A 144,179-nucleotide genomic window follows, 5' to 3' on the forward strand; every position below is an offset into this window, starting at 1 on the left:
TTTTGAACAATTCGCGGCTGTATGCAAGCCGTACATTTTCCTAATTCAACTAAACATTAGTATCTGCTGCTGCTTTTTATTATCGTTTATTATTGTTTCGTCAGAGCTGCAATAGGGTCTCAAATTAACACCTATCAGCCTCGTTTATTTTACAATATTCTGCAGATAACAGCCGGCTCCCACTAAAATTGATAGCTGCAAAGCTTTGTACTTGGATTTATACTGTCATTTTAGTTTACAGTTTAAAAGGGAATATAATAAATAGATTTAGGATAGGCTTAAGGAAAGAAAAGATAGAAAGAAGGATGGAGGAGGAGGAGGGAAGGGCAATAAAAAGGAAAGGGTTAATTATCGTCCTATTTGTATTTCCACAATAATGCATACAATTTTGGTGCAATTCTAACTTCCTATAACTTTCTTTGCGAATCTACACTATAAGAATTCATGTTGGTTTGTTGGTGACTGCTACATCTCTTCCGCTTTCCCGTTAACTAAATGAAGGGACTATTAAATTTGTTTCTTTCGTTCATTTCAATTTTTAAAGATGTAACTGCTTGAAAATTATGTGTTATTTTGTATGAGAACTATCGCCCCCTGGATCTTAAACCTCCCCCACAAGTTTATTTATTTATTTACAAGGGGGTGTAAAGTTTAGCTGAATGCTTCATTAGGCTTTCCCATATCAATGATAAGAATGATATATCATTTATTCTATTTAGAGGGGGAATGTAATTGTACAGAGACTTAGGTACAGAGGTAAGTGTAAATGTGAAGGGGGGGGGGGGTAGGGCCCAGGGGGTGCATGAAAACCCTCCATGAAGAAATTGATGACTAACATCCTATGCAAGAAGAATCGTGGTGCAAACTTTTCCAGTATGGCTTCGAAACTGATTAATAACCGGTGGAATAGAACCAGTTTTCAGCCATACTGAAAATCATGTATAGCATCGTATTACAGACAATTTGATACCGATATTTTTTTAATCTATTCCTTTCGGCCCCTCAGGTCTCACAAAACTGGTTTTAATCTTATAATATTTCATTTTAATATCCGTAGAAAGCAGAAAGCTATCTAATAAATAAATGTTGATAATAGTTTTGCTTGTGTTTTCAAACAAATGGGAAAAATACTATTCATGTTTCTTTGAGATTTCTGCAAAGAAAACGATAAATGTAATGTCTAACAATGGCAGGATAAAATTATCAGAATTTTTATGCAAAAATGTTAGGGTAGGTTAGATAGAATAAATGATTTTTGCTGCATGGAATTGTCAACACCCTCCTAAAAACTTAAATTGAAAATGTCTGCCTTTCCATTACATCGAAAATAAAAAAGTATCTTTTGGGTTTTTTGGCTTTTTTTATGTATTTTGGTGACAAATTATTAAACAGGATGAAAAATCGAAAACTTGTTTCTAAAAATTAGTTTCTGTATGACGTCATAATTTAACAATGCATAATGTTAAACTTTTATCATTATCAATCTTACTCGTACACTTTTAAATGCAGTAAAGACAATGACAGAGTTGGGTATTGAGAGAGAGACTTATGTTTAATGGGTTACGAAGATTTTTGGCTATGGGGTGACATTTTGAACATTTTGTCGGATTTTGCGAAGCGCACAAATTTTTAGTGAGGTTGTTATTTTTTAAGCAGCACATCTTATTTGCCAGTGGAGTGTATCCATCCAAAGACGTCCAAGGGGGGGGGGTAAAGGGGTAATTACCCTCCCCCCCAAATGAATTTGAGGGTGCCGTAGGCACCCCAAAATTCTGGATTTTCAATTTTTACCCCCCCCCCCCCCCAAATGAAAAAGCTTAGACGCCCCTGTATCCATCCACCTTAATTTTGTCTGGAGGGTGGATCCGCCCCCCTTCTGTACACTTCCAGTCCATGTAAAGAGATTCAATGTCTTCGAAAGCATACTGACGCCCTAACAGACCAAATATTTTAATATTAGGTACAAATTAATCATAGAAATTATCACACAAAAATCACTAGATATATATTTTATGTATTCAGTAGCAGTCACTGGCAAGACAATAGACTTGTAATTCTCTCATTGCCCAAACTGTTTATAATGGAATTAAAGCTTAAGCTCTTAGTTTTCATCGAATAAACTTGTTATGAGATTATTTGACGTCACTGATTATAAATTATACAACTTATAAGCATCATAATGCATATAAAGGTTTAAAGGAGTACTTATACAATGTTGTATGCCTGTAAATGAAAAGAATCAATGTAGATTGGTTTATCTCCCTTTAACATGTTATAGCGCTATACCTTCAAGTAACATGATCCGTTAATCTATAATACAAAGTAGAACGATGTCTGGTTGTTTGTTCTGTATGAAGCTTAAGATATCGGTAACCGCTAAAACAATTAGATTAAACTTTTCAGGAAATTTGCCTACTGGTCCTTTGGTGTTTTTATGATATTTTCTTGGGGGTTGGGAAACTCCCACCTCCAAAAAAGCCATAAAAAACTTTTCTTTTTTTCTTTTTGTAAATTAAAACAAATAATTGGGATGGAGAAACCACCCCCCCCCCCCCCCGTGAAAACCCCTCCCCCTCAACTTTACCCCTATTTTTACAAATTACGAATGAGCGATTCTATAAAGGAGAGGAACTTCCCAATACCTCTTGGGTTGAAGCCCCTAGAGGCCAGGGGCGAAGCTGCTAGTAAATAATACTGCAAAAATTTATGTTTATCATTAACTAAAATTGAAGTTTTAATGAATTCATGAATTATACAATGGCTGTTATAATAAGTCATTTTTTTGGTAATATAAATAAGATCTCGTTAAGGGCCGAGCTGTCGTTTTCTGTCTGCCTACTTTTTTCCCGCTTCAAGTTTTTTTTTGGTTATTATATATCCATTTTTTGTGCTGCAAATATTGTTTTGAAATCTGAAACCAAGCTGAGACGAGATGGCCGCTAGTAATCCCGCCTTATCAACAAAAGTTTCACCTACCTCCCTCCCCTCCAACTCCTGTCATCACCCCTTGCTCCACCCTTTCTGCTACACCTGTTCTACCTCTTCTTCCCGCCTGATGTTTGTGTTTTATTACTATTCTATTTATTGTGTGTGATAAGGGAAATACATTTCCTTTTTATTCTGGTGCATTCTCCCCCATATCATGGGGTTATCTTTACCTGCATATGTCAAGGGGCAGGTCACTTTTTGTGAATTTTAAGAAATCTTTGACAAGAACCTTTGCAGTCTTTATTATTATAAAACTGCCTTACGATTTTGACTTTTCATCAATTTTGTAAGACCCCAAAAGAGCCCAGTAAGCTGAAACTGGGACCCTCCAACTCCATAATCTACTCCTGCCCAAACTGCTTGCTATCAATCAAACCAACCAACTCTTAACAAACTGAAACTCAAACACCAAACCAATTTAAACATTATTAATTTAATTGTGTAGTTAGTCTTTATGTTAGTTATTGATATAACAACTAACCCGTAACCTTCTAACACATATCTAATTTTTATTTCGTATTTTACTTATTTCATTATGTATGATTTTTTTTATAAAAATAAATCATTTTAACAAAACAAAAAAAAAAAAAAAGGTCTACATATAATTTTAGAGAAGGCTTTTTAATTCCCGTGCTTGTTTAAATGGGTCTATCTTCCTAAATTTTGTGTTTTTGTTGGAAAAAAATGATCAGCCCCTGGAGGCTAGTGGCAAGTCCACTAGTGACTGTAATGCGAAGTATCCTCTAGGCAAATACTATCCTTTGTAGGTAATTACAATTTATTGCATCAAAAACGGTTATAGCAATTAAAAGACTGGCCTTATTTAGGATGGTGATTATAAGCATACATAATTGAACAACTATGTCTATAAGTAGCACAGCATTGAAAGTTCACGTTACTTTTCATCTAAACAAAACAAAACTATTAATTAGATATATGGTTCAATAAAAAAATAAGTCTATATATAGGTAGCGAAGATAACAAACTTTGTTGAACAAAAACAAGAAATTTCTTTGCAGCGAAATGAAAAAAAAAAAATAAACTATATATTAGGTTAATGTAAAAAGAACAGTTTAATGTAACACATAAGTAGAAGAATGTGTTTACACTTGTCCCAAAAAAAGTTTAGCAATGATGTTTTAGAAATGATAAATTTGCAATCATGTCCCTATTTCACCTTAAAGTACGTACTAATATATATACATTTTAACAATTTCACTTCTGGTGTTGGAGTAAATAAGTTTGCCTATAACTAGCAATTACTAGTTCAGGATACTATAACAAGGATGATAACTTCCATTAGTAGCGATAAATTATTTTCATATGTCTAAAGCTAACCTATGTATATAAGAGACTTGGTCATAAGACAATGTAACATTTTATTGAATTTTGATAAAAATCTTCTTTTTGTAGCTTAACTTCAAAAAATATTATCATCCCTTTTTCTAAAAATTAAAACCAGTTAGGAACATACAATTGCAGCGTTGCGGAGCAGTTTGATTTTGGTGCTGCTCCGGCTCCGACCTAAAATAAAAAAAAACTAAACAAACTGCCTCAAAATTGAGTTGAAACATCTAGCTACAACATTTTGGGCTGGAGATAAAGAAATATTGAATATCCGAATTAATGCATAAATCAAGTAAAAAATAGGCCAAATTTTTTTTCTCTTATAGATGAGTAACTAGGAAATACTAGATAAGGATACAACGCCCTATTCTAATTTGTAAAGTAAGGACTTTAAGATAGCAAGTTTCACAATAAACCAATATTTGTACCTGTACCTGTACCAGCTCTTCATTCCACCTGGGAACATAAGGCTGCAACAAGGGCTCTCCATCCATTTCTATTCTGTGCCTCTGTCTCTACTTCATCCAAGGTTAGGTTAGCTTTTTGAAGATCAGCTTCTATAGTCCTTCTCCACGTTCCTTTTGGCTTTCCCCTTTTCCTCTGTCCTTTTACCCATTTAAAGGTTTGTTTAGTAAGCCTTCTATTGGTCATGCGTAATACATGTCCAAGCCAAGAAAGACGTTTTTTCTTTATTTGTAATGACATTGCTTCACTATTTGTTCTTTTGTGTAAATTTTTATTAGATATTCTCTCAGGCCAATATATTCTACATATTCTTCGTAGACATGTATTATGAAATGCATCTAGTTTCTTGAAATTTTGTACATTTTCCCTCCAACATTCAGAGCCATACATTAGTATTGATTTAACATTACTATTGTATATTCTAATTTTGGTTCTCTCGCTGTATTTATTGGATTTCCAAACTGGTTTTAAGATAGCAAAAGTTGCACTTGCTTTATTAATTCTTGATTTAATATCTGCTGCTGCGCCCTCCTTTGGGTTTATAATAGTACCCAGGTATGTAAATTCTTCAACTACTTCAATTGTATTATTGTCAACAATAATAGGTGCTACAGCATTGTCATTTGATATGTACATGGCTTTAGTTTTGTCAGCATTAATAATCAAACCTGTCTGTTCAGCAAAATTTGATAGTCTGCTGGTTTTGTTTTGTAAATTAGTTATGCAATCTGCAAGAATTGCAAGATCATCAGCAAAATCAAGGTCATCAACATTTGCTGCATGCCATCTAAGACCGTTGCTTCCTTCATTGGTTTGTCTCATTACCCAGTCAATAACAATAAGAAAGAGTATGGGTGAGATAATACACCCTTGTCGAACTCCTGTTTGCACCTCAAACCAATCAGATAATTGTGTATTGAGATCCACACAACACTCAAATTTGTTGTAGAACAATTTTATCAAATTTACAATTTTTGCAGGAATTCCATAGTTTCTGAGAATTCTCCAAATGGCTACTCTACATATAGAGTCAAAAGCCTTTTTGAAATCTACAAAATTGATGAATAAAGGTTTTTGCCATTCTGAAGCTTGTTCTATAATATCTCTTAGAGCAAAAATTTGGTCAATACAACCTCTTGACTTTCTAAATCCAGCTTGTTCTTCTCTTAGTAATAAGTCAATTTCATCTTCAATTCGAAATAAAAGTATTTTACAGAAAACTTTGCTTGCAATGGACAAAAGAGTTATACCTCTCCAGTTGTCACAATTGCTTAAATCACCTTTTTTAGGAAGCTTTGTTATAACACCTTTGCACCAATCTTCAGGTATAGTTTCTTCCATCCAAATAGCGCGAAATAGATCAGATAAGTATTTGGTGGAAGTATCCAAGTCTGCTTTTAAAATTTCAGCTTGAATAAGATCGATTCCTGGTGATTTATTAGATTTTAAAGATTCAATAGCTCTTCTGACTTCTGCATCTGTTGGAGCATCAACATTTATATCTAAGTCATTGTCTGCACTTTCAGGATCAGCTATGGTTAGTGGTTCAGGTCTATTCAGAACTTCTTTGAAATGCTCTACCCATCTATCAGCTTTTTCACGTTCTGTGGTGAGTATTTGACCTTGTTTATTTTTAAGTGTATTAGAAGATGCTGGTTTCTTTCCAGCTAGGAGCTTGGTAATTCTATAAAGTTCTCTTGAATCACCATGAATGGCAGCTGTTTCTGCCTTACCAGCAAGATCTTCAATGTAATCACGCTTATCTTTTCTGGCACTCCTTTTGACTTTTCTATCCTGTTCACTATATTCTGCTTTTAGTTCTTCTTTTGTCTCAGGTGAATTTGTTCCCAACATCTTAGTTTTAATTTTCTTTCTTTCATCAATCTTTGACCATGTCTCATTGGAAATCCATGGCTTAGATTTGTTCTTTTTGAAACAAGAACATTTTCAGATGTTTTTTGAAAAGCTAATTTGAAGTTGTTCCACTTTCCTTCAACAGAATTATCTTCTTCTGTTTGAGATTCTTCTTCATTCTCAAGAATTTGAAAGCGGTTTCTCAGCTCTAATTTGAATTGCTGTTTAATGTCATTATTCTTTAGTTTATTTGTATCGTACTTTCTCCTTGTTGGATTAGCAGGATTTTCCGACTTTCTCAATTTAAGTTTGAGAGTTCCTACAAGGAGGTAGTGGTCACTGTGGACATCAGCACCTCTGTAGACACGTACATCTTGAAGAGAGTTTCTCCATTTTTTGTTGATGGTAAAATGGTCAATCTGGTTTTTGGTAATTCCATCTGGAGATGTCCAGGTTTCTTTGTGAATCCTTTTGTGAGGGAAAATTGTACCACCAATAACAAGATTATTATTAGTGCACAGTTCACAAAACCTTTCTCCATTGTCATTTATGACTCCAAGACCATGTTTACCCATCACTTGCTCCCTTCCACTATTATTGCTTCCAACCTTGGCATTCATATCACCAAGTACAATAAGGACATCATGACTTGGAACAAGATCAATTTCTCTTTGGAGAATTTCATAGAAATTGTCTTTATCATCATCTGTTGCTTGGTTGGTTGGAGCATAACATTGAATTATAGTGGTTTTGGCATATTTGGAATTAAACCTGGCTTTGATTAGCCGGTCATTGATGGGTTTCCATTCTAGAAGGCATTTTGAAAATTGCTTTCTAATTGCAATTCCTACACCTCTAATGCATTGATCTGCATTTCCAGAGAAAAGTAGTGTAGTTCCATCTTCTAGCAGCATTTTACCACTATCTTTTAGTCTACATTCACTGAGACATAGTATATCAAGTTTGTAAACTTTCATTTCTCGTAGAATTTGGTTTGACTTTGAGCAGTCACACATGGTTCTAACGTTCCATGTTCCAATTTGTAAATTTTGTTTGGGACCTAGAAGACTCCTCCTCTCGCACCTAACTTCCTCCCAGAGGCTTTCATTAGGCACGGTCATATTGTCACCATGATGACCATGGGGACCAATAGAGCCAGCCTGTGTACCCGCGTGGTTATCATTAGCTCTTGTTACAGTTCCGTAAACTTGTGGTGTTTTTAAAGTGTTGGGTAGTTAGCCCAACGACCAACCCCCAACCTGGGGGACCAGGAGGTGTGTTCTGTCTGATATCTCCCTGGCAGTCTGTCTGTTGTCGTTGAACGTTTACAGCATAGCCTTCCAGCTCCTTGATACACTGTGCAGGTGGACCAACTTGCAGGGACACCTCTCCCACCTTACCAATATTTACCAGTTTAAAATCTTGAATTTCAGGATACAGTAGACGCCTGGGTTTCTCGGTCACATTTAATTCTAGCTGTGTAGTATCTATATATATTGTTGTCTCTTCCCTTATTTCAGTCTTTCATTCATATACACACATATCCCTTATTCCATAAGAAATATTATGTTCATGTTTCTGATCTTTGGCAGAAGGGTTTGCATTCCTTTGATTAATTTAAACAGGTTAGAATTGTCCTATCGATTTCAATCTTTGCATGATGATTCCTATACCAATTAGGTATGATTAGGAAGCGTATTAATTCTTTAATCGTTAAATGAAAGTCCGTAAGTCCATTTAAGACATTTTTTCCCTTTTTTGACTACAAATTTTGGATGTTATAATTATCATATTCATCTGATTTTTGGAATACTGATTCCTATTACCACAAGGTACAATGTTAAAAGCGAAGCATCTCTATAATCATTACCTAAAAGTGTAATTATGTTCCTTAAACAGTATCCTGTATTTAAGAAGTTTTGCAGCAAATTTACTGTTAATTTTGTTTTGACTAATGCATTAGTATTCTGCTTTTTCAGTTCTGACACTCTACAAGTGTTAATGTTCGTTTGTCCTTCCATTTCAGAGCTTCACTTTTATGGATGTTGTCATCCTTGTTTTCAAACAAAATTGTGTATAATTATTTTCAAGATATGCTTAATGGATGGAGTTGGGGGATATTTAATTATTTGCACATGTGTTGATGTTGCACAGTATATGTTACTCCACCCTCCCCCCCTCCCCTCGACCCGCCTAGAATTTAAACTACAAGGGTTAAACCCAGTGATTCAGGGAAAGAACAACGGTTGATAAATAATCTTCTACTACATGTCTAATGCATGAAATTCAATTTTTGCTGCTGGAAATTTTAGTTGGCAAGGAGGTTAGAAAATTAAATAAATTGTCATTTTCCCCTACCTATCTTATAACCCAAGCGCCAGGGATATTGCATTTATAAAAATCTCTGATCCTTTCGATTTTTTGTGTTTTTACATTTTATTATACAATACTATGCAGTGACAGATAAATAATAAATATGTTATCTTCAGAATAAATGTTACTGTACCTGTTTAAAATCATCCCCCATTTATCAACCCTCCCTCAAACCATATCAAACCAACTATATTGCTTAATATGTTGTCTTCAGAATAAATGTCACTGTACCTGTTTAAAATCATCCCCCATTTTTTAACCCTCCCACAAACCCCCTATCAAAAAACAACTATATTGCTAAATCCACCCCCCCCCCCCCATTTCAGATAAACATTTTGTCTCCTTTGTCAAATTAAGTGTTTAGGGATGTTGTTACAACATTGAAGCAAATTTGAAAACATTGATTTTAAAAATGCGTTTTATAAAAGTTTTTTTTTAAATTAGCTAACACAAGCATGCCTATACAAAGAGGAAATACCTTCAGTAGCTTTTAAAAACACATATTCTTATTACAAAATGGCGGTGGCGGTCATATGTACAGATACTAGATGTTAAGCAGCTACACTACTACTTTAAACACGTCTAAATACCTCTGAATTTCCAATTGGCTATTTAATAAATAAATGTTAAGTTGCAATCACACTGTTATGGACAATAGTATTGTATTATACTTATTAATAGATCTACTGTACTAAATTTATAAATATAATTAGGATACTATGCATAGATAATTTTTGGCATCTGTATTGTACATATATTTAAACAGCTGTTTGTTTATGCCATATTGCTGATTTTCCACATACTATTTTAAATGAAACAGGATCGTTTACATCCGATAGTATCGCAGCTTATTCCAATATAAAAGCATAAAATGAGATAGAGAGTTAGAAAAAGCAAAAAAAATATTTTCTTTTTACTTAACAAGTTGCCTCACCCTTAGTCTCTAGGGAGGAAAATAATCTTAAACATTAATAAAGATTTCCTGAATTCTACTACAAATTTAACCAATATTTTCTGAGATCTTAAGCTTCAGACAAAAAACCTTACTCCTTTCTACTGCATATAATTATTTAATCCTCAATTTAATATATTTTAAATTGTCCCTTATTTTAGACATTTAGATTTCAAGATTAAATTATTTGTCTACATCTAATCATGATAGCATATTTATAAAACTGTACAGGTATCTGCATAAACTTTCATTAAAGGAATGCAGATATGATTAAAATAACTGGTATAATTAAAATTTAGTTATTCCAGCTGACCGCAATTATGCATAGATCTTTTTTCAAAAAGGGGATAAATGTATTTCAAAGTTTCATGGTAAATTTGGATGGTAAACTAATATTTAATATTAATTTTTTTAAAATTTCCATATGAAGCTTCCTTGAAAGGAAAGCGGGAGTAAGAAGTTGTTGTTGAAATGATAAACAGCATAGAAACACACTTCTTAATGGATAGAGAATTACTTGGATATTGCACCAGATTTTTCACCTGATTTAATCATACTTTCAGCTGGAAAATAGGGTTGGGCCGGATATCCGGTTTGACCGGTTATCCGACCGGATATCCTGTCATTTTCAATATCCGGTCGGATACCGGATATTAAAACTATCCGGTTACATGATATCCGGCTGATTTTTGACGCCGGATATCCGGCCGGATATCCGGTAAATTGCCGGATATCGAACGTTGGGCAGATATCCGGCCCAACCAAGTATACTGGCAAATATAACAATACCCCTATCCCCTCCTTATGACTTTACCCTTCCCCACTGTCCAAGGAGGTACGTATTGACCAATAGCTAATGACTATATTAGCAACCTAAAATGAGGGAAAACTTTCCCTGTCACAATATCCCCGAATTAGATATCCATTCACTTTTACTCCTTTTAATTTTTATATTATCTGCCAGTGTCAGTGCTTAACTATGTAAATCTTTACTTAAATGGTTTGGATTAAAGGATTTTAGTATCAGGTCATTGAACCATTTATTTGTCTAACCTATAAATGAGAAAATCCATAACCAACACAACTCCAGTTTAACCGTGTCTGTCTGTCCGTCTTTCTGTCTTACTGCCTATTATATTTGTCCCTCTGTCCATCCATCTCTCTCCGGCTTCCTGTCCTTCTAGTTTGATGACCAATGAGCATCTACTTTTCAACTCAAAATGTCTATCCATAGTTTTTTGTCTAATCATATAACATCGTTTAGTTCATTAGCAATGAGCGGCTATTCAGTCTTTAATTAAAATCAAATGATTTGAGTTAATTTCAAATGATATCATATGATAATAATTATGGGGAAGGAAATTGAACAGTGCCCAAACAGAACAAGGGGGAAATGTCTGCATAAAAAGGACATCCCTCCCCTGCCTAAAACCTAAATCTGGAATATTTTGTGGACGCCAGTGATAAATGCCACATTACTTGCACTAATATTTTGTATTTGATTAGCTAACAAAATCAACTATTTTAATCTCATATTCTGAAATATTTTTGTATGATAGGTTAGGATGGGTTAATGAAAGTATATAGGCTAGGTTTTATCATCCCCTTTTACTAGAAAGGTTCCACCCTTTTATGTAGGGCTGACCGTTAGATACAGTCTTGGGTATTTATTAAAAGCAACCAAAAAGATCAAATAAATTAAAGAAAGAATAAACGGTTCAGTGTATCGTTCCAACCCGTGGACATCACAACCAATACCATACTTAAAGTTTATAAATTAATTAGCCTCTTCAAAGACTAAACCCTACGGGGCCCTAATTTATTACTTTGTCATATTCATATTTGATAAAGAAATCATTAAACTTTTTTTTAAGGTTCTTTTGGATATAAAACCATGCGGGCCCCCAATACAATAAGTTTTTCTTTTCAATTTTAAACCTGTTATTCCGAAAATTTATTAATGTAATTAAATACAGGTTTATGAAAATATTACCTTAAAATCTAATTTTATTAAATCCAAGTAGAAAAAAAACCATCCCAACGCTTAAATCTGAAATGATAAACCACTGCTAACCATCTTGGGACATTTATGAAGCTTACCTCTAATTTTAACACAGTTCAGTGGTTAGCGAGATCGTGACGGACAAACAAAAGAATAAGTAATAGGATACTGTTTTATACGAACACCGGTGTCTGAAATTATCCTCTCCTCCTATTTATAAATTGGTGTGAAATAAAAGATTAAAATAATTAATCCTATTCCATAATTCAGAAATGTCCACCTATTTACCCAACCAAGATCTCAAAACGCTCCTCTTTTGAGTACACCTAAACAAGGATGATAACATCCATAAAAGTAAGACAAACGTACATTAACACTTATAGAATACCATAACTCAATAAAAGAAAATTCACAAAATCATAATCTAACAAGGATGACAACATCCATAAAAGCGAAGCACTGAAACGGTAGGACAAACGGACATTAACTCTTGTATAGTGTAAGAACTGAATAATCAGAATATAAATGTATAAGAGTCGAAGCAAAATTGTAAGTAAATTTGTTGAAAAACTGCTTGAAACAGGATAATGTTTATGGACATACTTACATTTTTAGGACTTGATCATAGAGTTGCTTTGCTTATAACATTATACTTTGTTGTCCCAGGAATCAATATACCAAAAATCAGATCAATCGGATAATTAGATCACATAATAATTTGTTGTTAAAAAAGTAAAAAAATCAACATGTTTAAAATGGACGTACGGACATTCTGGTAATGCTTATAGAGTTGCTAAATCGTACCTATAGGAATAACCATGCAAAGTTTGAAATCGATAGGACAATTCTAACATGTCTAAATTTTCAAAAAGAGCTATTTCTCTGTGACGGACGAACGGACCGACCCTAATTATAGAAAAACTTCGCTTTTAACAAAATTTAAAATAAAAGAAAAGTAACTCAAAAATTCAGACAAGCTTTCATAGACTAGTGTTTTTAGACATTTTGGATGATAAAACATTTATTTTGCTTGATCTAGTTGATTGAAAAGGTTAAAACTAAATGTATGTCTTTTTTTCATAGGGAGTAAAGAAATACAAAAAAGTTTTAGAATTAACAAAATCTTATACATATAAGTTCAAATCTAAGCCACGATTTCAAATGCATAAGGTTTTAAAAGGAAAGTTTTGATAATAACACTTTGCAGCATAGACTGTGCTAACATTTGTAACATTAGAAAAATTTAAATTGAGAAAATTAGCAAATCAAGATATAATATCAGCATCCTTATATAAAAGTAACAGAATGTTTGTTTGTGTGTGTGTCGGTCTGTACCAAAGGATTTTCTATGTTTAAAAAAGATTTTAAAAATCTTAAGTTAAAAATTTGGGTGGGGGGTACCCCCACCACATCTAGGGGGTGTAACCACTAGTTATAATATGAAAGTAACACTGCTGACCAAATTTCTCTTGAATATATACAGGAAACCACAAATCCGTAGTTATTGATTTTAACATAATGTACAATTCACTGTATATTGTTTACTCAAAAACATGAAGATTTTCACGTAATTTACTTTGGTAGTTTTCATTTTTAACTTGTGGGAAAAAGCAATATTGATACTAAAGAAGGACTGCGTAGATAATTTTTGAAGAATCAACGATTGTTAAGAGTAGCTGCGCTTTAAAAAATTCTAATATTGTTGCTATGGGAAGAAAATATCCCATGGTTAAACAACTTGTGTGAGGGGTGGAAAAATAATTTTAGGGGTGGAGGGATGAAATCCAATATCTTTGTGGGATAAAAAAGGAAAAAGCAGGCCACAAAAAGGCCTTATTTATGGACTAGTGGGCAATTAGAAATTTTTAAACTGAGGTCGTTCATCTTACATATTAAAGCTACTCTACAATTGTATTTATATTTATAATTTAGTAACTTTAAAAAATCCAAAAACCTGATATATACAGGGTGGGCCACATAAATCCGGACTTTTTCTTATTTTTAAACAAATGAACATAAAATCGTCAATTTTAAAGATTTTGTTGAATTTTAAAAACTGGGAAGCAAACTAGGTATATGACTATTAGATTATTCAATAAAATCGCCGCCTGCCTCAATCACCGGCTTTACCCGCCCCCTGAACCGCCCCAAGACCCTGGTCACCATGTCCTTGTCCAAGCTGGCGAAGTTCTCCTTGATAATGGCAATGAGGGAGGTCTTTGTGGTATGGACGCGTCTATTGGTTCGTGCTTTAAAGGCGCTACAGGCCCAAAAGTCAATTGGATGAAGATTGGGGCTGCTGGGAGGCCACATCTCCTTAGGGATGGGAGTAACCGCAGGATCAAAATTCACCCATCTTTCAAGATACCCTTTGACACGGCGGCTCTCATTTGGGCCACAAGCTAGAACCACGTTTTTTACCTTTTTGGAAATGGCATGAAGGTTAAGCTAGGGTTATCATCGCAACATATAGTCTAAAACGAGTTTTAGGGTTCCAAATGGGTTCATGTAGTCGAGAACCGAGAATTTTTTAATATTTTTGACGTTTTTGACATCTTAAAATCTGCAACGTTTCTTTTTGCCGGAGTACTACGACCCAACCAGATGGGATAGAGAGCTCTAGTCTTTTCTAGTGTCTTCATTAAGTATCTAGCAGTATCTCCAGCAAGTTTCATTAGTCTATCTCAGCGACAAATGGGCTGAGATCATATTTAGTGGGCACCAGTCGTGAATCCAGGGTAAACTATCAGCGCATTTCGAATCTGCCATGTTGAACATAAGCGCTGAAAGCTCGGAGTAAACGTCCTCCATCGTCCAAAAATTTGTATGGCCAAAAAGGTAATTACCCAAGCTTTTTATAGTGTCGTCAAACGTCCTGATTGGTCAAGTAGTTTTGGTACTATGGCCGTTTGAAAAAAGTCCAGATTTATGTGGCCCACCCTGTACTTTTCAGAAATGTAGACACAAAATAATTATCAGTATAGCGTAATTGAGTGGATTATATATTGGTAATGTTTTAGATAGGTTACACTGCTTTCGGCCCTAGCATCAAGGGATTTTTTATGATGAGAGTGCAAAAAAAAATAGCATGAAACCATCCAAGGAGCTAAATAAAGCTTCCATGAAATAAAAAACTTGACGGATTAACCAATAAACTTACAAATCTGTGTACTGGGACAAAACCTAATAAAAAAAATTATCTCTGATGACCAGATTTGGTGAATAACAGATAAAAATCTACTCGACTTTTTAATAAAATTATATTGGTATCAACATTATAGTACATCCTTACTGATTTAAGTCTAACGTACTTCAAAATTTATACTTGGAAAATTTTTCTGAAAATTAGGATAGGTGAATGACTCTAAATCGTACTTAGCGGCTTCATTGCAATTATGAAGTTATTTCTAAAACGATAAAAATCAAGGTGATACATATTGTTTAAGCCTGTACGGATTGCTGCTTTGCTGTAAAACTAATGACAAAATAAATCTTTAGAAATGATAATTATTATTATTATTACAGCTGGTAGGCGGAAAGGTAATTTTCAAGAAATTTTATTAGAAAACAATTACTCGAACGGCAAAATCGCCGAATTATTTAAACACCTATACGCAAATCATCTATTATTCAACTTTTTGTAGAGCCTCAAAGCTTTCAACAAGAAAGAAAATATCAATTTTAACGTACTGAATTATGCTCAACAGTTTGTTGGTTGAAAGAAATGTAAATTTAGCTTTTTAGGTAAACTATCTTATTTAAAGATTAATTCGGATCCATTTTTCCCATACATAAGATAGGAGCTAGTAACAAAAAATAGAAAAATAAAACAAATAAACTAACAGTAAAGTTAGTCATACAAAAGTATATTTTCATAAATAACGAAAAATTAAATTTAAGAGTTGCTACGTCTCCAACCATAAATACTAAAATATTGCAACTGTCTCTTATTACCATTCTAAGTAAATTGCAACTCTATTATACTTGTGGTATCTTAATTACTAAATCACCCATCGATCCGTTTCAAGGTGCATATTTTAATGGTCAATTCTTAAGTATATTTCGATAATTAATTATTCACTTAAACAGTAGATAACAGACTTATAGTTGTAGAGTAGTTTTGCTTAATATAATATTTTTTTAAAAACATAAATATGATTTAAATAATCTTTTTATTAAATCTGTTATGGGGTATGTAATTTTATCAAGTTTATATACACAAATAATAATAAATTAACAAATATAAAAAATCACAGCCTTTTATACAACATTTGAGATTTTTTACACGGCAGTAAAATTGAATTTTCCCTTAATTTTGTTAAAAACATTGAAATTAATGTCATTTGTATGTATTTGTTTAGGCACTGTAGCATAATGGGTGTTGTTAGGTTAAGCTCTAATAGGTCCATTGTTGTAATTTCATTGTAACTTGAGAAAAGGGGTTGCTACACCCCCTTTTTCTAATTGTAGGCCTTTCCTTTACGTACATATCACAATAATAGGGATTATTTAGGGTGATGGGTATACACCGGGTTGTGTGGGGTGGTGGGTTCAAACCCTCGCTGTATACATTTTTTGGAAGGAAGGTATCAATCCAAGGGGTTGAGGGTTCAAGCCCTGGTTGTACACCTGGGCAAACAATCACGAGATCTTAATCTGTTTTCCCAAAACAAATTTACTGATGATAATCCCTCGGCGCTGTTGTCTGATATCACATTCTTGTTATCGAAACTGCTGCTGCAGATGGGTGGCAGCATATTTTCACCGCTGACGGCAACTTTGCTGACCAAAGATGCTTGAGCTGAGGGTTCTAATTCTTCTTCTTGGATTGTAGGTAGGTTGATTACCGGGCGCTGGCGTCTGCTACCAGACCTTACTAATCTTCTGTTACGTCGGGCTACATTGGCCGCCGAACAAGGCGGGGAGGTGCCGCCTGATTTAGATGTTGCCTGCAAGCATCTAACACTCCATTTCATGTCTGATCCGCCGGTTTTAATTTCAAGCCTGACAGCGCGCCTGCGACGTCTTTGCGGCAGGCTGTTGGAGTTTTCCAGGTTCACTTTCTGCTTGCTATCCAACAGCAATGTTTTAGTCACTTCCGCCGTTTTGTTATTCTCTCCTACAGCCTCTACGGTGAGGTCAAGTGCGTGTTCTACAAGGCTGACAGCCTGGGTCAGAGCAAATGTACACAATCTTGATGCAAGATCCATTTTGGTTGCTAGCAGGTATTCAACTATTAGCTGATAAATACGGAAGATATGATATTATTTGCGATATAAGCAGTATAAGCATGTATGAGTTAACTTGCCAGTTATCAGCACTGTTATACATTTAATTAACTGCTTGTGAGTATGTCCGCCTAGACTATCTAGTTGAGACTGGACGATGAAGGGAACGCGCACCAAAAATGAAACTTGAAAATATCTATGTAAAATTCTTTACTATTAAGCTGGTATAGGGGGAGAGGGGGGTAAAGGTGTAAAAAGATAAGGGAATAACAAATGTGGAAGGTTTTGATGAGAAGAGGGGGAAGCGGGGCGATCACCGATCACTTTGAGTGATAATAGGAGGGGTTGATACCTAAATATTAGGCATAAATTTGCCACGAGGAAAAAAAATTGAAAGGATATTTAAAGTAAAGATTTAAGTTTGTATCTTTATCGTATTGTGCTTTATACAGATGTCCACAAATAGTAAAAAATATATGATAACCAAAATGAACTGAATTTTTTGTTTTAATCATGAAAAATCTTTTATATTATAGATATTAATTATCTTTTTTTGGCATTATTTATTTTACAATAAATGCATTCAAAGTTCTTGCATATATCAGATCCAGTACCTGAATATGAAATAGTTTATACAAATTTCTATAATTATAATAGTTAATTCTCGCATCGTATAAACAGCTTTCCGCGGATATAGAATGTACAATAATAAGATTAAAACCAGTTTTTTAGCACCGAGGTGCCGAAGGCGCGGGCTAAAAAAACTAGTTTTAATTCTATCATTGGACATTTTTATATTCGTAAAAAGCTGGATATAATTCGGTGCTAGACATAGTTTTTTCATATGGATGAGAACCGGTTCCTATCCACCGGATTCGAATGAATACGAGAAAACTTTATTGTGAAAATTATATTTTTTAAGATTAAATTGTTTTTATAATAAATAATTTTCAAACATATTTTATGATTAGTATGAAATTGTTTTTTCTTTCAAAATCGACATATCCTAAGCAGAGAATAACAAAAGGAAATATCGGAGAGTGCAAAGGGGGTCGCGGGCATTTCGGGCACAACAAATCAGGATTTAAAAAGGAGGTAGGGGTGGTGGGGGACTAACTATCAAGAGACGAAAAAAAGAAGAAGGGAAAATCTGATAGGGAAAGGGGAGAAAGAAAATAAAAAGGGGAAGGAAAGCTTAGATGTAGTAGTACACCATTTTCTGATGTTAGCTGCGCATGATAATCATGCCCTCAGTGCATGATATCCGATGAATTTGTTGTTGTTAGGGTCTCTAAAAGCGCGTGCATGTTAAAAAATAGAAGAATTTTAGTTATACTATAATAGAAAGGAAAGACCAACTTATCAAAAAGCACCGTGCGGTAACATTTTAACAAAATTACTTAGGGTTTTTTATTTGTCTGTTTATCGAACCATTTAAGTTTTAAAAATAACATTTCTGAACTGCTCTTCATGATATGAATGAATTCCCACACAATCTGGTATTTGTTGTTGCCATGCACGAATAGCATGATATTAAAAGGTTTAACTAAGGTTTCTGATTATGTAGACAAAGCAGCAAATAAAAAATACACAATATTATTAGTACTAGTAGTATGAAATATAATGATAATCTTTGTTATTTCTAAATTTGACCAGGGTTTAGTTATTTTTGTGTGCCTTACTACAACAAAAAACTAAAAAATAAGACAAAGAACATTAAACTGTTATACAGTTTAAATTAATGACAATAACAAGATAGAATTATATTAGATGATCTACTGGGAAAACATGAATAAACAAGGATGACAACATCTTTAAAAATATATTTAACTCTCTTGAATGATTTACCTTATATAACTATTTGTTAATGAAAGTTGTTGCAATTCTAAAAATATTCTAAACACAAACACATGATGCAGATATTTTTCTTACAACTTCAAACCTTTTTTTGCTATTTGTTTAATATTTTGATTTTTGTATAAACATAGGAATGGTATCTAAGAGTTTTCCCTGCAGGGAGCAAATATTTTGATAACTTGTTGTTTATTCATTACACATTATGCAGGACAACTCAATCAATTTCACACACTCAACTCAGTAATAATTGGCGGCAAATAACATTTTTCATTCAATATAAGAAACAACGGGAAGAGGATGGTGTAGTTTTTTTTTAATGTTACAAGTATTACTTAAAAGGTTTTTGAACTAAATGATCAATCAATTATATTTTTAAAAAATACTAATCAAACTTTTGGAAGTTGTAATTTATTATGTTTTGGTTATTTCACTTTTAAAAAAAATTAAAACTTGCATATTTTCTTGGTCTATTGGTTGACTTGTTGGGGCTTGTAGGATGATGGAAGATATTATCAAGGGGTGCAAATAAATCTGTTAAATGTAGTTTCTTACTTTTCTGCCAGTTAAAATTATCGCGCTTTTGAAATCATTTACTTTAATCAATTTAATAAAATGTAGAATAGTTATTTCTCGCATCGTTTATAAACAGCTTTCCGCGGATATAGAATGTACAATTATAAGATTAAAACCAGTTTTTCTAGCCCCGAGTTGCCGAACGCACGGGCTAAAAAAATGGTTTTAATGTTATGATTGTACATTTTTATATTCGTAGAAAGCTGGATATAATATGATGCTGGACATAGTTTTTTCGTATGGATGAGAACCGGTTCTTATCCACCGGATTCGAATGAAAACGAGAAAATAAAATTTTTCTCTAAAAACTATAATTTTGTTTTACTGGGAAAGTTGGGGGCACGACAGATTTTCTTTATAAATTGTCTAAGAAATCGTTGACACAACCTTTACCGAACAATAGCCTTAAACCTGTACAAGCTTGTATTCTTTGATATCTAACAAAGACACATAGCCAAAGAGACATACGACTACTTTTATTTATCTCTGTTAAGATATATCCCCACAGTAACTTTTCTAAAATCACGTTAATATAACATGATCTAAGACATGAGAGTCCCATGCAATATCTTTTTAGGCCCATAACAATAACGAGAGAAGGTGCATGTATCCGTTCTTTGGAAACGTATCTTTTCTATAAATAAAATATTTCTTTATTGTTCAACTAGCAGTTACGCCCCTTAGAGGCCTTTAGCTCCATATTTATAATTTCAAAAGTAAAATGTAAAAACTTTTTTAGGAGGGGGTTAATTTTTTCTCGAGTTGATTTCTCTTGGGGGGTGGTGATGCCCTCGCCAAAAAGTTATAAACCTCTAGAAGGTTTATTGTAAAGGTATAGGTTAACTCCCCTTAAAGGAGCCACCATTAAAACTTTTAATCCATAAAAATATATCATATTTTTTTTATTATAAAAAACTTTTTTATGGATAATTTAAAAATAAGCATTAAATCACCTTTGGACACATATGTCCTTGCCTGTGTTATAACACAAAAGATAAATACTGACAGGTAAAACATAAGGATAAGTCAAAAAGTATCATTATATTTTTTCGTAAATGATGTTCTTTAAAAATCATTGTAATAAATATTGTAAGAAAATTTATTGGAGGATATATTTAAATCAAATAATAGTATTGAAACCTGCCTAAAGCATATAACAAGCTTCCTTAAGATATCAGTCTCTTTAAACTTTAGAGTTATCGCTTCGCCAGACAACTCTACTCTTTCAAAGCAAATTAATTGGCAGTGCTAACTTTTCATTTTTAAACCACAAATACACAAATATTTTTATTGATTATATACCTATCCCTGTATACCTGCACGCAGGCCGTAAGTCCATGTGTAAAACACGTGATATTATAACTAGAAATAACCGAATTTTTCTTATTTTTTAGGCACCTTTCTCTTCTCTCTCTGCAAAACGCCCATGGCCTAAAAAGTGTCCATTGAATGATATACGAGTATTTTCCTTATAAAGTAAAGTAATGTAAGGGACAAATATTTTGTAAGAAATATACAAAAATGTTCAGATTTAGTATAATAATTAAACGTTAAGAATGGTCGGAAAAATCATTTTCAGTTAATAAATCTATCCACAAATAAAAAAATCTGTCTTTTTAGCTTGAAAGATTGAAGTTTTTTGTTTTTCATATTTATAGGGTTGTCAAAGTTTTTTCAATGTTTATTATGACTCTTCAATATCATTCGATCTTATTCAATAAATTTTGTTCAGAATTGTTTTGTGAAGCTTTTTATATATTAATTAGAGCATGTACCTAAGTCTGTATATTAGTGTAATTTAATTGAAACTGCTATTACTTAGTAGATTTGTAATAGATTTTTAAAAAATAAATAACGTGATAAATAAAAACGTAAATTTTAATGAATTAACGGCTATTTTTATAAAATGACTATTTTCCTCCTATACTTTCCTGTTCATTCTTCAATATAAATTTTAGGCTTGTGATGATTCTGCTACGCTTGGACGTCATTGTCCTAGTTATTCGTTTTTTAACAAGTTTATTTATTTAAGATTTATGAAAGACTCTTTTCAACCCTTTTCTGTTATTAGTTTTGCTAAAGTCTAAACAACAATAATCAAATTCGCAGCTGATGTTTTGTTTACAAGTGTCCTGCATTTTATGTAAAACATTATAGTGATAGACATACCGACATTGGCGAATCTTGGAGTAGCTGCAGAAAAAAGCACGTTTTCCTCGTTCATTCTTATTTTAGATTTTATTATTTTCATATGATTTGTTTTCATGTCTAAATAAAATGTATTTCTTCCCACCGACCTTTAGCCCTAAAGTCCAAATTTTTGTGATTTCTCTTTTTAAAGTCGTAGATAAATCTATACAGTTGTGAAAATAGTCTGTTTAACTAAATCTGTTATATTTAAAAAGAAAAAAATGATAATGTTTTCAAATCTTAGAAAAACCCCTTTAATAACAACTTTTGTAAAACGAACTTTGAATTTAAACTCTGCAGGGGAGGAATGTTATCACTGACCAACAAGGTACTGTGTGTAAAAGACGAATGGTATAATCATTTCTTACAATTTTTGGACGTATATACTTACTAGTCGATAATACAGTTGCTACGCTTTCTATTTTGTGTTCAACTGTTACAAGAATCACCATGAAAAGCTTGAAATCAAAAGGAAAATTATAATATGACCAAATGAACGATACGATCAATCCGTTATGGATAACCTAATGTTTCAAAAGCATCAATTCTTTTTCTTTGCTTGTTAAACGTAAATTATATCCAGTTATCATATACAAAAACTTAACTTTGTTGTTTTACAGGAGTTTGGTTTATTTTGTTTTCGCGTATCTAAAGCATGATTTACAGCCCTAGGGCGATTCAGGATTTATGTTAACGTACACAAATAATAGCAGTGTAAAGTATATCTTTAATGGTCAAAATCTTTATTTCAAAATTTTTAATATATTTAGGGAATGGTGGTGTTTCCATCAAAACAATTCAATGCAAAGGCAAAGTTAACATATTTTTCAATTAATGCTATGTAGAATATTCTTTTTAAAATAACTATGATTGCATCCATTAAGGCGAAGCTCACTAAACCAGTAAAACAAAATAAATTGACAAACATCATAGATCGACTTCACTTTTGATTATAAAGAAACCGAAATATATAAAAATCTGTGTTAAAATTTGATGTTAATATGTTGTCCAAGACCTTGCAGTTTTAATATCTGATGATTCGCTTATTACACAATACCTAATCCTCATATGATTACCACTTAGAAATAACTAAATATCAACCAGTTTAAAATTAACATACAGACGTTTTAGTAATGATTATAGAGTTGCTACACTTTTAAACTGTTATAATTGTTAAAAGTGTTAAAATCATGCCAAGTTTGAAGTCGATAGGAATATTTGACCATTTCAAATTAACGATTAGATTTGTTTGTTAGAGACGTAAATACGATTGAAAAGATTTATTTTTAAAAATTAGCACTACAAGGATAGTAACATCTTTATTATTAATCAAAATGGCAAAATATACTAACAAAATCTAACTTTTCGTCAAGTCAAATCTACGCACAAAACCTAACTACTTGAAAGTTTGCCTAAATTAATTAACTAGTGTTTTACAATTCATAAAAGTTATATTTGTTAAAAAATATAATACATAAATATTAAATAAATAGTCATAAGTTAAAATAAGATGAATAGATAATTATTCCAGTCTGGTATCTGTATTCAAAAAAAGCTGCCTCCTGCATTTTTTGGCTCTGCGGACACGTGGACTTGGATTCCTCCAGAAGGGTGATTGCTCTTCCGAATATGAAAAGAATGACTCTGTATTAAGTATCTTGCCACAGGTCCCACAACGTCTACTATTATTATTGACTCCATCTTCAGTTGGGGATGGCTTTTTCAATTTATAGCTATTGAAAAGTCCGAATAAATATGCTGTTATTGAGAAACCTATCATATTTAATAGATTATGGAAGGAAGGTGGTTAAAAGTGGAATGAAATTCCAATCTAAATCTTCACTTTATATATTTAAGTGATAAAGCTAATTTGGCGGTCAAACTGTGCTTATATTGATACCTCCTTCATCCCTTTCCGGTATTGGTGGTTTCTAATAGTAGCAAAGATATTCTATTCTACACTTCTTACGTAGGTATGTGTGTCATACGCATGCTTGTAGATGAGTGTTTATCTGTCTATCCATAGGAAACTTAAGATCTCGGTAACTTTTTAGAGATCATACAGCTACAACACCTGGGATGGTTTTAAACTACTTTCTTTAGGAGGTGGGACTTCCCCTCGTATATATATAAAAAAAAAACATTGGAGGGGAACCCCAACCACAAATTGGGGCGAAGACCCCTGATATAAAATGTCTCATAACTCATTATTCTCAACACAAAAAATAGTGCCAAAGCTCTGATAGGCTAGGGACAAAGCAACTAATTGTTCATAAAGAAAAACAAATAATTCCCGAAGAAATATTTCTGCTGTCCTACAATAGAATATTAATACCCTTGTTAATACATAATGCGCGCGAAATTAGAATAGACAGATTAATACACAAATGGATACGTCGTCAGGGATAAAAGCATGCGGAAAATGTACATTAAAAAAGGAAAGTCAGGGAACAAAGTATAGGCGTTACAAATATGTGTATTTATAAAATGGTAAGCAATAAACCACTTATACCAAAATTATGAAGTAGTGACACAGAAATAAACAACAAACTTATTAATTATTGATTTTATTGATTGTTGGCAAAATAGATTTTCTTCTTTTTTAAAACATAATCTTTGTTGCCTATTCCTGTGTTTGGATTTTTGAAAACAATTTCACGTAAAATAAAAATACGAATCTTTAGTTTGAAACCATTTTAACAAAAGCAGTTTATACTGTTAAAATCCTTGTTTACTCTGTTTGTCTCAACCATGACACTTTGGTTGAGCTTGACTTCCGAATTAGCGGGAAGTTCACGAGATCAGTTGGCGAACATACAAACCCCCAATACCAGGAACCATCAAGTTTCAACAGCAGGTTTGAATATAGATTTATTGATGAAATTATTTCAAAGACCTGAAATTACAATATCAATTAGTTCATAATTCCAGTTATTTATAACCACGTAATCTTATTTGCTTTTTAAAAATCATTTTTCTCTACGGTAAAAAATCTTTGGAAACTTTGGCTTTAAAGGAAAATTATTTGGTTTAATAAATCATTGTTAAATGCAACAATAAGGCACATAAAAATTACTAAAACATATATTAATCATAATTAAGTTTCATGCTTAGCTGGCTAAAGCCTTTTTAAAACTACATATAATCGTCCTATACACCATACTTCTTAATAAAAATAACAAATTCTACCTGAAGCTCTTATGGTTTCAAATCCCTGATATACTAGGGTCGTTCACACACTATGAGACCAATGATAGGCCCAATTTTGTTCTCCGAAATCTTCACACTCTCATATCTCATTCAAAAGTAAGGAACGTGCGCATCATAATAAACAAAACAATCCATGCCGCGCCACATTATGAAAGGAAAGCCATAAAAAGACGACATTTGCGCTTGGTTTTCAAATAATGATAAGGAATTAATTTCGTACTTGATAAACACAAAGCTTCCTCGAAAAGAGGTTAAGACACACCCCCCGTTTGAAAGTCAAATTAACTTCCTTAACGAGATTCAAGGTTTTTTTGCGCTGAGCACTAGCAACATTTCTCACTAAACTCAACTCACCATAATCACATGAGAATGGCCACATCCCGAAAACGTGACAATTTTGCTCCTAACTAAATGAAACCCCGTGAAATGCATACACAATATTATACTCCTCACTAGGACTCATAATACCTCACATTTTAGGATAGAAGGATGGGGATTGGTTTGTACCATACAACATTCCATGCACATGACAATCACAAGATCACATACACAAATCCTAAAATAGATAATCCTATTAATCATGATGTTGTAAATATAACAACTATACTAAATAATAATCATTTCATAATCAATAGGTAATAAATCATTATTAATAAATCAATAAGTACCTACGAAATCAGGTTGAAATGTAAATGTAAACAATAATGGTAAAAATAAAACGAAATAAATCTTAGACAAGAAAATTAAGATTTATAGGTACTTAAAACTAAATTTGTTAAGCATCAAAAAGAGTAGTAAGAAAAAATTTTTCAAAATCCTTGGGCAGAAAGTTTTTCAAACCTAATGAATAAGAACTGTAATATCTTAATCAACAATAAAACTTTTTAATACTTAAAGAATAGCAAAATAATAATATCTTCGTTAGAATTTTCATTGAAATTATGAAAAAAATACCAATTTTTCTTTGTAAAAAAAAATGAGACTTTAAATATGAATTTTCAATCATTCCTTGATCTGAATAAAAATGTTTTACTTGATTGAAATTCATATATAATTTTAAAAAATCTGCTAAAAAAATACTTGATTTTTTTCTTAGAATAAATATCGAATCACGCAACCTCGACACATTTATTCCTTTTTGTTAAACTTTTCAGGTAAGTTTTAAAATGAATTGTACTTTTGAAAAGAAATTAAACTCAATGAAATTAAATTTGAGCATATGAAATAGAAGAATATTTAATCGCATTTCATTTGATTCTTATTTTAGGCATAAAAATAGGCATATGAAAAATGTGGCTTTTTACTAAAAAAATCTCAATTTCCATAAAATAAGAATCAATTATTAATCATAATTTTTAACAACTGCCTGACTGATACAGCATGTTCTTCTAGGGGAGATTTATCTGTCAGTCTGAACAAGACTCTTGCAGTCTTTCTCCCATCCTCAATTCTCGTCACTCGGCCCATCCTCAAACATCTCATCAGGGGATTGGTACTCGTAACCAGAACTATATCTCCGTCAGCTAGTGGCTCTGCCATCTCATCCTTCCACTTGGACATCCGTAATATCTTCGGTAGGATCTCCTGGCGGTAGGCAGTCCAAAACTGGGCAGACAAGTCTTCCAACAACTTCAACCTGGAGGAAATTTGGTCCTCCGGTTTCATCGCCACATTGCACAACGGCTGGCGGTCAACATTTCCCAGCAGCTGGCCAGGGGTGATCAGCCGCCAATTCTCCACGTCGTTCGCAGCTTCTATCGTCAATGGTCTGCTATTCATCAACTTGCTGACCTCCGCCAACAGCACCAGGAGCTCGTTGAAATTAACAGAACTATTCACCAACTTCTTGGACAGCAATCTCTTGGTTAATCCCACCATTTTCTCAGCCTGCCCAATATAATGGTGGGCTCGGGCCGGGATCTGAGACCAAGAAAACTCTACCTGGCTGCTCAACTTCTGCTCTAAAACTTTGCGAGCACCGGATAATTGTGTGCCCATGTCGCTTACTATGATCTTCGGCAGACAATGAACAGCTTCCAACTTGCGCAGGGACAACAGGATACTGCTGGTATCATACTTTTCCAAGGCATCTAACCATAACGCCCCTGAGAACCTGCAGACCACCACGAACACCCACACCTTCTTCGTTGCTGTCTGACTCCTCGTTTTGGCGGCAGCTCTCCTCGTAACCAGCGGACCCATCAGGTCGACTTGCACAGCTTCAAAAGGCCTGCTCGGGACCAACTTGTCAGGTAACACGTCCTTCATGGTAGCACGACATTCCTTAGCCCTCTCAACACTGCAGGGCCAACATTTCTTCACTTCCATGATGGCCAACCTCCTTGCCTTCACAATCCAGCACCAACGGCGGCTCTCAGCTAAAGTTCCACGGACACCAGAGTGAAGCTCAACATGCGCTTCTCTCATAAAAACAGCAGCTAACCAATTACCAGGCTCCAAAATTATTAAACCTGGCATGTCTTCAAATATCAATTTACGGCCACCAGTAATGGCGTCAATGACTGGCTGTCCACGACCAACCATCTTAAGAATCCTCATCTCCCTGGTCACATACTTTCCACCGGGACCAACGACAGGCCAGGTCAATGATACTTCATGCACTAATGGATTTAATGACGCATAATTGCCTTTAGCGTCATTTATCCACTCATCCTCTTGGCTTCGTGACACAATGAAAAGTTCCGCCGCCGCCATAAAATTGTACAAAGACGGCTTGTACACAGAATCTGCGGCTGCTACATGACTACCAGCGGCTGTAGCCTTACCTTCTTGTCTGCTCTTTAGCTTCTTCAACCAGGTGTTCGCAACTTGCAGGACAGCTGCCATAATACGTTTGGCCTGTCCAAATGATCTCCTGTGCTTAAACCTAAAGACATCTTCAGCGGCTTCTCCGGCAACTTTCATTGAACATAACTTAACCATTTTGGTATTCAACTCCTCTGGGGGTAAAACCTGCTTGACTTCTTCGGCAGTTTTCACCGGCCACGCACTTTCATCCTGGCGCAACCATTCTGGGCCCAATCTGTACCTGGAACCTGGTCCCAAATCTGATACTTTGCAGGTGCTTCTGGTGCCCAAATCTGCAACGTTGTGCGTCCCCGGGACCCACCTCCAGTCATCCTTGTTGGTTGCAGATTGAATTTCTCCAATACGATGAGAATTAAATGTGTTCAACATAGCACTGTTGGAAACTATTTGTGATAAAACACACGATGAATCAGTAAAGTACATCACTCTGATAATATCAAAGGGCAGGGCATCTCTGACGGACTTTGCCAACCTTGTGGACATCTGGCACCCCATCAACTCAAGGCGTGGAATCGATTCACACTTGACCGGCGCAACTCTTGACTTGGTGGCTAGCAGAAACGTTTCAAATCCTTGTCTAGTTGGCCACCTCAAATATGCATTAGATGCATAAGCCTCTGATGACCCATCCGAAAACATCATCAAGGATGGAAGGCCAGTTGGTTCATCCGGGACCACACAACGGTCAAACTCCAATTTAGCGACCTCAGCTCTGTCCTCCAGCGACTGAACAAGTTCATCCCGTAGACTTTTTGGAATGAAATCTTGCCAGCCCAAATTCAGCAAACATGTTTTCCGCAGGACAAGTTTAATCCTCAACAGAATAGGGCTGCAAAGCCCGATCGGGTCGAAGGTTTGGGCGGCGAACCTGTGGACCATCTTCTTTGTCAGATTCTCGTCCAAGGCGTCCTGGAGGTTGTACAAATCAGCATCCTCTTTCACCTTCCTTCCCTTGACTTTACCATCTTGGTTGACTCTTGTGGCGATGGACAACACATCGGTGGCTGGCTTCCATATCAGCCCGAGAACCTTGGTAGGCTGGCAATCATCTCCAGAATAAATGACTTGTTTGAAGGAAAAACTACCTTTGCCGATAATCCTGTCGGCCTCTTTCATCATCTCCTTGGCTTCTGGCTTCGATCCTGCTCCCGAAATAACGTCATCTATGAAGCTGTGCTTCTCAAGCTTGACTGCAACTGGAATCTGAGGTAACTTGAATTCCTCATCAGGGTAGGTAGGTATTTGTGGCTCCTTCCATAATTCAGGTTTAGCAACAATTTCACTACCGTTTATCTGTCCCTCTCCATACATCTCCTTGACCTCTGCTTCACTCTTTCCGCCGAACAGGCGGGACGTCAACTTCAGGGCTGTAACTGCCAAATTTCCCGCAGCTAACTCGCCGAAATTCACAACTTTAGTCAGGTAAATTTCAAGTGGACCATCTGGCGTCGGGGAAAATAAAACTCTCTTCATCTGGCTGTCGAACTCTGTGGCCAGGATGGAGTTATAAAACTTGGAGATATCCGCGGTTATACCAACCTTGTAACCGCGGAAAAGCATCAAATGATAAAAAATCTTCTGCATTGGCGGCGGGCCTCCCAGCATTATGTTATTAAAACTGGTACCCTTGAACGTCAGAGAACTATTTGCACACAATCGCATGGGTGTGGAACTTGAATCCTCCTTGAAAGCAACCACTATTGATGAACAAGACTTAGGTCCTTCATACTGCAATTCTTCAGGCGTGGCTTTTTGAAAAACGCCTCTTCTTATGGCGTCGTTGAATACCTCCACATACATTCCATAGGTACCTTCCTTGACCATCCTGGCACGATCCTTTTCAGCAATTTTGCGGGCTAAACTCTCATTGTAAGGTAAAGTGTGAGGATCTTCAATATAAGCATATTGACCTGTCCATTTGTTGGACTGCAAGTCTAGTGTTAAACCTGCCTCAATTATCCTCTGCCTCTCACGCTGGTCCCAGGTAGTGCCGTCGGCCATAGCCTTGCACTCTTGACAAGCAGTACATCCTGGACAAAGTGCCTGCGGCTGTACGCCAAACGATTCAGACGTCAGAAAGTCTGGCAAAGTGCCTCCACTGACACTGACAGCCTTATAAGCCGACTTTTGATCTCCAGCTCCACCGTCAGCACTCGTACAGATAAAACCACTACCAAAAATGGTTCGCCACAACATAGACTGGCCCACTTTCTGGTAGGTTGAAGGAAACACGTCAGGATGTGTATTTCCAATGATGATATCTAAGCCTCCACTAATATATGTAAACCTTTCTGGCGGCATTTTAAATATCTCGGCGGCAGTTTCGGGGTGGACCGAGCGCATCTCGTTGGCCCCGCCGAGGGTAGGCATGACAGCTGCCTCAAACTCCCTCAGATTGCCGTCCCTATCCTTCAGATAAAACACAACGTTGCGGCAGGAAGACTCACTGCCATCAGCTACAGAAATAGTTGTATATCTGCCAGTAGATTTCAGCTTCAACTTGTTGGATAATTTCTCAGACACAAGTGGCAAATTTGCCCCGGAGTCAAACATTACCGTGGCGTGGCAGGTGCCGCCGCCAGGTGCTACAACAGGAACTAACTGAAGTAAGAAGGTACAGGGGCTGGGTGCAGAACTTGACTTGTAGACTGTATTCACACCAGCACTAGCCTCATGGAGTAACCTGGAATGGTATCTGTCGCAATTATTTGTACCACAAACACCAAGCTTATCAGATTTATTACACTTGTCAGCAGTATGGCCGTCACACAAGCAGAGTTCACATAACTTCTTCTGCTGGACAACTTTCTTTCGGTCAACCACATCCATCTTCTTAAATGTGAGGCAACGGAAAATCGGGTGTTTCTCCTTGCAGCTCTCCACAGGACATGCACTGTTCCACTTGGAAGCCTTGTCCTTTCCAGCCTTTCCATTCTTATTGTCGTTGCGGCCAGATACTTGCGCGGCGGCAGCTCTGTCACGATTTCTCTTGCCGGCACCAGTGTCATAGGACATATCACCGGCCAACATGGCACCCCTGGTCCTCTCCAGCAGTTCTACAATCTTTGGGATGTTTGGTTGGTTCATGCTACCTAGCTCCATCATAATTTTGTCTCTCAAATTTTCAGGGCACTTGTCTTTAAAAATATGAATAAGAGTTAGGTGGTTGTAATCCTTAGCTGCAGAACCAACGATGGCTTCTACCTCCTGCATCATGCTCTTGAAGGTAGCAATTGCGCTAACCACGTCCACAGGTTTATCCACAGGTTTCATCTTGTTCAACTTAGTTAAAATCCTCATGAACCGGCGAGTGTTTGATAAAAACATCTGATCAAGAAACGCCCATTGTTCATTATGATCTCTAATCGCTGACACTTGCTTGCGTAGTTCCGGGTTGGTTATCACCTTCTCCATACACAACATCAGACTTAACCTCTGGTCAGCAAATCCATAACCAGAACATAGATCTTTAAAGACCTGTTTAAAGTTTGGGTAATCCGTGTCAGTACCGTCGAACGACGGCAACAAACTGTTGTCCCAGCGCCCATACTGCGGGTTGGAACTCCGAATATCCACGGCAGACATACTTCTGGAGAGCATGGCAGGTGTCCCACTCTCATCCAGATTAGATGAACGACGTTCCATCTCTCTAAGCCTTCGGTACATATCACGTACTTCTTGGCGCAACTCCACGGAAATTTTAAGCACTCCCATGTCCATCTTCACCTTCTCAATGACGTCGAGGTTCCTGGCGACAGTGCTTGACCTCGCGTCATCTGAATCATTGTCAAGCCAGTACAGAATTTTTGTACACTGCTCCAACGACGCATAAACTTTATCTGCAACAGTTTTCTGCTCACTAGCTTCATCCAAATCACGCTTAAACTCGCGCAGCTCACTAGTCTCCACGGCAGGTTTTAGACTTTTTATTAGATCAGATTGGTCCTTGACCTCACTAAAAATGTCACGAATTGATTTTACAGTCACATTTTCACATGAACTAAAACTTTGGCAGGCTTTTAGATTGTCATAAAACACTTTTAACTGTTCATCAAAAACTTCTAGCCTTTCACTGCCAATAGCGATAGCTCGCTCAATTTTCTGCTTTTTGGTTAGTGGCATATTGATTCACTAGGTACTTATTTCACAGAAAAATTGTCACAGTTTATTGCATCAATAATTCACTGGATGCTATTGATCTCTTGATGAATGCTAACGCCTATTCATCAGATACTTTGAAATTGTCTCAACCATGACACTTTGGTTGAGCTTGACTTCCGAATTAGCAGGAAGTTCACGAGATCAGTTGGCGAACATACAAACCCCCAATACCAGGAACCATCAAGTTTCAACAGCAGGTTTGAATATAGATTTATTGATGAAATTATTTCAAAGACCTGAAATTACAATATCAATTAGTTCATAATTCCAGTTATTTATAACCACGTAATCTTATTTGCTTTTTAAAAATCATTTTTCTCTACGGTAAAAAATCTTTGGAAACTTTGGCTTTAAAGGAAAATTATTTGGTTTAATAAATCATTGTTAAATGCAACAATAAGGCACATAAAAATTACTAAAACATATATTAATCATAATTAAGTTTCATGCTTAGCTGGCTAAAGCCTTTTTAAAACTACATATAATCGTCCTATACACCATACTTCTTAATAAAAATAACAAATTCTACCTGAAGCTCTTATGGTTTCAAATCCCTGATATACTAGGGTCGTTCACACACTATGAGACCAATGATAGGCCCAATTTTGTTCTCCGAAATCTTCACACTCTCATATCTCATTCAAAAGTAAGGAACGTGCGCATCATAATAAACAAAACAATCCATGCCGCGCCACATTATGAAAGGAAAGCCATAAAAAGACGACATTTGCGCTTGGTTTTCAAATAATGATAAGGAATTAATTTCGTACTTGATAAACACAAAGCTTCCTCGAAAAGAGGTTAAGACACTGTTGTTTCAATTAAAGTGGAGTCGTTGCTGGCAAATCATTGGTATCTCAATATTATAATAATATTATGATTACAGATTTATTCTTATATAACAATGGCACATCATTTGATTACAGCTGTCGATCAAAGGCAGAGAACCAAAAACGTTTTTTTAAGAACCCACCTCTGATTCTGAGTCATTCTGTAAACGTTTTAAGGGTAGATTATCGGAAATTTCTGAATTTGTGATTTTTCATTTTTTCACGAGAAAATGCATGTGAAAGATTAATTATCAAAATATGTGATAAACCTATGATAAAGTGTTTTTCCATAAGTTACATGAAATTACAAAAAAATTCGTCACTCCAAAGTAACAAGTAATTAGGATAATAATGTTCATAAGTTTGACAACAAAATAACTTCATATTAATTAAAATAAACAGTCGGACAATTAATTTATATTATTTATATCTAATCTTTAAAATTCGTCATTTAATTATAAGTTAATGACGGAATAGGCATTTTAAAATAGTGTTTTTGGTTTAATTTTTTTTTCATATTACATCACTGCACTGGTGTCACATTCTATATTTGTTTATTCTTTTATATAAAGTAGTAAGTTTTTTGTCTTTAGTTTAATATTTTTAATAAAGCGGACCTTTTTGATTTCTCTTTTAGGAAAGCTTCATATAGGTACCAGAATGGTTTCATGCTATTTATCGTAGATTAAGCACTGGGTTTATATTATTTTTTTGCTCTTTCTTACCCCTTACAATACCAGGTCTCTAGATGCTAGAGGCGCAACCGCTAGTGTAATATTCAGTTGTCCCAATAGTCAAATATGGACGTTTTCGTCCTTGTTTTTCATTATATTTACGTTTTTACGTATTTGTTATTTATGCAAAAAGAAAGTTTCCCTTTTAGCTGTTTTCAAAATAAATATTACAGTATGTTTAAAGAAACTCATACTTATTTACTTAAGAGTCAAAAAATATTAAACATTTGGTAATTCATTTTTTGAAAGGGGGATGATTAAATTCTTTGATATTTTCATAAATTTTTTGCAATAATTTTGACATACATGTATATTTTGCAAATACCCTTTCATAACATGAAATGGATACTTTTTATGGATGCCATATAATTGATATAACCATTAAAATGGTATATGGTATGAATGACCTCAGAGAAATTGACAAATGAAAGACCAGCTTTATCAGTAAAACTTTCAACAGCTTCACTGATACTAAACTTTGTACCCTGCAAGTCTCAAGGTTTACAAGACTAGCGCAAAGTCTAAAAATTAATCACTTCCCAAATTTTTTTTCTTGTGAACATGATTTTCATATTGTACTTATCTAACCTTCTAATAGAACATGTGAGATTTGCAGGGCGTTAGATATTATGAACCTGATAAGATATTCATTATCAAACATGGAGAGCAGTAAGGATTTAGTGGTTTTGGGTGGGTGAGGTTAATACCTCCCCCCCCCACCTCAAAAAATTTTGTTATAAATTTGTTATTGGTATGAAGGGGGGAGGGGGTGAGTGGTTAAATCTAATATACATGTGGTTTTTAATGTTTTTTTCGGAAGGAAGGGGGGGGGGGAGGGCCGGGGGGTCGTTTTATCACACCCCCTCAAATATCAAACACTTGATTTTTTGTCTAAATTCCAGTTTTTAAAGCAATACATTTTTTGTTTGTCCGCTAGGATCTCGTTAACCAGAACCAATTGAGTTCTGGATTTAAATAGTTCCCAGGATGGTTTAGGGTAATATATTTCTAATTTTTAGTCTTACCATGATTTTATGCTGTTTTTTTCTCAAATACAGAGCTGGTGGGTGCTAGAGTCAAAGTCTTGAGAATGGCAATGCCAGAATAATAGTAGTGATGATCAGCATCTCAATCAATATAATTGTTTAAAGTTTTGAAGGAAGATTGGGCAATTTTTCATTAGTATATCCCTATATTCCATAAACAAATGTAAACAATTGTGGGAAACCCGATAAAAAATCATGACAATTGGGCATGCTATAATCATTATCAAATTATCAAAAACGAAACAATCCTATTTACTGAAATTATATTATTGTTTTTTTTTGCTCGAATGTGTCTCTTAAATATTTTATAAGCGGCTTGCAGAGTCAGAACCAAAGTAAGAGAGATACTGTTGAATAGGCAAGGCAATACGGTATAAAATGAATAATAAATCGAAAAAGAGGGGGATAGATATAAAAAAAAATATGGTATTCTAACAGACAGACAGAAAAGCTTATAAACGGATCAAAAGGCTGATAAAAGACCAATTATATCATGCAGATTGACAAATACAAGAGACAGATGTATAAATAGGCATGCAAATATTTTAAAATAAATGCATAAAAAATCCTAAAAAGCTTTTAGTTTTAATTATAACGCCACCTAAATATAATTTCATCCTTGTCAGCATAAAGAATATACAAACTACATATGATTTAATTCTAAGCTCAGTTTATTCGCATTTACACTAAAAATATGTCATTTACAATTACATTTTTCAGGAACTTCTTTATAGTGCCTATATAAAAGGGGATAAATTTAGTTTTTTTTCCGAAGTATCCCCCTTTTTAAAGGAACTATAAAGAGCTTTGTTTATCCTTACCAGAAAAAAAACAAATATTAAGCAATTTTACTTAATAATAAATATTACATAAAAATTTAAAATTTTCAAAAATTGCTAAATATATGTGATTATCATTTTATTCTTACTACATTTTTGTTTTGTGTTGGTTTAATAAATTAGTATAGTTATTAGAGATTTTTAAAAATTTGAACAGAGAATTTTACGAATTAAGTATTTTGAATACAACCTTATAAATCCTTAGATTTTACTTCAATATTAAAAAAGAAAATTTGATATTTTTTTAATGTCAATATGTAGCATAAATAGTAGAAAAAATGTCATAACCATTTGCAGATCTTTCAATTTTTTTTATTGGAGCACTGAATTGGGATACACTAATTTATCGTCCGTTTATCTATCCCTCCATATTGTATATTAAATTGTAAATTTGATTGTTATCCAAATTAATATGAAAACTTTTAACTAGAAACTGCTCAAACTAGGACAATTAAACAAATTTAATTTACACACTAAATTTGAGTTAGTTAGAGATATTATTTAGAGTGATAATCTACTATTAATCATAACAAAGATGATTAAATTAATAACAAAATAATATCAAGAATAGACAAACTAAAATGACAGAGGGATAGAAGATGATCATTGACAAGAAAAATCAGACGCATATCGCTAGTATTAGGTATAGAAATGAACTTATTTATAGGAAGAACTCATATCCTAAACTTTCAAAACTATTCAGAATTATCTTGAAATTATAATAAACATATACATACACACTTAAGTTATGAAATATGCTTTGCAAATTTAAGTTTAGGTGGTTGAAATATCTGTGCTATCATTTTCGCAAATAAACCTATTTCTTAGATTAGCAAAAGTATAATTTTCAAGACACAAATTATTGGATTAATTTATTCCCTACACCCCACTTCTAATGAATGCCCCTTAATCCTAGATCTAGGAACACTTTACTAATTTTGCTTTTAAGGACAATTTAGAAAAAAAACTTTATAAGGTTGCAAGGAGGGATTGAATAATGATAATTAAATTAATCTTCAACCCCTACTCTCCTTTATTATCTATATCAGTTAAGTTCACAGATTTTTATCTGTTGTGTGTGAATTCAAAGAGGGGGTCAAAAAGAATTGGTCAGGCCTTTCATATTTTAAATAGCAAAGGGTGTTTGCATGCCAATATTATATTCCACAAAAGGTAGAATTTCTAATAAATTAATTAGGGTACAAATATGTAATCTTTTTAGCCTATTCCCTATTATTAGCCTAAAGGTAATATCTATTAATGATTTGTTAACATTTTGCTTGATATTATAAATGCGCGAAACTGATGGCACACCATTTAGTTGTTAGGTTAAAGAGATGACATAGCATATTAGTGAATTTAAAGGACGTTGGCTTATTTACATTTCCTGATTGTTATACGTACTTAATTCTACCAGCTAAACCCCTAGAGAGAGAGAGAGAGAGAGAGAATTGAGGGGGAGGGTTTGAGTTTGACCCACCACCTTGAATTTTATTTTGCAAAACAAATAATTTAGAGGGATTTCTCTTTGGAGGTTAGAAAAACACCCCCCCCCCCAAAAAAAAAAAATAAACAAATCTTCCTGGGACCTATATGATGCTAGATATTTCAGTACTAACATACAGACAGTGTGACATGCAGTTTCTTGTATTAATGATACACTATATTAAGTATACATGCTAAATTTTAGAAAAAGAAACTTGAAAACCCCAAAAAATTTTGGCTTTTAACTTTTGAAGCAGCCTTAAAAATCACATTAACCTCATTGCGTTTTGGACTGACAGACAAAGTAAGTTATAGAGTATCATTGCTACGTAAGTATGTATAAAAGAAATATAAGGGTATTATCAATTTATCAAAGTAAATATTTTTTTGCTCTGTTCTGTTATTTTTTAATCTCTTTAATTATTGCATCTATAGATATTAATCATTGTTAATAAACAGCAGTTAACCCTTACAGATCGGGAGGGGGGGGGGGGGCTCCAAGAGCACCCCCCCTCTAGTTTATTCAATCTCATTTTTTTTGTAGGTAAGATGGAGTGCTGTGACTTCATGACTTTTTAAGTTTAGTAATTATACGTCGGCAAGAGTTGATTTTATTAGGATATCTGGTCTGTGTCGGTCGTGGTGACCGGTCAAAGTCGGTTGGGTAGCACCAAAATTAGAAAAAATTCTAAATAAATCTTAATTTCTACATTATGACTTTTGTGTATAAGGAGAAACCTAAATTTTTTTTGGTGAATACTAGGATATCAATGACCTTCTGAGAAAAGTTGTGTTTTGACCGTTTGACCGCTCCCTGACCGACTTTATGACCGATTTTTGTCCGGCTTTTACTACAGACATATATCATGAATATCGTTGCATCTATTACAGCTAGAGACCTATAATTTTTTTTGGTAAATCCTTGAGCAACATCTAACAGATAAAAATATTAATTGGCGCCGCCAACCGCCGTTTTACCGCCGTAACCGCCAAAAATGGCGGTTTCCGTTATTTGCCGTTTTTCGGCGATGATCAGAAAAAGTAATTTTTTTGTTATGAAAAATAAAAGTTCGTCCTAAAATTTGGTCATCCTAGCTGCAAAATTGGCCGCTCTAAAGCTGTTTTAAAATTTAGCGGCTGGCCGCTAAAAAGCGGCTAAGGAGCGGCCTGGCCGCTATGACTAGAAACAGTAATTTTCTCTAAAAATACACATGAACCACCAGAAAAAAAATTTTACGTCTTTATCTGTAACAGGAGCCGAGATAGAGGGGGGGACTCTTGGAGCCCCCCCCCCTGATCTATTAAGGTGGGAATTGGGGCCCGAGCTGTAAGGGTTAAATTAAGCTTAATATAAAATTACTAAACAATTTTTATATAAAAATAACTATTAAACTTCAATTAATAACTGAACTATTTAAAGATTGTTATTTACTTTGGATAAAAACTTAAATGCTATTAACTTTTTCGCCTGTTGAAATAATTGAAAGAAAAAATTTAAAAACAAAGTAAACATATAATAGTATTTTAAACTGGCAAACAAGTTGATGGCAAAATACTCTCTGAATTTAATGAAAAAATGAAAGGTTTGGTGAGAATTTAAAAAAAGACATATATTTTCTCACATTTATATGAATATTTTTCTTTGGCTTTTCACATAAAACCACTCTAATAAAAACATATACATACAGTTTTGTCTTCTTCACATAAGCTCTATTCTAAAGTTAAATAGACAAATAATTTTAGTTTATATTATTTAAATCACCTGTAATTGTCTGTAAAAATTATCGTTTTTCATTTCAAAATGTTTTATAATCACATATTTTTAAAAGCGAAGCTTTTCTATAATTAGGGTCGGTCCGTCCGTCCGTACGTCCGTCCGTACGTCCATCCGTCCGTCCGTCCGAGATAGATAGCTTTTATTCGTTAATTTAGGCATGTTAGAATTGTCCTATCGATTTCAAACTTTGCATGATGATTCCTGTAGTAGTTGGGCAAGATTTAGAAAGCGTAGCAACTCTATAATCATTACCAGAATGTCCGTACGTCCATTTTAAAAATGTTGATTTTTCTACCTTTTTAACAACAAATTTTCAAGTGTTCTAATTATCCGTTTGATCTGATTTTTGGTATATTGATTCCTGGGACAACAACGAACAATATTATAAGCGAAGCAACTCTATAATCAAGTCCAAAAATGTAAGTATGTCCATAAACATTATCCTGCTTCAAGCAGTTTTTTCAACAAATTTACTTACAATTTTGCTTCGACTCTAATACTTTTAAATTCTGATTATTCAGTTCAGATACCATACAAGTGTTAATGTCCGTTTGTCCTACCGTTTCAGTGCTTCGCTTTTATGGATGTTGTCATCCTTGTTTCCCCAATGTTTGTTGGCTTTTTGCCTAATGTTTTGGGTAAATTGTTGTTTTTCCGGTGCCTAGCTGCGTGGTAGGACACTGTTGGCGTGTTTTTGACAGTATCTGCCATAATATCCTGGTGGACACTTGCACTTCCCTGACTTCCGACACCGACCTCCGTTGTCACACTTTACTCCGTTCATACCACATTTAACTGGAATAGAACAAGGATGAAAATATTCATACAAGAGAAGCTCTGAAATCAAACGGTAGAATAAACGAATAAAAACACTTGTAGAGTAAAAGTTAGGAGATTATTAATATAATAATTTAGGCACTTAAATATATTTCTAAGACTTTATTATGAAGAAGCACCGCTTAAAATATTGTACTTTGTACCAAGGAATCATTGTTTCAAAAATGAGATTGATAGGATGATAATACCATACAAAAAATTGTTGCAAACAGTTTAAAATCAGCATGCTTTGAATAGGACTTTTTGGTAGCGGTTACAGATAATCTAATAATCTTAATCCTTTCCAAATCAAATCAGAAGTACTTAAGTTTTGTCAGAAGCAAATCGTTTTGACACATGTGACTTTTTTCATGAAAACAAAATTAATTATAATTTACAAGAAAAGTACGTACTTTGATAATCATTATCATGTGGAATGTTAGTGCTTTATTGCTTGATTATTATTATCTTGATACAGGACTCAAAGGTATGCATATAGTATTTGACCATTCTCACGAATTTACATATTTTATACTTTGAATTCATATTTAAGTTCAGTTAGAAGTTTTATGGTGGTAATTTTAATAATCATCCATTAATTGGGCAATTTTATTTTACATTAAAACAGTGAATTTTTTAATCCAGAAGAGAAAAAGGTGTAAACGAAAAAGAGGATAAATTCTATGTAATATTTCATAAGAAAACATGAAACATGCATTTCCTTTCATTTTCTTTTATTATCATCTAGAATCTTGTATCTTTATAATAGGACAATCCCCCCACCCCACCAACCCCCCCACCCCCACCCCCTACTCACCTCTATCAGCCTTTTAAACCTTAATGCAATTAAACTAGACTCTAAATCTAAAAAAGAGTGTTAGGGGGGGAGGGGATAGGGTGATAAAATGCTCTACTATCATAATATGAGATTTTACTTTTAATTCTATGCAAAAAATGAGGGTTCTTATTACATCATTTTTCTTACACTCTTAGAACACTTTCATTTTTATTTGTTGAAAAACAATATATTAGTAGTTTTGGGTCCCGTAGTTTTTAAACTAACTAGCGGCTATGACTTTGGGTTAGGGAGGAGGCCAAAACCATCCTAAGTCATTAATTCAAAAATATAATAGCCAAACTTATCTCGCGACCTAAATGAAGCTTCCATAAAATGAAGAACTCGATCGTTTCAGTGTTATCAAAATCTTAAGTTTCAGACAAAAAACTGTTCCCAAAGTTTTGAAAGACACAAATCAAGATTCTACTACTTTATAAATTGAGTCTATTTTTACCTTTTTTACAGGTTTTGCCAGTGAATTCAGGTTTGCACAAACACTTGTTTGGTGCCACACATTTGCCACCATTTCTGCAACCTTTGACACACTTCGCTAAAATATAAACTATTATCAGCTATTTCTTTTATATCTTTTATTTTTAAGGTTAAAGAGCAAGGACGTCTAAGCTTTTTTATTTGGGGGGGGGGGGGGATTGTGGTAAACATTGTGGCGGGGGGGGGGGGGGGGTAATCTTTCTAACCTATAGGTAAGGACTTCCAAGATTTTTGTGTTATTTAGGGGGGGGGGGGATAAAATTATGGGGGGTTTATCATACCCCCCCCCCTTGGACGTCCCTATTAAAGTGTGATCAAATATTAATTATGTTTTTCATGCTTTTGGAATCCATACAAGACTTAAAAATAAAATACTTACGTTTATTGCATGATCTCCCTCTCCAATCTGGGGGACATGAACATTTATTGTTTCCAACACAAACACCGCCATTTTTACATTTTCTCCGACATTGTAGCGCATCAAAAGTCGTCAATTTATCCTCATTGTTAAATATCGTCTTTATTATTGTATTTTCATTAGATGTCGTCTTTTCTTTATCAAATATCGCCTTAGTTCCAAGATCATTGCTTTCTATAGTTGTATTTATTGTGTTTGACGGTATTTGAATATTTTTCATGTCCTCGTCTTGTAAGTAGTTTTCTTCTATTGCATATTTAGGTCCTCGCTTGCCTAAAGATTCATATTTTGGCCTGACTTTGTGTCTGTGCATTACTTCATTTTCCTCATCATTTCTTCGTAAAGGGAATAAGAATTTTTTAACCCAGGGGCTGCTATTCAGCCAATTAATTCCATTTAAAATTGACAAAAAATAATTATTTTGTTGGAGTAAAGTTGGAGTAAAACTTATTTTTTGGTGTAACTGAAAGGGAAGTGGGTAGGAAGGGGGGAGAAAAAGGGAAGAGGGTTGAGGGGAAATTTTCACTGAGAATTGTTTGTCATAATCACATTTCCTTTTCCCTGTCTGTCAAAGTCTGTATTTAATGTCTGTATTTAAATTTCAAGCATATGTGTCAGAATCTTCTTCATTATGTAAGCTAGACCTAATAGTAGCCTTTGACGAAATTTAAAGTTTTAACAATTTTTGTCCATATTTTCTTTACTATAAAAAAGAAAGGTACATAGCGAATTTTGGTGTTCTAATCCCATTTTAACACATAACTTTAAGAGTTCTTAGCATTTGTGACTTTTCCCCTCCACCATTTTTCATTTTCTTTTTATTTACACTACATAAAAACTTTTTGTCCTAGATACAATTTGTAAAACTAGCGGCTACGCCCCTTGAAGCCTCTAGGGGCACTGGTAGGAGGGGGAAAAGTTGACCTTATCCCATTTTAAATTTAAATTCAAAAGAGTTAAAAAAAAAATTTTGGGGGGGGAGGGAATCCTCCCAAAAAAAGTTAAAAACCTTCCCAGAACCTATAAGAAGCTTCACTTTAAAGAAGAACAATATCGGTTCAGCGGTTAGCGAGATCCTTTGGGACAGACAAAAAAACGTTTACTACTTTATATAATAGGATTTTCTTTTTTTTTTACAATCTTTATTCCTTTGCCTGTTGTTGATGTAGTCATCATTATGGCTGCAGAACTGTTTGTCACATTTCTGGTGACCATTGCATGGAGGACTACAGGGAGTCTTACAGAAAAGGCCGTTGCCTACCATTCCTGGAGGGCAGGACCCGCAGGTTATCTGGTCTCCTGGAGCCTCCACACAGGATACACCTGAAGAAGAATTCCATCAGTTGTTGGGGTTTTAAAGTTAAAAAAATTATAAGAGCCCTCAGAGCGACTTAATTTTTTGTTAATTGTTTGTTCAGTCGTGTATTAACAAATAAACAATTACACATACCTATAGAATTATAACAATTTATATTGGATGGATGTATTACAAACAAAAACAATGTAATCTAGTTTGGATGGCGTAGAAGCCTAAAATTACCAAAAGACAAGTAGACTGTAGAAGGCTTCCCTGTAAACACAAACCCCTATAACCACGAATGGACAAAAAAGGTTGCAAAAATGTTTTGTTTGTTCAAATGTAGCCCCAAAAATAATTTAGCTAACCTGGAAAACATCGTAGTCCAGAGGGGCAAGGAACCTTTCTTGGAGCCGTACAAATAGTTCCATCTCCCAACAGAGGTTTCGGACATCTGTCATACAGAATAATGTACCTAATGTCTTCGGTAAAACAAATTCTTAACTTAAGGAAAAGAATCGTAATAAGTTGCATAAAACGAGAAAAAAAACATTCTAACCATTTTATTTAAATTCAAAGTTTGTACAAAGTCAAATAAGTTGATTATTTTTGACATTTTAGGTACATTGATATTGCCTGCCACACGCATAGCCTCGTCCAGGAGCGGGTTCATCCCTGCAGGCCACACCAGGATAACAAGGGTTAGGATCACAATCATCTATATCTAAACAAATCATTTCTTTAAAGTTTGGTCATTTTTTTTGGTTAGTTTCTAAATCTAACATAACCCTGTGTCTTCATACAGAAAATTCATCTTATCAAAATCTTTAAAGATGGCCATAGACAACCAGCCCTATAATTGCAAAAATTATGTCTCAAAGTTCATTTTATGTATAGGAATGAAGAGGGCATGATTGCATGATATTTGAACATTTGTATTATAATGTGTTTTGCCATGGGTTAAAATATACCTTACCTTGACAATAAGAGCCATTGCCCTGCATGCCAGGCGGGCAAGGACCGCAGCTGTAGCCTCCAGGTTTAGACTCACAGGTAACTTCTTCATGACAGGGATTCTCCGCACAATGGTCTATTCCATTTGCTAAACAATGCACATAAATTAAACATTTTTATGCATATTTAATTAAATCTAAAAATCATTTATGATGCATAAAACACTTTTTCAATGAAAATTAAAAATCAAACGCATATATTCATACTTCATAGCATTTAAGTAAATCTAGAAATTTATTTTACATTTCAAGCAACTTGTATAGTAATTATCTTGGATTTTGCCAAACCACTTAAAATCACGAAACCTTCTCTATTGAAAATATTAAATGCTAAAACTTACTTTTCGTATAGCAGTTAACACCATCTCCAATTAGGCCGTCTGGACAAGAACCACATTTAAATTGTCCTTTCTAAATAAAAATCTGTATGTAAAAACAACAGAATATGTGCCTGTCTTTACGTCTATCTAAATGTCCTTAGTTTTGAAAGCAAAAAATACGCCTTGATTTTAATCGCCTGACATTGCAGCAAGAGGTATCAGGTTTTTATCTCATTTTAAATACCCCCCAACATCTCGAAGTATTGATAATTTATGTAAAGAAATCCGCCAATCTTACCAAATTTTATCTTCTAATTTGTAATATCCGCAAAATTTAAGGAGTTGCAAATATCTGTGTTAGTGTAACTCAGAAGCAATATCTTCAATTATTCAATCAAATTTCAGACCTTGAAATCACGAAAAAAGGGACGAGTCAATTGTAGATAAATAAACTTCCAACTATAATAAGAAAGTACAATATCATGTCCAGATTGTTTGGATGTTTAAAAGAAAGGGAAATGTTGGGAAGATTTATTTAAATTGGCCTTTCCCCATATTCTTGTAAGATAGTTTATTTTAGCCGAAAATGATCCAAGAATAATAGAACAAGGATGACAACATCCTTAAGTAGCAAAGCTCATAATCATGGATAGACATCTGGAAAAATGATCTATAGAGTATGCCATAAAAAAAAACTTAAATAAAATAAATCACGAAATCCTTTAAAAATGTAAAATCGTCTTTTGAAGCATAAAGCTGATAAGAAAAACGTGAAAATCTAGGAATCGATCTAGCACCCCGGCTAGCACCCCAGCAAGTCTTTATAAAACGTGATGAAACTATGTAATTTTTTTACTTAATTAATCCCTAAAGATGTCAACTGTTTATCTTGAACATTAGTCGAGAAAATTAAAACTTGAAAAACTAGGAATCGATCTAGCACCCCAACCAATTAGCATATCCTAATAAAACTTGATGAAAATATGTGGGGTGTAAACATATCCAATCCTTTAAAATTTCAGCCGTCTATCTTGAATAAGGATTGAAAAAAAAAACATATAAATCTAGAAATCGATCTAGCACCCCAATTGATATACAAATATTAATGAAACTTAGTGAAAATATGTAGAATGTTAATCCCTGAAAGTTTCAGTCGTCTGAGAAAAAACGTTTACCCCATACCGTTACTGACTGACGGACAGACAAAGTAAATTATAGAGTAGCTACTACAAATAGATAAATAGAGATGGGAAGAGTGAGATCGAGAGGGATGGAAAGAATTAAAAAGTTAGAGAGAAAGAAATATAAAATAAGAGAGATAATTTTGGATTAGAACTTCAATGCAAAATGTATTAAAATGAATTACACAAGTTATCAATACCCCCCAAATTTATATTAAACTATATCCACCCAAAAATAAAACCTTGGACGTACTTGCCCCTAGAGGCTGACATTGAAACTATTAGTAAATTAGATTAGTTAATAGTTTCCTTTATTCTTTATTTGTTTTTCTGTGTTTCGTTCGAATCTCGGCCCAAACTACATTATATACATAGAAGTTAAACCTACTGGCGCTTTATCAGATGCGAGTTATTTACAATAAGAAAAGACGGAATGCCTTGGTCAAAAAATAGGTCCAACTCATCACCATGCATAGCTTTTACTTCCAGACAAAGGTTATGCAATCAATAGGTTGTTTTTCTGCAATAATTGGGATGTAAGTCCCTAAAATAAAGATCTGGTCTAACTTTGTTATCCAACGTTCTGAACTGTACACTGAACTGTACAAAGAGTTGATCTTAAAATTATTTCTCGTATTCATTCGAATCCGGTGGATAGGAACCGGTTATCATCCATACGAAAAAACTATGTCTAGCATCGTATTATATCCAGCTTTCTACGAATATAAAAATATATAATCATAAGATTAAAACCAGTTTTTTAGCCAGTGCCTTCGGCACCTCGGGGCTAAAAAAAACTGGTTTTAATCTTAAAATTGTACATTCTATATCCGCGGAAAGCTGTTTATAATACGATGAAAGAAATAACTATTCCTTTACAGACAAAAAAAACTGTAGAGTGCTCGATAAAGTAGTTTACCTGAGCAGGTGTACATTTAACACCAGGAAAACACGGGTTCTGTGAACACGCGTCCGACTCCCAGCAGCTTATTCCATCGCCTACCATAGAACCAGGACATGCACCACATAAGTACCCTAAAATTATAGAAAAATTTAGTTGAAATGGTTTTCATTTGATTCTATAATCTTTTACTAGTTATCCTAAGTAGTAATGGAGTAAGTTTTTTGTTTGTTAAGAACTTACTAACCACAGAACCTATTGGGAAAAATTCACATAGATCCTAGGACTGTTTTTTACTATTGTACATGGTGTTTTTTTTTAATGGAACAAAAGTATTGCTTAATATAACCCACTTGCCATTGACAGAAATTAATAATCTATATCTTAATTTCTTCATTGGGTTGGGGCATTTTGTATAAGAAAAAAATATTTAGCGATTTTCAACAAATTATGCCTTAAAAACCGGTTTTTTCAAAGTACCTATTTTTGGAAGATTTTTGGATCATGACCAATTTAAAGAGTGTGCAAAAATGCGTAAATTTTTAAAAATCAAATTGTGTGGCTTGTGTTAATAGTAGAAAAATTTTATGCACACCGTTAGAATTGTCATAAACTCTAGTTTTTGGAAATATATGTATCTTATTCATGCAATTTGTAGTATAGAAGCTACGTTGGAAAATGTGAGAAAGGTTGAAAAGTTTTAAGTAAGTTGGGACATTTTACCACGTAGCTCCTAAACTATACGTAGCACAGGAATAGTTCTTAAACACCCAAAAAATAGAGTTTATGACGATTCTAACGATATGCATAACATTTTTCTACTATTAACACAAGCCGCGCAATTTGAATTTTAAAAATGTACGCATTTTTGCACGCTCTTTAAATTGGTCATGATCCAAAAATCTTCCAAAAATAGGTACTTTGAAAAAACCGGTTTTTAAGGCATAATTTGTTGAAAATAGCTAAATATTTTTTTCTTATACAAAATGCCCCAACCCAATGAAGAAATTAAGATATAGATTATTAATTTCTGTCAATGGCAAGTGGGTTATATTAAGCAATACCTTTGTTCCATTAAAAAAAAACCACCCTGTATTTCATAATTTGAAGTCTTGGGAAGGATCTTTTTACTGTCCCCTCTTTTCCGTATTCCTAAAAAACGGACGCAACATAATGCCATAATTAAATCTAACTTTATTATTTCTTTTTTAGTTTTTGTTTTTCCATTAATACATGAAATCAATCATTATTTAGAAAATAAAAAAAAACATACATATAATTATAAATAAACACATAGACATCCTAAACTTCTCAAATTATTTTTGAGAATATTTGTCTGTATGATTAATAAAGTAAAGCTATCAAGATTGTAAAAAAGTTTGAGGTATACTTTACATCTTATGTTCATTAAAGATGATACACTTAAAAGTTAGAAATTTGGATGCTAGAACCAATAATTAATACTTAGTTGGAAGTAAACTATATTCCTTAGTGGCTTAAAATAAGACCTATCAACCCAACCCCAAAACATCACTAAGTTTTTTAAGCAAGACTGAGACACAATTTTTAGAAGACGAATAAAGTCCCTAAAAAATCAGCATGTTACGTCATAAAAATGAGGCATTATCCATCTCTTTTTTAAGGGGTTTTCTTTCCCACTCCTCCTCTCCTCATCCCTCATTTTTATGACGTCATTAAGGGACTTTCTTAGTCTTCCAATTTTTACTATGAGTATGAGGACTGGTGTTGTATCTATATTTTTTTTCAGAATTCCTTATATAAAAGAGGTAGGATATGAAGCTCTTTATAGGTCTCGAAAATGTTTCTAACATTTTCCCCTTACAATAAAAATTTATGGTAATGGGTCGACCTTTGAACCCCCCCTTATTTGTGACCTTAGAGGCATCTAGAAGCGTATCCAAAAGTAATGAAAAATACTATATGAACTGGTTTTACACTTATTTGAAAAACTTTAAGTAAATATTTCTTGAAATTTACAAGCTATACATCTCCCATCAATGTTTACATGGTAGTAATAGTTGTAAATCTGTGTACAAAAAAAAACTTTACTATTCTTTACATCAAATATGTTAACGCACTAAACATAATCGAATATCTCATTTTATCTAACATTTTCATAAACTGAATATATATTTTTGCTAGTCGTAATAGTTCTTAGCACCCAAGCAGCATTTATGTATGCCAATAACAACGATAAGGTTCATCAAAAGCCTTATGGTTCATATCATCAAATGAAATTATATTTATCAATCTATTTTTATTTTGTTGTGACAGAACATCAACATAATTTTTTTTTCTAAATTTCCAAATCAATATCTAAATTTCGTGATTTTAATAAATTATTAATTTAATCTATTTCATATCAAATTTATATAATAATTAATGTTTTGTTACAACATCATTTAATTCTTAAAAAAAACATCAATATTTAAATTAATATATGCATAAAATTTTATTCTTTTATGTAGCACATTTTAGAAAAGTTTTATTAGAAATAATGTAAACTAATCAAATGTTAAGGCTTATCAATCTACCTATTTATCTATATACCTATCTATCTATCTATCTATCTATCTATCTATCTATCTATCTATCTATCTATCTATATATCTATCTATCTATCTATCTATCTATCTATCTATCTATCTATCTATCTATCTATCTATCTATCTATCTATCTATCTATCTATCTATCTATCTATCTATCTATCTATCTATCTATCTATCTATCTATCTATCTATCTATCTATCTATCTATCTATCTATCTATCTATCTATCTATCTATCTATCTATCTATCTATCTATCTATCTATCTATCTATCTATCTATCTATCTATCTATCTATCTATCTATCTATCTATCTATCTATCTATCTATCTATCTATCTATCTATCTATCTATCTATCTATCTATCTATCTATCTATCTATCTATCTATCTATCTATCTATCTATCTATCTATCTATCTATCTATCTATCTATCTATCTATCTATCTATCTATCTATCTATCTATCTATCTATCTATCTATCTATCTATCTATCTATCTATCTATCTATCTATCTATCTATCTATCTATCCATCTATCTATCTATCTATCTATCTATCTATCTATCTATCTATCTATCTATCTATCTATCTATCTATATATATATATCTACCTATCTATCTATCTATCTATCTATCTATACCTTTACTCCTGCCCATCCAAAGGTTGACACAGGTAACTCCAGGATAACAAGGATCCAAGGAACAAGGATCCTCAACAACTAAAAAATAAAATAATTTGTGGATGATAAATGGGTCTTAATTTTTTATTGAATCTTTATATTGGTTCTTGGTAGGTAGGGCTATTTTTGTGAAGAAAAGATGTATGAGCTTTGTACTAGAATCATTATTCTTTTCACTATAAAAATAAAAAAAAACGACGCCCAAGAAACATTTTAGTTCTAATTTTTACCTGGCGTGCACTTGATACCATTGCCAATGAATCCTTTGGGACATTTACCACACTTGGCCTTGTCTGGGAAATTATAACAGCTCACGCCCCTACAAAAATTGAATAATATCAGATTATTTATAATAATATTAAACTTTTAAAAAGAATCCAGAGAAAAAATACAATTAAATCTCTAAATCATTTTACTTTATCTTTTTTTCTTTTCTTTGTCATCAAGCTCAAATTAAATTCTGGTTTATTATCCTTAGCAATTTTACAATATTCGGTAAATATAAATAATTCATAGTTGGCCAAATGAGACAGTTCTGTTCAAAAGACATATTCATAATTGTCTTTTTAATATTAACAAGGCATTTGATACAAGTGTTACTATTGGCTCGCAACACATGTTGGATCCAACTATTCATAAGTAGGTACAAAACTAAAAATGGAAAAAAATAATCCAATATCTATTTCAAATCTTCAAAAGTTTACAAGATATGACTCTCTCCAATAAAATGGAATAAACATTTTTACTTTTCTCATCTACACATTTCGCTTCTATGGATAGTAAATCCTCGTTAAAATTTGGATATTAACATAACATTATTTATTTTTTAGCACAGTGTATATTATTGCATTAAATATTTATTTAAACTCTTCCAATTCGACGATTTCATAAATGCTTTGTTAATTTTTTATACAAAAATTACATAAAAAATTACCTAAAACAGGGGTTACTTTTTGCACAGTGGTCAATATTACATGAGATTCCATCCCCAACATAACCATCAGGACAAGCACCACATTTATATCCTAATTCTTTATCCTAAAGAGAGAAAGGTCAATGGCAGTTGAAATGAAATTCATTTAATTTATCTTGAAAATATCAATCTACTTTCTAAATTTGTTAAGTAAACCAATATTTTTTTTTAGGGGGGGGGGGGGTATTTTTTCAGGGGTTATTTCTCTTGGGAGTGTAGAGATATCTTACCCCAAAATATTGATAAATCTAGAACAAAATTCACTGCAAAGGAAACCATTTCAGTCCAGCGGTTAGCAAGATCTTAAGTTACAGACACACACAAACAATGATATTTACATCCTGTTACTTTTATAAAAGAATACCTCAAAACATTCTACTCCAGGGGCACACGGGTTTGAAGCACACGGTCCCATCTCTACCACATCATAACAATGCTGACCATCCCCTTGGAGGTTGGGGGGACATTGTCCACATGTATACCCTCCTTGGTTATCTACATATAAATGTAAATATTTATATATATATAGATACATGGCCCCATCTCTACCACATCATAACAATGCTGACCATCCCCTTGAAGTTTAGGGGGACATTGTCCACATGTATACCCTCCTTGGTTATCTACATATAAATGTAAATATTTATATATATATAGATACATGGCCCCATCTCTACCACATCATAGCAATGCTGACCATCCCCTTGAAGTTTAGGGGGACATTGTCCACATGTATACCCTCCTTGGTTATCTAGATACATAGATATTAAGATAGATATAATTATAAATACAATGTCTTATCTCAATTATAGATTTATGAAATAGATGGAGGGATGGTTGAATAATTTTTGGTTTCCAAGTAAATAGATTGAGATGGCTGGATAGATAATAAAAATAGCTATATTTTAAGACATCAAATTATATACCTGGGACACAATCCACGCCAGGATAGCAGGGATTAACAACACAGGGATCTTTGAAACAATTTATTCCATCTCCCAGTAATCCTCGGGGACAAGGACCACATTCATAACTAAGAGAAAATAATATTTAAACCATAATTTTACAATTATTTAAAAATAATAGTTCCTTGTAAATACTATCTTTCAGTTTTTAATATCGTTTACAGCAGGCTTTAATTCAATAAAATAAAAAGTTTTATAACAATAATGATTTATTGACTGCCAAATGGTTTAAAGCAATAATACTACTTTATCTTTTTCTCTCATTTCACGAGGCGTAGCAATGATAAAACCTTCTTGATGAATTAAGTTTAGCAAAGTATTTTAAATTGAATTAACTTTTAACTGTATTTCTTTTCAGATCTAAAGTCACATATTAATTTAATTTTATCACTGATCTTTTATAGACCGTTGTATGGTCATGCAAACATTTTCTATTAAAGTATTAGCTGTGCTTTAAAAAACTACCTAGAATTCCTATGTATACAATCAACACTATGAAAGCATGGATTCGAACTACAGGCGTCCTGGTAGCAATGAGTACCATCCCCAATCATATCCTTGGGACATGGGCCACAGACAGGCGTCCCGTCCAGGACCAGGCACTCCACGCCTGGGTAACAGGATATGGCAGAGCACAGGTTTCTACAGGTTATACCGTTTCCAGCGTAGCCCTAAACAACAATAGAAGAGATAGGTACGGAAGACACATTCAAGAGACATTTAAAATAGTACCTACTGCTGCTTTGTCTGACGAATGACATTTTCATCAAAATTTGTTTTGAGCTGTATGTAATAACAGACATAATGCGTCATTCTAAAGTGTCTGCTATTAAGGTTTTTTTAAGATTAAAAAGGATAGATAGATAGAAAAAGGTAAGATAATTTTAATAATTACTACCTGTGGACAATTAGCACAATGGAAACCGGTTTTAGTACTTGTACACTCTACTTCTGGATAACAAGGACTGGGGGTACAATAGTCTCGTGTACATTCAGTACCATCTCCCTGAAAAAAATGAAAAAATAAAATCAAAAACATAAGAATTAATAATTATTACATGTTGGACGCAAATCAAATCTGGGATTAAAAAAAATATATCCTTCATATTTAAAAGTAACATAGCTGTTAGTCTGTTTGCCTGTAGCATAAGATCTCGCTAACTGCTGGATTGATTTGGTTCTTCTTTACAACAAAACTTCATATAGGTCCAGCAATAGGGGGAAAAAAATTTGAGCCAAAGTTTTTTTTTACTTTTTCTTATTAAAACTTAAATAGAAAGTGGATAGTCAACTTACCCTCCCCCGCTAGTACTGATATATTATGAATATTATCTAAAATATTTCCCACAAAAACATGGGTTTTATATTTGGTATTTCACATAAAACCGATACGCAGCTTAGTTTTTTTTTTTTAAATCTATTAAACTTACCTTCATTCCTGGTGGACACTCTCCACAAACAGGAAAATCTCCAAAGTTTGCAAAGCAGGTGACATTGGGGTAACAAGGATTAGATGAACATGGATCCTGATAATTCAATCATAGATAGATGGATAACAAAGGCATTTGGATAAACAAGGAGAAGCCCCATAGGGTTATGTCACCCCAAGATTATGTTAACATATATTAAGATTATCTATCTTAAATTCCTTTGACAAATTGACGTGTTCAGAATTCTCTTTTTCTGTCGATTTTTCATCAAAACTAATGGAAGATTTTTCTTCAATAGTTGTTGATGGTTTAGAATCAATGATTGTATTGTGTTTAAAACAGTTTATACCATCACCACTGTAGCCTGGTAATATTGACTTTCAGATTTTTTACAATACTGGAAAAATACTAGGGAAAATAGTTCGAAAGTGAGGGGAAAGAAAGATATTATTAAAGAGAGAGAAAAAAAAATAAGAAAAAGTAGATAAAAATGCTAGGACGTGAAATATCTGTAGTGAAGTTACTAAATTTAAGCGGAAAAAGAGAAATGAAATTTACAAAATGCAATCTACATAAAAATGTGTAAACTTTAAGTACTAAAAATAGAAAACAAATAAACTTTGGTAAAAACATTCTTTGTAGATTGTACAGACATTTTTTTTGTAATTTTAATTATTTTGAATGTAAAACCTTTTATTCATTGCAAATATTTTCACTTCTAAGGTTAAAATTATTTTTAAACCTTTAAATGAAAAGTTTTTCATTTCACTCTAGTGTTTTCTCTTTTTTTATTTAAATGAATGAAAAAAGATATAAAAGTCAATCCTGTAGGACATTCCCCACACTGGAAGTACCAATTTAAGGGGGTGCACTCCACTCCTATTAAAATAAAATATATTTAATTAGTTTTAGAACAGCTGTTCTTTAGTCTTCAAGCTCTAAAACAGGATATCTGCTTATTAAGTAATTGTAAATCGCACAGTTAATTGGGTACAAGCAAATGTCAATTTCCAAAAAATAATAATTACTGTACACAAAATCTGACGTAAAAATATTGTTTACTGATTTTTATGGATTAAATACTCCAATAAATAAAAATCAAGGGATTTTTCATAAAGATATGTTGCAGACAAATGAAAGTTATTGTCCTTGTTTGATTATAATTTAAATCTTTACCTGGAAAGCAAGGATTAGGACTGCAAAGTCCCGGCGGGCCACAGTTTTCTCCATCCCCCACTAATCCAGCCGGGCAAGGTCCACAGTTATAGTCTGTTCCTTGGGTGCTACAACTGACTCCTTTAATATAAAAAATCTTTTTATATTTTGTATTTTTTACTCCATTACTGTTTTCAATTAAAGATAAGTAAATGTTAGATATATTAATCTTTTCAAATTCCTAAAGATCCCAAATTACCTTGATAACATGGATTAGGAGAACATGCATCTGTTTCTTCTTCACAAAACTCTCCCTAAAACACATTATATAGACACTTGATAGATAATATTATCCCTTATCATAAAAGTAAATGGCTTTAGTCAAATTGACTTAAAAACTTTCAAAAAACTTTTACAATAAATATCTATTTCCTAACCAAAACTTGTTAATAAAAGTTACATATAATATAATAAAACGTAACATAATAACATTTTCTTTCTTTCTGAAAGGGAGAATGAAATGTTTTCAATACTTGCTGACAGATTAGAAATACAAAAATATGGAGCACCTTCCCAAATATTGCAGGTGTAGGGTTATTACACCCCTCCCTCTCAATTTTTACCCCAAGAGTAAATTCCAATCTTATAGAGTCCCTATCCATAATGTTACTTAGGATATCTAATAGTCCAAAGGATTGCGAGCTAGTAAGAGACATATGAAAAGTCTGTCTAATATTTTAGCACAACCATTAGATGTTAGCTTCACATAATTGGAAACTTAAAAGGCAAAATTATTATAACATCATTATTATTTGATGTGTAAGTGGGGTAGGGTTTTCCATCTGAATTAAATGTAACTTCACCAAATATGGTTTCCAAGATTTCTTCATTTCTTTTTCGCAGATTTTTACGCTCATACAAAAACAAAAACATATTTAGCAAAATGTTCTTGAGATAAGAAGTATAGCCCATGTAGTAACAGAAGCATGTTTTGGAAATAAATAAAGGGCAGCTGATTCTTTTAGATAGGTGCTTGATTGTTATCTAAATTAAGAAATGTACATATATTTTAAATTGAACTTGTACTGTTTTATGGATCATTCCAAAAATTACAAGGTTTAAAACTTTTGAGAAATATTAAGTGTCCTAAAACAGGCTTACCATTAATTCATACGATATGAAATTGAAATACATATTCATTGGTTTTTATTTCTTTTGCTATTATAAATGTGTTTTTGGTTTGTGATAACACTGAGAGATTTCTGCTAATCTATCAAGTTCCAGACCATTTATCTTTTCATAAATCACATTCACAGAAAAACCAATCATTTTTATTTTATTGGTCTGTCTTTCAATATATTATTCAACCTTTTACTCATTCAGAACATTTTTTCACTGAAATCTTAAAGAAATTTTTTTCTCTTATGTTTTTAAAGTTGTTTAAAAATAGTGATTTATAGCCGAAGCTTTTTTAATGAGCCGCAAACACAGTTTTTTTCCCCCCAATTTTGTACAATCCACAGCCGAAAGGGTTGTATATTGACTTTTTCAGGATAAACTTTACCAAAAATTTCCATAAAAAAACGAAAGATTTAATGTATTTCTGAAATTTTCATATATGTTTGAAATAACATATATGATACGTGGATATTATTACAGGGGAAAAATTGTCGTCAATTTAGGTTTCTAACATGGACATCATTTATATGTCAGTTCGTTTATCAAGTATGAAGAGGGAGGTTGGGAATATGGGGGTGGACGGGGAAGGGGTCGTTATTTTAGCCACCTAAGAGATTTTTACTTTATAAGAATACGTGATAATCTGTTGTAAGATCCAAGTAATAATAAATCCATTTGTAAATATTATGCACTAAATATACAAATATTGAGTGCCTAGACATTTTCTATATTTAAATATTTTTGCTTCAAATATTTCATGCATACTAAATAACAAGGATAACACCTTAAGAAATGATAGTCCCTTTCGTAGGAACGCCCCTTCAGTAGCTTACAGTAGCTTTTGATATGGTTATTTAAGGTTAATTTAGGTTTAGTTAGGTTAGGTAATTGCCCCTCAGGGTTAGAACTCCCGTAGGTGATAGAAATAGGGAAAAGATACTGCTAAAAATACGATTAAACGCCTCTTAAGAGGCGTCGCCACGAAAGGGAATATACCCGAAATTACTTATATTTTATACTATGGAATATGGAATAAACATATGGAATATAAAATGGAAAAAGACAGATTGATAGAACCTAAAGTTTTTTTTAGCAGCCTTGCTCGTTATAGATCTAGGCAACACTATACCTGTGAATATTTTATCTAAAATACATATACGTTAAAGAAAATAGTTTGAATTACAGAAATGACTTATATACAGACAGAGTGAGTAAATCTAATCTTTATATAAAATTTGATGTAAACAGCATATTGTCTGCATTTTACCTCAAGGACTGGGATACTGCATCCAACATTTTTACCACTCAAAATCGAAATTGTAATTTTTAATGTTTCATCTAATATAATATATCTCAAAAGAAACAGCTTAAGGTGCCTATAAAAAATAACATTATACAATACAATAGGCCAGTATACATTTTACCATTGGTCAATATAAATGTGCACTGGCCTATCATTAGTCATTTATATTTAATGACGTCATTTTGATAGGCACTATAAGTTGCTTTATCTCAATATACTACTGATTGAAAAAGGGCAGAGAAATAATTTTTCTGGAGGATCCTAATCCCTGTTCCTGGTTTACCTGAAATCCTGGGTGACATTGGCACACAAAAGACTGTTCCAATATTTGACAGGTGCCGTACAAACATGGATTTGGAGAACAACTGTTCACAACAAATATTTCACATTTTTCCCCTAAAAATATCAAATTGTGAAATACTTAAAAGTGAATTAATTTTGCAAAATATGTCTTTTATTAAAATCAAAGGAAGTCATTGCTTAAAATTAAGAAATGGAAGGCAAATTAATCTTACTCGAATGTTTAATCTTGTCATTCTATTTTAAAAGACGTAACTTGTAAATACGTATCCAAAATTAATTGAGTAACATTATCAGCATGTAAAATTAAAAGTGTATTAATTAAAATAATTTAAAACTACTGTTTAAAATACTTTCTTTGCACTCCCAAGTATCTAGGGATATTCAAAGCTTAAAACCATCCCGGGACCTATAAGAAGCTTCACTGTAAAGAAGAACCATATCAGTTCTGCAGTTAGCGAGATACTTCGCTACAGACCAAAAAAGTTTACTATTTTAGAATAATTACAATGTAACCCTGTGACCAAAAACTGAACTATAATTACCTGTGTAAGCAGGTGGACAGATACATTTGGGCGAATGATTGGCTCCTCTGGTACATTCTCCTCCATTTAAACAATGACAATCAATCAGTTCTATTCTTATCTCTAGTTTTTCTTTGTGCTTACAGACAGCTCTTTCTCCAAGTACTTCAATTACTACATGCTTTATTTTCAACTTCTAGAAAGTGTATAATTATTAAGATGTGATAAATTAATCACGGGAATCTTCATAAATAGCAAATCAGTTTTGAAAATGAACAAAAGAAATTTCAAAAACATATTTCTTATCACAATGATTAAATAAATTTTTTTCCACTACAGCACAGGAAAACGAATGAATAAACTGTATTAACCCTTATTGAACCCCCCCCCCTAGTTTTTTCAATGTCATTTTTTTGTAGGTAAGATAGAGAATTGTGACTTCATGACTTTTTAATTTTAGTAATTATACGTCGGCAAGAGTTGATTTTATTAGGATATCTGGTCTGTGTCGGTCGTGGTGTCCGGTCAAAGTCGGTTGGGTAGCACCAAAATTTTAAAAAAATTGTAAATAAATCTTAATTTCTACATTACGACTTTTGTGTATAAGGTAGAAACCTAATTTTTTTTGTGAATACTGAGATTTCAATGACCTTATGAGAAAAGTGGTGTTATGACCGTTTGACCGCACCCTGACCGATTTTTGTCCGGCTTTTACTACAGACATATATCATGAATATCGTGGCTTCTATTACAGCTATAAATTTTTTTGGTAAATCCTTGAGCAACAATAAACAGATAAAAATATTAATTGGCGCCGCCAACCGCCGTTTTATCGCCGTAACCGCCGAAAATGGCGGTTTCCGTTATTTACCGTTTTTCGGCGATGATCAGAAAAAGTAATTTTTTTGTTATGAAAAATAAAAGTTCGTCATAAAATTTGGTCATCCTAGCTGCAAAATTGGCCGGTCTACAGCTGTTTAAAAATTTAGCGGCTGGCAGCTAAAAAGCGGCTAAGGAGCGGCCTGACTGCTATGACTAGAAAAAGTAATTTTCTCTAAAAATACACATGAACCACCAGAAAAATTTTTTACGTCTTTATCTGTAACAGAAGCCGAGATAGAGGGGGTGGTCAATATGACCCCCCCCCCCCCGATCTATTAAGGTGGGAATTGGGGCTCGATATGTAAGGGTTAAAGAAAAGCCTCAATTAAATTAGGTTCTGAACTTTTTTTAAGTTAAAGAAAGGGCCTAGAAATTAAAAAGAAAAACATTATTTATAGGAAATACAATTTCTACCTGTTCATTATTGGTGTTCCACACTAGGGTTAAACCATCCAGGAATGCTTCCTTTGGATGCAGACCCAATACCAAGTTTACTGAGGAATCTTCAACATCCAACTTATGCCTTAAAGTTTCTCCCTTGTACAACTGGACATCAACAAAGCTTTCAGTAAAAACTGGTTTTACAGAAGACGTCCAATTTGAATTTTTGCATATTAAGCAAGGCTTACGTGGATGAGTGTCACCTTCCATCTTGCATCCATGTTTAGTTTGGCAGGTGCCAGGTTTTGGCGCGCATGTAGTCGGGTGTTGCGGCATTCGTGCTGCAGGACAAGCATGACAGCTTGCATCTGCTATTGTTAAGAAAATCTCATTGCTGTAGTCATTACCGTCATTTGTGACTCGCAACTCATAAGTTCGAGGTCCGTTGCTGAGATAAACGCTGTGTTTATCCAAAATACACTGCATCTCTGTACTTGATATATATTTGGCGGGAAATTTGGCTCTATCAGCTGTTTTATCCTGTTTTAGTTCTGCTATGCCACAAGCAAGGTCGGCTGAGTCAAGAAAATCCTGGCCAATAATGTTGATGGTGTGACAGTAGAACATCTGGCGGTCACAAACTGAGTTATTAGCTGCCATGTACAGGTACGGGGCCAAGATGGGTTTGATGTTAGGCAGGAGAAAATGGCTGCAGTCATCAGATGTATAACCTAGTTATAACATTATGTTTTGTTTGTGTTTTCATGTGAAAAAATTATATACTGCAAATCTATTTTTATTTTTTAGAATAAAGTTGGTTGAAAGTAAAAGATGATGGTACTTTTTGTGTAAAAATGAATAAACAAAACATGATTCCTTGTGAGCAAACACAGTGTCTGCCGTTACAATATCCATTTCCAGAACAACTATTGGGACAATTGATAGCCTCTACAATATCTCTGGGCACCTGTGGCCTGCCCTGGCTGTCTACTGGCCAGGTCATCTGACTGGCAAGCGCCCCCTGTTCACACATCCTCTCTAGTAGGGGTAGAGAGAACGAGGCCCAGACTGTGTCATCCATCAAGCTTACATCTTAATAAACATATTCTGAATTATTCCTCTTTGAAAAGGAAGAAGAAAAATTGTAGATTTTTATCATTTTAATAGTTTAAAAAATTGGGTCTTGCTAAGACCAAAAGTAGCGAGGAGAATGCGGACGGAAGGACATTTAGCATTATATAGTAGTGTCGCTACTAAACATAAAATATATAATAATAATTTTATTTTTTTGTTTAAGATATTGCTTTAGTCCGTTTTGGATGCGTGTAAAGCTACCGAGCCCTGACAATAAAATTATATTGATAGTGATTTATTCAAAATGCTTTGTCACAAGTCTAATCATTGAATTACAAGTCAATTTTACAACCATGACAAATGTTTTTCATAAATAATGTAAAAATGCTAAAATAAAATTAAGCTTAGATTGACTTGAATTATAATTCTTGTCTAATTAGGGAATCTTAAAATATTTAAGATTCCCTAATCATTTAACTTTTATCCATATGGGGATTAAAAACTCATTTATACAATGAAAATAATCTTAAATATATGTTGAAGCCTTATTTCCATAAGAATCTTTTTTTCTGCTTCTAGTGATGATTTACAAAATTATAGATTTAATTTTTGCAAAATTATGAGATTCACGCTGACTTACATTATTATGTGAAATTTCTCTTGTAATGCTTAATCATTATAAAAACAGTTAAATACATTTTTTCATAAAAATACATACTTTAATAAAGATTAAAACTATTTGCCTAAAACATATTTTTATAAAGATTTGCAAAAAATAAACAAGAAAAGTACAAATAATGTTTAGTAAAAAATAGCAAAGATGAATATTTACTTCGTCATGCCGGCATTAGTAGACAAGAATTAGAATTGTATTACAATAGACTGAATATTTATAGATTGACATTAAACATGTTTTGATAATTATTCAAATTTAGCTCCGGATCCGATTTATTTCAGACGATTTGAAACCAGTTCTAGGCTAAGCTGAGAAGATAAAAAAAAACACAAAACGAGATTTATTATAGACTTTTTCTACGTAAAAGATGTTATGAATATTTATTCCTTTTAAAGCAGGGATCTAAAGGGATAAGACAATGGCCGATAAATTGGTGTACATCCTCAATGACACACAAAATTACCCCTTCTAAGGAATACAACGTTTAGACACTCAACTTAATGAACCAACCAATCAAAATTTAATAAAAGTCCCCAAAGTTGTTAAGTCAATGAATAAGAATACAGTAATCCAACACTTTGCGGACTAGTGTAATAAATAAGCCAATGTCCTCTCCCTCCCTGATTTTAAAGAGAGAGAGAAAAAACGTACACATCTTAAACAATTATTTCTAGGTAAAAAAGTAGTATGTGAATATCTTATTTAAAATATCTAAACTAGCTTGACTGTAGACATTAGACATTTATTGTTTAGCTTTAATTTCTAAGTGTTTAGAAGATTTTCTTGTCATATTTTAATTTTCACATTTATCAAAATTATAAAAATAGCATAGTTACAACTCTATTAGCATGACAATAATATAGCTTTCAAAGTCATGGTTAACGGGAAAGAAAGTTGCAAAGAGTAGCGTATCCGATAATATGGAAGGGTTGAACCGGCAACATTACACAGCAAAATTAAGTGTCGACTTTTATGGCTTGTAAAAAGTGCAAATCATGTCAACAATGGCGCATCTTTTACATGTGGTAATTCAAAGGGAAAGGATTGATCTTATGAACAAATCAAAGAAGCACAATAACATTCCAATGTTATCGGGAAAAAAGTAGTTTGGGGTTATTAGTTTAATGTTTTTTTAAAAGAGAATATTTCTATTTCTATTTAGCATTGCTTTAATCCTGTTAAATAAGCCATTACCTTAAATATGTATTTAGTTTATAACCTAATCAATTAAGTGAAACAAATAATTGTTAAACTACTTAATGAATAACCAAACTTAATTAAGCAAGTCACAATGACAATTCTTTTTTAAAACAATATTTTGAATTGAAGTAAACCGCGGGAAAGTTATAATGCACTTACAGGATATATATATTATGTAAAACAATTGATATGCTAGCAAAAGTTAAAATTACCCGTTATTTTAGAGTAAATTGTAATGCTACTTTTATAAAAAAAAAGATAAAACCTCGTCATAATAATAATATTAAAAACATTGTCTACTATTGCTTTTTTATATAAACGAAAATACATTAAGTGTAGTGTAATGGCTTAGCTAAAACAGGTGCAGCATTCAAGCATCAAGCATAAAAGGTCGTGTAATTAAATAACATATTTCTAATTTTATTGTGACTGATTCTAAATCCAACACGAAAATGTAATGGTCCAGATAATAGAAAGTCAAAGTAAATTTTTTTACGAAATAAAAATATATCATTTATAATTGATTTCCCATATGTTTAATTATTCTCTCTCCTGTCATTGTAACGTAAAGTAAATTGTATGTTTGATACGAAATGATATAGTCATGCCACTTTCTTTTTTCTTAAAATTATTCTTATCACTGGCAGTGCAGCTGTCTCAACCATGACACTTTGGTTGAGCTTGACTTCCGAATTAGCGGGAAGTTCACGAGATCAGTTGGCGAACATACAAACCCCCAATACCAGGAACCATCAAGTTTCAACAGCAGGTTTGAATATAGATTTATTGATGAAATTATTTCAAAGACCTGAAATTACAATATCAATTAGTTCATAATTCCAGTTATTTATAACCACGTAATCTTATTTGCTTTTTAAAAATCATTTTTCTCTACGTAAAAATCTTTGGAAACTTTGGCTTTAAAGGAAAATTATTTGGTTTAATAAATCATTGTTAAATGCAACAATAAGGCACATAAAAATTACTAAAACATATATTAATCATAATTAAGTTTCATGCTTAGCTGGCTAAAGCCTTTTAAAAACTACATATAATCGTCCTATACACCATTCTTCCTTATAAAATTAACAAATTCTACCTGAAGCTCTTATGGTTTCAAATCCATGATATACTAGGGTCGTTCACACACAATGAGACCAATGATAGGCCCAATTTTGTTCTCCGAAATCTTCACACTCTCATATCTCATTCAAAAGTGAAAAACGTGGGCGCATATAAACAATCCATGCTGCGTCACTTTATGAAGGGAAAGTCAAAAAAGACGACATTTGCGCTTAATTCTTGGTTTAATGATAAGGAATTAATTTTGCACTTGATAAACACAAAGCTTCCTCGAAAAGAGGTTAAGACACACCCCCCGTTTGAAAGTCAAATTAACTTCCTTAACGAGATTCAAGGTTTTTTTTCGCGCTGAGCATTAGCAACATTTCTCACTAAACTCAACTCACCATAATCACATGAGAATGGCCACATCCCGAAAACGTGACAATTTTGCTCCTAACTAAATGAAACCCCGTGAAATGCATACACAATATTATACTCCTCACTAGGACTCATAATACCTCACATTTTAGGATAGAAGGATAGGGATTGGTTTGTACCATACCATTCCATGCACATGACAATTACAAGATCACATACACAAATCCTAAAATGGATAATCCTATTAATCATGATGTTGTAATATAACAACTATACTAATAATAATCATTTCATAATCAATAGGTAATAAATCATTATTAATAAATCAATAAGTACCTACGAAGTCAGGTTGAAATGTAAATGTAAACAAATAATGGTAAATTAAAACGAAATAAATCTTAGACAAGAAAATTAAGATTTATAGGTACTTAAAACTAAATTTGTTAAGCATCAAAAAGAGTAGTAAGAAAAAATTTTTCAAAATCCTTGGGCAGAAAGTTTTTCAAACCTAATGAATAAGAACTGTAATATCTTAATCAACAATAAAACTTTTTAATACTTAAAGAATAGCAAAATAATAATATCTTCGTTAGAATTTTCATTGAAATTATGAAAAAAATACCAATTTTTCTTTGTAAAAAAAAATGAGACTTTAAATATGAATTTTCAATCATTCCTTGATCTGAATAAAATGTTTTACTTGATTGAATTTCATATATAATTTTTAAAAAATCTGCTAAAAAATACTTGATTTTTTTCTTAGAATAAATGTCGAATCACGCAACCTCGACACATTTATTCTTTTTTGTTAAACTTTTCAGGTAAGTTTTTTTTAATGAATTGTACTTTTGAAAAGAATTTAAACTCAATAAAATTAAATTTGAGCATATGAAATAGAATAAACTTTAATCGCATTTCATTTGATTCTTATTTTAGGCATAAAATAGGCATATGAAAAATGTGGCTTTTTTTACTAAAAAAAATCTCAATTTCCATAAAATAAGAATCAATTGTTAATCATAATTTTTAACAACTGCTTTTATTTTAATATCTGCGATAAAAATGAAGGAAAGGTTAATTTAAAATATGCATAGTTTATCTTAAATTAATTCTGTGATATTCATATAAATAATAATCAATAATTTAATAATATCATACATCGTGTTCATTATTATAAATGCTTATCTCATAGAAAATAGAGTTTACATTTTTAAACATGAACGAAAATATATGTACCTAGGAAATAATTGCTATAAAATACTTTCTCAAGGTTTAAAATTGCCCTGTCCGAAATCGCTAGGTACATGTATTACTACGAATCTCTGCTCTCGGAATGAAGAAAAATCTTTACGCGTGGATTATTAGGAATCCTTGCCTCCGGAGTGAAAGAAAAAACTTTATTTTCTTACAAATTAAAACAAATATCTTGATTTTTTGCGATAATCTTTTTAAAATAATAATAAGAATATTTTAAACATTATCATAATAATTTTACATGTTGTGTTCTTTACTTTAATGCATTATCTCATACGAGAATCTGAGAAATAACATTTTTTAAGCAACGTGAACCATGAAAAAAATACCTCGAAAAATAATTCTTAAAAAATCTATTTTTCTCAATCTAAAAAAATCTGCAAAAATCACTTTGTAGTTAATACACACAAACTTTTGCTTTTCAAATCATACTTAAAGAAACGAAATCTTTTAAAATCTGCTTTAAAAGTCTAAACAATTTTGTAGAATTTTTGTGCTTAAATATGAACAATAAAATTAGTTGAATAATGAATACTTATTCTTTACAGAACCCTTTTAGGTTCCCTTCACAAGCTTAATATATAACTTGTATTATTTTTTTCTTTAGAAGATCATTTTCACACATAAATAGTTTATGTTGTAAATTAGATTTGTGGGTTGGTAGACTTCAATAACTTTCTGGCGGCAACACCCGCCATATTGCAGGCCCTTTACCCTGTGTCGGGCGGCCAGCTTGGCAGCAGCCAGGTCGATTCTTGATTCACAACAGCACCAACCTCTATATCAGAACCGGCTGCAACACAACCAATTTCAGCATCATCATTGTGAACGGCTACAGCCTCACCTGCCGTAGCAATGTTATCAACAGCTACGGCAGTATCTTTAACATCAGATTTGACTGCAACACAAACAACAGCGTCAACTGCAGAAATAACAGGTTTCTCAATAACAGCATCACAAGCAGAACCAACAGGTTCATCATTAACAGCTACGGCAGACCCAACCGGTTCATTATCAACAGCTACGGCAGTACCAACCGGCTCATTATCCACAGCTACGGCAGTACCAACCGGTTCATTATCAACAGCTACGGCAGTACCAACCGGCTCATTATCAACAGCTACGGCAGTACCAACCGGTTCATTATCAACAGCTACGGCAGTACCAACCGGCTCATTATCAACAGCTACGGCAGTACCAACCGGTTCATTATCAACAGCTACGGCAGTACCAACCGGCTCATTATCAACAGCTACGGCAGTACCAACCGGTTCATTATCAACAGCTACGGCAGTACCAATCGGCTCATTATCAACAGCTACGGCAGTACCAACCGGCTCATTATCAACAGCTACGACAGAACCAACCGGCCACGCACTCTCATCAACAGTTACGGCAGCTTTATACGCAGATTTCTGCTGACCAGCTCCATAGTCAGCACTTGTACAGATAAAACCACTACCAAAAATGGTTCGCCACAACATAGACTGGCCCACTTTCTGGTAGGTTGATGGAAACACGTCAGGATGTGTATTTCCAATGATGATATCTAAGCCTCCACTAATATATGTAAATCTTTCTGGCGGCATCTTAAATATTTCGGCGGCGGTTTCCGGATGGACCGAGCGCATCTCGTTGCCACCTCCGAGGTTAGGCATAACAGCTGCCTCAAATTCTCTCAAGTTACCATCCCTGTCCTTCAGATAGAACACCACATTGCGGCAGGATGATTCACTACCGTCAGCAACAGAAATGTTTGTATATCTGCCGGTAGATTTCAGCTTCAACTTGCTGGACAACTTCTCAGACACAAGTGATAGATTTGCACCAGAATCAAACCTGACGGCGGCATGGCAGGCGCCGCCGCCAGGTGCTACAACTGGAACTATTTGCAGCAGGTAGGTACATGTGCTAGGCGCAGAACTTGATTTGTAGACTGTATTCACACTAGCACTAGCCTCATGCAACATACGACTATGATAACTGTCGTAATAATTGGTGCCACAGACACCAAGCTTATCCGAGTTAGATGAACGACGTTCCATCTCTCTAAGCCTTCGGTACATATCACGTACTTCTTGGCGCAACTCCATGGAAATTTTAAGCACTCCCATGTCCATCCTCACCTTCTCAACAACATCGAGGTTCCTGGCGACAGTGCTCGACCTCACGTCGTCTGAATCATTGTCAAGCCAGTGCAGAATTTTCGTACACTGTTCCAACGACGCATAAACTTTATCTGCAACAGTTTTCTGTTCACTAGCTTCATCCACATCACGCTTGAACTTGCGCATCTCACTAGTCTCCACGGCAGATTTTAGACTTTTTATTAGGTCAGATTGGTCCTTGACCTCACTAAAAATGTCACGAATTGATTTTAAATTCACATTTTCACATGAACTAAAACTTTGGCAGGCTTTTAGATTTTCATAAAACACTTTTATCTGTTCGTCAAACACCTCTAGCCTTTCATTGCCAATAGCGATAGCTCGCTCAATTTTCTGCTTTTTAGTGAGCACCATATTGATTCACTAGGTAATTATTTCACAGAAAAATTGTCAATGTTTTTTGCATCAATACACTATATGCTATTGATTTATTGAAGAATGCTAACGCCTATTCTTCAGATTCTTTGAAGAATGCTAATGCCTATTCTTCAGAACCATTTGAAGTTGCTTGTGCAGCTCCTTCAACCATCAGGTTATTTGAAATTTGCTAATGCCTAAACTTCAACCTTCACTTCTTTGAAATTCGCTTGTGCAGCTCCTTCAAACTCCAATCATTTGAAATTGCTTGTGCAGCTCTTTCTTTTTTGCATCAATAATCTAGATGCTATTGATCTCTTGATGAATGCTAACGCCTATTCATCAGATACTTTGAAATTGTCTCAACCATGACACTTTGGTTGAGCTTGACTTCCGAATTAGCGGGAAGTTCACGAGATCAGTTGGCGAACATACAAACCCCCAATACCAGGAACCATCAAGTTTCAACAGCAGGTTTGAATATAGATTTATTGATGAAATTATTTCAAAGACCTGAAATTACAATATCAATTAGTTCATAATTCCAGTTATTTATAACCACGTAATCTTATTTGCTTTTTAAAAATCATTTTTCTCTACGTAAAAATCTTTGGAAACTTTGGCTTTAAAGGAAAATTATTTGGTTTAATAAATCATTGTTAAATGCAACAATAAGGCACATAAAAATTACTAAAACATATATTAATCATAATTAAGTTTCATGCTTAGCTGGCTAAAGCCTTTTAAAAACTACATATAATCGTCCTATACACCATTCTTCCTTATAAAATTAACAAATTCTACCTGAAGCTCTTATGGTTTCAAATCCCTGATATACTAGGGTCGTTCACACACAATGAGACCAATGATAGGCCCAATTTTGTTCTCCGAAATCTTCACACTCTCATATCTCATTCAAAAGTGAAAAACGTGGGCGCATATAAACAATCCATGCTGCGTCACTTTATGAAGGGAAAGTCAAAAAAGACGACATTTGCGCTTAATTCTTGGTTTAATGATAAGGAATTAATTTTGCACTTGATAAACACAAAGCTTCCTCGAAAAGAGGTTAAGACAGCAGCGTAAGAGAAATTGTGGAAAAAGCAAATAATACTTGTAAGCAAATTTTATAATAAGCAAGTCACAATGACTAGAATATTTTTTTTACAGAAGCGCAAAATAATTTTTTTCCAAGCATTACAGATGAACGGACATATGTTTATTCTTAACTACAATTAACATGATGTGTGTATGTCTATTAATAAGTCTGTGTGGTCCGAAGGATCTCGCTAAATGTTGAACCGACTTGGTTCTCCTATACAGTGAAGCATCTCTAGGCCATGGGAAGGTTATAAATATTTTAGGGGATAGTTTCAAACACCCTCCAAAAAATTCTTCTGATAAAAAACTTATATTTTTATTTTTTTAGTATATAAAGACTATTCTGATTTTAAAGAAAAAAAATATATTTAAAAATCAACTTAGCTTTGATTCATGGTCTTTTGCGCGTACTGTCGTACATACAAAGTTGTAAAGAACATTCGGAAAAAAATAATAATTTTACCAAGAATGCAAATATCCAATACATGCATAACATTTGTGATATAGCTGGAGCAGCTCTGGTACAACGTGGAGTTGAGAACCATCTGAAAATAGATACAATAAGCTTCTGTTCAATTGATTGTGTATACAAGTAATCCTTATAATAAATTAACAGGATGGTTTTCTGTATGTGTGTATGTTTATATCAAAGGATCTCGCTAACCACCAAATCGATTTGGTTCTCATATACAGTGAAGATTCTTATAGGTCCAGGGAAGGTTTATAACTATTTTAGGGGAGGGTATCTCCATCCTCTACAGAGAAATAAAATAACCCCCCTCCCGAATTTTTTTTTCTTTTTAAAACTTAAAAAGAAAATAGGGGGGTAACCACCGCCCACTTCCCCCCCCCCCACAAATTATGTAACCCTAGAGGCTTGTAAGGGCTTAGCCTCTAGTCGACTATATATAATATTTAATAATAGAGACTGACAGATAGACGGACATTCTACCCCTTGCACCTATGGTTGATAATATACCTGATTACAAAGGTGGTAAACATCCTTTTCTGTGAGACCTGTAGGTGTGGGATATGAGGGTATTACAATATTCTTAAACTGGCCTGTATGTACATCACCTAGTAATAAAAGTTATAAATTTATACAGATAGATAGATAATTATGATTAATATACATATGTCGTACATAGATAAATAAATGGAAGGATTGATTGCCACATAATTATTTAGAAAATTGATGTATTGGAAAAAAAACAAGGGTGGTGCTCTCCCACAAAGTACCTTTAGAGCACTGATACCAGAGTGGTCTGACCGCTATGACTAGAAAAAGTAATTTTCTCTAAATATGCACATGATCCACCAGAAAAAAAAATTATGTCTCTAACTGCAACAGGAGCCCGATCTATTAAGGTGGGAATTGGGGCCCGATCTGTAAGGGTTAACACATGGGGGGTATTTTTATCCATCTAAGCCTAACCATTGCAGGGGCCCCAACCTGCTGGGCTATCCATTGCCCTATATAACCTAACCTAACTGGATCGAAAGATACAAACAAACAAACAAACAAAAAAACAAAAACTGATCTCTCCTTATTTATTATTCATTTTACAACTTATGGAGGGGGGGATTTTGTTTTCGACAAAGCTCTTTGAGGGAAAACATCTAATATAGATTGTTAAAATTGAAATACCTGGGAAGTGATATGAGATATGGTTATGATTAGTGTCACTACTTCGCTTAGTAATCTTCCTTGTTCTGTAAAATCTTTCCATTCCTTCAGATACTAAAGTAATCGTAATAGTTAACGTTGTGCTTCCTTTAAATTATAGAATTATTTATAAGAATTATAACATGATAAATTCCAAAGACGTCCCAAATTTTTTTTCATTTTACTCCCCCCATTTAAAATTTACCCCTACTCTGGGGGTGCCGTTATACCCCCCCCCCCAAAAAAAAAAAAACGAATTACCCCCCCCCTTAAAATTTTTTTACCCTCCCTCAAAATAAAAAGCTTGGACGCCCCTGATAAATTCAATAAGATATACAGAGAAGCGAACTTTTTACAAAGAGAAAAGTTGCAAGGCGTGTGGAATAGATAGGATCTGTTTCCAACACCTCCTTAATATTGAAATTTTATAGGGTCACCCCCCCCCTTTTTTAACCCCTCAAGGTTAAAAAAATATTGTCCACCAATTGTTATAATGTAAAATATTAACTATATCTTATCCCAATTTGATTAGAAATCTTACCTATTCCATTAAAACTTGATTCATCACGCTTGTAAGGTTGGTCATTTAGGTAATCTGGAAGATGGACAGGTTCATACCTGGGGCCAGGGCTTGGAGGAGCAAAAGCTGGACTGAAAATTAATTCCAATGACATTTTTAAAAAAGTTAAGAAATTTTTTTTTATCTATAATACAAAGTACCTTGATGTCTGTCCGTCTGTCTGTCTGTCCCTTAAGATCTCAGTAATCACTGAACCGATCGGATTCTACTTGTTTCGGAACGCTATCCTAGCCGTTCTCGAAATCTTAATCTCAAGCCCTCCGAATGACCAACATGTGAAGTTTACAAATGTGTATTTATTACCATGAAAACAGTGAATCTAAAACAAAAATATAAAAATTAATTACATAATATTAATGGTTTATTATTTTTGTAGATCGAGGTTGCGTGATTTCAATTTAATTAAAAATATAAAATTTCTAAAAAACTTTAAATTGGCACGAAACATATTAAATAGCATCAGAAGTTGATAATTTTAGATTCAAATGATCAATAAAATTAAGGAAAATATTCGTAAGTCAAAAGTTAGCAGTTAAATGGTCTATTTGTTGAAAAATTAATGTTTTAAATTTCTTCGTAAAAATATACCATACTACACTTATTATTAAGAATTAAAGATAAATTCTTACCACATTATGATGTCAAACTAAGCAGAAGGCTTATTTGAGATATTCCACACATCAGAGCACATGTATATTCAAGCAATACATTATTTTCAATCACGTAGCTCTTCACGTGGGACTAATCAAAGGATAAGTGCGCGTTTCTTTTGTCCGTTTACAAGCCACACGCGGCGCGGAGATAGTTAGGAATGCCGCGTAACACACTCATTCTCTAGGAAATTTGGTGTAAGGAATCAGGGATTAATGGGTTCGAACTTGCCAGGGAATACAAGAAAAACATACCGAAACACACCCGTCTATTCACTGGGAATCGAACACAATACCTCATCTTTGCAATATGCGTGCAGACAGTGTCCACGAAATCACAATCTCACAACACATAAACCACAAGAGTTTAAAATGTTATGGCCAGAAGGCCTAAAATTAATTATGGTAACTCGCTAATACCACAATAACTCAAACCGAGTCCACTACCACATAAGGATAGGAATAAGGAATGGGAAAAGCATTCAACATTCATGAATTGCACATTTACCACTCACACATCTCATTATATCATGGCCTCATAATCTCAATTAAAATTAGAATTACAGACCATGTAATTGCGAATACATGAATTAATAATCAATAGTACCTAAACTTTGATTAGGTATCTACATAACAATAGGCAAATGATTTTTATATTAAAAATCGCATCAATAATTAAATAATCAACTCAAACTTTTTTCATCAAAAGAAAGAAAGATTAAATAATGACATTTTTTCTACTAAATCTTTTTGCTAGAAAAGAAGAGTAAAATTTCATAAAAAACTTCTCAATAATTAGCATTTTCCAGCGGAAAAATACTCGGGCTTACATCTAAACATTTTTAAGATAAGATAGGTAAGATCCTTAAATCTAACATGTTTTAATAAAATAGATACTTAAATCTAAATAAATATGACCATAAAAATCATCAAACATCGGAAAATTAAAATTTCATAATTTTAAATCTTCGTGAATCAAAATTGCGTAAAATAAAATTGCAATTGAAATATGCAAATTAAACTACCAAATAAAACAAAAGCTCAATATAAGAAAAGAACTTTAAAATGCTGAATCTGCAATTTCTCTTTAGGTACATCAGTTCAAAGGTAAATAGTAATAATTTTAATATGCATGTTATATTAAATTATTTATGTGATTATAATAAATCATAAAGAAATATTTAAATGATGTAAAACTCTCATTTTGTTAATTTCTTATCATATCAAATTTCAATCCAACAAGGATAAAAATGTTTATATCTGCGTAGGTACCTAGGAAATTTTCCGCGAAAAAAATCCCTGGTCTCGGAAAGACTTAAATCATTGAAAAAACTTACGTAAACGTATAAAAACTTAAGTTTGCATTTCAAATGAAAAAAATCTTGCATCGATTTGAAAGTTTAAACGAAATTGTATCAAATTTTGCGTTACTTAAAAATCTTAAGAAATGTTACCCATTTCTTTTAAAAAATACATTGAAGCAGTACTTTAATATATGCGATAAAAATGAAGGTAGAGTTAATTTAAAATGTGCATAGTTTATCTTAAATTAATTCTGTGATATTCAAATAAAATATTAATCAATATTTTAATAATATTACACATCGTGTTCATTATTATAAATGCTAAACATGAACGAAAAATATATATACCTAGGAAAATAATTGCTATAAAATACTTTCTCAAGGTTTAAAATTGTCCGAAATCGCTAGGTACGTATATTACTACGAATCTCTGCTCTCGGAATGAAAAAAAATCTTTACGCGTGGATTAATGGAATCCCAGCTTCCGGAGTGAACAAAAAAAAACTTTGTACATGAATTGTTAAGAATCTCTGCCTCCGGAATGAAAGAAAATCTTTGATTTGCTTACAAATTTAAACAAATATCTTGATTTTTTGCGATAATCTTTTAAAATAATAATGAGGAATATCTTAAACATTATCATAATAATATTACATGTTGTGTTCTTTACTTTAATGCATTATTTCATATGAGAATCTGAGAAATAACATTTTTTAAGTAAACGTGAACCATAAAAAAAAACTAGAAAAATAATTTGTAAAAAAATCTATTTTTCTCAATTTAAAATCTGCAAAATCATTTGACGAACTTTTGCTTTTCAAAATCATACTTAAAGAAACAAAATCTTTTTAAAATCTGCTTTAAAAGTCTAAACAGTTTTGTAGAATTTTTGTGCTTAGGTATGAACAATAAAATTAGTTGAATAATGAATACTTATTCTTTACAGAACCCATTTGGTTCCCTTCACAAGCCTAATATATAACTTGTGATATATTTTTCTTTCTTTAAAGATCATTTTCACATAATAGTTCATGTTGTAGATTAGATATGTGTGGTTTGAAAAATTTCAATGACTTTCTGGCGGCAACACCCGCCATATTTCCACCCGCCATTGGCAGGCCTCTTACCCTGCGTCGGGCGGCCAGCTTGGCAGCAACCAAGTCGATTCTTGATTCATAACACCACCAGGGCACGTAATAAAAGTGTGGCTGTCATAAAACTTAGAATCATCTACTGGCTTTTGTCCGGCCGGAACCGAAACTCCCGTCGGCTCTTGTCCGGCCGAGACCGAATTTCTTATCGGCTCTTGCCCAGCTGGAACCGAAACTCCCGTCGGCTCTTGTCCAGCTGGAACCAAAACTCTGATCGGCTCTTGTCCAGCCGGAACCGAAACTCCCGTCGGCTCTTGTCCGGCTGGAACCGAATCATTCAGCGGCTCAACACCCGCCGTAACAAAGTTATCAATGACTACAGTATCGTTACCAATATCATCAGGAATAACTGCAGCACAACTAACATCATTATCAATACTAGCCACGGCAACACCCGCCGTAGCCATGTTGTCAACGGCTGCGGCACTAGCAGAACCAAAATGTTCATCAGCCGCGTTAAAAGCAGAACCAACAGGTTCAATAATAGCATCACAAGCAGCACCAACAGTCGGCTGCGGCTGAACATCTGAGCAGACAACATACCTACTCTTTGCTAAACCATTAGCACTAACAGCAAAATATCCAGATCCAAACAGGCTGGAGTAAAGCATGGTTTCTCCTACTGAACGTTCAGAGTAGGGAAACATCGATGGGTGCAGGTGCCCTACGAGCAAATCAACCTGCCCATCAACCAAAGTAAAATCTTCAGGTTTCATATCAAACAAAACAGCTGCCTCCATAGGATTTATGGAGCAGATCGCCTCTTTTGGACCAATGAGAGGCACTACCACAGGTTCTAATATGTGATAATTCTTGTGTCGATCAATTAAACATAGCTTGACCGTCGGGAGACGTTTAACTTCACCGTCAGCTAGAGAAATTCTTGCTGAACGTCCAGTAAAAGGTAACTGAAGTTTATTAACAAGTGACTGGGTTACCATTGTGGTAGTTAAACCAGTGTCCCACATAGCGTTCACTGGGACCTTCTGGCGATTAATGTCAACGACGTCTAATTGTTGTAACATTAACATTAGGTTCGCCTCAGGGGAAGTATGTACTTCATAGACGGCGGCAGCCATATCAACACTCTCATGCAAAAGGTTGTTATGGGCCTGACCACAATTGTCCACTTTGCAGCCGCCTATTACATCTGCCTTCGGGCAATCCACAGATTTATGCCCTTTTTGCAAACAAATCCAACAGCATCCAGCACTCTCCACAATACTCTTCCTGTCTGACACTGACAGGTCATGAAATTTTGGGCACTTGTAAAGTAAGTGCATGTCATCACAGCCATTAACAAAACATGACTGCTTCATCTTAGATTTACCAGGTTTACCTACGGCGGTAGCGGCTGTCGCAGGGTTACCTTTCTTCTTAGAGGGGGTGTCCATATCAGTCGAACACCTCATTAAAATGGCGCCACGCTGTTCTTCAATAATCTTTAACAGCTTTGGGACGTTTGGGACATCCATCGAGCCCAATGATAAATTGAGCTTATCTTGAAAATCACGTGGCAACTTCTTGGATAACATCTCAAGAAGTATCACAGTCAACCACTGGCTAGTGGTAACTTCATCATCTTCATCATCTTTAGTCAGCTGCTCCAGCTGGCTAACTGCTCCGCCAAACTCTGCTAACACAGTCACAATCTGGTTGGAGTCCGACGGTTTAGACTTCTTCTCCCATTGGTTGAAAAGGCAGAGCATCTGACGTGTTTTGGACTTAAAACGTGCGTCAAGGTAGGCCCACTGAGATTCATGCGATTGAATCTGAATTAACTGGAGTCTAAGCTCTTTATTTTTACAGACCTTTTCACTGCTCAACAATAACTGTAAATACGACGGGTCTTGTCCTACAGTAAGCTTTTTAAAGGTGTCTTTAAAACTTACATAGGAAGCTTCCAGGCCGTCGAAAGATGGAAGAAGACGTTCGTCGACACGATTCATATATCCTGGCGTGAACATAGAACCGGCGACGAACTGTGGTGTGCCAAACGGTGACACAAATGGCGATGCTGTCGAGGCACCCGCCGTCGTCGTGGGTGGCTTCACAGGTTCAAGCTTAACCTCAGCCAGACGTTTCATCAAAGCAGACAAAGTGTTTATAATTGCATCAGGCAAGGGAAAGTATGGCCCTTTAATAACTTTCACAATCTTCAAACATCGATCATAAAGTTCAGCCTGATGGTTAGGCAAATTATCACCAACAACATCAACAACACTTTGAATGTCACTAAGCTCTTCTATAGCATCAAGAGCGTCTTTCAAGGCACTATAGTCTTTTTGTACAGTAACTATATCAGAATAAATGTCACTAAACTCATCAAGCTCTTGGATTCTCAAACCAAGCTTGCTAAAACCGACCATGATGCTGTCAAATGTCTCGAACTTGTCATGGACAAGGATTGATTCCTTAGTGAGATGTCTAACATTAAGTTCTGAAGTATCACTGACCAACTTCATCACTCTATTTAGCTCACTGGTTAGGGCATCAACGGCTGGACGCAGCCGCTTACTCAATTGTTCACCTTTATTCTTTTTAGGACCCATAATTGTCACTAAAGTTAACTGTACTGATTATGACTATAATAATAATGTGTGGTAAGGTATCACAACCAACACATTCACAAAACTTCACAGAATGTTCTTAGTTGCATCTGTTCTGTCTTGTTTTCATTGTTTCGGAACGCTATCCTAGCCGTTCTCGAAATCTTAATCTCAAGCCCTCCGAATGACCAACATGTGAAGTTTACAAATGTGTATTTATTACCATGAAAACAGTGAATCTAAAACAAAAATATAAAAATTAATTACATAATATTAATGGTTTATTATTTTTGTAGATCGAGGTTGCGTGATTTCAATTTAATTAAAAATATAAAATTTCTAAAAAACTTTAAATTGGCACGAAACATATTAAATAGCATCAGAAGTTGATAATTTTAGATTCAAATGATCAATAAAATTAAGGAAAATATTCGTAAGTCAAAAGTTAGCAGTTAAATGGTCTATTTGTTGAAAAATTAATGTTTTAAATTTCTTCGTAAAAATATACCATACTACACTTATTATTAAGAATTAAAGATAAATTCTTACCACATTATGATGTCAAACTAAGCAGAAGGCTTATTTGAGATATTCCACACATCAGAGCACATGTATATTCAAGCAATACATTATTTTCAATCACGTAGCTCTTCACGTGGGACTAATCAAAGGATAAGTGCGCGTTTCTTTTGTCCGTTTACAAGCCACGCGCGGCGCGGAGATAGTTAGGAATGCCGCGTAACACACTCATTCTCTAGGAAATTTGGTGTAAGGAATCAGGGATTAATGGGTTCGAACTTGCCAGGGAATACAAGAAAAACATACCGAAACACTACTCTTCAGGGAATATACCTGCTGGTCCTGTGGTAGTTTTAGGCTATTTTCTAGAGGGTTGAGACACCCCCAACCCCCCAAAAAATAAAAAATCCCCCTCAAATATTTTTTTAGCTACCTTTTTTTTCTCCAATTTTTTTTCTTATGGGGAAGTTAGTTCACATAAAACTACTGGCGGCAGCACCAGTAGTACTGTTTTTTTTTTTAAATTACCTCTTGGGCCAAAGCCCCTAGAGGCTAGGGGCAAAGCCGCTAGTGTGAAATATAAAGGACAACATATTAAAAATTAAACCAAAAAATCAGTGCAGCAAATCAAGTTTGTCTCCACAACTAACAAAAAGGTACCCTCTGCTCATTACTTTAGATAAGAGAAAAGAAATACAATAACCCCTTGGCGATTTTAATCCATTACTACATTGCTAAGGACAGGAAAGAACATCTAAGTAGTCATTATGCTTTTTAAAAAAATTAAACTGTTGAATTAAAACGGTTATTTTTTGTAGTCTTTAACTTTATCCTAACCCGTTGAAAATGAACATATTTGCCTAGAAATAAAGTTTATAATTCTAAACTCCTAGTAGAATTATACAATGTAATTATAACTATTTGTTTGTTAATACTCTCTCTATATATATTGTATTGTGTATTTGCTTAGTTATAACAGAACATTTGCTTTAGATCTTCTTTGCTTTGCTTGACAAAGGTATAAGGAGTTAAGATAATTAAAGACGTTAAAATGGTTCCTAGTGCTACTATGTCAGATGCGCGATTTTTATCATTAGAGTAGAGAAAATGTCTCAGCCAAAATCAGGTACAACATAAATATTAGCATGTACAGTTAGGACTTCCAGACAAAGGTCGTACAATCAAAAGAATTGGTTACCTGATGGGTTTTACTTAAACTAATCCTAGGTGTTTGGACATAAAGGAAAAATATTATTGGTTGTTGGACCTGACGCTAAAGTGTTATGGACAGCAGCCTCGCTCATATAAGGTAATTAACTATTTTTCAACAAGGAACTAGTAATATACTAGTATCATTTGGCTAAAAGAAATAAAGGACCATATCCCTGTCCTCCCTGGCACTGTGGTCCAATTTGAATTTGAAAGTTGCACAAGTAAAGTTTGTCAAGATTGAAATTGAGCACACTACCACTAACTAACATCTGCACTAATAACCAAAATATACAGGGTCATTATTTTTTCGGTATATCTACAACAATGTACTTATAAACAAACAAACTTCTATTGATTTAATTGATTAAAATTGAGCAACTGATATTAACTAGCATACATTACGCACTAATAATCAAAATATACAGAGTCACAAATATTTGTAAACTACTACATGATAAGCTACTATAATTTTCAATTAATATTCGTTTTTACATCCTTTGCAAAAAAATAAAATAATTGCATGGCATCTACTTTTAATGGTTTTAGTTTTCATTTAATCTTTCGATTATTTTAAGCTTTTGGACCCTGTGAGCAAATGTACAAGTAAAATGCACATATAACAATAATGTGCAATTATACAATCATTTGTAATGCATAGTTTTAATCTTTCTTTTGCTAATCTAATTACTTATATAACAGATAACACATTAGAATTTAAAGCATTTGAAACAATGCTTTTCAAAATAAATTTAATGAAAAAATATAATGTACAAAACAAAACTAGAATCAAACTACTATTGAAATATACCTGATATCCACATAGGCCAAAAGTTGGTCTTGTGGCATTCTGTATGGATCACAGCTGGCTACTCTATGTATACTTTCTGAATGAAAAATATATGTTATTAGATAATTGTGTTGTTAGATTGATAGATTTATGAATAGATGGATTAATGGATATATGGCTTGATAAACAGATCAATCCTTAAAAATGAATGTTTACTGCATATACAAATGCACATTCTTAAAGGTTCTAAAATCATACATAATCACTCCCGATCCTTAAACTTTTTATTAAAATCAAAGGCCATTACCTAAAAACTATCTACAATAATTTGTGTTCCACACAGGTAAATTTTGGAAGGTCTGAGCCTTAAATTTATATTATTATAAGACCATACCTGTATCTTGAGTGATAATACTAGTATGTTGACTGCAGGTACACATGGAACTTCTAGCAGGTTCATCAACAGAACTTGGCTGTCTGTCAAACATGCTTTCTCCTTCACTAAACCTTAACAATTGAAAATAGTTTCTTAACTTTTTATCTTGTCTCAGCTTTTGTTCAAGATAATACATCATGAACACTGAAATAAAATCATGACATCATAAAACATGTTAAAAGAATAAATAAAATATTGTAATTGAATAATTAAAGATCAAAATATGATTTCAATTAGTAAATTATAAAAATCATATATATCAACTCTATTTTTTTTCTTTCTATGATATTCGTTAATCCTAATTAATAATATCTATCCTAATCCTTGGTTGATATAATATGATACTAACTTCCAAAGTTTGGTTTTATCTTTGTCTGAGAAAATATTTTAAAACCAATTATGCAAGGCCTTTTTTTTAGCAATGAAAGGAATGGAAATGATTAATCACTGATTAGTCTTAGATTAAATTATTTAGTCTACTAAAAGAGAAATTTATAATTCTTATTTCATATAAGTCAAACACTTGACATACATTACAGCCCAGAATTAAATAATTTTAATTAAGTTAGTGAATATAAAAAAAAACATTACTGCTTCCAAATTGTTGTATCCTATCTGTATTCATGATCTAACATATTGTATATATTAAATTGTTCAAATGTACTTGATAATTAAAAAGAAGCTGCACTCTTTATATATATTGAAAAATTGCATAATATATCATCTGCTTATATAACCCCTAAGTTTGTCTCTAAGGTAAGTACATAAACAATCTAAAAACTATAAAAGTCAATAGTCAATATTAATGCATTTTAGGTGTTTGTATGTGTGTGTTGTTTGTGTGTGTGGGTGGGGTGTTTGTGGGTATAGTCTTCTATTTGATAAAGAAAGTTAAGATATCCAATTTCCTATTGGATTTGCAAAGAATAGCTTTCCAAAACTTTTGTTGCATCCCCCCTTTCTTTATAGATGGTTCCAAAGGTTAAATAATTCATATATTACTTATATTTGTCCTCTATTATAGTTAATTACTGTGCTGTAATTACAACTCTATTTATGTCATAGAAATCATCTTTACTCATTCTCACTCTTGTTTCTCTATCTCCACCAAACACTTATACCACTTTTTTGTCATCCGTAGAAAATTTTGTTCTTATGTATAGGGAGAAAATACTACAATGATATGATAAATTTATTAATGTTGTGCTATTAATGATATTCTCATGTAAGTTAAAAATAAAACAAAAATTATCCAAAAACTGTTTTTAGTATGAGCTACATTTCCTGAAATGGCAGGTGTCCTTCTTTAATCCTAACTTTAAGATATGAAATATAAATTACGGTGGTGAATTCTTGTTTTAGTTTTTTTTCTTTCTTATAATTTGTTTAGGACAAAATTCTATATCACGTTATTCTAAGATGTCCTATGCCTCACGAGAGAAGAGTAGTTAGTAAATGAAATGTTGATGTAAAAAAATAAAAAAAGTTTGTTGGAAGAAATAATTGACATATCATCAATACCATGAGAGTGTCATACCATCCTATATATCCCTTGTGTATTAAGCAGGGATAAAGGATGCTGAAATTAAAAGGAGGTTGTCATAAAATAAAACAATTTACCTAAAGACAGAGTAATCCTATTATATAAAGTAGTAAGCGTTTTTTGTTTGTCCCGAAGGATCTCGCTAACCGCCAAACCGATATTGTTCTCCTTTACGGTGAAGCTTCTTATAGGTCCTGGGAAGGTTTTAAACTATTTTTGGGGAGGGTGTCTTTACCCCCTCCCCCCCCAAAAAAAAATATATTTTTTTTACTCTTTTGAACACAAATTTAAAATGGGATCAGGTCGACTTTTCCCCCCTCCTACCTTAAGTGCCCCTATAGGCTTCTAGGGGGCGCAGCCGCTAGTGTTATTATATTGCAAACAAACTCGGGTAGTTAATAAATAATAATAATCATTGATGTTTACACGAAGCACTAAAAAGATCATCGCAAAAATTATTTGATATTTTTTTGATGTAATTTTTTATAGTTTTTCTTGTTTTTAAAAGTTTTTTTTAAATTTTCAATATTTTTGTAATGTTTTCTTTTTTTCAGTTTAATAACACAGAAAAAATAAGAACAAAATCCTAATCTTAATGGTAATCGCCAAATCTTTCTAGTGCTTGTAAAATTTCAGTGTTTTCACTTCTATCAAAATACTTTGATAATGGTAAAAAATCACAGCAACGTGCGTTATAAATGTTTTATTTTTTGAAAAAAAAAAGACATATGCCTTATCCTTAAAGACTGAAAAGGTGATGTGAAATCCAAGTTTAGTTCTTTCACTAGTAAGGCTGTTCTTTCTTACAGATAATCACATTAAGATGATGACAGAGCTTAGACCACAATGAGCCTGTAATACCACTTTACCAGGCCATTTTAGAACCAGCTTAACTTTGTTTTGCCTCAGAGAATTTATTCTATTGTTGAAAATGCAATTGGGAAACCACACTTTTAAAAAATGAAAGATCATCAACATTGATTCATTCAACAATAACCTTGCATTAGAACTTTGATGCATTTTAAATCAATCAAAATTGGATTTTGGCATTGATTTGAAAAAATATACTGTTTTTCGCTTCTTTGTTTATTAATTTCTATATACTACAACCGTAGCAAAATAGGTTTTACCTCCATTCTTGAGCAAACTCATCTGCCTGTCCATATTCGAGCTTTACAGGCAGTATTCTGCCTGTTTTATCATGGAGATCATTCCTCATATCTCCATCAAATATACCACACAAACCCCTAAACAAATATTAGTACAATCAGAACACAGTAATAGTGTCTGACTGATTATGACGTAACAAAAACAATTAGCCAATGAGAGGCCGTTATTGACCAATGGTAAAATTTATAATGGCCTCTCATTGGCTAATTTTTTTTGTTACGTCATAATCAGTCAGACACTATTACTGTGTTCGTACAATCATAGTAAAACTTTTGGTAACGCCCCTTGCAATTAGAGATTATTAATTAAAGGGTTAGAAAATAGCTTAAAACCATTCAAGACTTAATTATGAAATAAAATAGTCTAAAAAATATTTTAAAAACCTTACTACTTTATAAAATTGTAATGACAAAAAAATCGTTGAAACCTAAAAAAGAAACATTTTTGATGGAATGTTTTCACATAGTTTGTGGCATTCCAGTTGTAGAACAATTTTACATCAAATAAAACTTTTCAAAACATTTCAACAAATGAAAAAAAACTCAGGTTAGGAATGAATGCTGTCATGTGTGGTGTGTGTGTGTGTGTGTGTGTGTGTGTGCGTGTGTGGGCGTATGTGTGTGTGTGTAGGGATGGTTTCAGGGATAAGGAAATGTTACAACAAATAAAATGTGAGTCATTAGGAAAATAAGGATGACAGCATCCATAAGTAGCGAAGCACAAAAAAATAATAGATAGAAATATAAGTTATATAAAGACAAGATTAAACCAGGAATAAATAGGTGGGAAAATCAAGAAACGATTCACATATGTTTTGATATTTATATTTGTTTAGCATGACTGGCAGACAGGCTATTCAAGTAGATTATGAACTGAATGCTTATTGGTATAGTAAATCTTAATAAACAAAATTTAACCGTCTATCTTGAATTGAAACTGAGAAACTCATATTTACCCTATAGCGTTACGGACTGACTGACGGCCGGACGAACATCCAAAGTTGGTAATATATTAATTTACATACATAGAACTAAACCTTTTATGTCAGGCAAACATGGTAAAAAATCACCTTTATCCTTTAAGAAAACATAAAAAAAAACATTGAACCATACAAAATAACTTTTTTTTTACATCATTTGAAACTAGACTATGAGAGAGAAAAAGCAAATTATAATAATAGAATAGTCCTTTGAAGAAATTTAGCTTCTTTGTTTTATTTGAGACATCAGCTAACCCCAACCCTACCTAAGCTCTGGGGGATATCAACTAACCATCTCCCCTTGAGACATTATTTTCAAGTCCCGAGGGTTAATTAGCAAAATTCATACTAATTTAGTAATTGTATGTCCCAGGAAAAGAAATTTCAAACAAGTTTTGCGTTTTAACAGAGAATTTAGTTTTTGTGTTTGCAAAAGAATTCTATATAATTCTTGAATGTTGGTTCGTCTGACTGTCAGTTATTCAATTGGACTTAAATACATAAAACAACATAAAAAATATAAATATTAAATAGAAAGATTTATAGAAGCTAGTAAAAGTTGCTAACTTAGATTATGAGGTCAAAAAAATAACCAATGAGAGGCCACTTTAAATTTTACCACTGGTCAATTACAGTGTTTAGTGGCCTCTCATTGGTTATTTTTTTTGACGTCATAATCTGAGTCAGCCACTTTTGCTAGCTTCAGATTTATATAATATTTTTAGATGGACAGCTATTTAGGTGTATAGCAAGATAGATAGTTATTCTAATTGTCTCATTAGTCAGGATAATTTGTGTAAATAGGATAGATATGTAGATAGATAGATAAGAAGATAACTAGATGGACAGCTATTTATGTATATAGAAAGATAGATAGTTATTCTAATTGTCTCATTAGTCAGGATAATTTGTGTAAATAGGATAGATATGTAGATAGATAGATAGATAAGAAGATAACTAGATGGACAGCTATTTATGTATATAGAAAGATAGATAGTTATTCTAATTGTCTCATTAGTCAGGATAATTTGTGTAAATAGGATAGATATGTAGATAGATAGATAAGAAGATAACTAGATGGACAGCTATTTAGGTGTATAGCAAGATAGATAGTTATTCTAATTGTCTCATTAGTCAGGCTAATTTGTGTAAATAGGAAAGATATGTAGATAGATAGATAAGAAGATAAGTAGATGGACAGCTATTTAGGTGTATAGCAAGATATGTAGTTATTCTAATTGTCTCATTAGTCAGGATAATTTGTGCTAATAGCCTTACTTTACATCTTAATCCTTCCCCATTTAAATTTACATTCTAACATATTCCGTCTATTTACAATTAAACTAAATTTTATTAGAATACTATGCTTTAATAATTGTTCTGTGGGTCATTATTTTTTTTTTTTTTTGTATCACGAAACCTTTTTTTATAATATACATTTTATGGTGCTTTTTAGTATTCAAAAGTGGCTTTTCCACTAGACTCTAGGGTAGATTTATTTTTTACTTAAAAAAACATATTTTTTTAAATTTTTATTCCCCCCCCCCTCAGAAAATAGCTTAAAACACAACATCACTATTAGACATCGTTATACATTGCATTGTATTAGAGATAGATACAGCTTTTATGATTTACATTATATCATATGGTTCATTTTGTTAATCTAGGATATTACAATCTATGCTTTTTAATTTTTTTCATCAATGAAATAAATAGAAGCTGCGCTATTCAAATAGAACTATATTTCATTCAAATATTAAACCAAAAAATATGTATTTTTATCATGTTGTTGATAACAAATTGGTAGGAAAATAAATGGCTGGAATGCATTTTGTGAAAAAATACATTTATGAAAACATATATGTTACATTAATATTTTAGATATTGGATATGGCATTTTATGAAAGACTGTTTTGCCTCCAACTTTACTTTTATTCAGTTAATCATTATATAAATAAAGTTTGGTGTATATACTATATAGTCCCTTTCGTGACAACGCCTCTTAAGAGACGTTTCGTCGTATTTTTACAGCAGTTTTTTTCCTATTTCAAGTCGCTGTGTGGGGTCTCTAACCCTGTCGGACCAATTGCCTAACCCTGCGGGGCAATCCCCTCTAACCTAACCTAAAATAACCAAAAGCTTCTGTGAAAATACAACGAAACGCCCATTAAGAGGCGTTGTCACGAAATGGACTATACCAAAAGTTTGTTTTATTTGCATGCTTTAATTGTTGCAGTTAAGATGAATCTAGAAAGTCTGTACAACAGTTTAAAACTAAATAACTTTTTAGGTGCAATATTTTTGTCTCAAAGCGAAACAACTCTACAATACCTGGTGTAACCATGGTCTGCTCCTGTTACAGATAGAGATAGAGACAGGCCCCAGTACTCAATGTGTATCCGAAGGTTGCGCCCGCTTCCAAAGTAAAACTGAAAGAATATGCATATTAATATAAAAGGAGATATTATTATAAATATTTATATTCTATTTTAGCAAGATATGTTTTTGTTTATATGGTTAAACTTTTTTATGACTGACAAATGACCTGTAATCATTGGAATTTTTTTAGAGTTATTGAACATAATAAAAAAAATAAAACTTACTGTTAAAGTTTTGCCATGTCGTGACTCGAGAACCCTTGTCCTCAGAGGTTGTCCATCCAGTGATAACATGGTAAGTTCAGGTAAACTGTCTGTCTGCTGGCCTGACTGTTGGGTTGATATTAGGGTAAGACACATATCCAACCTGCGGGTAAGATTTTAATTACAGATGCTTTTTTATTACTGCTTAATCTTATCTTTATGTCTTTTCTTCTAAACCTCAAGAACATAAAACATTATGATTTTCCCAAAAATTCCCAAAAAGGATTGGCTATAAGTTATTGTCTGTAAAAAAGCCTCTAGGGGCACTTGAAGTAGGGAGGTTGGAGGGGAAGGGGGGTAGTCAACCTCCTTCTATTTCAATATGAGTTTTAAAAAGAAAAGGAGAAAAAATTGTTTTCTTCCGGAGGCGATTTTAACCTATTTTAAGCTACACTGTGAAGGAGAATCATTTCGGTTAAGCGGTAAACGATATTTTTCAGTACAAAAAGACAGACAGTCAGCCTGTTACTTTTATAAAGGGATATAACTGGGCTACATTTAATTTGTAAAATATGGTATTTATAAATTTTTGTCATATTGAAAGAAAAGAAATTCTTACCCAATAAAATCATTTCCATCTGTGACAGCTATACCACAAACACAGGAGACATCTTGTTCGTCTCCACTGAAACGGAAATAATTTTATCATAAATGACAGGGCAAACTGACGGCTAATTTAATTTTCTGAAAAGTTAGTTAAAATTATTCACAGTTTGTAACGATTAAAAAAATGGAGGTTAAACATTTTTAGGATGTCATATATCTGTCCTTGAACAGTGTATGTAGTATTAATGAGAATGAAATAAAGTTACAATGTTAGAAAGGAAGAGTTAAATGAAGATATGTTCAAGAAAACAGGGATTAAATGATAGGCAAATTTAAATAGTTTTAAATTGTGGATCAATTTCAAGTTTTCTTTTTTAATAATGTTATCGATTGTTATATGTCTAAGATCCAAATATGATAGCCTAAAATTATATAACAGCAAAAGCACACGAAATTTTTTTTTTATACTGCAATTGTCAATTAAACTAAACTTAAATATGAATTATAACTTTTTGTTGCAAGAAACAAATGTTTATAGCTCAATTGCTTATTCGTTAATCATTGATACAGAGAGAAAGACAAGGAGTAAGAAAGAGAGAGAGAGAGAAAGTAAGATATGGAGGAATAAAGAAAGAGAAAGACGACAGTGAGAGAGATAAAAAGTGAGGAAGAGAGAAAGTGTGAGAGAGAGAAATGTGAGAGAGATAGAAAGATGATGAAGGATGAGAGTATTTTAATGAGGTTTTCAAAGTTAAAGTTGATTATTAACTTTGTTATCTCCTGGGAATTAACTTTAAAACAATTATCAAATCTTCACTGCCAAATTTTGATGAACAAAGCCAGGCACTAATGCAAAGCAAAGAAGAATTACATTTAGATTGTGTCCGTCCGTCCATATGTTCTCTCTTAATGGATAGTTGTAAATATTTCAGCTGTATTGACACCAAATGTTTTTTTTATCTAATGGCGATTCTTATGACAATTAGGAACGATACCATAATCATCACTATAATCATTTAGTTTTATTCTTAAGAATTTTAAGAATGTTCTGTGTATGCAAATTTCATAATAAAACGTATAGATGTTAAGTTCCAAGCGTTGATGACCAAAACTCAAAGTTTATAAAGAGTAGATTTAGTGCCTTTTCAGCATGTTAATACATTAAGTATTTACATAACCATCTTACACAATACCTAGGGAAAGTAATAGTTAGGTTAAATGATAGAGCTAATATTATCAAGTAAATGCTGATGCTGATTAGCCTATTTAGAGATTTAGGACCGGATGATAATCTTAAGAAGCAGTGGAATCAAATTTTATGAATTGAAATACAATTTTTTTTTGCGATTTTAGATTAGGTGTTCATTAAGCCATATGGGACAAGTAAAAAACCCCGATTTTAATAGAGAAATAAGTTAAAAAGAGAGATAAAAACTAGAAAATAAAAGAGAAAGGCTAGAGTCATTTAAATTTTCGAAATAGGTTATATGTTGCGGATTTCTATGGAAAAAAGTATGATTTTAATTTCCCGAAAAAAGACGATATTTGAATACATAAATATACCTTATAAGTAAGAGAAAATATTACCTTTTACATTTCCAGAATCTTATATGAGCTTCAAAGCCATCATTCAAGCTTTTCATGAGCATAAATGTTCCAGGTAGATAGATGTCATATCTGTCACAGAATGCAAACATTTTATACTTTTTTTTTTATAAATTTTAATGTATAGTAATTTGAAGATGTAAAAAGGTTAATTTATGAATGATAAATTCATTTTCTTTAAACTTTTACCCTTAACCCTGAAATAAAGACTTGTTTTGTACATCAAATAACTAAAAAAAGATCTATATAGAGCAGATTAAATCCAAAAATTTTGTTGTTGAAAATCTCGAAACCTTTCAGATTTTTTACAAATGTTTTAATGTTTAAATTTTATTTTCGTATCATGACTGCGAGACCAACGGACCAAGTAAATGGTGTGCTGGATGCTCATTTGTACAGGCAATTTACCGTTTATCTTTAATAGCAAGCAAGATAATTACATTATTTCCATAGCGTTATTACGAACTGAAAAAAGAATTATAGAGGAGCTTCGATAATTGGAAAAATATTATAAATCTTCAACAGACTGTCGAAAAATTATGCTTTTACAGATTTTTTAAGACTAACTAATAAACAAACTAAATTATAAATAATTGATGACTACAAAAATGAAATAATAATAAACTTTAAGTAAAAGCATTCTTGCTCTTTGGTTGAATTTTAGTTAGCATTCCTTAGGCCATCCAGGGTAATTAAATGAGGGTCTGTATACACATGGCAATCTCCTCCTTGGATATCCTTTATATTCACCTAAAAATATATCTCGTAAATATCTTAATAAACATAAAAACATATTTGTAAATATCTCCAAAAAAAAACAAAGATTATGGTAAGCAAATACATAAATATTTGTTCATTTTGATATAAATTGGCAAATCAATAGACATGACTAATTTGAATTTAAAAATGCTTGTGAATACTAAGTTGGGGCTCAGGAGCCTAAGCTGCAGCCTTAATCACATTCAGCAGCTCGGCTTACAGATGCTGAAGATGCGGCTGCCGCCCAGGCTTTAAAAGAAATTGTAAGTGTAAAAAAAATAAAATATTATTCCACTTTTATTATGATTTATTTTTATTTTAGTTTTTTTGAGAGAGAGAGGAAATATGGTTTTTACTTTCCCCTTAAAAATATGTTTATTTTTTTCTTTTTGCAATAATATTTTGTTCCATCATAATTCTAATTATCTGTCTAATATTATTACACATGAAATATACCAAACATTGTTTATGAATGTATGAAAGAAAACAAACGTACAAAACAACAGATTTGAAAATTATATACAACTAAACGAGAAAAGTCTAGCAGAAGATCCTTATGAAAAATATTTTTCTTTGACTTTTCTTATGAGAAGAATTATTCAAAATGTAATGTTGTTGTTTTAATTGACGGATAAGATGAAGACAAAATAATTCATCGACACGTATTATATCTTTGTACTTGTAAATAGCAACAAGGCCTAAGTATAAATTAGAACACATCCTGCGTGCCAAAAAGTGTTACAAATTACTTATAATATAAACACAAAAACAGAAAAACAGACAAAAATTGGTTTTCCGTGTGGTGTAGGTTCAATCAAATTTTTTCCCATCACTTTCTTTTTCTTTTTAACAGCGATGCTACTTTATGATTCTAAAAGTTCATCTTTCAAACCATCTGTAAAAACTAAATTTTGAAAGTTATTTTAAATACCAAAGCTGCTAAAAAAGGTTTTAATAAAACTTAAGTAAGAAAATGCAAAATATAAGCTGATTTATATTGATTGTTAGAAAATGAAATCCAGCTATAAATCCTGATGTCCAGTCGACCAAAAGAAAAAGCTTTCAACAGTACAATTTATATTCTTTTAGCAATGATTTTCAAATTGGTCCAATCCTTAACATTTACATTTTACACTTTGAATTAAAAATCTATCTTATCACTGAGATTAATTACTCTGATTTTAAAAGCAAATTATTTATTATAATTTGTTTTGATAGTTGTACAAGTTTAAAAATTATAAAACCAACGTAATTTGACTGCTATTATTAAAAAAATAATACATAAATTTTTTCGTATCCTTCAGATTAATAACCCGCCAATTCGACTATCCAACAGACTAACAATATGTAGAGTTGCCCCGCCACTGCAAGCTTGTAGACATTATTTTATTATCCTGGAAATAATCCATATACCTGGACAACAAAAGTATCCCTTCTAGATTTGTCTCTAAACTCCAGGGATAGGAAAATGCCAGGTAAAATATTTTAAACCCACTCAACCTACTCCCTACTGGAGATTGTAGAGCCAGACCTAGAATGCGTAGGTCAAATTATTTCAGACAACCACTATATGATTTTACAAACTTTGTCCTTAAGTCACAACCGGCACCAAAAGCGCCTGTCATTGGCCATTGCACTCCAATCCATCCTTATCATATCATCTATCCTATTATATAAAGTAGTAAGCGTTTTTTGTCTGTCCCGAAGGATCTAGCTAACCGCTGAACCGATATTGTTCTCCTTTACAGTGAAGCTTCTTATTATCCTTGGGAAGGTTTTAAACTATTTTTGGGGAGGGTGTCTTCAACCCCTCCCCCCCCCAAAAAAAATATTTTTTTTACTTTTTTGAAACTTAAATTTAAAATGAGATGAGGTCGACTTTTACCCCTCCCACCTTAGGTACCCCTAGAGGCGTCTAGGGGCGTAGACGCTAGTTTCTTACATAGAAGCACTAGGTACAAATTTTAACAATGTTTAGGTCGAGATTCGAACCAAGAAATCTCCCTAACAATGATTGGTCTTGCTTAATATTACCTAATTCAGTTACAATATGGAAAATATATAAAAGTTCTATATGGGGAAAATATAATGGTATTGATCTATCCCTACATCCCAACTCCATCCCCACACCCATTTACCCAGAATTGGATTAGGATATTGAAAATGATTTATTTTATGTTGAAGGTATTTTTCTCTCCCTTTTTTGTTTTCAATCTTAATATATCTTTATTGTAAGATAGCATGATGAACAAGGACAAATATTCTGGAATTCTAATGTTAGTGTATAATTCAGATTTTTACTGTGCGTTCGGAAAATATTCATCTTAAAAAAATCTTTTAACCCCTCTCTACCTTATAGCTCATTTCCACATAAAATAGCTGACATCTTAAATAAGTTAGATATTCTTCGATTTATAACCTTGAAACAAACTTATTTGAATTTATTTCATTTTCCCAAATTGTCCCCCGAAAAGAAGTAAGGAAGCTGTATTCAATTATGCCAAATCACTTAGTGATTAACTAAAAAGAAATTGCAAATAGTTTTCTTTTTTTTTCTTGGACATTAAAAATATAATTGGGGAAACTTTCAAGAAATGATGGAAGGATGGGCAGATAATTTTACCCTGCATATATAACGATAAAAATATTACTAAAATGTGTTTTGGGAAGGGGTTTTTTTGGGTCGATACCTCTTAAATGTGGAGGAACCCTCCCCTCCCCCCCCCCAAAAAAAAAAGATAATAATTCCTTTCCTGACCTTATGAGAAGCTTCCTTGAAAGAGTCTTATCGTTTTGAAGGTTTTCGAGATATATTGGCAAAAAACCCACACACAGACACACATCCATACAGATAGAAACACTTTCTGTTTCTGTAATAGAATGCTTTTAATTACGAGAAAATTGATAATAAGACTACTAAACTAATTTACTAGATATGCCGTAATTATTACGGGGGAATCGGGAATTACTCGATTGCTAAAAGGAAAATTCGGAAATTTGACAAATGGACATCTACTACATAATTTACTTTGTCCGGTCGTTTGTCTGTTCTTGTTATGTTGATAATATAATTTCTATTATTTTGGTTCATTGCCAATTAATGATGTTGTTGTCCTTTAAAATTTGCTGTAACTTTGCAGATATTATTTTGCAAAAAAAATCTGTTACTATTGTTTATTTTTATTACCCAGCTGATATGTTACAAAGCCAGTGGTAGAACAGAAGGTAATACATAATTATAGTTAAGCCTCTTGTCTAATTATTGGGTTTACCACACTAACATCCATACATTATTGTGAATGATATAAATAAAGGTCATTTACAGATATTTTTATTTTTTATCTAAGCATAGCATTTTCTTTAATTTTACCCTCGCCCAAAATAAGCCGGTTTAAATTTCAAACCTACTACTAAAGGAACCACGATTCAAAATTTGAAATCAATAAGACAATTTTAACGGACTGAAGGACGGTCTGACCCTAACTATAGTAAAGCTTGGCTTATAACAGCAAACAATTTCATTTAATACAATCTACCATGATTTTACCTATTTTGATAATTGATTTTCTTTATTGTAGAAATAGCTGCAAGATTTAGTAAGAAACCAATATGCATATATTATTTGTAGGATGGTATCAGAGTACAATATAAATACACTAACTAAGCTGCATACGCTCGTATCATACAAAAATTATTGATAACAAAATTCTAGCAAGTGAAATACAAGCCTACAATTTGTAAAAAAATCAGTCAAGAGAGAAACACGTATGAAAATAGGATATAAATATAACATACCTGAACAGAGGATAGAAAGTAGTCATCAAAGTTTGTGTGTCCATCAGATATTACAGCAAAATCCAGGAAGCTAGTTGTATCACCATCCTATAAGAAAATAACCATCATAATTTGTATGTTAGACAGTTATTCAAAGTAGCTAATTCCATAGATTGAAAAAAACTGGTAAAAATGATTATTTGGTATTCCTATTAAAGTATGAATATGTATAAACTAGATTTGAATACCTCTAAATGTTTTTTTTTTTGACCAGTAAGATCCCATGAAATAAATATTCCTTAAAACTTTTGAGTATAGAATGTTACCTGTACTAAATCCTGTGCTGCCTGAACCTGAATGTTCCAAGTGGCACATGATCCAGTCTGGCACTGGACAGCTGTCAATAGACTCAAGGAACAGTTGGACACCAGCAGGTCGGGTGTTAACCTTCCAGCAACTAAAAGTAAGAAATTTGATCATTGGCGTGCACAGGTTTTTGCACACCACCTTTGAATCAAAACAAACGCTAATCTATCCCGTTGTTAGGAAAAGTAAATGGGGGGTAAATTTTTTTTTTAAATGGGGACGTCACTGGGAGTGTTACCAAAAACTTAAATTTTCCATAGGTATGAAGATTTCTTACTACACAGCTTACCTGCACGCCCCTCGTTTTGGGGCAACCAAGTGTAAAATAGAAAACTTGGAAATATACATGGTGTCCTATCTATATTTTAAATCAATAATTACTCCCTTAATATTTAGGTTTGCTAGAAAAAAAAAACGACGCTGTATTTTGCAAGAATTTAAAAACCCGCAAACGACATTGAAATACATTACACACCGATGAATGACTGTTGATAAAAGATATATTACAGATTTGGATCAAAATACAAATTCAAATTTTGTTTACCATTTTTGTTTTACTTAATTTGATTGTATATTATAATAAATACAAAATATGCATCTCTCTCTTTTCTAATTTGTGAAATTGTCATTGGAGAATTAGAAATGCAAAACTTGGTGTTTTCGTTTCTCTTTTGAGGGTCCAGCTACTCTTTAATTTTTTATGTATGGTTTCTTTTATTTTAGTGGATATATAGGTAGAAATATATTTTTTATAGGTGTATTAAGTATTAAGTAAATCAAGAAAATGAACTGTATACAAACATTCTTAAAAAGAACAATAATTACAATTTACATAATTCAGACAAAAATTAACCTTTATAGAGTAGCAATGCTCTTTATGTCGAAACATTATGAAACAGCTTTTTTGGGAAACATGAAATAATATGAATTCGTAGATTATCTATGTTAATACGATTCATATATTTTACCTTATCGTTAAAAGAATGATAATAAACCAGCTGATATTAAAATGGACGACATGAAATAAGATTAGCTAAATTTTGATTTTAAAAACTAAAATCATAACATTGTTCCCAATTCTAAAGAGCTTTAAACTGTTTTACCTAAGCTTGAGTCTACTTTGGCAAGATTATCATTAAATTGGCACATTATCATGAGGTTAGGTAATATGGAAGGAATTAAATTAGATTATTCATTTTCTCTTTTACATAAAAATAAAGAAATGATTAAAATACAGCCAGTAAAGAATTAACAGTTTAGAAAGAAAATAGTTTTATTTCCTTTTTAATTCTGTCTATAATTTCCTCTTCGTTCCAATCTATTGAATTTTAAAAAATGAAACCCAACTAAACCTTTTAGCTCTTATCAAGTTTCCCTTTTAATTTATCTTACCTTTTTTATATGGATTTAGGATAACTTATGTTACTTTTAAGTAATTCTCCTTTTAACAAATTTGATACCCCTAATTATCTGTAACTCTAATATACTCTGCTTTCCTATATGGATTTTAAGATAAATTAGTGCATTAATTCATCTTTCACAACCAAGTGAACAGGGAAAATAAATTTAAAAACAAAAATATGAATAAATAAAGACCTTTAGAATTTAACCATTGATGCATTGTCAAACGCGTGACATTTATGATAAGCTTAAACATTTATAAAAAGAGGCAACTGATTAAAATTAAAACTTTCCAACATTAGATTAGCAATAATTTTTCTTCGTTGAAACCTATTCATAGACATTTTACAATAAGGACACTCCTTTCCTATTATCAGTAAATGTGCCTAACTTTTAAGGAAATTATTATTACTAATTTTATAAATTGTTTTTTTCTTTTATTTACTCCCTATCGCTGTTTCAAACCATTTTTGATCAGCATAAATCAACAGAATTATGAGCTTTCTTGGCTCAGTGGTTCAGTTTTTGCATTCTATAAATTGGTGATTTTTTTGACAAAGATTTATATTCAAGAGGTCATTCGTTTTCAACGCACATTTTGGTAAAATTTATGATTTTAAAATTTTATAAATCTACTAAGTAAATTCTTACCATCAGTATAACAAATAATAAAATTACAAATGTTGTCATAATTAGATTTATGTAGGTCTGACTTATGCAAAATGTTCGATAGAAAATTATGTATTACATATTATTTAAATTTTGTGACATACATATTACATATTTATGTATGTATTATAACTGTATAGATAGACGTTTAACTATTTAAACTACATCAACTTTAATAATAGATTTTACTTATAAAACACTAATTTGTATATAAAAGTGGCGTTGAAGCAAATTTTCGTTTTTCTAACCTTAACTCAATGGCACAATAATGTTTAATAAAGAATACATAATGAATTACCTTAGATTGTACATAAAAAGGACAATCATGTTCCTAAAGAAAACTAGTTATCTATATTATACCATCTAATATTTAGACGTCTCAATTCTTCAAAATTGTTCGACTTTATTAAACTTTGCTTAGGAACGAGGTAAAGATATTTTAAAGAGACTTAATATAATTACTGAAGTCTCTATTTCATAACAGAATCACAGAATAGTTATAGCATTTAAAGGTAGAAACTATTCAGTAATATTATCAATTCAAATATCAACACAATTCCCTTTAATTTTTAATTTGGTAGGAAATAGTTGAAAGGATTTTATATTAAGAGTATTTTCCTCTCTCTTATTTTCCTATTTACATCTTTCTTATATCTACAAAACACTTAACCTTATCTTATTATTTCATCAATTATCTACGTGGTTGTACATCCCGGAATAAGTTCCTCCTATTATTATAAACCACCACATAAAATATTGCTTAAAAACGCGTTTTCGCACAAATTTTTATAATGGTCCGCTAAACGAAAAGAAATAATGTCAAAGTTTATTTTACACTTATTTTACCTAAAAGTTACTTGTTTGTAAGATATAAGCCGGGCCGATATGCCTTTTCCTAACTTAGAAGCTTATTATAGGTCATATTGAGTTTTTTTTATATTTTTTGGAAGAAGATCAAACACCAATAGAAAAAAAAGCCCTTTAACAAAAATTAACTTTGTTTTTTTTTTCTGTTAAAAAATAGAATTTAAGTTAGTGGCTCGGGGTGTATTCATAGTTGTATATACTAAAAATATATATCTAAACCTTTATCATGAAAATACTAGCTGGTGCATACCTAGAATCTAGTGGCTCTATATTTAAAGGGGCCTAGTGCAAAAAATATTTAAAACCTTTCAAAGGCTTCAATCTAAAAACTTAATAAATTAAAGCCATAACAGTCCCTACATATATACAACTTTCCTTAAATGAGTACTCCAATCAGTTCAGTAGTTATTGAAATCTTAAGCTTCATACAAAAACCTTACTACTGTAAATGATACGATTATGCAAAAATATATTAAGAAAAGTGTTTGCAATCTATTATAAATCCATAGAGAATTAAATAATATCTCAAAAGCTTTCTCAGGACCGGGAAAAGTATTATAAAATATTTTTGAGAATTTGGATATTTGGAAAAGAATGGATGTCATGTTAGAATAATCTTGTTTTATTAATGCCATTAAAAAGATAATATATATTTTTTATCTAAAACTCAGCAAAATTCTGTGCCTAAAATTCCCAAAAGTTGGTCTCCCTTTTATCTGTTTTAAGGAATATTGTTCCATAACACTTATTCCTGTGACTGTGACTGTATTTATATATCATCATAATAACCATTATGATAAATTGATTTAGGAAAAATATGAAAAATATTCTTTATACAAAATGTGAAGAAAAAATTGTTAACAACATTGCTAAAAAAACATTAAATTGAAAAAAGGTTGATTTAACTTTTAGTAGATTAATAACAACAGGTTAGCAATATTTTCGAATTTAGACAGTAAGACAGTACATCCTTAGGTCTTACTTCATAATAAGTATAAGTATTATACCAAATCATCTAGAAAAAGAAATTAAACATAATCTAATTTTTGCCTAAATATCTTTAACTGGTTGGTCGGTTGGTCGTTCTGACTTTCAATTATACCATATTTATATAGTAGCTGGTTCATAAAAATTTACTTACAAGAATTTCTTGTTTGGATAACAAGAACAGGATGGCACGGGTCAGTGGAGCATATCACCGGAGAATGCTGGACAATCTGATCATTTTGTTTCCATTTATTTTATCTGTTAATGTTGAAACAAGGATGGAATGTTTTAGAAGTAACAAAGCTTTTAAAGAAATAAGGTCATCTATGTAGTCTTTTTTGGAGAGCTAACGGTATTGCTGCTTTTTTATTTCTTTTTTACTTCTTCTTTTACATCTATTAATTCTGTTTTTTTATTTAAACAAGTTTTTATTTGAAGGCTACTTTTGATTATGAATTTTATTCCTGACCTTTATAAATAAGTTTTCTTATTAAGTTATTTTTCCTAGGTTATTCCAAAAAGCTTTGCTACTATTAAATCTGGATTGTATTCATATTTGTTCATTTAATTTTTTTTTTTAAATGACTAATTGACTAAAATAAAGGCATTCCTGTAGAGTTTTAGTAATTCCATCCTCTCTCAGTTCTATGGTTTGCTGCAGAACTTCAATACCAGTTGGGGAGGTATTACTCTCTTTATCCCCCACAGAACACAATATCTAGAAAACAAATGATGTATTGCTATGTATAATGGTCTATGGTTTATTGAAGATTTCCAATACCAGTTGGCAGGTTTTTCTATCCTTATCCACCACAGAACACAATATCTAGAACACAAAAGATGTATTATTTTGGGCTTTATTATATGGTTGATTGTGCCAGTTAGGTAGGTATTACTCTCCTTATCCCCACAGAATATAAATATTATCTTTAGAACATTCATAGCGTGAAAATGATCATCTGTAATTTAGTTTTTGTGTGTAGTTTTTATCTAAATAAACATAATGTATTATCATTATGATAACATATCATAACAAAAAAACTTCAATGAAATACAAATATTCAACTACTTAAGTAAAAGTCTGTACCTATTTAATTTCAGAATACATAAATATTTTATGACCTATATTTATTTTGACATTAACTTAGCCTTGATAGGTTATACTCTGAGATACACATTATGGAATATTGAATTTAAAGCTGCAGTCTATATAGTAGTCTATATTCTATACATAGCGTAAAATTTATGCACTAAGCTAAGTCTACAGTTGGGCTAAATAATATTTAGTAAATATATTTGATTATCTTATAATTCACATCACTGGGATGTCTATCAAAAGAAATCAAGAATGAGTTTTGCCAATTAAAATGTGTATGAGACATTGAATTTTTATTTTTCAGTGGAAATATTGGGAAAGAATATGGCAATAGGATAGCAGATACACATGCAAGTAATCAAAGAAAGTAAAAATAAACATTTATATGAATTTAAAGTAAAAACTGGCAACAATTGGAGAAGCCGGTTCTCATTCAAACTTAAAAGTCATGTATAACATCGTATTACAGACAATTTTCTCCATTTTGATATCCGCTGAAAACTGTTTATAATACTATGTGATAGATCCCTTATTTTACAATACATTATAAAGCTACATTTATTTTTTAAGACTCTTTTTTAAACTTTATCATCTTCTTTCTAGTTTTTGAAAAAAAGGAAAATAAAGTGAAGCAAAGATTATTTGTATTCTATGTGTACGCCATTTTGTGTCATCTGATATAAGGAAAAATGATGCATTGACTCAATATTCTTTTATCTTTCTCATGTAGTTTCTTTTATTTCTGTTAAAATACTATTAAATAATTCGTGTAAAATAAAATTAAGCTATATCCTGATATAAAAGTAATAGGATCTCTGTCGGTCTGTATGTACCCAAGGATCTCGCTAACCGCTAAGGCGATAGTGTTGTCCTTTAAATGGTAGCTTATTTTAGGTCCTGCTAAGGTTTATAACTATTTTGTGGGAGGTTAACACCAACCTATCAAGATAAATCGCCCCTAGAGAGAAATTTATTAACACCTCTTCTTTTTAAACTGAATTTTAAGTGGGCAGAGTCAACATTCGCCCATCTCGAATAGAATGATATTTACCTTATCTCCAGGTTTCAGAAGGACTCCAGGTGAAAATATACTCTCTCCGTGTATTAATGTTTGCAGGGATAAATCCATTTTCTCATTAGTTTCCTGTTCTACACGAGACCAAACAACACTAAAATTAAACATTAGGTGTCATCTTAATACTATAGATATTTATCTATTTCTATAGACATTTGACTGCAGACACATAAATAGAATATTCCTTATTTATGGACATTAGAAATAAGGTGGATTTGAAGTAAGGAAGAAGGACTCTTTTTTTAACTAGAATAATTACATTCATAAAGATAATATTTATTTCTTACCTTAAGTCAGAAACTGTTGAATTAGTTTTACACTTGAACAAAACTCTTCCTCCTTCTATGGACATTTCTATCCTTGGCTTTCCAACAAACTCAACCTCACTTACTTTCTCAATATTAGTTTCAATATAATTATCTTTGAAAGTATCAAAATCAGTATTGTAACCATGATCAGTATCAGTATGGATCTGATCATCTTGAACAAGATTGTTGTCAATATAATTATCCTCATGATAGTTAATAATAGTGTTTACAACAGTAACAGTGTCTATGTTGTCAATGAGTGGTTGATCAGGTGGTCTCAGTCCCTCAGAGATACCTCCGGTTGGCTCCAATATCGAATCTAAATAAAAAAATAAAAGTTGTGAAAATTCATAAGACAAAATATACCAGGGCTCAGCAGTCGGGCATTTGGTAAGAATTGTTAAAATAATTGTTTCTAAAGATATTCATCAGTAAACCGCATACTACTATTTTTTGTTTTGTAAATTATTGTAATTATCAAACTTCTTTTAAATTGAAAAAAATATAAATTTCTTAAATTCATGATTGATATATTAATATTAAAATCATATATTTTCTCTGCCTTAAAAATTAGATTTTCTATGATAATATAGGCTGTGTAAATAAGTAAATGTGATAATCATTTAAAAAAGGAATTTCAATAACAACTAAAAAATATTATCACTTCTTTGCAAAAGATAAAGTTCGCCAAAGTAATGGGTTGTTTATCAGATATATACTAATTAATTAAATGTTTTTGGTGTACGCATTTTTAGAATAAATAGCTCTGCTCCAAGTTGAACATATAGTTGAACAATAACATATGCTTCTACTAAACCTTATTAAAAAGATAAAATCGAATAAGTTTAGTTTATGGATTCAGAAAGTTTAGGCATAAAAATGTAAATATTTTTCATACATCAGGTTGTATCAAATCTTATAAAACAACAAATTCAATATTTAGCAAGACATGAGACGGGTATGTAGCAAAAGAATCTCGCTAGCTGCAGAACCGATATGGTTCTCCTTTACAGTGTACTATCTTATTGATCCATGGAAAGGTTTTTGGAGAAGTAACATCCACCCTCCTAAGAGCAATTACCTTCCTAATTTTTTTTTAAAATTCAAAATAGATTTTAAAGTGGAGAGTAGATTCCCCCCCTTCCCTTAACTGAAGTAAAGCCACTAGAAGCGTAACCGCTAGTATAAATACAACTAGAATAGAATAAAAAATCTTAATTCCAGCCTTCATTGGATTATATTAAACCCAGACCTGTTTTCTATATAATCGTCTTAGTATTGGTTGAAGGTAAATTAATGGCTATGAAAAAGTTACAAATCATTAGGACGGTTCTTTAAACCTTAGTCATAGGAAAATCTACAACAATAACAGAAATAAAACCATATTTCTTGTATCTATAATATATTTTTTTTTGTATGTTGCAACTTTGTATGAAGACAAAATGTTCCATGTTGTAGTTTATAAGTTGTAGGAAGAGTGTGACATTACTTCCACATAAAAAGACATAATAGTGATTAAGTAGATCATATAAATAGAAACAAATGCTTTATGGGGAGTTTATACTCAAAAACCTCAATGCTTTATTCTGAGGGTTGAAGTTGAGTATTTTCAAAAGTTTTTTAAGTAAGGATGTATAATGTATTTCCGAATTTTTTTGTGGGGGGGCATCCAATTTTCACTCTTGGACATCCTTGTTTATGCTGTAGAAATAATTTTAAGACGTGATAGATACTTTTCCAGAAGTTTATGTATAGCGTAGCAGGATAGAGAAGAGATCAACTTTATTCATGAGAAATCTTTCAGGGATCTTACGGGATAAGACAATGTGAGGTAAATTTAAATACCTCCCCATTAGTGATAAACAACATTATTCCTGATGTAGATTAGAATTATTGGTTGAAAAGTATGGAGACTACTTGTTTGGAGCCAACGAGTAAGATATCGTGGTAATAAAACTTTGAACCTAGTAAAAGTGTCTGACTCCAGATTATGACGTAAAAAAAATTAGCCAATGAGAGGCCACTATAAATTTTACCATTGGTCAATTACAGTGTAAACTGGCCTCTCATTGGCTAATTTTTTTTCGTCATAATCAGAGTCAGACACTTTTACTAGGTTCTAAAACTTTAGGTACAAGTCGAATTTACAGTCTAATGTCCCCTCTCTTCCTGAATATCTTTAAAATAATTAACTTTTAATACAAAATTCTATTTATATTCTACAGGCGACTCCACCACAAGCTTTCATACAAGTATTAAATAAAGGATGGAAAAGACAATGGATTGTAGACAACAGTGTTTCAGTACTATCTATTATTTTATATTACCTGAATTATTACTCTGAACACAGTAAGCTATTGAACATGCTTGTGTTGGCTGTAGATAATAAGATAAAAAATCTCCACAATTTCTAAAATAAAATTAAATATAAACAGAGCTAATAGTCTTTTCGTTTGCCCATCTTAGACTTTTATCATTTTATTTTTCTTCTAGTGGCTACGCCCCTAGAGGCCTCTAGGGGGCACTTGATAAGGGAGGAGTTGAATTATATTTACTATTTTGTTATTTTAGTGATAAAAATAAAAAGTAAAAAACAATCTTGTAGAAGGTATTTTTTTTCTAGGGGCGATTTCTCCCCCAAAATAGTTATAAACCTTCCAAGACTAAAAATCAAAGTTTAAACATCGGAGGGGAAGGAGAACCATAATGGTTCAGCTGTAGCGGGATTCTTTGGTACAGACAAACAGACAGACACACAAACAGACAAAAAAAAGACACCCTGTTACTTTATTATAAGGATGTTAAATGTTACCTGACAATAACACTGATGGTAAAAAGACAACAGTCATATTCCCCACCGCCAAAAGACCAACTCACACAAGCCTCCCCTTCCGCCTAAAAAGTGAATAAATTTTGAATTTTATATCTACCTGTTTACTTTTCTGTCTGTATGACAAGGCTTGTCTGTCTCTCTGTCCAATGATTCATCTTTCTTTCTTTTAAGTGTTTAATGTCTGTCTATCTGTCTGTTTCCACGCCTATATGTTTCTCTGACTATATGCCTATCTTTCTTTTGGTCTATCTATATAATGTTCAAATATATCAGTATACCTGTGTATTATTTGGAGGGGCCTCTGTCTCCAGCCAGATTGGAGCTGAAGTCCCACAAACATTAATTCCAGGACACTTGCCTGGCAACCTACCACTGGCACCTATGATAATTAGTTTGGGATCAATGAAAAGAAAACAGCGTAAATTACCCAATAAAACTAACGTCATACAATACAAATGATCAATGATAGGCCAGAATTTGACCAACGAATTGTAAAATTTATATTGTATTGAAGCCATTTTTTTATCGAACATTTTACGCTGTTTCCATTAAAAGTCAACTTGTTTTAAATCAATTTTGACATTTTTTACTAACTATCTCTTAAATTTGTACAAAATTCATCCATCAAAGTCTATCTATTTTTTAGTAAATACTTATTATAGCTAGACCGAGATGTCTTTATATCTTAAAATAGGTCCTAAGCGGGTTTGAATTTGTTATTATGGTCAGCCCCAAACAATTATGCTCTGTTGAAGTCTTAAAAATGTACCTAGAAAACCCTTTATATACTCAATAAAGTACGTTTATTGGAAACGTGCTTATAAAGATAAAAATGCTTAATATTACATTCTGTAGAGATATATGAGGCTATAGAAATATTATTTAATCATCAAATAATTCAGAAATGTGTTGTTGAAATTTTTCTTAATTTATTAAGCTAAATTCCACAGTTTTAGTGCAAAACAAAATGACTTTTGCAGTTTAGGGTTGCAATGGTAATTCAGATTTTAAATGTATATCAAAGAAATAGGACTATGAAATATTTTGTCACAAAGAAAAAGTTCTGCTAAACTGCATAAAAAACGACTATAGCGTAAATGAACGGCTCATTGTACATGATGTAATAGGTTCGAATCTCTATATAAAAATCTGAAGACGTTAAAAATTACGGACAAACGTCGACATTTGACACTCAAATAATGAACCAACCAATCAAAATTTAATAAAAGTCCCCAAAGTTGTTAATCCAACGAAAAAGAAAACGATATTTTTCAAACTTCGGGGACTAGTGTAATAAACAGCCTAATGTCCAATCCCCCTCTGAATGAAGGGTCTATCTTAAATTTTTTTTTTCAAGAGAAAAGAGATTGTACACGTTTACATTTTATTTTTGAATGTAAAAAATCGGCAAAATCCACACGAAAAGCACACAAACATTGAAAGCCTGAGTTGCACTTTTATAAAATTAAATTGATTGACTTATCTATGTTTTTAACAATTTGATTAAATGTTAATAAATTCACAAAATTAAGACATGTATCAAATAGATTGAACTTGCGTCAACATAATTGTATATTGGACTGAAACTTCTTAAAGTTCATGTAATCATGGATAGAAGTTCTGTATTTTCTATAGGAAATACAGGGAGTTCAAGGGATAAGATAATGGACGATATACGTATACATCCCCAATGATGATAAACAAAACTAACCGTTTTGTGGATTAAAATTATTGATGTGAAAGTTTAGACACAGCTAGTTTAAAATCAAACAAATAAAATTCAATTAAAGTACCCAAGGTTTTAAAGCCAACAAATACAATAACGTAGTAACCAGTGAAGTCCAATGCCCCCTCCCTCCCTCCTGAGAAAATATATATTATTTTCAATCGTACTGGATGGCCAAACATGTTACTAAAATCTATCACCAACTTGTGAAAAAAAACGAGAATGACAGTTTTCATATAAGAAATTCTACTCACTCAACTAAAATAAGTCAAACACTTGTTTATAAGTATACCTATCTATGATTTATCCTATTTCTCAAGAACTCTTTCTAGATTCAATATGAAATAACTATCTTTAAACTAGACAAAGTTTAACATTTTTAAACAGCATATTTGAAAAATTAAGACTTCAAATGTTCAGTGCATTAATTTTATTCTATGTTAGAAAATAACCTATTTGTAGAAAAGCCCCGACTTTACAAATGTTTACTAAACAGTGTCAGAAACTGTTTGAAATTGCAAGTAAAATATTTTTCTAACAGTTTTTGCTAGAATTTATCCTGTAATGTTTAGACTGATAATTTGTAAACTTATGTTGATTTGATTTATGTATTTACATTCACACTTAGAAAAAGGTTGATTCAAATTATCATCATTTTAAATCATAATCTCAACAAGGATGACAACATCCATAAGTAGCGAAGCACAAAAAATTGTGGATGGGAATACGTAGAAGTAGATTTAAAGTGTATTTATTAAAATCAAGAATAGATTTATTGGAGAAAATAAACACGAAACCTTGTTTTATTTTGCATGATGAAAACGGTTAAGGTAAATTACATACTAGATGAACATAACAATGGGAAAAAATACTTTGAAACTGTTAATGCAAAAAAGTTTTAAAATTGAACCAAAAATACCAAAGATATGGGGAAATGTGTCAAACATATAAAAATAGCCAAAAACCTGCTAAAAGGCAGTTTGGCCGCCATTGTTTCTTTACTTAAAACGCCAGAAATTTAATTTTAATATCTTTAACTGAAAATTTTTTGAAAATTAGACCATAAACACCAAAGATATGGGGGAAAATGTGAAAAATATAAAAATAGCCAAAAACCTGCAAAAAGGCAGTCTGACCGTCATTGTTGTTTTCTTCAAATGACGGGAAATTTAATTTTGATATCTTTAACTGAAAAAATTTTGAAAATCGGACCACAAACACCCAAGTTATGAGGATAATTTGAAAAAATATAAAAATAGCCTAAAACCTGCTAAAAAGCGGTCCGACCGCCAGTGATGTTTTATAGTTAATTGTGCTCCTTAATGATAGGAATGTTGTCAAAAAATTTCAGCTCTCTATCTTTTATAGGAGCCGAGAAAATCACGTTTCCCCCAATTCATTAATTACGGACGGACAGACGGACGGACAGACGGACGGACAGACGGACGGACAGACGGACAGACGGACAGACGGACAGACGGACGGACAGACGGACAGACGGACGGACAGACGGACGGACAGACGGACGGACAGACGGATGGACATTGTGAATTATAGAGTAGCTTCGCTACTAAAAATAAATAAACGAAGATTTTGTATAAATTGAAACGGTAGTACACCGCCGCGCCACCGTTTTTAAAAAATATTAAAAGAAGGTGTATCAACTTTTTTGCTTTTTATTTAAGATAGCTAGCCGGTTCTTTCAGTAAGTAGTAGATGTAAAATTTTTCATAAAATTCAGATGTGCAATCGTTTTTTTTGTAGACCTCTTATTTTTTAAGTAATTTAAGTTTTTTAAAAAAATAATTAAGTCGGTTTTAAGGTACTAAAACGCAACAAAATAAAAGAAGAAAATAGCCAGTATGAACAAAAATAGTAAGATCTTTAATTTGACACCTTACTTTTAAAATTCTGTTGAGTAATTGTTGAAAAAATCTATTTTTTTAACCTCGGTTTAATCAAAACATTAAACCTAAATATTTTCTCATACAGACATAAAAAATATGGGTTCATATATACCATTAGAATGAGAAAAATAATATGAATTCATTCTAAGCAAAATTGAAAAAGTTCAAAAAAATTGTAATAAAAAATAGAAAAAAATAAAAAGTTTATTTTAAGAATTGTAACTACTAAACTAGCCAATCACAAATCGCAAAAATTGACGAATCGGGAAGCTTAACCTATAAAATTAACCTATAGAATTGCCAGAAAAAAAGGAGAACGTTCATACAATATATACAATAGATACTACAATAAATATAGTGATATTAAAGAACATGTAAAGAATGAAAAATTATGAACAAATATGCATCAGTCTGTTTATAAACTTCAAAACAATGCAGTTAAAAATACATTATTGTTTCTTGTGTTTAAAAAATATCTGCTACATTGCATTGTCTTTTGTTTAGGTTTTGTTCAGGTTTGGTTTAAGCTAACCCTTTAAAGCCGAAAATTATGATTCTTAAAATAAACTTATTTTTTTTATTATAGTTTTATAAAACTTTTTCAATTTTGCTTAGAATAGATTCGTAATATTTTTCTGATTCTAAAGGTATATATGAACCCATGTTTTTTATGTCTGTTTGAGAAAATATTTAGGTCTAAAGTTTTTATTAAACCGAGGTTAAAAAAATAGATTTTTTTCAATAATTACTCAACAGAATTTTAAAAGTAAGGTGTCAAATTAAAGATCTTACTATTTTTGTTCATACTGGCCATTTTCTTCTTTTATTTTGTTGCGTTTTAGTACCTTAAAACCGACTTAATTATTTTTTTTAAAAACTTAAATTACTTAAAATATAAGAGGTCTACAAAAAAAACGATTGCATATCTGAATTCTATGAAAAATTTTACATCTACTACTTACTGAAAGAACCGGCTAGCTATCTTAAATAAAAAGCAAAAAAGTTGATACACCTTCTTTAAATTTTTTGTAGCGGAACTCTTGACAAGCGGCTATGCCTCTAGAGGCTTGAGGGAAAGGTGGAGGAAGTAGTGCCTCCTTTTTCAATTTAAATTTCGTGGGGGATATTTTTCTTGGAGCCATTTGTACTGGAAGGGTGAGATCATACACAGAGAAACATGCTGTTTTTTATATTGTGATTAAGAAACCATGAATTTGAACAGACATTTATGTGTTACACATCTAATCAATATTTTTAACTTAGCTCTAATGTTGTCTTTCTTTTATTTCATAAAGAAATTTTACATAAATCTAAAACTGAAAATACTGGTGCTTAAATAATTTACCAATTGTTATAAACCCAAACTAATGGTGTTTGATGATTTGATCCCATAATTGAATCTTGCGTACATGAATTTTAGATTCAAATTCTAAACAATACCTTTTCCAAAAAAATGTACAAAATTAAAGGGTATGAAATGCAAATTTTCAATAAAGAAAATTGCGGAATTGGCTCAAAGGCATATTGTGCTAAATTACGCCCACACAATTACATGGCAAATGTATTGATTCATGGATTGAAAATGAAGTATTTTTAGCCCAATATTTTTATGCCATACAAGAATATTGCTGTAATTTGGATGCATAAAAATAACATGTAGATATTGTATTTTATACGCCTAATAAACAGCATACTCAATTTATGAGTTATAAAATTTTGTAAAAATAGTAGTAACAAAAAGCTAAAAGATTAAAAGATTGCTAAATTTTACTTAATTCTTTGATTAATCTATTTATAAAATAGTTATTTAATTTGCAGCTATTTCAATTATTCAAAAAATGCATTTAAAAAAAAATCCTTACCAGAAAATTATTAAAAACTCATTTCAAGCTTTTTAAGGATTAAAAATTGAATAATTTCTTTTAAAATTAAATTGAAACCCGTTTTAGTTCAGAAATCAAAATTTGTTTTAATGATGCGGATTTCGGACACCCCAAAAATGCGAGAGAGAAAAATTGTTTGAGGAGATTATTGGTGTCTGGGGGTTCATTTGAATTAAAGTGGATCCTGTTTAAAAATTGCATTTTAACCTTGACAAGATATCTGTTATGACAGATTTGGTCATAAATTCATTATACGAAGTCATCGTGACGACACCACAATTTCTTCTAAATTTTGCATTTATTAAAAATATCTTTTAAAATTACAGTACAAATTGAATCTATAAAATACTATTTACTATTAATTATAGGGTGGTTATTACTTTTAGCTTCTTTCATATTCATGTTGTACTGTAATTTAATGGATATATTTAATACGCTTATATTGTTTCAGGGAAATTTTTGTCAAATCAACAATTTAGGTTACTAATATAGTCGCCAGGTTTTGATCAATGTGTTGCTTCCTGGCGGGGGGATGGGATTTTGTGAAGTCATCAGGTGGGGGTAGGGGGGGGGGGGGGATTGTTGTATAAGCCAGCTTATAGAATATTTGTTTTGGAGAAGGCGAAACATCCAAGTAATTAACCGACATGTACATATTTAAGTTATTACAACCAAAACACCATATATAACACAAGCTATGGTGCCTACCTTTCTCCATGAGTCTGTACCAGCCAGGCGGGAGTAGATCATCACAAAGTAAGTTGTCTGTTGAGTCAGGGAGTATGTGATAATTGGGAGATCTTTGTGGATCATCTAATACTCGATATATACTTCTATCACAGCCATCTACATAAAATAAGGGTATATTTAAATTAACAAGTGGCTATGCTTCATCATTACGCTATGATTAATAGTTGTAAAATTATTCAAAGTTTCACTTAGTTACTTTGTTTTTAAGAAAGCAGCCTTTCAAAAATAAAAGTCATAATATTAATACCAAATTAGTATAAGCTAGGGACTTTTAGTATTTTTACCTAATTGAAGTATATCTTAATGTCTACCATTTATACTTTTCTAAAAGATTAGATAGTTTTTTTTGTAAATGCAAAGTTGGTCCCCTTATTTGTTTATCTAGATTTTATCTCTTTTTATGCATAATGCATATGGTTGGCCTTTTTAGAAGTTGTGACACTCTACAAATCAGTTTGTATGTCCGTAGTGGTATTTAAAGTATATTAATAGTAGTACAAGAGAAATAAGTTTTGAAACCAAGCATGCAATCAAAACAGGGATGCCTTATTTTACATAGAATTGCCATATATCGCATAGTATTATAGATAGCTTTCCACTGATATTAACATGAGAAATGATGAGATCAAAAAGGTATTAATTTTGTGATTTGTGTTTTAATATTCTTGGAAAAATTTTTGCTATACATTTCATTATGGCAACACCGGTTCTAATCCAGCGGATATTAATCGTTTTCGAAGCCAAACCGGAAATCAATATTACAAAAACCAAAAAGATAGAATAATTTAAATTTACATAAAGATGCTCAAATTGGGATTACGGACTTTCTGGTAATGATTAAATAGTTGCTACGTTTTCTAAATCTTAACTATTACAGGAATCATTATGACAAGTCCAAAAGCTCTAAAACAATCCTTACATGCCTAAATTAACGATACGCTGTTACAGACGACGGAATGACCCAAATTATAGAAATCCTTTGCTTTGGTTTAAAAACAGTTAATACCTGAGTTTATATCTGCAGCTAAGTATAATCCATCAGCTAGACGCAATACTCCAAGTAATATTATCACGCAACCTCTCAACAAACCAGGACATAATGATGGTACTAAATAAGGATTCATAATTAATAGATAGAACAATCTCATAAACTCACTATAACATGACACAATTGTATTTCTAAATAGGGAAAGGGATAAAAGATTACTGAGTAGTAAAAAATCACACAACCTTGCAACACATAAGATATTTATGTTTTAGACAATTTAAAAACTATTTTGGTCGATGCATAGCTTAAAAATATACATATACCAAGAAAAATATCAATAAAAAGTCCATTAAACGTTCTGAATAAATCCTTAACTCCTCAGGTATTGTCCGTACCAAAGTTTGTAAAGTCAAAGATTTATGTAAATATGAACAATGTGGTGAAATATCAATACTGCATAAAAATCAGATTACCAATTAATCATAATATTAATTTTAGTAGATGAAACAACACCCAATTATTACAATTGCAGTAATATCATGTTTATAAAAATCAGTATCACACAAAATATTATTCCATCCAAACCACCGATTAACAATTTTGATTGTATGAAAATTTTAATAACAGTATTATGGTGGAAGGTATAGAACACCGAAGAACCTAATATTGTGTCCTAATATTCTACATAAGGAAGTTAGTCTAGCAAGATTAAATTTTTCTAATATATAAAGAAAATAGTATATTATGATTGAAAATATGATTGAATTTAATATCTAATTTTTCAAATAACAATAATATTTAAGGAATTTTATATATGAAATTTGCATGACTAATAGCCGAAGGGGCTTCAACCCCCCAACGCACTATAAACATGTATATTAGGTTGTTAACATGGACATCACTGATTGGTCAGATTGTTCATCCAGTATTTGGGGGAGGGGATTGATGGGGTATCCTTATTTTAGCCCGCTGGGTGTTTCACTTTATTAGAGCACATGAAAATCTGGTGTAAGATCCAAGTAATAATTTATCCATTGACATATTATATTGTAAAAACTTACCTTTAGTTTTAGGAAATATAAGCATTTTCAAAATCATTTTTTAAAACTTCGTAAAAAGTTTCTGAGATAAGATTTATCACTAATATTAATAACCATTGTAGATTCAATAGTTCTTATTGTTTTCTTGATTTTCTTGACACTAGGATTTTTTATATAGATTTATGAAATTTACATTTTTATCTGAAAAAAAATATTGATATCATATATTTTTGTAAATCAGAAGTAATTCAATTTTGATTAAACATCATCCGAGGTGATCTAAATTTTTAAGAATAATTTTCCTGCTCCTTATCCTATTATTCCTATAAGAGGCCTGGCTAGGGGCGCAGCAGCTTCTAGAAAGAAAAGACAGTTAAAAAATAAAACTACAGTGATAAATATGACTATTTAACTTTAATTCCAACTTTAATCTCAGACAGGGCGCAAAAATATCAATTAATTTTGACAGGCCAATTTGTTTTTACAAAATCTCAATAAGCATGTATGACATCATCCATAAAAGCGAAGATCTACAAATCAGATGGATAAATCTAAAAAAAGAGAAGGTTTTTTAAATAACTAAACAACAATTAAATCTGTTGTTAAATAGCTTTTATAGCCAAGAGGTTTTTGAAGCTAACGTACTAATGTTATTTATACTTGATTATTGAGATACTTCGTTTATAAAATGTTTTCTAATCATCCTATATTATAATCAATATCAAGATTATGGCTTAAAATGGACATGCACACTTTTTTGTGAAAGAATATAATTATAGAGCTTACTAAATTGAACCAATTGGTTTTAGGAATCATCATGCAAAGTTTGAACAGCTAATAATTAGTACTGACGGTCGGACCTACCCTAATAGTAGAAAAATTTCGTTTTTAGAAATACAATTTATATCTTCAATCAAATTACATATTCCTGCACATTAAGCAGTGTAGGCTATGAAACTGATTATAAATAGAGAAGTATTATTTAATCCTGGTGGATTTTATACATGTTTGTTCTAAAAAATTGAGGACTTTTCAAAATTAAGTTTAAGAGATTTTTCTGATTATCATAAAATTTAAAAAAAAATATTTTAGATGCATGTATTAGCATAATATAAAAGCATTATGATAATAAATAAAGATTTATAAAAATTGGACGCCATCTAATCTATTTATATCCCTTAAATAAACAAAGTAAGGTTGTAAATTTAGCAATAAAATTTTATTATGAACAATTTTAGGCATTAAAACTTTGTATATAATCTTTTTTCTAATTCATATACATATATTTTTGGGGAAAACTAAGAAAAAGTTTGACAATCAATAGGTTTAAGAAAATATTAATTTAAGAAAAAACTTCATATAGCTTGCATAAATGTACAAAAGGTTAGCATCGAAAGTAGACCATGAAATTTATATATTTGTGCACAATCTATTTCATATTCACAAGCTGATAAAATAACACCAACAAAACTCTTTTTATATGTTATAGGGACAAAAGAGATTTTATTAGAGTAACACAATAATACAATTAAAACAGGACAAAGATAAAGCTTCACTAAAAAAAATTTAAAAGCATAACTGCCTTCAAAGAAGTTTAATATATGATATTTTAAGAATGTCTTAAAGTAAAGCGGCAAAACCTTACACAAATAAAATACCAACTTTTATGTAGTAATGTTATAATTAACAAATTTTCAGACTGTTATAGTATGGTGCAAAACAGTTTTGTTTCTATCAGACACTGGCGGACAGAAGAACAGACAGACATACTTCCACACAATAGTTAAAAGTAAAATTTGAATACTCTAAGTCAAATTCTCAATTATTTAAAGGGGATTGTAAGAGCTAGCTATAAACAAAATTTTAATACTCTAAGTTATACTCTCTATTATTTAAAGGGGAGTGTTAGAGCTAGCTATAAACAAAATTTCACTTTCTTTATATTTTATCTAACATTTAGTTCCAACCCTTATTTATCAAAAAAGGATAGGATAGGCCAATGAGAGATTGTTCTATACCATTGAAATCACAAATCCTTCCATTACACAGGGCTTAGCAGTAATGTGTAGAGTATTAATTCGTCTCTTTAATTTACCTATCCCGGTGTACCAGCTTGTTTAATGTTTTTATACATAAACATGTGAATCAAAAGTATGTATGCAGTAAAGTTATTAAAATCAATAAAAAAATTCGGGAAAAAAACTTAAAATTTATGAATAAAAAATAAAGTAGATGAGGTCAAAGAAAGATATTCTTGGAAGAATTGAAAAAAAAAACTCATTACTTCTTTTACTCTATAAATTGCCATTTTATAAATGAAAAGCAACGAAAAAGTAAAAGAAAAAAATTTTATGTCCAATGTTTTTTTCAGAGCAGCACTTTCATAATGTGAAATTTCTATTATTCTATTCCTTTTTTTTAACAATCTATAAACTGCATTTTTTTTAAAGCGAAGCTTTTTACAGGATAAAATTGGGTTGTGAAAAGAGAATAAAACTATTGAAAAGATCATTCTTATTGTTGTCTATTAATGGTTTATAAAAAAAAAATAAAGCACCATACATCCTAAGAAAAAATGTTATTGATGGCTTTGAAAAGGGTTAAACGAGGGTGATTGTCTATTGAAAAAATCATGCCTAAAAATAAGAATAAGAAATTCCATAGACCCAGGTACAAAATCATAGCATTTCTGTCATTAAAAGTTTTATTACTAGCTTTTTTTAAAAGTTATGTTTCTTTTAATGATTTTATTCTTTTTTTATACGTTTTAATTGAAAAATTTTTCATATTCATGAAGTTTATTCATAAATCTTAAAATTTTACAATTTCTTTAAATTCGCATGTTTTTGCCACTTAAATTATTCTTTTCACACCCTCCCTCTCCCACAAAAGCTTAGTATGTCCTATTATAGAAACTTTCTCTGGGGTTTAGTCTCTATTGAAATGTTAATCGAACATTTGTCATGCATAAACGAATAAGTAAGATGAGTGAATAGATTTGATTCGTTTTTTTTAAAGCAATACTTTACACACACTTAGCTGATTTAATATGTGGTTTTTTACGAGTTTGTAGGTTTGTGTGATACTTAAAATCTCAAAGGTATTAAAATCATTTTGATTATAGATGTACTACAAATATGGAAAAATTTGTTTTTTCGACAACACATTCTAATGCATAGATTACAGCTTATTTACTTATTCATTTATTTCTGATGATATGAACCCATGGTGGATAAAAAGGTGTCATGTTACTTTTTTACTAGCCACACACTAGCCCAATTTTACTCACTTTTCAATAAAGATAAAAATACTGGGCCTTTCAAAAAGTAATTTCAGTAAATCTAATGTTGCTTTAAATTGTAGTTAAGTTTCTTGATATGCCTAATTTAAAAAATATTTGTTTTAAAAGGGATTTTCATAATAGATTTAAGTGTCTTTTCTAAGCGAAAAAAGAGCTTAATTTTAATTAAAACCTTATTAATTAATTTATTTTGATATTATCTTTTATCTTTTAGCCCTTTCAGAAAGCTATAGTGTCCACAATCATTGTAATGTTTTATATGGGAATGTTATGGCCCTTAAACAGTTAATTTTGCCAGTTGGGACATCTAGACTAAGTTCATATAAGCAAATGGCATAAATAACTATGGTTCTGTTTTATTATAATTGACTGCCTCGCGGAGTACTTACACTATTTGATATTGTTCAACGAATTAGATGTTATTCTTTTGATTTTCTGATAACTTTTGACGATATGATAATAGTAATAGAGAAATAGGATAGTTATTTCTCGCATCGTATTATTTATAAACAGCTTTCCTCGGTTATAGAATGTACAATTATAAGATTTAAAAAAAAACTAGTTTTAATCTTATGACTGTACATTTTTAAATTCGTAGAAAGCTGGATATAATACGATGCTAGACATAGTTTTTTCGTATGGATGAGATCCGGTTCTTATCCACCGGATTCAAATGAATACGAGAAAAACATTTAAAAAATTTTGTGAGGGTATTTTTCTAGGGAGATTTATCTTGGGATGTTAAGGTATTATCCAACAAGATCATCACTGGACCTACAGTTTCACTGTAATGGAGAACCATATTGGTTAAGTGGTGAGTGGAGATCTTTTGCTACTTGACACAGACAAAAATCTTGTCATTTTTATATTTTTACTTGCGAGATTGATTGTACATCTTTACACAGTATACACTATTTAGCACAAATGATTTTGAACAATAGAGAAAATATGGAAAATAGATTGGGAGCCCTTTTCACTATAAACTTATTAATGCAAATTTAATGCAAAAAAGTTTCACTTGAAATTTTGTAAGTAGGTAGGTAATGCTAGCTTCCTACTTGTATTAACCTATTCTTGTAAAGTTCTAATTATGGGTTAGAATTACTTTACACACGGAAAAGATGTATATTGTCAAAAAAAAGCTTCAATAGCAAGCTAACAGAATTAATAAGAACGGAAAATTAATCTTTAGGGTAAACATAATCTCTCAGAATACAATTTTATTTATTTGCAGTTGAGAGTAAAGTCCATTTAGTTGACTTATTAAGTGGCTGCACTGCTGAAAACAACAGGTAAAACAAGAGGAAGGTTATGAGTAAGATATCAATGATCATAATAACCTGACAATCAAATCAAAATATAGAGAAATCAATAGATTCTTTGTCCTAAAATCTTGGATTTAACAAGGATACATAGATATTACATATGCCCGGTAAAAACCCTATAAATCCTATTATTTTAATATTTTAAATATCTAAAATGCCACATAAATCCCCGACACACTCTTGTCCTGATCTCTCATAGTACTTAAAATCTAATCAATTTTTAAGGAAAGCTTCTGATTGGTCTGTTCACTTTGTTCTATAATAATTTATCGTTGTTTTAGAAGAAACACGGATTGAGTAGAAAAAAAAGTTTGTAGGAGAGATATCGATTAAAAGATAGGTAATATAATTTCACGGCCCACAGAACTCTCTAGAAAACAACAATCTTCCATCAGTCCAATATAGAGCTGCTACACAGACAAACATACATAGAAAGTTTTGTGAAGTTACAACAGTACAATTTTTAAAAGCGAAGCTTTTCTATAATTAGGGTCGGTCCGTCCGTCCGTACGTCCGAGATAGATAGCTTTTATTCGTTAATTTAGGCATGTTAGAATTGTCCTATCGATTTCAAACTTTGCTTGATGATTCCTGTAGTAGTTAGGTACGATTTAGAAAGCATAGCAACTCTATAATCATTACCAGAATGTCCGTATGTCCATTTTAAACATGTTGATTTTTCTACTTTTTTAACAACAAATTTTTATGTGATCTAATTATCCGTTTGATCTGATTTTTGGTATATTGATTCCTGGAACAACAAAGAACAATATTATAAGCGAAGCAACTCTATAATCAAGTCCTAAAAATGTAAGTATGTCCATAAACATTATCCTGTATCAAGTAGTTTTTCAAAAAAAAATACTTACAATTTTGCTTCGAATCTTATACTTTTATATTCTGATTATTCAGTTTAGACACTATACAAGTGTTAATGTCCGTCTGTACTACCGTTTCAGTGCTTCGCTTTTATGGATGTTGTCATCCTTGTTTACTTCATTATTCACTATGTATATTACTCTGTCTTTGGGTCTGTGTATTGAGATTTGTATTGGAAAAATATGTCATAGATGGTTACTTTCTATTTAACATTGGTTTCTAAAACTGCTTGTAAAGAGTCTACCAATAATAAGCATCTGCCCCATAACTCACTTTGTAAGAGATAAAAAATTTAGGATTTTTTGATTGAACTAGTTTTAAACTCTAAATGTATCGTATTCCCTCTAATAAAAACCTAGTTGGTCGATTTTGAATCTTAATTATTTTGACTTTTTTAAAGACATGTATTTTCAAACTATTTCATTAAATCGTTATGATTGTGATCTATTTAATCATGAAAACAAAGAGCCATTTAAGAGAAAAAAATATATATTATTTCATTTCTTTTTCAAAAACTTCTTTCCAGGTGTTTTTTTAATACAACCTTACAAAATATAAAAAATAGGGTTTAGACCGTAGGTCGGATACCGGGTCTAGAATCTAATGGTTAGCAGAAAAAAACAGGTTTACCATATTTGTAAGGTTCAGAATAGAAAACAATTCTAAACAATGAAAAATATCTAAATAAGAGAATATAATTTTATGGATTAAGCAAATACCTATCACGAAATTTATTTTCCATTTTTGAAATGACAAAATTATAATTATTTGAACAGTTTTGTAAAACCATGTCCATATGTATCTCTGTGCTTGATTGCTTTCCATTTTGTTCGCCTCATAATAAACATAAAGATAAAGTGACAGTGAAATATACATTTTAAAGCCAGGGACACAGGGTATGATGAATAAAAGACAATTATATCTACTCCCTGATATGTCTATGCAGCAAAAGACCAAGAACATTCTACATTTTTATTTGGGAATCAGATAATTCTATCTCCCTTTTACCTATTCTTGTTTATACTTTTTTCTCAACCCATCCTTTTCTTTTCTCTTTTTCTTTCATTATAGCCAAAAATATGCTTTATTCCAATAGACATGTTAATTATTAGATTAGTTGGTTGATAGTCAAGTTTCGAAAGAAAAAGCAAGGAAAATATTTCATTTTCAAATGAAATATTTACTCATAACAAATAATATGCAATAAAAATAACATAAATAATTGGTTCTAAAGTAATTTTTGTTTTACCATGTGAAGACTATTTTAGTCTATCTTTATTATTTCTAATGTTTAGATAACTTAGATTAGATACAGATTTTATACACATACATACATACCTATACATACATATTTGGTCTTCACAATTTATATTATTTAGTATATCATTCAGAAAGATAAAATTATCAATATGATGGAAATTTGAAAATTCTTAATTATTGACATAATTATTTTTTGAGAAGCAGGCTTTGGAGCCTAAAAAAATGAAGTCATACACTGCAAATGACCAATGACGTCATTTTTATTTGGAACTATGAGCTGCTTCTGATTTTGAGTATGTTTTATATATCTTCTTAAGTTTGTTTGAAGTTGGTCGGAAGAGATTTAGGTTAGTTTCTAAAGATCTTTCTTAAGTATTAAAACAGTAAGAATTAGGTCATTAATAGACCAGAGGGTTTTGTGATGTTAAAGGAAAATTTATTTTTAAAAACAATTTTTAGTTGCTAACCTTTCTTAAGTAAATAATGTTTTATACTTAGTAATATCATATCTTTTAAGAGGAAAAGCACAGATTTAGTAAAAGAGATATATTACATGCAAGAAAATACTAATTTTCTCTCTTTTTTTTATCCTTTCAAAACAACATTTTTCTTTCATACTTCATCCTTTATATACTGACTATTTTAATAACCTGCTATTGTACTTTCGAACATAGAAAAAAATTAAGTTTATTCAATTCAATAATTCTTTTTTAGCAAAAAACTTTTCCCTCTATCTTGTTTTTCTTTCTCTTTTCACTCCAAAATAAAGAGACACTTTATAGGGCTTTAACCCTACTTTTGGTAAAGGAAATAAAAGTTTACTTTTGTCGGGTATAGTCCTTTCCATGACATCGCTCCATATGGGGCAATGATTTTAATTGATCGCCTCTTATGACAAGGGGCGATGTATTGGCTCCTTGAAAGGAGCGATTTAATAGACCCTTATAACAAGAGGCGATGTTATGACTCCTTGAAAGGAGCGATTTGATAGCCCCTTGCCCTAAGAGGCGATTAAATGATCCTTTATCGCTCCATAATCGCTCCTTCTAAAGAGGTAATGATATGTCCTCTTATCCCAAGGGGCTATTTAATAAAATATCGCCTCTTCATGGCCCCTTCACGATTTTATATATATATCTGAGTTCCTTGATGGCCCCTACATCGCTCCTTCATCTCTCCTTCTTGAAATTTATATTACATTGTACTTACTTTGATGGCCCCTACATCGCTCCTCCATCGCCCCTTCATCGCTCCTACATCGCTCCTTCATCTCTCCATCTTGAAATTTATACTACATTGTACTTTGATGGCCCCTACATCGCTCCTCCATCGCCCCTTCATCGCTCCTACATCGCTCCTTCATCTCTCCTTCTTGAAATTTTTATTACATGGTACTTTGATGGCCCCTACATCGCTCCTCCATCGCTCCTCCATCGCCCCTTCATCGCTCCTACATCGCTCCTTCATCTCTCCTTCTTGAAATTTACATTACATTGTACTTTGATGGCCCCTACATCGCTCCTCCATCGCCCCTTCATCGCTCCTCCATCGCCCCTACATCGCTCCTTCATCTCTCCTTCTTGAAATTTACATTACATTGTACTTTGATGGCCCCTACATCGCTCCTCCATCGCCCCTTCATCGCTCCTCCATCGCCCCTACATCGCTCCTCCATCGCCCCGTATATCGCTCCTTCATCGCCCCTTCATCGCTCCTACATCGCTCCTTCATCTCTCCTTCTTGAAATTTATATTACATTGTACTTTGATGGCCCCTACATCGCTCCTCCATCGCCCCTTCATCGCTCCTACATCGCCCCTACATCGCTCCTTCATCTCTCCTTCTTGAAATTTATATTACATTGTACTTTGATGACCCCTACATCGCTCCTCCATCGCCCCTACATCGCTCCTACATCGCCCCTACATCGCTCCTTCATCTCTCCTTCTTGAAATTTATATTACATTGTACTTACTTTGATGGCCCCTACATCGCTCCTCCATCGCCCCTTCATCGCTCCTACATCGCCCCTACATCGCTCCTCCATCGCCCCTTCATCGCTCCTACATCGCCCCTACATCGCTCCTCCATCGCCCCTTCATCGCTCCTACATCGCCCCTACATCGCTCCTTCATCTCTCCTTCTTGAAATTTATATTACATTGTACTTTGATGACCCCTACATCGCTCCTCCATCGCCCCTACATCGCTCCTACATCGCCCCTACATCGCTCCTTCATCTCTCCTTCTTGAAATTTATATTACATTGTACTTTGATGGCCCCTACATCGCTCCTCCATCGCCCCTTCATCGCTCCTACATCGCCCCTACATCGCTCCTTCATCTCTCCTTCTTGAAATTTATATTACATTGTACTTTGATGGCCCCTACATCGCTCCTCCATCGCCCCTTCATCGCTCCTACATCGCCCCTACATCGCTCCTTCATCTCTCCTTCTTGAAATTTATATTACATTGTACTTTGATGACCCCTACATCGCTCCTCCATCGCCCCTACATCGCTCCTACATCGCTCCTCCATCGCCCCTTCATCGCTCCTTCTCCAAATTTATATTACATTGTACTTTTATGGCCCCTACATCCCCTACATCGCTCCTCCATCACCCCTTCATTGCTCCTCCATCGCCCCTTCATCGCTCCTACATCGCCCCTTCATCGCTCCTACATCGCCCCTACATCGCTCCTTCATCTCTCCTTCTTATAATTTATATTACATTGTACTTACTTTGATGGCCCCTACATCGCTCCTCCATCGCCCCTACATCGCTCCTACATCGCCCCTACATCGCCCCTACATCGCTCCTTCATCTCTCCTTCTTGAAATTTATATTACATTGTACTTTGATGGCCCCTACATCGCTCCTCCATCGCCCCTTCATCGCTCCTACATCGCCCCTACATCGCTCCTTCATCTCTCCTTCTTGAAATTTATATTACATTGTACTTACTTTGATGGCCCCTACATCGCTCCTCCATCGCCCCTTCATCGCTCCTACATCGCCCCTACATCGCTCCTCCATCGCCCCTTCATCGCTCCTACATCGCCCCTACATCGCTCCTCCATCGCCCCTACATCGCTCCTCCATTGCCCCTACATCGCTCCTCCATCGCCCCTACATCGCTCCTACATCGCCCCTATATCGCTCCTACATCGCCCCTACATCGCTCCTTCATCTCTCCTTCTTGAAATTTATATTACATTGTACTTTGATGGCCCCTACATCGCTCCTCCATCGCCCCTACATCGCTCCTACATCGCTCCTCCATCGCCCCTTCATAGCTCCTTCTCCAAATTTATATTACATTGTACTTTTATGGCCCCTACATCCCCTACATCGCTCCTCCATCGCCCCTTCATTGCTCCTCCAAATTTATATTACATTCCACTTAGATGACCCCTACATTGCCACTCAATCACCTCTCCATCGCCCCTCCATCGCCCCTCCATTGCTCCATCTCCAAATTTTTATCACATTGCAACTTGATGGCCCCTACATCGCTCCTCCATCACCCCTACATCGCTCCTTCTTCAAATTTCCATTTTAATGGTTTGTTAAGTAGTTAATATTTATTTTAGTTAGGTATATTTAAATCACTTCTTGGGGTTAGATTTTAAGGGATTTAAATTAGAATATCTACTTTACAACTAGGGTATTGCGTCAAAATCAACCACAAATTTAATGTTTTATAAGCAGGAGAGATCCAGTCAATTATATGAAATTTGGTAGATAGATAGATAGATAGATAGATAGATAGATAGATAGATAGATAGATAGATAGATAGATAGATAGATAGATATATAGATAGATAGATATATAGATAGATATATAGATAGATAGATAGATAAATAGATAAATAGATAGATAGATAGATTGATAGATTGATAGATTGATAGATTGATAGATGGATAGACAGACAGATGGATAGATGGATAGATGGATAGACGGATAGATGGATAGATGAATAGATGGATAGATGGATAGACAGACAGACAGATAGACAGACAGACAGACAGACAGACAGATAGATAGATGGATAGACAGACAGATGGATAGAAGGATAGATGGATAGATGGATAGATGGATAGATGGATAGATGGATAGACAGACAGACAGATAGACAGACAGACAGACAGACAGACAGATAGATAGATGGATAGACAGACAAATGGATAGAAGGATAGATGGATAGATGGATAGATGGATAGATGGATAGATGGATAGATGGATAGATGAATAGATGAATAGATGAATAGATGAATAGATGAATAGATGGATAGATGGATAGACAGACTGACATTCTACCTTGTATTATAGCAGCTTCTCCTTGTATCTATGACCTCTATTTTAAATTGCAATGTTAGATTACTCATTTGAATAGATTACTTAATAAATATATTAAAAAAATATATTGAGTTTTTTATTTTGTTTTTTTTATGTTTTTTTTCAGATAAGGTAAAATGATGTTTTATTTGTAGAAGGGGCGTTGTAGGGGCCATATAAATATATTAAAAATATATTAAGTTTTTATTTTGTTTTCTTCTTAGTTACCATCTATGTATTGCAATGTATTGCAAATTTAAGGAAGGAGGGATGTAGGGGCGATGGAGGAGTGATGTAGGGGATATCAAGTTGCAATGTAATATAAATTTGGAGAAGGAGCAATGGAGTGGCGATGAAGGGGCGAAGTAGGGGCCATCAAAGTGCAATGTAATACTAATTTGGAGAAGGAGCGATGTAGGGGCCATCAAAGTACAAAGTAATATAAATTTGGAAAAGGATCGATGTAGGAGCCATCAAAGTAGAATGTAATATAAATTTGGAAAAGGAGCGATGTATGGGCCAGCAAAGTAAGTACAATGTAATATAAATTTCAAGAAGGAGAGATTTAGGGGCGATGAAGGAGCGATGTAGGGGCCATCAAAGTACAATGTAATATAAATTTCAAGAAGGAGAGATGAAGGAAAAATGTAGGGGCGATGAAGGAGCGATGAAGGGGCGATGGAGGAGCGATGTAGGGGCCATCAAAGTACAATGTAATATAAATTTCAAGAAGGAGAGATGAAGGAGCGATGTAGGGGCGATGGAGGAGCGATGTAGGGGCCATCAAAGTATGTACAATGTAATATAAATTTCAAGAAGGAGAGATGAAGGAGCGATGGAGGAGCGATGTAGGGGCCATCAAAGTACAATGTAATATAAATTTCAAGAAGGAGAGATGAAGGAGCGATGTAGGAGCGATGTAGGGGCGATGGAGGAGCAATGTAGGGGCCATCAAAGTAAGTACAATGTAATATAAATTTCAAGAAGGAGAGATGAAGGAGCGATGGAGGAGCGATGTAGGGGCCATCAAAGTAAGTACAATGTAATATAAATTTCAAGAAGGAGAGATGAAGGAGCGATGTAGGGGCGATGTAGGAGCGATATAGGGGCGATGGAGGAGCGATGTAGGGGCGATGGAGGAGCGATGTAGGGGCGATGGAGGAGCGATGTAGGGGCGATGGAGGAGCGATGTAGGGGCCATCAAAGTAAGTACAATGTAATATAAATTTCAAGAAGGAGAGATGAAGGAGCGATGTAGGGGCGATGTAGGAGCGATATAGGGGCGATGGAGGAGCGATGTAGGGGCCATCAAAGTAAGTACAATGTAATATAAATTTCAAGAAGGAGAGATGAAGGAGCGATGTAGGGGCGATGTAGGAGCGATATAGGGGCGATGGAGGAGCGATGTAGGGGCAATGGAGGAGCGATGTAGGGGCGATGGAGGAGCGATGTAGGGGCGATGGAGGAGCGATGTAGGGGCCATCAAAGTAAGTACAATGTAATATAAATTTCAAGAAGGAGAGATGAAGGAGCGATGTAGGGGCGATATAGGAGCGATATAGGGGCGATGTAGGGGCGTTGTAGGAGCGATGAAGGGGCGATGGAGGAGCGATGTAGGGGCCATCAAAGTACAATGTAATATAAATTTCAAGAAGGAGAGATGAAGGAGCGATGTAGGGTCGATGTAGGAGCGATGGAGGAGCGATGTAGGGGCGATGGAGGAGCAATGAAGGGGCGATGGAGGAGCGATGTAGGGGCCATCAAAGTAAGTACAATGTAATATAAATTTCAAGAAGGAAAGATGAAGGAGCGATGTAGGGGCGATGTAGGAGCGATATAGGGGTAATGGAGGAGCGATGTAGGGGCCATCAAAGTAAGTACAATGTAATATAAATTTCAAGAATCGATGTAGGGGCGATGTAGGAGCGATATAGGAGCGATGTAGGGGCGATGGAGGAGCGATGTAAGGGGATGGAGGAGCGATGTAGGGGCCATGGAGGAGCGATGTAGGGGCGATGGAGGAGCGATGTAGGGGCGATGGAGGAGCGATGCAGGGGCGATGGAGGAGCGATGTAAGGGCCATCAAAGTAAGTACAATGTAATATAAATTTCAAGAAGGAGAGATGAAGGAGCGATGTAGGGGCCATGGAGGAGCAATGTAGGGGCGATGGAGGAGCGATGTAGGGGCCATCAAAGTACAATGTAATATAAATATCAAGAAGGAGAGATGAAGGAGCGATGAAGGGGCGATGGAGGAGCGATGTAGGGGCCATCAAAGTACAATGTAATATAAATTTCAAGAAGGAGAGATGAAGGAGCGATGTAGGGGCGATGTAGGAGCGATGAAGGGGCCATGGAGGAGCGATGTAGGGGCCATCAAAGTACAATGTAATATAAATTTCAAGAAGGAGAGATGAAGGAGCGATGTAGGGGCGATGGAGGAGCGATGAAGGGGCGATGGAGGAGCGATGTAGGGGCCATCAAAGTACAATGTAATATAAATTTCAAGAAGGAGAGATGAAGGAGCGATGTAGGGGCGATGTATGAGCGATGTAGGGGCGATGGAGGAGCGATGTAGGGGCCATCAAAGTACAATGTAATATAAAATTCAAGAATTAGAGATGAAGGAGCGATGTAGGGGCGATGTAGGGGCGATGTAGGGGCGATGTAGGGGCCATCAAAGTACAATTTAATATAAATTTCAAGAAGGAGAGATGAAGGAGCGATGTAGGGGCGATGAAGGAGCGATGAAGGGGCACTGGAGGTAAAGGACTATGGAGGGGCGATGGAGAGGCTATGAAGGAGCCATCATGGGGCTATAGTATAGCCTCTTATCATAAGAGGCGATATTAACGCCCCTTCAAAGGAGCTATTAAGAGGCCATGAAGGAGCTATAGCATAGCCTCTTATCATAAGAGGCGATATGAACGCTCCTTAAAAGGGGCTATCACATCGCTCCATATTATAAGAGGCTATGCTATAGCTCCTTGAAGGAGCTATAGAAAATCATCGCCCCATATGGAGCGATGTCATGGAAAGGACTATACCCCTTTTGTCTAATATCAAAGTAAGATTTGTTTCTTAGTTCATTTCATAATTCTTTAACTTTGGTGTAAAAGGCTCGTCTATAGTTTTTTTTTTTAAAATAGGCGACTCCTTTGTTTCTTTAAATGGTTAACTACTTTATTTGGTAGCTAAGGTTGTTAAGACCTAATAACTTTCCAACAATCTTTGTATTAGTTCATAACATGATTTTGCTTGTTTTTCAGCCCTGTGTTTGTAAATATATCCACCACCGAACACGTTTAAAAATGACTACCTCCAAAGAAAAAAAAGTGTTTCAAAATATTTAACAATTCCCAAGGGACAACTTTACCTCAAATGTATATCAAATCTATCTTCATTATTTCTTGTTTTGAATACGTTGTTCTTTTGTTGCAAATCTACTCTATAATTTTTATTCCCTATACTAATAAGCATGTTTTTGTACCATATATTTGGTCTGTTCATTAAATGTGCTTTGGAGGCTTAGCAGAAAATATTATTTGAATTTTATTGTGAAGATTTTACTCACAAACGAACATCCGTCCGTCTGTCTGTCTCTGTAATCAACAATCTTAATAAACATGATTTACATGTAAAAGGAATCTTGTGGATATATTAGATTTCGTTTGAAGTTTTGCTTACAATTTAGCACCTTAATGTGTAGCTATATCTAATATTTATTTCTATGCTTTGCTACTTATTGATTTAGTAATTCTTGTAGCTGTCGAATTTAACTTGTAAGGGTAAAATATTGATTAAAATTATAATATTACTACATAGTACTTCCCAGACAGAAAAACAGAATAACAGATTTATTATTCAAATTTGGTGATATTTCCAGGAAATAAAGTATAATTAAACTTTATCAAATTTAGGGTTTATCCATTCGTAAATTGATACATGTTAGAATCGTCCAATCTATTTCCAACATTTCAAGGTTCAGAAACAGTATGCTCATTTATTTTAAGAATTTTCTCACTGATAAACAGCAGCACATTTTGTTTCTTAATAAATCCTATCAAAATATCTATTAAACTAAATTATATTTCCATATACTTTTATTTTAGGATATTGAAGTCTGTGCAAAGATTTTTATGTCTAGGGAAAAAGAATATTGGTGCACATGGAACATGGAATATATAATCTGAAAACTAAAACGGATAGGTTCAATCTTAATTTAGAAAGAAAATTTATTATTGTGTTTCTGATATCAAAAAGCGCTAAAATACACTCATTAAACGTCATTATCCCATTATATAAAGTAGTAAGGTTTTTTCTTAAGCTGAAGATTTTAAGATTACTGAACTGATTAAAATCTCCTTTTTATGGTTTCACTTAGTTCCAGTATGAGTTTAGGCTATTTTTTTACCCCTTCTTATATCCGTATATTAGAGAAAAACGATAGAGGGAGAAGGGGTTAAATAAATGTGAATATTTCCCCACCCCGAGGACCCTGTGGAAAAATCAACTAATGATATCGGGAATATGAACAGTGATCACAGCAAAGTCGCTACAAAAGAGCAGAAAGCTACTTGCTAGCAGACAGCTGAACCTGAAGCTGTCCTAAAACATTTTATGTGTTTATAGTTGTATCATTTAAGTAAAATAATAGAGGCGGCAGGAGTTAAATAACTAATTTTCACAGACTGACTTTCAATCAATTGGGGCATTAAATATTAGCCAATAGCGTTGGAAATATTAACACAGCTAAGTCGCTTCAAAAAAGCAGGAAGCAATTTTCGAGCAAATGAAAAAAGTCACAACCGCGGGAATCAGATAGTTGTCTGGGTATACATCTTCTACACTTAAACAGTTATTGCTGTATCTGATCCCTATAAATAAAACTTTATAGTCAACAGAAACATAACATCCAAAGCTTCTTAGAAACAATAAAACTCTGTTGATTGTTTACACTAATCTAACTTAAAGTAGGAATCAAATTAAAACCTTTTTTTCTGATAATATGAATCTATCTGAGTGGTATTGAAGTATGTTTACATATTTTGAAATAGATTCTAAATATATAAACAACATAGACACATAGTAAATCCATTTCATACATTTTATTCAGACAAACACAAGTTAAATTATATCCATAAGTAGCACAGAAGAAAAAAAACTAGCAGCATTTTTTATTTGAATAGTAAACAGTAAAGAGTTAAAACTTTCAATAATGGTAATGTTACTATATGGGGTGGTTAAACTACGAAAAAATAAGATAAAACACGAAAAAAATGTATGAGTTTAGTTAATTTTATATTCAATGTAATCATCCTAAGTAAATATAGTAAATCTATAATAAAAAGACAGGAAGCATAACAAGATTACATCTTATTAATTCTAATCCTACAGATTGGTTTAACACACACAGAAACAAACCCACATACAAACTCAAGAACACAAAACACTATACTATCACAGATAACTGATGATGATATATATTTTTAAAACAAATAATAGAACAGAGTTGACAGGTATTTTAGTTGGGTACCAAAAATTAAAGCAGAGAGCACCAAAGAGTTTAGAAAAATGCATGAATTTCTATCTTTTTGTCCTTCAATTTAGCCACAGCCATCTATAGTTTTGTGGTCTTATTAAAAAAACGTAAATAGTTTAGGAAAGCTTATATTTTCAAAGGGGAAGCCTTATTTATTGGGTTTAATTTAATAAGAATTGGTCATCATGAAATATAAGACATTATATTATATTTATATACTTTGTCAATCTGTTATTTGTTCTTCTCTTATTGCTTATCCAAATGTTTTGTCTGATATAGGATTATTCAAATTTGAGGTTAGTTAGATTCCCACAAACATATAATTTAAAACTTATTGAACTAATATTGGCATCGACTGAACCAACTAAAAAAGACGCGTTTAAGAAAGTTATTGATATTTCGTTTGTTTGTTGATTACTTTAGGTCAGGTTAGGTTAAGTTTTATTGGGTACGTGGTAGTCCCAGGGTTAGGTCACAGGGGATATAAGGGGTTCCGCAGGGTTAGGGCAATAAAGGTATAGGCAGGTCCCGCAGGATCAGAGCCTCTCGAAGATGTGAGGTATAAGAATAATACTAACCTTACTTCCCCCTATTTTCATTTAGTTTAAAACTAAAATGTGGGGGGAGACATGTATTTTGGGAAAAAAATCATTTCATGAAAAGTTTCCGCCACTATAATATAATGAAAAATATGATAATTTTTGCTAGTACCATAACCCTTTATACATTTAAATGAAAGACAAAATAAAACACACTTTACTTCTCTTTGATATTGGCGAAAAGAAAAATGAGACAGAAAAGTCTAAACTAGTTCATGAAATACTTAAATAACAGTAGATTTACATCTCTAAGTTAAGCTGACAATTAACTGTGACAGTGATTTTAAAACAAATAAAGGAATGATCTGAAGTTAATCGGTTGTACTGCATTATCTAAAGATATGTTTCTGTCAAGTATTGTTAAAAGCAAAGCTTTTCTATCAACAGTTTAAACACATCTGATAGGAGAATACATAGATTTAGTTTTTAGTTTTGCATTTGAATTCAGTTTTATCACTTTAATTTTGATAATCCTATAAGCAGCAAGTATACCAAATAATTTTAGGACCATCAGTTGAGAGGTCTCATATGCAATGCACTTAATGTTAAACATTATTCGGTCATAAGGATGCTTTTTTTGTGTGGAAAACACCTCTTTTTATTTTTTTTATGCAATCGCACTAATACTAAAATTTTGACTCCTTGTAAAAGAATAAAATTTACATATTTTCTAGATATATTCACTTCTTTTTATTCTTTAACTTTATATTCAAAGATATACTTAAATATACTTGATTCACTGCTAGGCTAGACTTTTAACTTATGCATGGTTGACATAATGTAATAGGTATGACAAATAAGAAATGTAAATAATAAGCAAAAAAAAATAAAAAGTGAAGCCAACTAAAGGAGCTTTTTTCATTTGTTGCACGTACAATTTAATGAGTAATTATGGGTGCCCAACACGTAACTATACAAGGGACAATATATGTAACTAGCGGGGGGGGGGTTCATTTTTTGGGGGGGTTGGGGGCGTCCCAACCCCCAAGAAAATAGTTATAAACCTTTCCGGGACCTATGAGAATCTACCCTGTTATGGAGAACTTGATCGGTTCAGCGGTTAGCGAGATCTTTCGGTACATACATACAAACACACAAACATCCTGTTACTTTATTATAAGGATTGTAACTATCCGCTATATAGTATTTGTCAGATTCAGACTCTAATTATTGAAGATCTTGGATATTACAAAATATATGTTCAAACGAAAAACCTTTGTACATTCTGTAGGCTATCATGTCATTAAGATTCTGACAGCAAGCTATTTTATTCCAATGATGTGTCTACTAGATATTTAAAATATTAAGTATTCCAAACCCTAAACGTATCGTATTTCGAGAAAATTTAGAAGGGAATTTAGAGATATGAAAATATTGAAATTGGGGAATATTAATTAACGTGTGCAAGAATTCTATTTCAAAAATAGGATATTTATTCCCCTCTCCGTTCGTTCAAAAATACCTCCCTATTTCTATTTTTCTAAATATTCAAATTTCTTAATATTTATTTACGAAGTACTTCGTAAATAAATAGAAGATTTTGAAAAATAATAAATTTTTACGTTTTATATTTCTATTTCGAAATAAATCACGCAATCTTAAATGAAGTATGTTCGTTAAACAATTCCGAAATAAAATTTACTAGATATATTAGACTTTTAGGTTCTTTCTATGAAATTAATGTGATGACATAATTTCCTTACTCCAAAAAGTCTACCTGTTAAGAATACGACATTTTAGACGTCTTACTTTTTTCATTGCTTTTTTTACAGGGTAAAATAAAAATTCTTCCTAATATTAAAAAAGTATAATTTTGCATTACGTAAAAAAAGTATATAACAATAATGAAATATATTAAAGTTAACTTATAATAGTTTGTAATTGTATTTGTAACAATATATTTATAGATTCCCTGTTATTTGATATCATCCGTTTCCGGTGTATGCTGTTCAATTTATATCAGGGATAAATATATACACAAAAATTCCTCCAACAAATTTTTATTATTTACCGTGGTCAAAACATATTAAAAAATCTTATTTTAAAAAATGTAAATATAACGAAATAAATTATATTGAAGTTTCTAATTACCCATGTACATTTCTACCTCGTGTCTCCATGAGGTGCACACACACATAGTTCTTCAGTCCTTATTTGAATTTCAGAGTGTATTGACACGTCATACTACGCGTTAGTTAGATACAAAGAAAAGTGAAAAATAATAAAAAATTTAATATACAATGTGAAAACTTCAAATGGAATTATATTAATACAATAAAATAAAGTGATAAATATTATTTGCAATTGAAAATATAGTTATAAAAAAAAGAAGAAAGAAACAAAGTCAAGTGTCAACACAAGATCTAATTCTGTACTGTCGTCCGAAAAGGATTATTGTAGTCTATTGTTTTGCGTGAATGTCATAAGAGTACATGCACGTCAAAATAATAGGCTATGTTTTCTATTTCGGAAGGCGGTAACACTTAATCATTTAGTAGAGTATATTAAGGTAAGGATTTTGTAATAATTTGTAAATATAAAGTGAAAAGTCTGTTCGTTATAACTTAATTATTCTTATTTTGCCTTTTGGTAATTTCAATTTTAAACGCACAGATTTTATACTGTGAATAATTCGGCAAGCTCCATACTTTGTTTTTAATTATGTTTTTTTTTATTTTTTTATATTGTTCCAAAATTACAAAGTCAACGGGTGTGTTTTATCGATAAGTCTTAGTCTTACCTAAAAATATTGAATCCCTGTGTGTTCGAAAAGAATTTCCGTGCATTTTTTTACGTCGTTCAGAACAGCTCGGCTCCACATTAGTTAAAAGTGAGTTTTTACAGTAATAATATGATTTAACGGTCTATTTCCTTAAATTAAACTTAAAAACCATATGTTACCAAATATACACACATCCGCAGCCGTATTTCTAGATTCGGCTCCGCGTTTTTTTGCGTTGAAACTCGTTTTTAAATGTACGCTCATATTAAACCTGATTATCAAGCTGTTTTTAAACAAATTTACTTACAATTTTGCTTTGACTCTTATATATTCGCATTCTGATAATTCAGTTCTGACATTAATGTCCGTATTTTTTTTACATTTTAACAACAAATTTTTATGTGACCTAATTATCCGATTGGTCTGATTTTTGGTTTACTGATGTTTGAATGTACAATAATATAAGCGAAGCGGCAAGTACGCATTTTTATTTTTTTCCATCACCCTTTAATTGAAATTCAAATTTATTTTTGGATATTTAGTATTTACTTTCATTTGATGTCCAACTTATTTACTCTAGAACCTCGAGCAAGAGACCATCCACGCATAAAGACACAAGACAAGTATGATTTGAGTAATGTTTTTGGCTTCGCTACTTATTGATTATTCATCCTTGTTAAATTAAATAACAATACTGCAAAAAAAATAAATATATCAATAAACAGTTTTTTGGGTTTTATTACAACATTTATTTTATAATGGTAATGATACAGATATTTAAAAAACACAAAATTATTTCATTAAATTATTTGTTTTACTTTTACTTCTACTTTATTTCTTTCCAACATAATTAATATGATAAACATATTTACAAAAATTATTTCATTCACTTTTCCAGTTCCTTGGTTGCTGTCTTCTTGGTAACTTTTACCTGTCTATCCCAAAATGCTTGGGACTTCTTGGGGACTAGCTTGTTCATCTTCAAGAACATGATGGCGTGGATGGTGTCTTTCTCTAGGTTATAGCGCCTCGATGAGTAAACTAATTTGAGGTGTGAGAAAATTCTCTCACACCTCGCATTAGAAACAGGTAAGTTGTTGAAGTTGGTCATCAAACTGACAAGTCCAGGGGGATAACATATCTGCTCTGCAACATGTTCATACCTGGTAGTAAGCATCCTGTGGCTTGCGGTCATTGCTCCTTGTTTGTACAGTTTCTGGCGTTCTTCAACATCGAAATCCTTGGACTTAGATTTTTTGACTTTCGCAATTTCCTCCTTTATCTTAGCGACTTCACGTTGGTAACCCTATGTCAAGGCATGCAACTTGGATTCATCTATATTATTCCAATCCTTCAGCCCAGCTTTCAGGTGTTTCTTCATGACGTCCAGGGGATCCTTCTGTTTGTCACGTTGTTCTTTCTTTTTCTTCTTGGCTGCTGCTTGAGCCTGAATTTGTTTGAACTCTTGTTGTTTGTTCCAAAACATCTTTTGGATGGGTGTCATCATGCCTGTAATACATAAATATAATTAATAAAAATGATAATTGAATTATTTAACTAATGTTATTATTATTATCTATTTTAATTAATATTGTATATCTTTACCTGTGGGAGGTGCAGTTGCTGGAGAATCGTACTCGTCAGCTTCGGAATCCTCATTGTCGGCATCCGCATTAGCACTACGCAGGTCGGCCTCTTCATCTGCCTTTTCTTCAGGACTTAGGTTGGCTCTCAGTGAGATTCGGTGTAGCCATTCACCCAACAACCTACAATTTTTGGGTGCTTGTTGTAAGATTGTTTTTGCTTCATCCTGTGTCACCGTAAAGCTTTGTGTGCCACTCGCAATCATTTCCAAATGACTGCGTGACAGGGGGTGTAGGTAGAGACAGACTTGCCAGCCTGCATTATTACGGACAATCTTGTTAACTCTCTGGTGAAGGAACTTGAATACACGTCTAGCGAATAAGTTGCCAGGCATACTTGTCCGTAGGGTAAAGAACACCGTATCCAGCATGGTGAACATCTGGACGATTGTGGCCTCATGGGCTTGGGCGGGAATTGTCAGCATGGTATCCACACTCCAACACTTGCAGGACTTCTCTGAGGGCAAGAACCTGGTCAGGTGTTGGCCACAGATTGTCAAACTTCTTGTTGACTAAAATAAAAATTGAAAATTAATTCTATTGATATATACAGTTCTAATTTTTAATTAAGGGAACGAGAGAAGAAATAATTTATTTAGTTTAAATTTTAATAAACTTCTATTTGTTACCTTTCTCTTTTGTTTAATTAAGGGACAGAGAGAAATTTAAGTTGGTAATTTTGTTAGTTTTAAATTGTTGTTTAAGTTATAATTAACTTTTTTGGGTTTACCTTTCTGATCCTGCACGGATTTTTTCACCTTCTGAAGTAGTTGTTTGTTGTCAAACATCTCTAAGAACCGCTTTATCATGTTCATTCTGGAGCTCCATCTCGTCTCCACGTATCTGGTAAGCATACGTTGTCCACTCTCTGCCAAAATGCGACGCAGCTTCTTGTTATTCATAATTTTACTGACCAGCTTGGCCAGGTTAATTATGGTTCTGTTGTACCTCTTCCCTTTCTAAAAAATATAATATTTGTTAATTTTCACGTTTTTGTATAATTTATTATTTAACTTTTTAAGTTACTGTATAAGTTATTTAGTTGGTTCTATTAATCATTTAATTAATTTACTTACAACTTTGGCAGCTGCCTTCAACGCCAACTCGACTTGGTGGTTGAGGCAAACGCCTCCCACTATTAGTCCACATTTTTGCTCATCACATATCATTGTTTTCTGGATGTTCTCTTCCATTAGTTTCCCAAAATTTGTGATTGCTGAAAAGAAATAATTTAATAAATTAATATAATTTAGTTAAATGCATTTCGTGAAACTACCCCTGTAAATCATTAAATGTAATTCATTGAATTTTTTGGGAATGAATTTAATTTAACTTTACTTACCCTCTCTTTATTGTGGATCTTTGATGGCGATGGACCTGTAGAAAATCGCACTTGATATGCCGCCATCGCCTTGTCTTGTTCCTGCCAGGGTTTCTTCACCTCCATCCTGACCCTCACCTTCGGCTTCTACAACACCATCCTCAACCTCATCTAAATCTTCTGCTTGTGCAACTCCTTTGTCAACCTCATCTATAACCATATCCAACGGGATTTCATCTTCACTATCAGCCTCAGGTGTGTCTTCCTTATCACTATCATCATCATCATCACTGACTTCCTCATCTTCATCCTCATGGTTCATGTAACTTGTATACTCTGTGGGGGTTTTCCCGTGCTCTTCATTGAGTATCTTGACGGACTAAAGAATGAAAAATAAATTAATGATTTACTTTCTAATGGTATTGTTTTAGAATATTAATTCTCGTATTCATTCAAATATTCATCTAAAAAAACTGGTTTTATCTTACAATTGTACATTTTACATCCGCGGAAAGCCATTTAAAATACGATGCGAGAAAAAACTATTAAATAGTTATGATTTTATAATTATAATTTATAATTTTTCATTACCTTTACACAGTTGGCAGCCGAGTCGGATGTGGAGCTGAGAAGTTGATAATGCTCAAGCCCAAACCTTTTCAACAGTTGTTCGAAATATTCGTAGATGCTGCGGCCGGAAGCATCGGGTTTAGGCATCTAAACATAAGTAATTAATCAAATTATCATTTAGGTATTTGTGGTCATTCTAAATTTCTAAGAATTAATTTTAAACTTATACCTGTTCACAGGCGAGCAACAATTCTTTGGGACCTTCTGCATCGGTATAGTTTGCAGTTACTGAAAAATTAGTAATTCTTTTATATTATTCATAATAGTTTACTTTACTTTATTTAATTCAGGTTATGTAGCTGCTGCAGTTGTAATTGCATTAATAAATAATAATAGTTTATTTATTTTATTTAGGTTACCTGCAATGAAGTCGGTGTGGTGAACATTGCCGAAGTCGAAGGAAAGGTGCAAACCTGCGGAAACAAAGATAATATTGATTATAATTATTTGTTATTTAAAATAATTAAATATTAACATTTTTTCCGCAGGTGTGCACCTTTCCTTCGATTTCGGCAATGTACACACCCGCGGAAGTAAAGATAATTTAAATTAAGTATTTGTTATTTCTTTCAGATTTTGAAATTATTTAGTAATGTTTTAGTTTATAAATTATAATACTTAATAGTTAATAGTTATTAATACCTTTATTTTCTAAAATCTTCTTGAAGGATTCCATGTAATACTTGTGCTGCCCCTGCAGCCAGTTATGAAGCTGTTTGCTGGTGGGTGCATCCTGCTTGTTGCCTTTCTCAAGTAAACCGACCTGCTTGGCGATGAGATGGTCAAAGGCATTGCCATCCTTATCCTTAAAGCGAATTTTTTAAAGTTAGTATGTTTTTCAACCTATTTTTAAAAAATACACTATTCTAACTGACATGAAGATATATTTCGATTTTAGCAATCATTTTCAATTCATTTTGTTTAAAAAAATATAGGTATGAGACATTAGATAACAGCAAATATGATCAAAAATATTAAACATACATTTACCTTAAAGCGAAGGAAACTTTCATTAGTAACCAGTTTTCCTGTGATGTGGCGCAGCGCTTCTAAGGCAGTGGTGTATATTTTGACTTCATGGATAACTTCAGCATCTGCCTGGGCCTGTTGAAACTTCCTCTGAAAGCTGGCCAGGTTCACTCCTTTCCTATACTCTCGGTAAACATCTCTGTGGTCATTGATCCAGTGATGGCAAAACCTCCTAAACAGGTAAGCAATTAATATTATTTTTTTTAGCAAAGCTACTCTATAATTCACCTTGTCCATCAGTATATATTTTTAATCAATGTTTATGAATACTTAATACCAGTGTTCTGGAGCCGGAGCCGGGAGCCGGGAGCAGCAACATTTTTGGTGGAGCCGGAGCCGGATCCGGAGCCGTATTTTTTGTTAAAAACGGCTCCGGCTCCGGACTAGGTAAAAATGATTTTTTAAAGTAATATTATAATTTGGCAACGGTCTATTTCCATATAATAAACTGAAAAACTATTGTTACTTAACAAATAGACACACATCCTTCTACTTTTATATAGCTTTAATCAAATAAAAGCAAAATATTTTATATTATTTATCTTATTTTATCAAATTCAATAATGAAAAAAAATTGATATATTAATTTTAAGGTAGGAGCCGGAGCCGGAGCTGGAGCCGGAGCAGGGAGCCGGGAGCCGTATTTCCAAATACGGCTCCGCGGAGCCGGAGCCGCATCAAAATTATACGGCTCCGGCACGTTGCGTTAATACATCATGTTATTTTATGTCAACTTAATATTATTACCTAAGAAGGTTAGTTTCTTGCAGTATAAAATCTCTCCTTGCTTTTGGATCTGTGGGGCATTCTTTCACGTGGTATGTGTCATCCCAGGTATTGAAGTGACAGTATTTGCACCCCCGCCCCCACGGGGTCTTATGCTTACCCTTTCCAGGGTAGTTGGGGATCATGTAAGCATGATCTTCAAGCACTTTAACCAAGTAGACATAAACCTGAAGTAATTTTAATTTTATTAAACATTTTATTTAATAATCTCACACCTGTAACTCTTTTTTTAGTTGTGTTCCTTTGTTGACTTTTAGTTTTGGTTTCAAAAAGTGTCACTTTTGCCCCCCCCCCCCCCTCTACATTTTATTATTATTTTTAGTATTTATGTTTGTACCTTATCACCATTACTATATGTTATCCTCTTCCCATCAAGGCGGTCATAGAGCGAGTGTGTGTCACCTTGTACTGTATCCACGCAGTCTAGGTAATCAATAGAACAGTTAATTTAATATATAGGTAAAGTAAAACAAACTAGTATTCTAGAAATTTATGTATTTACGGTTGAGATTGTATGGTTATTAATTATAAATATAATATAATGTATTTTATTTAAGTACAGACAAATAGACATCCTGTCAATTAAATTTTTAATGTTACTACCTATGTTATTGATATTAATTATACTAATTTAAGCTTACCTTTGATGAACATATGTTCCGAACTGTCACTGTTTATCTTGGGTTTATTCTTGGATCCTGCTTTACAGCCACCTCTCCCTTTTGGCTTTTCTCCAGCTGGGGATGACTGTGCTGAAGAAGGTGTGTCTCCAGCTGGTGTTGTAGGTGTGGCTGCGGCTTTAGGTGTGGCTGTTGTACTTGTAGGTGATGGAGACGGCGGCGGCGTTACGTTGAGTGGGCGCATTGGTGATGTATCTGGTGTTGTTTGTGAAGCTGGTTCTGGGCTTGCTGGTTTTGACCTTAAAATAATTAATTAATTAATTAATATTATTTTTCCCTTACCCTCTGGACAAAATAAAAAAATTATTTGGCTACTTGTTTTTTTTACTTCGATTGGGGAGAAGGTTTGGGGGGTGAAGTTGTTTTTTCAGGTTCTGGGCTTGCAGGTTTTGACCTTAAAAAAATAGCCTATTATTTTAATTATTAATTAATATTATTTTTCCCTTACCCTCTGGACAAAATATAAAAATTATTTGGCTACTTGTTTTTTTTACCTCGATTGGGGAGAAGGTTTGGGGGGTGAAGTTGTTTTTTCAGGTTCTGGGCTTGCAGGTTTTGACCTTAAAAAATTAGCCTATTATTTTAATTATTAATTAATATTATTTTTCCCTTACCCTCTGGACAAAATAAAAAAAATTATTTGGCTACTTGTTTTTTTTACCTCGATTGGGGAGAAGACTCTTTTCTTCTTTTCTTCACCCTTGGAGGTGAACACAACTTTGTTATTATGCGCTTCCGTTGTGGATCAGCTATTTTTGACGCCACTGGAGTGCAACTGAAAATTAAATAAATAAAGCATTTCAGTGTTTGTGTTTTGTTACAATTTTCTCTGGTTCTTTTTAGAACCCACCAAATTTACCAAATTTGGGATTATATTCTAAAAAAAAATGGCCTCTCTTGGTGTGTAGAGCACCGAGAGTTGCTGAACATGGAAGGAATTCGCCCCGGAGGATGGATTACTCAATGCGACCCAACCTAACCTGACCAAAAGTAAGTAAGGATATTTTTTTAACATTTACCTACCCTAAGATAAAAAGTTACTGTAAAAATACAAAGGAACCCACTACTTTTCATAATCCCCTTTATTATAATTTTATTAGGGGTATAAATATAAAATGAAAATATTATTATTACCTAATGGTATTAGGGTATAAATATAAAATGAAAATATTATTATTACCTAATGGTATCAATGGGGGTTATTTTTTTTGTGGGGGTCCCCAAACCCTCCTTTTCCTCCAACATTTCCGACACTGGAGTGCAACTGAAAATTAAATAAATAAATAACATTTACCTACCCTAAGATAAAAAGTTACTGTAAAAATACAAAGGAACCCACTACTTTTCATAATCCCATTTATTATAATTTTATTAGGGGTATGCATTTGAGCTTAATAGTAAATAAAAAGTAAAAATACGACGAAACCCACTAATTTTATAATGGGTAGTTTCACGAAATGCATTTGAGCTTAATAAATAAAAAGTTACTGTAAAAATCCCATTTCTATAATTTTTTTAGCATGGGTAGATGCACTTCGTGAAACTACCCCTTTTAGTTTTTTTATAACATTATTAAATATAAAATGAAAATATTATTATTACCTAATGGTATCAATGGGGGTTATTTTTTTTGTGGGGGTCCCCAAACCCTCCTTTTCCTCCAACATATCTTCAACCTCATCCAAAACATCGGATATGCTTGCATCGTCGATCTTACGTTCACAGAAACTACGCGTAACTGAAGAGTCAGGCATAGCTTGGACAACCTCACTGTCAATATTAATAACATCCGAAACATCGGACATGTTGTCATCATCGTCAATCTGACGGTCACCTATAACTTTATTAGAGTCAGGCTCAGCCATTCTCTAACGATGTTGTAACTGAACTAAAACTAAAATAAAAAGATTAATATTAATTATGACTTTATGACTTTAAGCCTAAGGTGGTGAAAATGGCCAGGTTACCGCTTACATTGGATGATTGGGGGAAGAAAAGGGTTAACAACTTAACAGTAACTCCACCCATAATTTTATTTTTTGGAATAGTAAGGGATAAAATAAACACACATAAAAGAAAGTGTGGGGGGGGGGTAATCCGTATCCAATTACTACGAGGGAAATCATGAGATGTGTTGGAAAATATTTATATGACATGTAAGACTAAGAATTCTCCTAATTTCCCCTTGAGGAGGGGGGAGGATTTGATGCTTAATCTGCAGAAGGGGTAATTTAACACTTAATTTACCCTCCGTAAAAGATTAAAGATTAAAAGATTAAAGATTATTTGAAACCTGCCCCACCCCCCTTTTTCAACACTTCTTATTTGAATATAATTATATGTAATCTTTTTTTCTCCACCCATCATAGCGTAATGGTTAGGAGGAGGGGGGGGGGGGGGGGGAAACAACAAGATTTAATTTGGATTTAATACGATGAAATTTTAGTAAATAAATTAGCCGTTAGAGGCTGAATATTTCAAATTGTTTTTCAATTTATACTTAAGTTTCATCATTCATTGGTAAGAAAAGTTAAAAATTATATTTCAAGTTTTAGAAACCTATTTTTAAGAAAAGTTACATTTGAGATGAATAGAATTAAAAAAGTATTCGGTAATGTAGACAAACAAAATTGCTTCAAAGTTACATATTGGAAGTTACATAACAAGGATTTTCAGCATTATTGTCAGCTTGCTGTTTGTCACTTTATGAAGGCTTTTTGGCCAATTATAGAATAGATTGATGATAATGATATGATGAATATCTGTATCATTTCATATCTTTTAAAAACAAAGTTTTATACCAACGTTTTCTTTTTGGTTTGCTCAACAATTTTGGGGACTTGGGGAATTTTGGGACTTGGTTGCTTCATTAAGTTGAGTGTAAAAACGTTTCAACTATTAATTGTTATTTACAAAAGGGGTAATTTTGTGCATCATCATTGGGAGTGTACATCAATTTATCGGCCATTATAATATAAGGTTATAATTTATAAAGGTGTCATATATATAAACCTTTCTTAAAAGTTAAAAAAACTCTCTCCCGTCACCCAGCATTAGTGGAAAATTTTTATAAAGGAAAATTTAAATAAATAAAGGGATTATTCTTTGTATTTTTTTTTTGGGGGGGGGGGTTATAATAAAGGTGTCATATATATATTATGGAAAATTTTTATAAAGGAAAATTTAAATAAATAAAGGGATTATTCTTTGTATTTTTTTTTTGGGGGGGGGGGTTATAATAAAGGTGTCATATATATATTCAAAATCTTCAACCCTTTCTTTTCATATAGCAACCCTTCTTAAATAGGGGAGGGGGGGGAGACTAGTGTAAAATAAACAGCCCATTGCCCTTCCCTTTTTTTTTGGGGGGGGGGGACTATAAAGGTGTTACTTACATGTAAAACCCTTCCCCCACCCATATATGTTTGATATTGACCTCTAGGCTCTAAATGCGGATGCCACTTATTTTAAAGGGTATGTAAAGATAAAATTTTTTCATGCTATTAGACTATTAGTATTAACAAATTAAAAATCTTAACATTTTCTAAATAATAAATATCGAAGATTGATTTTACGGCATTAGGTTGGTTTATAAAGATAATTTACATTTTACATTTTACAAATTTGTAATTTAAAGTTAAATTGTAGGTTGGCGACGAACGAGAGATGGGCCAGCCAACTTCAAGTTACTTGGATACTAAGGGGAGAAGAAACGGCGGCGCAACCGCCGAAAACTGCCGAGAAAAGGCAAAATAAATTTCAGCGGCTTATCTGAAGGTAATGATGAAATTACATTTTTGCATACAACCCCTTTATTTTAATGGCTTTCTCTACCTTTTCAACGCCTTTCTCTTTCTTTTAAATGCGTAATTATTTTTTATATACGCATAAAATAAACTTATAAAGTTAATTATTTTTTAATATTTGATTTTGCAGTGTTTTTATACTTATATTGTGAACGTTTTGAAATTGAATTATATCTGCATTTGCATTATGAAAAATACTAATTATTATTATTTATTACCTTAATAATTTATTTCAGTATAAATATCCGAATATGAAATCTAGACCCAGCACGAAACGAAGGAGCCTGCGAATACTTGAACGACGTCAACGACTTGACCCAGGTATAATATATATTGAATTCTATTTATTTTTAGTTATTCCAAGTGTAATATAATGAATAAATAATCCTTATACTAAAGGATCTCGCTAACCGATGAACCGATCGGGTTCTCCTTTTTACCTTTTAATTTACCTTTTTAAAAGCGAAGCTTTTCTATAATTATGGTCGGTCCGTCCAATTTAGAAAGCGTAGCAACTCTATAATCATTACCAGAATGTCCGTACGTCCATTTTAAACATGTTGATTTTTCGTCCGAGATAGTTAGCTTTTATTCGTTAATTTAGGCATGTTAGAATTGTCCTATCGATTTCAAACTTTGCATGATGTATTTACGTACGATTTAGAAAGCGAAGCAACTCTATAATCATTACCAGAATGTCCGTAAATCCCTTTTAAACATGTTGATTTTTCTACTTTTATAACAACAAAATTTTATGTGATCTAATTATCCGTTTGATCTGGTTTTTGGTATATTGATTCCTTGGACAACAAAGAATAATATTATAAGCGAAGCAAGCAACTCTATAATTAAGTCCTAGAAATGTAAGTATAACCATAAACATTATCCTGTATGAAGCAGTTTTCCAACAAATTTACTTACAATTTTGCTTCGACTCTTATACTTTATATTTAAATTATTCACTTCAGACACTATACAAGTGTTAATGTCCGTTTGTCCTACCGTTTCAGTGCTTCGCTTTTATGGATGTTGTCATCGTTGTTTTAAGTATAGCTACTCTTTAGTTTAATTATATTACTGTAAAGTTTAAACTTTAAAGTTAAACTGTCCGTTTGTATAAACTATAAACTATAGGACTAAGTTAATAAATTTATTTAGTGTATAAGATTTAATTCATTAAGGTGTGGCTGTTGTAATACTTTAACACTCCTGCGTTTGTCCACTCCGACATTTGGGACTCCTGCGTTTGTCCACTCCGACGTTTGGGACTCCTGCGTTTGTCCACTCCGACGTTTGGGACTTTGAAATAATAAATAAGATTTAATTTATTAAGGTGTGGCTGTTCCTCCTGTTGCTGTTGATGATGGCCATGGACGAGATGATCGGGTTGTTCAACCAAGAGGACAAGGTATTATATATAATCATATTTTTATTATTACCTATTCCAAGTCTTATATATCTTGTACATATTAACCTAACCTAACCTGTACAGAAATACTTAAAATTAATATTTTAATTTAACACTCCTGCGTTTGTCCACTCCGACGTTTGGGACTCCTGCGTTTGTCCAGTCCCCTTACTTTGAAATAATAAATAAGATTTAATTCATTAAGGTGTGGCTGCCGCTGTTCCTGTTGAACCCCAGCCTGATGGGCATCGTCGAGGCCATGGACGCCGTAATGTTCCAAGAGGACAAGGTATTATATATAATTGGGACTCCTGCGTTTGTCCAGTAACCTTACTTTGAAATAATAAATTCACCTTTTGGAATTAATTTAATCTGATTGCGTTGAGATATTTTATGATTTTGAAAAATTAACCATTTAAATTAATAGTAAATATCATACAGAATTGCTTACATGATTATTATAAAACAAGGATGAAAACATGCATAAAAGAGAAGCTCCAAAAAAATGCGTCAAAAAATCTAAGCTGGATCTTTAATTAAAATGTATTTTTTTTGGCTCTTTAATTAAAATGTATTTTTTTTGGCTTTTATGGAACTAATTGTAATCTACAGAAGGGAAAATCACTGGGGATGTACATCGATCTATCGACCACCCTCCTGAGAGATTTTAATTTTAATTTTGATTTAATTTATTAAGGTCATGCTCAACAGGTTGTCCAGCAGATGGGGAACAACAACAATGTTGGTGTTGCTCCGGCTCCCCATCAAGCACCACAGCCCCCGCCCCCCCCTCAACAACAGCCCCCCCCTCAACAGCCCCCCCCCCAACAGCCAGACCCCATTCCAAACCCCCCCCAACAGCCCCCCCCACAGCAAGAACCTCGTCGTGACCGTGTCGTACCTATTTTCAATTTGACAATAGGTGCGCACGCCACAGTCAATATTAACAATAATCAATTTGAATTCTATTTAAATTAATATTTATAATTTTGTAATATTATTTCATAATAGAATTCAAATTGATTATTGTTAATTTTGTAATATATATTATTATTGATTTTATTGTTAATTTTCGTAAATTTGCAGATTTTTTAAAGGGGTAGTTTCACGAAATGCATTTAAACTTAATTTAGTGAACCGCATATTTTATCCTGGTTAAATGGTTAAACTACATTTATATGGCATATATTTGAAAAAATTTCAATTTTCTACCACATAGTTTTTAAAATGTCAAGACTTGAAAATCGTCTTTTTAAATTGCATATATCACAAAAAAGACAATTTTCAGGTCTTGATATTTTAAAAACTACGTGGTAGAAAATTGAATTCATTTCAAATATATGCCATATAAATGTAGTTTACCCATTTAACCAGGATAAAATATGCGGTTCACTAAATTAAGTTCAAATGCATTTCATGAAACTACCCCTTTTCTTTAGTTTTAATTTTTTCATTTTCATTTAATTTTTTTTTCAATTTCATTGTTTCATTTTCATTTTGTATTTCATTCATTTCATATTCATATTCGTGATATTGTAAAAATAAATGTGATAAGAAACTCGAAATAATACACTTTTTTATTCATTCTTATGGTCGGTCCGTCCGATTTAGAAAGCGTAGCAACTCTATAATCATTACCAGAATGTCCGTACGTCCATTTTAAACATGTTGATTTTTCGTCCGAGATAGTTAGCTTTTATTCGTTAACGATGCAAGAAATAGCTATTGATAATTTTAAATACGTGGAACGCTTACCTAACCTACCTAAGTATATCAAATAACTATATCAAACGTCTCTCTTCCTTGGATACAAACGGCTGCGCCCCTAGCATTTAGAGGCTCTATATTCGAAGGGATATGAAAGGGCAGAAAAATAGCCTAAAACCATCTAAGGACCTATACGAAGCTGTACTGTAAAGGAGAACCATATAGGTTCAGTGGTTAGCGAGATCCTTAGCTACAGACAAACAGAGCTTACTTCTTTATAAGTTTATATTATAGGATAGATTCATACAATTATTAACCAAGTCTAAGTCTTTAATTTAATTTCATAAGATTAAAACCAGTTTTTTTAGCCCTGACGTGCCGTTTAACGATGCAAGAAATACTATAGCTATTGATAATTTTAAATTTATGTCTTCAAAGTTAAAATAAGTACACAAATAATCACGGCAGAAACATAAGTATTTCGTAAACATATATTAATTAACGACCTAACTAAACTTTAACTATATCAAATAACTATATCAAACGTCTCTCTAGCCTAAAACCATCTAAGGACCTATACGAAGCTGTACTGTAAAGGAGAACCATATAGGTTCAGTGGTTAGCGAGATCCTTAGCTACAGACAAACAGAGCTTACTTCTTTATATTATAGGATAGATTCATACAATTATTAACCAAGTCTCATCGCATTCGCAAGTCTTAGTAACAGACATTAAGAAATTCAAATTATAGAGCAGCATCGCAATTACAAATTAAATTAAATAAAAATAAGAAAATTATTTTTCATAGTTTTATTATTATAGCATATATATGTCAAGTTATTTATGTGGAATCTAAATATTCACAGGAATACGATCTCAACTCAACGCAACATCAATCGATAATGATCACAGACTCAGAGTCATCACGGGTAGAGTTCGCGCTCGCGCCACCTTCGTGTTCCAGAACTTCCAGGATGGCGTCAATATCGTCATCATCGGAAGATGGATTTACATCGCCGGAGATATCGGGATATTCGTCTTCATCTGATGATAGATCTACTGTGCCATCTAAATTAATGGCACGGTCATAGACATCTAACGACTGGATAACGTCGTCACGGTAACCGTTGCATTTGGCTTCAAGTTGCTGCAGAACAAGTTCATTTTCTTCGCGTGTCCGCTGAGAAGATGGAAGGGCTTGGTGAAGGAATTGGTATATACCAATTCCTTCACTAAATAGCCTGAGCGCCTCCATATTACGAACCGACTGAAACCCCGACCTGAAAAGCAGGTTACATATATCTTTAAAATATCTGTGTAGGACCTGATAATGGGCGAACCATCCAGGCATCAGGTCGGGGTATAAAGCCGGTTCTGGATCTGTGCAGGTAAGAGTACGGGGGAAGTAAGGAACCAAGTCATCCATCATCACGTTGCGCCTGCGGTCAACTCTGACTCTCTGTCCTTGTTCCGCCATAACGATAGCAAAAGTAAAACAATGCAACAAAATAAATACTAGAGAATGTAGAATGTAGATGATATGAATTTGTAGTACTGTAGTATATGTTCAAATGTTGTCACTTCAAAGGTCCGTAAGCAAATGAAATTTCAAGGAAATCATTACCCCCTACAAATTTAGATTTTTACCACCATTTTTACTATTTTTCTTTGTTGTTGGTTTCCAAGAAATTATTAAGATTTATAATATTCTAGATATCTTCAAATATGAAGTGTTGGGAATGGGATGTGTGAAATATTTTTAACAAGGATGACAATATCCATTAAAGCAAAACATTAACA

The 144,179-nt window shown here is 32.8% G+C and overlaps 3 protein-coding genes across 3 annotated transcripts; all 3 read right to left on the bottom strand.

Annotated features, from left to right (window-relative positions):
- Positions 1–39,317: 39,317 nt before the first annotated feature.
- LOC145318538 (uncharacterized) lies at positions 39,318–41,636 on the bottom strand. The gene is made up of 3 exons (XM_080159860.1): positions 41,266–41,636; positions 40,849–40,944; positions 39,318–39,535 (listed from the first exon to the last, which is right to left on the bottom strand). Exons 1-3 carry the CDS (start codon positions 41,615–41,617, stop codon positions 39,402–39,404), a joined length of 582 nt encoding a protein of 193 aa, XP_080015986.1. The 5' UTR covers positions 41,618–41,636; the 3' UTR covers positions 39,318–39,401.
- A 770-nt stretch (positions 41,637–42,406) lies between these two features.
- LOC145327368 (von Willebrand factor D and EGF domain-containing protein-like) lies at positions 42,407–109,596 on the bottom strand. The gene is made up of 46 exons (XM_080170960.1): positions 109,421–109,596; positions 108,378–108,479; positions 107,330–107,467; positions 101,384–101,484; positions 101,085–101,167; positions 100,600–100,682; positions 98,252–98,591; positions 97,941–98,058; positions 96,380–96,511; positions 95,948–96,023; positions 91,830–91,960; positions 91,525–91,611; positions 87,644–87,720; positions 86,953–87,042; positions 85,379–85,444; positions 84,781–84,922; positions 84,509–84,606; positions 81,159–81,275; positions 78,444–78,556; positions 78,071–78,146; positions 69,839–69,948; positions 69,280–69,372; positions 68,611–68,708; positions 68,095–68,176; positions 59,223–59,450; positions 58,392–59,089; positions 57,117–57,291; positions 56,555–56,667; positions 54,049–54,103; positions 53,811–53,930; positions 53,459–53,513; positions 52,851–52,997; positions 52,635–52,728; positions 52,103–52,210; positions 51,670–51,875; positions 51,166–51,272; positions 50,604–50,734; positions 50,201–50,304; positions 49,497–49,585; positions 49,228–49,305; positions 46,035–46,150; positions 43,956–44,025; positions 43,578–43,703; positions 43,238–43,325; positions 42,970–43,055; positions 42,407–42,627 (listed from the first exon to the last, which is right to left on the bottom strand). Exons 1-46 carry the CDS (start codon positions 109,455–109,457, stop codon positions 42,407–42,409), a joined length of 5,805 nt encoding a protein of 1,934 aa, XP_080027086.1. The 5' UTR covers positions 109,458–109,596.
- LOC145318668 (uncharacterized) lies at positions 62,223–67,588 on the bottom strand. The gene is made up of 2 exons (XM_080160108.1): positions 67,335–67,588; positions 62,223–67,043 (listed from the first exon to the last, which is right to left on the bottom strand). Exon 2 carries the CDS (start codon positions 66,525–66,527, stop codon positions 64,716–64,718), a length of 1,812 nt encoding a protein of 603 aa, XP_080016234.1. The 5' UTR covers positions 66,528–67,043; positions 67,335–67,588; the 3' UTR covers positions 62,223–64,715.
- Positions 109,597–144,179: the final 34,583 nt, after the last annotated feature.

Source organism: Acartia tonsa, chromosome 1 (assembly GCF_053477335.1).
Source record: "Acartia tonsa isolate MP-2025a chromosome 1, ASM5347733v1, whole genome shotgun sequence".
NCBI lineage: Eukaryota > Metazoa > Arthropoda > Copepoda > Calanoida > Acartiidae > Acartia > Acartia tonsa.

Bases quoted from the DNA above. Each gene is read 5' to 3' on its own strand.
- LOC145318538 (XM_080159860.1), bottom strand. From the start codon at position 41,617: ATGCACAGACACAAAGTCAGGCCAAAATATGAATCTTTAGGCAAGCGA. The intron at 40,945-41,265 runs GTAAGTATTTTA...TTTATATTTTAG, and splicing joins AGGGAGATCATGCAATAAAC to CGAAGTGTGTCAAAGGTTGC. The intron at 39,536-40,848 runs GTAAAAATAGAC...GTTCTATTCCAG, and splicing joins TGGCAAAACCTGTAAAAAAG to TTAAATGTGGTATGAACGGA.
- LOC145318668 (XM_080160108.1), bottom strand. From the start codon at position 66,527: ATGGTGCTCACTAAAAAGCAGAAAATTGAGCGAGCTATCGCTATTGGC.
- LOC145327368 (XM_080170960.1), bottom strand. From the start codon at position 109,457: ATGATTTTGAAAATGCTTATATTTCCTAAAACTAAAG. The intron at 78,147-78,443 runs GTATGGTCTTAT...TTTTTCATTCAG, and splicing joins TATTATCACTCAAGATACAG to AAAGTATACATAGAGTAGCC. The intron at 57,292-58,391 runs GTAGAAATTGTA...TACACTTTCTAG, and splicing joins GGAACACCAATAATGAACAG to AAGTTGAAAATAAAGCATGT.